Raw genomic sequence first — 144,179 nt, 5'->3', positions numbered from 1 at the left:
GCTAAAGTAGTTAGAAATATCCGCATACCAAGGGTCAGAGTGCGTGATATCTAAAATAGATTCATTAGGTAGCCATTCATCAATGGGTATCCCATCATCAACATCTCCCCGGGCTTCTTTAGTCAACCTTGACAAGTAATACGCATCAAGATTTTTAGATCTCGGTTTATCTTTGATTGTGACATTGAATTCTTGTAGCAACAATACCCACCGGATCAAACTCGGCTTAGCATCCTTCTTGATAATAAGTTGCTTGATAGCGGTGTGATCCGTGTAGACAATGACTTTGGAGCATATAAGGTAAGGCCAAAACTTCTCAAAAGCATACACTACCGCCAACATTTATTTCTCCGGGGTAGTGTAATTGCATTGAGCGTTGTCCAAGGTTTTGCTTACATAGGCTATTACATGGAGTTTCTTGTCTTGTCTTTGACCCAAGACCGCCCCTAATTCAAAGTCACTAGCATCACACATCAACTCGAAGGAGAGGTCCCAATTAGGTGGTTGCACTATTGGAGCTGATATCAAGGCTTGCTTGAGCCTACAAAAGCTTTCAACACAAGATTCATCAAATATGAAGGGAGTGTCCTTGGCAAGAAGTGAGGTGAGGGGTTTAGCGATTTTTGCAAAATCTTTGATAAACATTCGGTAAAACCCCGCATGACCCAAGAAACTCTTCACACCCTTGACATTTGTGGGTGGGGGAAGTTTCTCAATCACCTCTACCTTTGCTTTGTCCACTTGGATCCATTCCTTTGAAATAACATGTCCTATAACCACTCCCTTTTGCACCATGAAGTGGCATTTCTCCCAATTCAATTTTAAATTGTATTGGATGCACGTTGGGAGCACGAGGTAGAGGTTCTTTAAGCAATCATCAAATGAGGTGACATGGACACAAAAATCATCCATGAACACCTCTATAGACTTCTCAATGTACTTTGAAAATATAGAAATCATGGCCATTTGGAATGTCCCGGGAGCATTGCAAAGTCCAAACGGCATTCTCCGATATGCGAAGATGCCGTAAGGACAAGTAAAGGTAGTATTTGCTTTATCATGTGGGTGTATGGGTATTTGAAAGAACCTGGAGTACCCGTCAAAGAAGAAAAAGTATTCATGGTTTGCAAGTCTCTCGAGCATTTGGTCAATGAATGGTAAGGGGAAGTGATCTTTGATTGAGGCGGAATTGAGTTTTCGATAATCAATGCACATTCTCCATCCCATGACCGGTCGGGTGGAGATGAATTCACCTTCCTCATTCTCAACCACGGTCATACTGCCCTTTTTAGGGACAATTTGAACCAGGCTTACCCAATCGCTTCCCGAGATGGAGTATATAATTCCGGCCTCAAGCAACTTATCAACTTCCTTCCTTACCACCTCCTTCAATTTCTCCTTCAACCTCCTCACAGTTTGAGCGGGAGGAGTGAATCCATCCTCAAGTGTGATGCGGTGCATGCATATTCGAGGATCGATTCCCGTGAGATCTTCAAGGCTATACCCAATGGCCTTCTTGTTTTATTTAAGGACATTTAAAATCTTTTCCTTTTGAGATGCCATTAGGTTTGCATTGATGATAACGAGGAAGGAGTTTGCCTCATCAAGGTAGGCATACTCAAGGGGGTGGGGGGGGGGGGTAAAGGTTTAAGATCTAGCTTTGGAGGGTTCTTACCCTCATCTTCATCAAGAATTGGTGGTAAAGCTTCATAATTTTCTTCCAAATGCTCCTCAGAGCATTTATCCTTTGCATCTTCAATTGCTTTTTCTAACATGTCTATGGAATAGACACTCTCAAACATTGGTTGTGACATTGCTACGGTCAAAGAAAATTCAACCACATTTCCTTTCACCTTGAAAGTGAGCTTCCCTTCCTTGACACTTATGTTGACATCCCTGATTGCCAAGAAGGGTCTCCGTAGGATAATAGGAGTTTGTTGGTCTTTCAAAATGTCTAGAACTACAAAGTCCGCCGGAATATAGAAATTGCCCACTTTAACCGGAACATCTTCAATAACACCCATTGGTCTTTTTACTGATCTATCGGCTAGTTGCAAAGTCATAGAAGTAGGAATCATATCATGCAAACCAACCTTCCTTGCAATAGGGAGCGGAAGTATGTTAACACTAGCACCAAGATCACAAAGTGCCTTCTTGATACTCACATTACCTACCATGTATGGAATAGAAAAACTACCTGGATCTTATAGTTTTTCCGGCATGGGATTGAGTAAGACCGCGCTACATTGCCCCCTAAGATCCACTAGACCATCTCCTCCAATACTCCTCTTCTTTGTCAACACATCCTTCAAGAATTTGGTATAGAGTGGCATTTGTGTCACTACCTCGGTGAAAGGTAATGAAACTTCAAGTTTCTTCAACATATCCAAGAATTTAGAGAATTTCCTCTTCTCATTCATCACTCTACTTCTATTAAGAAATGGTATTGGAGGGTTGTTGGTCTTTTCGGAAGTTGAGGCTTGCTTGGTGTTAACCATTTCATTTGATTCTTTTACTTTCCCTTGGTCTCTTTCAACCACTCTTTCTTAGTCTCTTTTAACCACTATTTCCTCCAAAGCAAAGTTCTCATCATCTTCAAGGTATTCACTCACCTTCCCCTTCTTAGTGTTGTCAACTCTACTTGTGGGTGAGAGAGGTGAACTCTCCTCACCATCTTTCATCACATGTCTCTTTCTCTTTGGTTTATAATCCTTGTAAGGATTCTCTAAATCTTTCCCACTCCTCAAGGTTACCACATAAGCTGGTTGGTGTGGTGGTGGTCCATCCCAAGGATGAGAACCTTGAGGACGCAATGAATGTGGAGCTCTTTGTGAGGGAGACGGGCTTTGATTGGCCATATATGAGTCAAATGTCATTTGACGTGCTTGGACATTTGAGAGCTCGGTCTTCAAGCTTTTGAATTGTTGGTCCACTTGAGCGTCTCTTTTCTCGGCCTTTGCATCCATTTCTCTTAACAATTTCTCAAGAAAGGAGTTGGGGTTGGGTGGTTCAATGTATTGTTGTTGGTTTTGTGGAGGTGGGTAAGAGTTTTGTTGTTGTTGATACCCTTGTTGTTGGTTGAAAGGTTGTTGAAATGCTGGATTTTGTTGCTGGTGGTACCCTTGTTATTGGTATCCTTGTTGTTGGTACGGAGGGTTTTCTTATTGGTTGAGGTAATTGTCTCTTTGATGAGGTGGGATGTAATTGGTATTGTCATGTTATCTTTGATTCCGATAGTTGGAGCCTTGGCCTTGATTTTGATTGTATTGTCTAGAATGATCGGGCTTTGGTGGAGGCATGTATTGTGGTTGTTGATACTAGGGGTCCAATGGTTGCCCCGCATAAGAAAGTTTAGGATCTTAGTTAGGGAAGGCACGGTAGAAGGTCCAATGGCGTTGGTAAGAGACCCTCGGTGCACCTTGTCTTTGAAGAGCAAAGCATTCTTGGTGGTCATCTTGTGGAATAGATGAGCAATATTCAATTGTATGCCCCACACCGCCACAATAATTGCAATTCATTTGGGGTGCATAATGTCTAGGAGGGCACCTAGGTTCTTGGACATAGTAGACCTTGGAGTGACTAGATCCACCCTCTTGGACTTGCTTTATTTCCCCTTACTTCTTTTCCATCTTGAACTCCTCAAACTTCTTGGTCAAGTCATCCAACTTAGCCTTGTATTCCACTTCTATCCCAGAAGGCCCCTCACTTTTGTACTCCACATCCCTTGCATAGCTACTCTCCATCTCGGAAATGTTTTGGATCATTTCTGTGATTTGAGCGTTGTTCATGTTGTCAAAATTGCCACCGGATGCCGCCACGATAACCTTTGTTCAAGAGTTTGGAAAAAGGTTTGGGTGATCATCCATTTTGGGATACCAGAGTGTGGGCAAGATGTGAGGAGATCCCTAAAACATTGCCAAGCTTCACTTAGAGTTTCCATGGGTCTTTGGCGAATTCTTGCAGTTTTAGATGGTGGGTAGAACTTGTTGATGAAACCTTTGGATAAAGCCTCCCAAGTGGTAAATGTATCCAGCTCATGAGAATTCAACCACTTCTTAGCATTGTCTTTCAAGGTGATACGGAAAAACATTAGGAGTATTTGCTCTTCGGTTACATAATTGTGCTTGATAGAGCACGCTTTATCCTTGAATGTTGTGAGATGTTGATGGGCATCCTCACTTTTCATCCCGTGGAACACATCTTGTTACATGTAATTTATCACAGGGTGTCGAAGCTCAAAAGTGTTGGGAGCAAGGGCTCTATAGTCAATTGCCGAACAAGCTCGGTTACGATCCGGCCTATTATAGTATCCCATATGTTGATCCGCCATATCGTTGTTTACTAGGTTATTTCGTGGAGATTCAGTGTTGGTGGTATGAATGGAGTATTGTGAATGTGTTGATGACTTTTGTGGAGAATTGATTGGAGAGTTGTGTGGAATGTGGAGAAGTGATAGGGTGGATGAAGAAGGTGGTGTATTTGGGTGCTCAATTGTGGAAGATTGGGTGATTGGTGGGTTAACAAGAGGTGGAGATCCTCGTATTGCCGATAGAGTTTGTCTTCGTCTTGCCCGAAATGTTTTCTCGATCTCACGATCAAGTGGGAGAAAAGGTCCGATATAGCACCTATTCATGCACTCAACAAAAGATCAAATAGTCATAATACAAAGATTGCACTAGGACAAAAGGAGAAAACAAATAAAAAATAAAAGAACTAAGCCTAGATGAAAACAAATAATCCTATCCAATATCGCCGTCCCCGGCAACGATGCCAAAAACTTGTTGTGCTTTTTATTTGTAATAGCTCTGCAAGTGTACGATTGAACAATGTAGCTTGCAAAGGTCGAACCCAAGGGACGGGGTTATGGCTCTTAGATTGTTTGTTTAAACTACTAGTTTAGTTCAAAAATAGGAAGTGGGTTGATTTAAGCTAAGAAACTAGACTAAAACAATAGGAAAAACGACTAAATGCTTAAGATGGTAAAAGACTATGATTAAGAGAACTAGGATATCGGGTTCACTTTTATAGGAAAGGGGGGACAAGAGCATAAAAAGGTAAAGCCAAGAGCATATGCAAGAGGAAGACTCGATTTCTCGATGTGAGACTAACCCCTAAAATAAGATTGATTAAGCCCTCACTTAATTAACCCAACTTGATTTTAACATGCGTTTCCTAATTACTAGTCAAGCTCTCACCCAACAAGTAGAAAGATAGTTTAAATGTCCAAATTCTCACTCAAGCATTCTCACAAACACCTTCTGTGCATGATAAAATCAACAAACATAAACTCAATAGTTTCATTCTTCCTCTATCTTAATCCTCCTCTACAATTCGACAAGATATCCTCCTCCATCCTAGCAAGGCACTACTCACAAATACTTGTAACAATAAACACAAAAGATGGAGACTATGGCATGAAACAAGTAGAGGAAATCATGTTTGTAAGATAAACTAATCAAGTAACTTAAAGTGTAAACAATTGAAAGATGAACAATAATAAGAGAAGAATTATACCAAATTGAAGACAAAGTTGCAATCTTGGATTAAATAGAAGAATAATCTTCACCAATCTTCAATTTACAACCCAATACTAAATGTAAACAATTGAGAACAACTAATTCTAAGCTAATTTATCAAGTAATTAAGGTTTGATTAAGGAAAAATTAAGGCTCGCTTAAGAGAGTTTGCATAAATTAGGGAAATAATTTCAAATCTAGGGTTTTGTGTTCAAATGATTAAGGGAGGGTGTATTTATAGTTTACACGGAAATTAGGTTGGAAATTACAAGCAAAGTCAAAATGCGGAAGGGGAGTCCCAACCGGTGGTCTGCCCGGCTGGGAGTTCTCTGTAAGAATTTTGGAGAAATCAAGTCATCAAGTGTGCTTGGCCGGTGGACCAGTGGACCAGCTGCCGGTGGTCCACCGGCTGGGAGTTCGCTGCGACTCTTCACTCTTTTCTTCACTTTCGTCCCTCTTCTTGCACTCCCAGCTGGTCAGCCGACTGGGAGTTCATTGTAACTTTCCACCTTTTTTCTTGGCCAAGTATATAGGGGGAGTTCCAGCCGGCTGACCGTGGCTGCCGGCCTACCGGCTGGGAACCTCTTCTCAGCCTTCCCTCCTCTTCTCTTCATGCTTAGCTTCTCGAAGCGTCTCCCTTGCTCCGATTCCTCTATTTTCGCCCCAAATGCTGCAAGACGGACGTGATATCATAGACTAGGGAATCGGGGTACAAAATGCAAGGTAAGATACACAAAACCGACTCAAACGGAGTCAAAATGCATGAGAATAAAGATGAGAAATGGTGTAAATAAATCATATATCAGGGTTGTACAAGTTAGTTTCATGGGTAGTCTTCAATGAATCACTGCTAAATATTTATTAAAAAGGTGCATTTTCAGCGTTGGTAAAGTCTTGCTCTTTACCTTGATCACATGCTTGTCTCATACTAGATCTTAATCTAGTTGAGTACATCCCCCACTTCTCAATGAGACTTGTTAGAAAAACTAATTATATTAATCCTCCCACTATGGTCACCAAAAACTTGGTCGTGTAGAACAAAAATAGTACTTTACGGTACCCGGGTGGTCATAATAACTACTCTCCTACACTTTGTGATATGCCCTAAATATGAAGGGGCTCGAGTCACGGGTGTTGACTCTTGGTCAAATGGCAAGTATAAATGATATGATACTTACAATTTAAATACGGGAATCTTCAAAGATACTTATATATTATGAAAAACCAATTACACAAACATCAATAAAGTCTTCAAAAGAATACTTGTGGATGATACTAAATTACAAACTAATGGATAGATGGGATATAATACTACGGTTTTATGTGTCTATGGGTACTCTATCGAGTGGGGCTTACTCTGTCGAGTAAGTAGCTTTTTACGCAAAATAGTAGTCTTCCTGTAGGGTATTTGATCGAGTAAGTTGAGGACTCGATCGAGTAAGGGTCACTCGATCGATTAAGTCACTTACTCGATCGAGTAAGTGTGTTTTACGGGTTTGTTTTGACGGGTTTTGTTAGTAATGCGACATTAATATAAAAAGCTTCCGTTACTTTTCCTTAAAACACTTTTATCATCCTAAAACCTTTCTATAGAAGTTTGAAAGTTACGTTGTTCGCTTTCGCCGCATTATTAGCAAATCTCAAGGCTTGGTTGGTCGGATCATCTTATTCTTTACACCGTTGTGATCGTCGTGTCGGGGGTAAGTTCCTTGTATAATTTATGTAATGTTTCGTTGAGTTTCATTAAAACCCTAATTGGGTAATGTTGGGGGTTTTTGGTGATTTCTATGGTTGTGGTGGTAATTGTATGTATACATGTTATAGGAGGAGGATTCGTTGAGGAAAGATTTTGATTAGCTGCTAGATCGTCTGTGGTGATTGTTATTTCAGGTAGGGTTTCCCTAGTCAGTATTGGTTACATTGTATTAGAATTGCTTTTGGAAATTGTTGATTGTGTAAGGTGATTGTTGTATAATTGTCTGTGATCTTCGGGGTGCGTCCCTGGCTGAGTGGAGTCACTTGCGGGAGTGGCTTCACGCCCTTGATTCGCCTTCTGTGGAACCCACCACATAAGGGATGTGCACATTAATGAACATGGGTTTATCGCTCGGATGATATGAGTGGGGCTTAGGTGAGAACGGCTGCGGTCCCCCACTGGCGGCAAGGAGTACTTGTTGCGATGGGTACTCTGTCAGGGCTACACACTTCAGTGTGTAGTCAGGTGTGTGGAGATGAGATGGATCTGTGGTGATTGAGTTGTGCTGATTGAGTTGTTTGTAATACTATTTCATTGCAGCTGTTGTTTTATGTAATCAGTACTGACCCCGTTTAATTGTTTTAAAAACTATGGTGATCCACTCGGGGATGGTGAGCAGTTGTTGAGCAGGTATGATGGCTTACACGAGGGATAGCTGGGATGGAGTCATCACATGTCGTAGAGTTTTCCGCTGTGTCATGAACTAGTTGTTTTAGTCGTTTGGATTTTGAGAACATTTGTAATTCTTTTTAGCAGTTTTGGATTTCGGTTTGTATCACTTAAACTTTATTATTACTTAAGTACGTTTCTTTATTGTCCATTTGATTATCATTGCCTTGGGTAATCGAGATGGTAGCGTTCTCATACCTTAAGTGGTCCTGGTAAGGCACTTGGAGTATGGGGGTGTTACATGGCTAATTACCTCCATTGAAGAAAGGTTTCACCGTGCTAATCTACTCTAAAATAAACTAAGATCTATGATATAAGGACAGACTGAGTTGTAGTTGTTTGAATTGTGTCCTTTGTTTGATGAAGGATGCTTCCTTACCTCGACTGGTTGTTTATCTTGCAACTACTTCTTTAGTGGGGAGCGGTTAAATAACCGTTGTTAATCCATTGTCTTCCTTCATGCGCTCTCAATTTCTTCAAGATTAAAACTTGACACTTGGGTCATTCTTGCTTCTCATCCCCAAAATATTTGACTATGCTCGTTATCTATTTTTAAATAAAAGCCCAACTACACATCAATACTATATAAATTCCAGAAACAAAGAGACTTCAATGTAACTAAATAAATCTACACAACTTAATTATAATATATAGTTTTTAAACGATAGCACTATGTGAAGGATCCGACCAAGGGACTTTAGTGTAAATATTATATATTTTTCGTTGAAGTATAAATTTAGAGAATATCAAAATATGGTGATTTAAATTAAATAAATATGTCCCACTTATGTTATTAATTAGTATTGACACGGCTGTCGCAACCCTATCAAAAGTAAACCAACCGGCTCTAACTAATATAGCAGAGGTAAGTCGGGTATCGTACTCCACAGGGAGGCGGTCACTATCTACTTGTTATACAGTCTGTCTACGGTCACAAAATGGGGGTGTTTGAGTTGTTTGGACTAAACTAATGAACAGAAAAAAAAAAGCAATAAAAGTAATAACAAATAAAATAGGCAAGGATGAGAGAGAGATTGAATAAAGAGAAAAATGTCAGGACGTCGGTTCACCATGATATTACACAAATCAGCTAAAGGTAAGGTCAGTCGGTCTGATGTGAGAAGGGTAGTGGAAAGGTCCTTCCGGTCCGCTATCCGCCCTAGGTTCTTCATAAATAGCTTCCGCTCTGATTAGGGTAGTTTATTGTTCATAGCAGGTCTGTTCATTCCAATCTTTCGATCTAGGTCGGAATTTAACCAGTTTAATTACTTTAGTCGCGTGCACTCAACCTTATAATTACTATTAAATTGCTATAAAATAATTCTCACAACAAAAACCTCCTAAACTAATTATCGCATCATTGTTTTACTATCATGGCTCCCCTAATCCTAGCCATTAAGATTTTAGCCACGCATGACGATAAATAAAACAATAAGGATTGATAAAACTATGCTAAACATGGTATTAAGATGTATAAGAAGAAATAGCAAAAACCAAATAACAATACTAATAAAAACAGCAATTAAAGAACAATAAATTAAGTGTGCAAAAGGAATAGAATTGAATAAAAGAGAGTAAAGAAATTACAAAAGTTGAGATCCGGAAAATAGAAAGCCAAGTAACGTCGAACAAGAGCAATGAAATAAATGACAGAAAACTGAATGATTAAAGGTCAAAAGATTAGATAACCTAAACCTAATTACGTCTTTCCTTTATAGAGGAAAGATATTTATTTTCTAAACACGTAACTTAAGATAATAAAATAAATAAGTTTACGCAAGAAAATATCGCGTCTAATAGCAAACTGGTCGATCGAGTACTTTGAAACTCCTCGATCGAACAACTCTCAACCAAAACCTCTCGATCGAGTACAAAGACTACTCGATCGAGGACCTCCAAATAGCCACCTCTCGATCGAACACAGCAGGGGTCCGATCGAGGACTTCTCACTTCCACAAAGCTCTCGATCGAGCACATTAGCCAGCCAAACATCTTGATCGATTCAACTGCCACTGAATCATGCCAAAGGACATATGATTTATCTTCCAAGGTGACTTCTCGCATCCCGAGACAGTGATATTTCCGCTCCAAACCTTCCATCTCCTAAATGCAAGCTAACGGGACAGTAAAAGGCTCAATTCTGCTTCTTTCGGGTCCATTTCTGCAATTAAAGCCAAACGAACTAAAGTAGACTATTCGGGGCATTTGGTAGCCTAAAACTACGAGAATTGCATAGAAATGCGTGCAAATAAGGCTAAAAAAGACTATATAAAATGCACGCATCAAATCTCCCCAAACCAAACCTTTGCTTGTCCCCAAGCAAACTATATGCAACAAGCTAATGGAACGGAATAAAACTCAGAGCTTTCTACAGATCGTCTACTTTAACCAATTTAATGCAAGCAAACTAACACTCATAGCAAAAACTGTCAAATGCAAACGAGTTATAGGATGTTTATAATAAAGCTGAACCGTCGACCTTGGAAAACCTTCGATAATGGACTCTCACGGATCACTCTTCTCTCATGAAGCAAAGGGTAAGCAGATATATGTAAGAGAGAAAGAACAAGACGTCGCTCACCTAAACTACGACCGACATAAACATGCATGCAATATAGTATGATAGACAATTCTAGCTACCGTACACATACATTTCAACCAAACAAGGTCCCGTCATAGCCGAGGGCTTACAAAAAAATGGAAAAGTGAGGTAATGGGTAAGAAGGGGCAAAATATTTTGGGAATGTGAGGTTAATAGCCAAGCTAGCATCCTAAAAAAACCAAATAAAAATATATCCGCTTCTAATCCATCTCCAAAAATACGCACAAATGCCTTTAATTCGGCATAAAAAAAACTCACTAAACCGTAACAACCACTCCTCATAAGATATAGAATAATAATATAGGAGCAAAAACCGACATCGATCAAACTCTTTTCCTTTTTTTTCATTTTCTTTCTTTTTCTCGATTTTTTTTTATATTTTTCCCCTTTTTTTCTTTTTCAACTTCTTTTTTTTTTTCATAATTCTCCTTCTCCATAATACCAATTCCCGATTATCAGTACAAACCAAATTCGGCTCAATAAACAATATACCGCAAAAACAATCTAAACTAGCTTGACAAGGCAGACTAAATTTGGATGTAGTTAGGGGTCAAAAGGCAAATTTGGCTAAATGTGGAGTTAATAGGTAAAAATGGAAGAAAAGGGAATATAAGCACCTCCCTCCATGTGACACCAACCACTAACCCGAATGTATGCAGGCAATAAGCAATTGAATTTCATACTTGTGCAAATTAATGATACATGTTATGCAAGGAGTGACTACTCACAATCCTACATGAACTGGTCATGAATGACACCAGTTTTAAGGCTCTAAAAACTTAGAAATTATGAGTAGGTTGCCAAAATTTTAGGGCAAGTCTATTCGTTCAGCTAAATTTCAACATAAACTCGTAGATTATGCAATAAGACAATGCTAAAAAGATAATTAGTTTATGCAAGGCTTAAGCAAAAAGACTAAAAGTAGTGCAATTTCATCATGTAAATACACCGTTCTGAGTCAACCTAAATGCAAAAATAAACGTGAATTTTTTTTTATTTTTTCGAATTTTATAATTTTTTTGAATTTTTTGAATTTTTTTAAAATAAAAGACAATGCAAACAAAAATACAGTAAACGTGAATACAAAACAAATGCAAATGCAGACTCAAAGAATGCATTACCCTCACCAAACCAAAACGAACAATGCCCTCATTGTCCTCCATCATACACCAGCAGAATAATAGGGGAAAGGGAAAATACAACACAAATGCAAAAGAAACAAAATAAAGTGAAAGGAGATGAAAAGAAATAAAGCAAAAAGACTTACAATGTCAAACTTCCCCAAACCAGTTAGCAAAATGGGGAAGTGAGTAGCCAGCTGCTACTCGTCACCACCCTTCTCGTCAACCACCTGAAAGGTGGGATCCTCCTCCTCCTCTCCTCTCCTCCTTTGACGACCTCTCGCGTCTAAGTCAGGGCGGATCCTCTCCTCTCTATTGGTCGTGTCCCTACGCTCTCAGGCTGAGGGTATCCCTCCGTCGGGTACCGGTAAAAGGAAGGGTATGGCCAGCCAGCTGGAACCGGACGACTCGAAGAATGTGGTACTCGTAAAGAGGGAATAAGGCAAGAGCCTGATCCCGCTCCATCCAAGCCACTCTCCTGCACATATCCAACAGCAAAGCATCACGACGCCCTTGGTCCATGACCTCGGGCACCTCAAAAATAGGAGGTGCAATAAAATTAGCCGGTAAAGCTGGCTGAGAGACAGAGGGTGAAGGTGTAGGCGTGGGCGTGGGCGTGGACGCGGACGCGGGTGTGAGCCCAGCCTGTGTCGGTCTAGACCTCTCTCCGACTTCCCTAACAGCAGGGGAAGTCCTCTTCCGCTTCCTAGAAATGGTAGGGGGATAGTCAAGGAGGTAAGAAGGTGGAGGTGGTGGCAGTCTACCCGTCACACTAGTCAACGGTGAAAGACAAGGTAGAGAGGGTAAAGGTAAAGTCACGGATGGGGAAGTGCCTATCTTCCATGTCCTACGGTCAGCTGCTAACCAGTTCATAGAAAACATGACTGAAATGTCGATGACATTATCCTTATCTAAATAACGAAGACCACAAGGAAAGTCGGGGAAAAGACGGCGGACAATGCGACTCACTAACCCACCACAAGCTATCGTGTCCGATACTTTTAACCCGACAGTGTTAAAATGTTGAGCTGTCAAGTAGGCAATGTTAAAAACAAACGGGGCACCGCTATCATTGTTCAGGTACCCGGCTAAAATGGACAGCTCAGTATTATTAACATTGTTAGGCTCATGATGACCAAAAATGGTCTCTCATAGCAGACATAGAAAGTAACGGGTTGGGGGTAAGTGGAAGTGAGCACCACGTCGCTGACCGAAGGGAGTGTGTGCAAGTGTAGTCCATATTTGAAGCATGAGCTTCCTAAGAGGCTCGATCAAACCGTCACTAACTAAGCCTAATCATTCCCCAAACTCAGCTAAGGTCCAAGTAAAGGTAGTGTTAAACAGACGGAAGGTGATGCACTTGCTCCCATGGTCAGTCGCATAGGCCGCGGGGTGAAACGCAAAAGAGCTAAAAAATTCTAAGGTCAGTTATCGATAGGTAAGCTCTGTCAAGGTGGCCAATTCCGACATTCCCGTCCCGTTGAGCAGCTCAACAACGGGCTCTAAAATTCCTAATTTCTCTAAGGAAGGTCGACATGGAAAACGAGTCGAAGTCATGTCACATTTCATCAAATCTAAAAAGCGAGTGCGGTGGGACGGGGACAAAAATCATACCTGCGGAAACTCAGGTAGAGCTTCCGTGGAAATGTCAGCAGCGTGCCTAGCGGCGGCCTGTAAAGCAGCAGCACAAAACCCTGTACCTGTCCCCGAACGCGAACCAGTAGCTGTGGTGACAGGAGTAACAACAGCGGAAGTAACAACATAGGGGCAGCAGCCGTGGTGACGGGTGTCGACACAGCAGTAGTGGGAGCAGCAGCAGTAGCCGTGGTGGCGGAAACAGGGACAGTGGCGGCAACAAGGGCCACTGTCGAAGTAGAAACCGTCGACATTGGTTTTTCGGCACCGGTTTCTTCACTGTTATCCATAACTACAATAAAAACGCAAGTTCCATTCAAATTCAATAGACAAAATTGAATTTTCCCCAAACCAATTTCCAAAACCCTAATTTGTATAAAACAAAGGGGAAATTGCAATTAAACAATAAGAAAGGGGAAAGGAACTTACTCATATGATTACCCAACAAGAAATTCAATTAAAATCAATGAAAACTTCAAATTAATCGAATAAAACCGATTTTTTGCCAACCCTAATTTCGAAAATTGCCCCAGATAAGTCAAAAATCGATTATGCAAAGAGGGGTAATTGATTTAATTGATGCTTGGAAATGTATTTGGGTAATTTGATTGATAAATTAGGGGAAGAAATTGAAGGTTTTGGTTAGGGAATGGGGGTGTCGAAACAAATTGGAGGAAATAAAATGACAAGTAAATGAACTAAAGTGAAGAAGAAGAGACTCCCTCGTGTATTAACCGCTTCAGCTGCTCGATCGAGAACTTTGCAACGGTTCGATCGAGAACCCCCTAAATTGGCTTGCTCGATCGAGAGGTTGGAATCAAAATTTGACACGGTTGTCGCAACCCTATCAAAAATAAGACCAATCAGCTCTAACTTATGTAGCAGAGGTAAGTCGGGTATCGTATCCACAGGAAGGCGGTCACTATCTACTTGTTATTCAGTCTGTCACTACAACGAAAACGCAGGAAAATGACGGACAAAATCCGTCAGTAAAGGGCTAAATCCGTCAGTAAAAGGCTTTTCCTGACGGAATTTTCGTAGTGATGTGGCGTCAGCGTTTTTGGTCACTAAAATACGTCTCCTGACGGAATTTCCGTCAGTAAACAGAAATACTGACGGATAACTAACGGAATAACCATCGTGTAATACCCACATACAACTGACGGAGTTTCCGTCAGTATTTGTATTTCCTAACGGAATTTCCGTCACAGGCTTGACACGTGGCATATTTGGCGGTTTTTTTGAAATTTTGAAAAAGTAGGCCCTGACGGAAATTCCGTCAGTATTTTGGGCATTACTGACGGAATTTCCGTCAGTACTCAGGACACGTGGCAGAAAACTGAAAAATCTGGAAAACCTGGAAAAACAGCCATGACGGAAATTCCGTCGGTATTTTGGCCAATCCTGACGGAATTTCCGTCAGTTTTATTAAAAAACAGGGGCTGGAAACAGCAGCCTGCTGCCCAGCCACGATGCGTTTTTGCATCGTTTCAAATACAGCCACGATGCCTATTTGCATCATTTTAAATACAACCAAAACCTGCAAAACACATATAGAATCGTCGACCGCCAAGCGGGAATCCATTTTCACGTCGACCGCTATTGCGGGAATCAAGAGAGGCAACAAAAGAGAATTGAACGCAAATTTTTTTACATAAAAAGTCGGTTAAATTCGTACATTGTCTTACTAATTAAACACAAATCACCAATGTTTTTTCATACACCCTACTACACGACAATACTAACCTAACTAAAGGTTCTAACCTACAGGGGAATAAAACTACCTCCTCCAAACCCGTGTCCATGATCCGCAAAGTCGTCCCACCTTTTTGGATTAAATTGTGAACACGTGTATGGGGGTTGAGATGCTTCCATATCAGCCTAAGCCTTTTGCATTGCCGCCATTTTTTCGGCCTGTTGACGAACGGTTTCTTCAAGAGCAATTCGAGCGGCTCGCTCATCATTCATTTGGGTGGAAAGCTGTGAAATCATGCTAGGAGCATAAGAGAAAGACCGTCGACCAGCATTGTTAGTAGGAGGACTATACCATATTTCGGCCTCTTTATCTCCGGTCTCAAATAACCGGTTCTTCTCGTCAAAGCCCTTGACAGCCTTGTAGTACACCTGGATCGCGTCGGGAGACTGTCCAGGTGGCAATGGTTGACTCATCTCCTCATTGTAATCATGCTGAAAAAAGAAACAAAATCGTCAGAAATGATATATATATATATATATATATATATATATATATATATATATATATATATATATATATATATATATATATATATATATATATATATAGAGAGAGAGAGAGAGAGAATTAGGATCACATGAGTCCGCCCTATCTTTTGGAGTCCCGTGAGTCCACTTATGTATCACACGCTCTACACAAAAATATAACGTTTTTTATTTTACAAAAAAAAAAAAAAAAATTTTTTTTTGTAAAAAAAAGTTGTGATATTGTTTAGTATAACCTGTGATATTGTATCTGAGTCTGTGAGTCCAGTAAAAGAGTATCACGAGTTATACAAAACAATATCACACCTTACAATAAACAATATCACTGGTTGTACTAAATAATATCACGGGTTATACTATACAATATCACACCACTAAACCTAAAATATGCCAAACTACTTGTCTAAAGCTTGCATGTTATATCATTTTACAGCGAGCATTACAATGGAAGTTATTATTCATACATCTATATTTCATTCTACGATGAATTTATGGTGCCAGTTTCCGTAAGCAGATTAAGAAGATGGAGGTATCTCAGCACAGCAAATACTTCTGTGAGTTTTGCGGCAAGGTAATGTTTCGAACTGCTTGTATACTTCCTTTTGGCCATATATGATCCGTGGATTTAGGTTATCATTGCGGAAATGTTAATATTGCAGTACGCTGTGAAGAGAAAGGCAGTCGATATCTGGGGTTGCAAGGACTGTGGAAAGGTCAAGGCTGGTGGTGCTTACACTTTGAAGTAATTCTTTACATTTTTTTATGTGAAATTTTCTGAGCGGAATGACATAAAGTCAGATATGGATACATTAATTACAAGTATGAAGGCACTACTACTCTTGTTATGGTTCACATGGGACTTACCTAACATTTCTCTTCAATGTTGCAGCACCGCCAGTTCAGTGACAGTCAGGAGTACAATCAGGCGTTTGAGGGAGCAGACCGAGAGTTAAATTGTTTCAACAAAGCTCAGTTCCAGCAGAGTAGTGCTCTATAACCTTGTATTGTGGTTAGGATTATTTGATGTATGAGATAAATTTCAAGACAGCCTCGTTTTTTGTTGTGTGTCGAAACAGAATTTTTCTTCAAGTGATATTCTTGTGTACAACGTGTGATACATAAGTGGACTCATGAGACTCAAAAATATAGGTGAACTCACCGGATCTTGCCTATATATATATATATATATATATATATATATATATATATAGAGGCCGGATCTGGTGAGGCGCTAATTATGGCGAGGCGGCCGGCCTCACCATATTCCTTCATGGACTGATTTTCAATGTTTATTGGGCTGGAAACTTAGGGTCATTCCTAACTTTTCTTTTGGCCCAAATATTTTCTCACACACAAAAGCCCAAATACTTTACTCTATGTCTCTAAAATAAAACAAACAAAATTCTTAAGCTACAGCTTGTGAAACTACTTGATTTATCTAAACTTGGACCTGATTTTGTGAACCCTATGCATGTTTTTGTGAATCTTGGACCTTATTTTGTGAATCTAAGACTTGAATAGGTGATTTAGACATACATTGGCAATGGTAATTATTATATAATAATCGTATATTTATATTTGTTCATCTATGTGGGTCTCGAACCTACATCTTGCGCAATAGCACAATGCTCTACCTTTTGAGCTAATAGATGATATTGTACCAAAATTAAATTATGCATCAACAAGTAACAATGACATGAAAACATCAGTAACTTCATGTACATGTGAAACATGACACATTGGTTTATACAAGTATTTCTTACTATGAAATTAACCAATTTAAGTCCTACCTTCACAAAATCAGGTCCAGGTTTCACAAAAACAAGTTTCACAAAATTAGGTCTAAGGTTCACATAATCATGTCTAGGTTTCACAAAATCAGATCTAGGTTTCACAAAATAAAATCCAAGTTTCACAAAATCAAGTCGAGATTTCACATAATAAGGTACAAAGTTCACAAATCAGGTCCAGATTTCACATAAACAAGTTTCACAAAATTAGGTCTAGAGTTCACATAATCATGTCTAGGTTTCACAAAATCAGATCTAGGTTTCACAAAATGAAATCCAGGTTTCACGAAATCATTCTTCACAAATCAAGTAGAGATTTCACATTATCAGGTACTAAGTTCACAAAACTAGCTTCAAGGTTCACAATATTAGCTCCAATATTCACAAACACTGAAAATACAAGGTCTATGATTCACAAAATAAGAAAAAGAGCAAAATAGGTGATTTCGACTATTTTATGACCAAATTTCACAATATTACCTTCTAGTTTCACAAAACAAGCTCTAAGATTCACAAAATAAGTTATATGATTCACAAAATAAGAAAAAGAGAAAAATAGGCGATTTTGACCATTTATGACCAAGTTTCACAATATAAGGCCTAAGATTCACGAAACAAGGTCTATGATTCACAAAAATAATAAAAAGAGCAAAATAGGTGATTTTCGACTATTTTCTGACCAAATTTCACAATATTACCTTCTATTTTGACAAAACAAGCTCTAAGATTCACAAAATAAGGTATATGATTCACAAAATAAGAAAAAGAGGAAAATAGGCGATTTTAACCATTTATGACCAAATTTCACGATATAAGGCCTAGGATTCACGAAACAAGGTCTATGATTCACAAAATAATAAAAAGAGCAAAATAGGTGATTTCGACCATTTTGTGACCAAATTTCACAATATTACCTTCTATTTTCACAAAACAACCTCTAAGATTGAAAAAATAATAAAAGGAGCAAAATAGGTGATTTTGACAATTTATGGCCTACTTCACAATATAAGGCCTAGGATTCACGAAACAAGGTCTATGATTCACAAAATAAGAAAAAGAGCAAAATAGGTGATTTCGATCATTTTATGACCAAATTTCAAAATATTACCTTCTAGTTTCACAAAACAAACTCTAAGATTCACAAAATAATGTATATGATTCACAAAATAAGAAAAAGAGGAAAATAAGCGATTTTGACAATTTATGACTAAGTTTCACAATATAAAAGGCCTAGGATTCACGAAATAAGGATAAAAAGAGCAAAATAGGTGATTTTGACCATTTTGTGACCAAATTTCACAATATTACCTTCTATTTTCACAAAACAAGCTCTAAGATTCACAAAATATTATAGAATTCACAAATTAATAAAAGGAGCAAAATAAGTGATTTTGACCATTTATGACCAAGTTTCACAATATAAGGTCTAGGTTTCACGAAACAAGGTCTATGATTCACAAAATAAGAAAAACAGCAAAATAGGTGATTTCGACCATTTTATGACCAAATTTCACAATATTACCTTCTAGTTTCACAAAACAAGCTCTAAGATTCACAAAATAAGTTATATGATTCACAAAATAAGAAAAAGAGAAAAATTGGCGATTTTGACCATTTATGACCAAGTTTCACAATATAAGGCCCAGGATTTACGAAACAAGGTCTATGATTCACAAAATAATAAAAAGAGCGAAATAGGTGATTTCGACCATTTTTTGACCAAATTTCACAATATTACCTTCTATTTTCACAAAACAAACTCTAAGATTCACAAAATAAAGTATAGGATTCACAAAATAATAAAAGGAGCAAAATAGGTGATTTTGACCATTTATGACCAAGTTTCACAATATAAGGCCTAGGATTCACGAAACAAGGTCTATGATTTACAAAATAAGAAAAAGAGCAAAATAGCTGATTTCGACCATTTTATGACCAAATTTCACGATATCACCTTCTAGTTTCACAAAACAAGCTCTAAGATTCACAAAATAAGGTATATGATTCACAAAATAAGAAAAAGAGAAAAATAGGCGATTTTGACCATTTATGACCAAGTTTCAAAATATAAGGCCTAGGATTCACGAAACAAGGTCTATGATTCACAAAATAATAAAAAGAGCAAAATAGGTGATTTTCGACCATTTTCTGACCAAATTTCACAATATTACGTTCTATTTTGACAAAACAAGCTCTAAGATTCACAAAATAAGGTATATGATTCACAAAATAAGAAAAAGAGGAATATAGGCGATTTTAACCATTTATGACCAAGTTTCACGATATAAGGCCTAGGATTCACGAAACAAGGTCTATGATTCACAAAATAATAAAAAGAGCAAAATAGGTGATTTCGACCATTTTGTGACCAAATTTCACAATATTACCTTCTATTTTCACAAAACAACCTCTAAGATTGACAAAATAATAAACAGAGCAAAATAGGTGATTTTGACAATTTATGGCCTACTTTCACAATATAAGGCCTACGATTCACGAAACAAGGTCTATGATTCACAAAATAAGAAAAAGAGCAAAATAGGTGATTTCGACCATTTTATGACCAAATTTCATAATATTACCTTCTAGTTTCACAAAACAAACTGTAAGATTCACAAAATAAGGTATATGATTCACAAAATAAGAAAAAGAGGAAAATAGGCGATTTTGACCATTTATGACTAAGTTTCACAATATAAGGCCTAGGATTCATGAAATAAGGTCTATGCTTCACAAAATAATAAAAAGAGCAAAATAGGTGATTTTGACCATTTTGTGACCAAATTTCACAATATTACCTTCTATTTTCACAAAACAAGCTCTAAGATTCACAAAATATTATAGAATTCACAAAATAATAAAAGGAGCAAAATAATTGATTTTGACCATTTATGACCAAGTTTCACAATATAAGGTCTAGGTTTCACGAAACAAGGTCTAGGATTCACAAAATAAGAAAAAGGGCAAAATAGGTGATTTCGACCATTTTATGACCAAATTTCACAATATTACCTTCTAGTTTCACAAAACAAGCTCTAAGATTCACAAAATAAGTTATATGATTCACAAAATAAGAAAAAGAGAAAAATAGGCGATTTTGACCATTTATGACCAATTTTCACAATATAAGGCCTAAGATTCACGAAACAAGGTCTATGATTCACAAAATAATAAAAAGAGCAAAATAGGTGATTTCGACCATTTTGTGACCAAATTTCACAATATTACCTTCTATTTTCACAAAACAAGCTCTAAGATTCACAAAATAAAGTATAGGATTCACAAAATAATATAAGGAGCAAAATAGGTGATTTTGACCATTTGTGACCAAGTTTCACAATATAAGGCCTAGGATTCACGAAACAAAGTCTATGATTTACAAAATAAGAAAAAGAGCAAAATAGGTGATTTCGACCATTTTATGACCAAATTTCACAATATTACCTTCTAGTTTCACAAAACAAGCTCTAAGATTCACAAAATAAGGTATATGATTCACAAAATAAGAAAAATAGGAAAATAGGCGATGTTGACCATTTATGACCAAGTTTCACAATATAAGGCCTAGGATTCACGAAACAAGATCAATGGATTCACAAAATAATAAAAAGAGCAAAATTGGTGATTTGGACCATTTTGTGACCAAATTTCACAATATTACCTTCTATTTTCACAAAACAAGCTCTAAGATTCACAAAATAAGATATATGATTCACGAAATAAGAAAAAGAGGAAAATAGGACATTTTGACCATTTATGACCAAGTTTCACAATATAAGGCCTAGGATTCACGAAACAAGGTCTATGATTCACAAATTAATAAAAAGAGCAAAATAGGTGATTTCGACCATTTTGTGACCAAATTTCACAATATTACCTTCTATTTTCACAAAACAAGCTCTAAGATTCACAAAATAAGGTATAGGATTCACAAAATAATAAAAGGAGCAAATTTCTATGAATCAGCGGGAGTAGTACTCTGTAATAGGTCTTATAGGGCAAGGTACACCTAGTGTCTTGACTACACTAGCTCATCAAGGTGTTATAACTGGAACACACACACATCATATTTTTGTTAGTATCTTTGACCTTGAGTTATGACTTGTGAATAACAAAATAGCCCTCAGCATTGATATCACAACTTCACAAGAAAAATAGCTCCATGCAATCAAGCATTTAAGATCATACGAGAAACATAGACTGCGCCAACATACCGTCTAAGTTCTTCACAAAACGCAGGTTTTCCATGGCAAATCTTGTCACTTCCTGATTCCTATCGACCTGAGCACGCAAAACTTCAATTTCTTTCAAGTGCTCCTCTTTCTCCTTCAGTAAGTGTGCCTCAGCTTCTAACCTGAGCCTCATTTTCAAACCTTGAATTTCGTCTTCCCTTTGTTTCGCCTGCATTAGCAACAGTACGCCAAGTTGTCAATAAGTCATTAAATGGGGAGTTCACTAGCTTAAAATTGTTAGACTAAGTCGACATTGCTTCTTCTAGATGCAAAAAACACCACAGACATTAATTTCTCCCTTTGAAAGGAACTTTGAAAGAAATAAAACTAACGAATTAGAGTTGACTAAACTTCAAATTCTAATACGACAACAGTTTATGTTAACACACCAGTTGCATAGCTGTCTTATTTTCAGCTGTTAGTGATTGCAAAGCCGAGTCTTTGTCTTTTTCTCGTCTAAGTGCTCCAACAAGAGCAACTTCATATTCATTCTTCTGAAGAAAACCATAGAACATACGGAGTATTTAACTAACTCCGTAACAAACCGAATCACCTTGCCAAAATAACAGAAGCACGAACCTGAGATTGTTTTTTGTCAGATCCCAGTGGACTAAACGAACCATTAAGCCCTTCCCACTTAAAAGCTCCTGGTGAACCTAGCAAACTCAGTGACTGGGCTTCACAGTCCTGGTTTCCTTGTCCTCTATTAGCTAAACTACGCAGATGAGAAACTTCTTTCTGCAAAATGGTGAACTAGGAAATTAGCTTTTTTTTGTACAAAATATCTCAAAATTGCAATGAGCTTCCGAGACAATCTCATTAACCCTCAATATACTTTCCTGTCGCTTCCATTTGACATATTCCGTGATATTGATGCTGTTACCGAGAGCAAGGTCTAAAGGCCTAAGCTGCTATAATAATTCTATGTTCTAGTGTAGTACTAAGCACACCAAAGTCACTGAACCTGTACACGAAACAACTTTCACAAATCAGAAACAACATCTTTCAATGGAATGAATTGCACTGAAAATTTAAGTCACATACCACAGTTTTTCAGCATTTTAACCACATATGCACTATCACTCTGACATTGCTTAGCTAAGTCTTATTAGTAATCCTATCAGAATATCTGATTTTTTGTCAAAAGAAGTTGAAAAATATGCACTATCACCGGGACGGAGGGAGTAAAAGAGTTACTCTTATGAAAGAAAACGGAGATGACTTGTTCAGGACAAAGAGAGTAGGCTATATTACGAGCAAATAGCCAAGAGAATATATTACTTTCTCCGTTCAAACGAATTTGATACGTTTGATAAAATACACATCCCACAGTCACATAGAATAAACGTATGGAATTGGCTTGAGCGGATGCAATATGATTTAAACTGGCCCTATGTCAACACTTTATCAACATTTAGAGAAGCTCATTAGCTTCTTTTTAAATCAAAGCATGAAAAAACTGGCCCTTTGTCATCATCACGGTAAGAGAAAAGTTAGAAGAGTGTTTTTAGAGAACTCAATAAACATAAGGATACAAAAAAATTTTCGTAGCATGGGGCCATAATACAAAAATCAGCCATAAACTAGTAGGCCTCAAAGCATGATTACTTGATGGCATTTCTACCATGTAAGACCAGGGAACAAACTAAATAAATTAAGATCATAATGCCATGCAATCAATTCACCAAAATCTACAGTAGGCCTCAAAAATAGGACTAATTTGAACTATTTGGTTGACCACACATTTAGGATGTCAAATGTAAAATCATACTCCGATATTATACAGTCATCATACTTTACAGCAACATCCCGCCTTTACTAATTCTTATATGAGACGGTCTCATAACAAGATTGCTGTGATTGGTGAAACCACCCACATTAACGAGTCGTTAACTTTTCTGTTTAATGTTCTTTTACTGTTAGCCTATTCTCTCTAGTAGTCTGTGTGTTGTTGATCATCTATCACATTATCTTATAAGTTCTTAAGATGAGACGATCTCTCAAGAGACTTACCCGCCAAATAAAATATACTCAGGACATGCCAGAAGAATCAATCAATAACTGAAGAACAGGTTATAAATCCTAAACAGATAAACCAGAAAATTACCAGTGCAGAAATTGCAGTAAAACTATGCAAATGGAAGGAAAACAGTAAATTGCATAGTGATGGTGATGCTTATTAAAGCAAACAATGAGCTATAAGAAACATTCATATTACTTTCTCAATTTACACAGAAACGGAATTTGGTTCACTCAATAAATAAACAGTCTGACCTGTTTCGTGTTTCAGACCAATATGGTTCTTAACAAGAATTAGTGATAAATAAATACTCCGTACACAAGTAAGAATTAAAATTATTCAGAAACATCAAATCAAAGAGCAATAACTCACATCCAACCACAAGTAAAAAAAAGATGCTCAAAAAAATGTAAAAATTGACATACATTCTGTTCAAGAACATCATAAATTAATTTAACACACATCACACTTTCACCTACTTTTGTATTTATAATTCATTTCCTTCGCAATCAAAACTATGAATAACATATATATATCATCAATAAAATCACGCGATTGTAATCTGTAAGACGTCATAACCTAAAAACATATTTGGAAGCAAATTAAATCAACAACAAATACTCAACTAACTGAACATCGATTAAATTAAATGAACTGAACGTAATCAAAATCGAATTGCATAAACTATCAATCAGCTACGTCAATGCATCATCGTAGTAGATTTCTGGAAAATCAACAATATGCAAATTCACTAGAACATCAAAAACTATGCTCATAGTGCAAAAAAGAAGAAATTGAGAAGTGGAATTATGTACCGTATTGAGCAACATCAAGGTTGAATTCATCGAAATAAGGATGAATCGAAATTACCTGGATCGGAAAATTAGGATGATCGAAATTAGAATGAATTGAAATTGCCTAGATCGGAAAATAAATTAGATTGACGAGCTGAAGAACCGAGTTGAAGAAGGAGAAGAAAGAGAGATAAAGAGAGAATGCGAGTGACTGTTGAGTGAATGAGTGAAATTGAAAGGGGAAATGTGTGTTTGTCGTGGTTTTGTATGGGGACACGTGGCATCATCTGGTGCATCTGTAATTTTTTAATCTGACGGTTTAAGATTGGTACAGCTACCTCACCCTAAGAAGGGTGCCTCACATGATTCAATTTATATATATATATATATATATATATATATATATATATATATATATGTGTATATATATATATATATATATATATATATATATATATATATATATATATATATATATATATATATATATATATATATATATATATATATATATATATATATATATAAGAAAGATATTATCGTTCTTTCTAAAAAAGATATTACCGTTCTTTCTATGAAAGATATTACCGTTCTTTGTAATAAAAATAAATATTAAATTGAATACAAAAACTTACGTCTATCTCAGCAGCTCGAGGAATAACCCACTCGCCCTTCTTATTTTTCTTCGTCTTCGTAAACAACTTGTACGGAGTGGCCTCTTCACCCTGAAAGTAGTATGGAAACAAGTAAAATCAAGTATATATTTGTCAATCATATATATTAACCACTTTTTAAAAGCAATATAAACAATACTTACCAATTCCTTAAAAGCATCGGAGCAACTCTTCCGACCAAGAGTGCGGATGCCCAATGCTTTCCCATCTTTACCACCTGACTTCTTATTTGCCGTGTTGATTTTCGAATGTTTGGCAAAAGTGGGATCTTCTGGCCTAGTCTTAAGGTTCTCCCACCAAGTATCAGGCACCCACTTTGGCTTTTTCTTATTATATTTCAGTCCATTAATAAGAGTGGTAATTCGCCTCGTTACCCTCATCTGCCACTCAGGTGTAGGATCATAGCCACGATCGAGGGATCTTACATGACTCTGTTTCAAAAGCAAGTGTGAAATTAGTTATATAAAACTTAAGAAAATTATTATAAACTTAAGAAAATTATTATTGAAATACATAATTATAGATAAGTGTCAAATTAATTACCGCAAAGTAATTACACATCTTCTGAAGCTATGTGTGACTCGCTTCACCCTACCTAATGAAGTACTCATCTCCTAGGTTACGGGTGAACGACTAAGTAACATATTTCTTGACCGACTTGTCATTCCACCTGAAAAACACATAAATATTTGAAATTAAAACTGTAAATCATAAATATAAGTTTTAAAAATTAAAAGATTAACATAAACTTACCAAAACTGATCTGGCCGAGAACGGGCTGATGAGAGAATCACCTACATGCCCTCCTGCTTCCGTGTTGGAGATTGAGGATCGGCCTCATCCTCAATCTCCTCGTCCTCCCGATCATGTCGATATGCACTACTATTGCTCCCAAAAACGCGGCGAAAAATATTCGGCATAATCACTGCTTAAAAACAATGCAAATTGTTAGTTCAAAGAGAAGATCGTTAGTGCAAATCAACCATTTCTGCAGGCAATATATAAACAATGAAAACAAACACTAACTATAATTTTAAACAATGCAAATTTTATTGAATGTTTAAAATTCAAACTTTTTTACAAATGGATTAATAATTGTACAATTACAACTAGTCCTCCTCACTATCACTGTCACTACAAATCAAAAAAGGTTCATCGTCTGAAAAAAGCACTCCAACTTCTTCTTCTAATTCCTCATTTTTGTATCTAATAAGTTCTTCAACTTCATCTTCATCCCCTTCTTGTCCGACGTCCTAGCCATATTCCCCTTGACCTCTTTCCACTACCACTTCGTATTCATCTTCATCCTCTATATCTTCCAACAAAATCGGTGAAATTGAGTGATCATTCACAACCACATCTTCTTGAAAGACACTTTATTCAATAGGAGCATCAACTTGTGATCTTGCCTAGGTTTTAAAAATCGTGGACCACTGAATACCGCGATTACCTTTCTTAATGGTTGGATAAGGAGCATAACAAACTTGATCGACTTGAAAAGCTGCCACAAATGGGTTATGTCCACGAAGTTTCTTTTTCTCGTTTACATCTACAAGTCCGTAAACCTTATGGATACTAAATCCTTGTGGGGAATTATCAAACCAATCACATTTAAACAATATTAGCCTATAAACCCTTTACTCGGTATAATAAGAAAGCTCAATTACTTCATTTAGGGTTCCATAGTAGTCCAACCCTTCAGTTGAATTCACAGAAACCCCATTGCTTAACGTAGATTTCGAAACATCAACTCCCTCCTTAAAAGTTCGAAATTTATAGCCACTGATGGAATACCGTCTCCAAGACTTCACCATGTTACTAGGACCAATGCTAAAGCTATTATTAGATGATCCTTCAATCTATGAACCTATGAATAAAAAAAAATTTAATTAAGTTGTTATATTTTTTTCAATATTTAATAAGAAATTCAAATGTGTAGTTTAATTTCAAAGAAAATGTATCACCACTTACTTCATTTCGGAACCATTTCGGAAATCTTTTGTCATGTTTTGCCCAAACATCATCAGAGGACGTGTCATCAGGAAATTTGATTTTGATATGTGTCTCAAATTTCCTATAAGTAGGGAAAGCATGTTTTAGTTATGTATTACATATAAATTCGATCTAATTTGATAACTAAAAAATAATTGAGTAATGATGAAGTAGTAACTTACTTTTCATAAGTCTCTAAAAATTCTCCATAGTTCCATAGCACATAAAAATGAGCTTCTTCATACTCTTTCTCAGTCAAGTACCTCTGTATACATTTCCCGTTTGTAGTTCCCAAGTCATCATTGAATAACTCAGGTAACTTAGATTTTAACTGGTCATCAGAATTTACACCAACATCTAAGTCTTTTGCTTTTGTGTCAATGTGATCTTCGAAATAAAAGGAACAGAAATTTGAAATTTCCTCTAACAAAAAAGCGTTGCATATTGAACCCTCCAACCGAGCTATGTTGCTAATCTTTTATTTTAAATGATTAAGAAATCTCTCAAATGGATACATCCATCGATATTGAATAGGTCCATGGAACTGAAGAAAGACGGGGGAAATCTCTTCTTTAACTTGCATATTATCTCCGCAATGTTTGACTCCAGACGTTCCATAGAATCAACTCTAATGGTATTAGTACACATGTCTCTAAAAAATTTGTTTATCTCAGTTATTGCATTCCAAGAACCAGTCGGGAGCAATGATGCGTGTATTTTATATAAGGTTTTTACCTCATTTTTACACACATTTCTGTAATATTTACGTGGCATCTAGCTACAAATGCCCCCGAATATTCTACTTTGGTTCGTTATATGTAAATTGCAGGAATAAACCAAAGACGAGATAAATCAAGCCTAAACTCGTCCCATTTTCATGCATTTATGGAGAACAAGGAGCCGGAGCTTGGAATCTATCACTTTGAAGACGCATGAGCTGGTTTCGGAAGGTGTCTAGTGCCTAAACGTACCAAGATAGCTCGATCGAATACTTTTCTAGTCGATCGAATGCTTTATATACTGAAGGTTACTCGATCGAGCAGTCCCAATATTCAATCAAGTAGGCAATACAAGGAGATACTCGATCGAGTGGTTTATTTCCACTCGATCGAAAGGTTTGACGCTTAGTTACTCGATCGAGTAGTTCATTTCCACTCGATCGAGTGGTTTTGCCTGTAATAGAGTTTTTCTGCCTATTTTCGTATGGTCTTTTGTAATTAAGTTATGGATTAGGTTTAGAGAGGATTTTCGCATACTACAAAAAACAGTAGACTGCGTAACTCTTCCTCATTCACTTTTCACTGGAAAAACTTCTACTGCTTCTTCATTTTACCTTCCTTCTACCCTTTTGCTACTTGGATTCGAACTTGTATTCGGTATTATTATTCCCTTTTAATTCTTGTTCTTATTCTTAATACAATTAGTGCTTTTATTTCCCCTCTTCCTTTATTTTTGCAATTGCTTATTTGTTTCCATCTTATTTTTATTATCATGTTTAATTCCTATCATTTTTCTGTTATTGTTGTTAAATTAATGGTGATGCATAGCTAATTCCCTCTTGCTAAGGCTAGGGGATCCATGATTATGAAGGAATAGTAGTTGCCATATTAGGTTAATGCTTGTGTAGTCTTTGTTGTTAATCGATGCAGTTAATTGTATCTGTCTAATTGAGTCGACGCAATTAGACATTTTTATCATAGTAAACCTTGACCTGGACCGAAAGGTTGGAAAGGGTGAGACTCGTAGCGAACATTAAGGCACTGTAGTGAGGGCGAAAGCTAAGCTATCTGTGCTTTAGGGCGAATTGAGACCGGAAGGAGATATTCACTGCTCCTCAGACCATACTCGCGTTGACCTGAGACTTAGATTACTTGACTGAATTATCATGGTGAACCGTCTGTCTTAGCTGCTTTCCTTATCTGTTTAATCCTTTTTCTCTGCTTTTTCTCTCTCTCATTCTCATTAGTTCAGAACAACAACCCAATTAAAACCCCCAATTTGGTTACCGTGACGAACTTAGAACAAAGATGACATTTTCCCATCTCCCTGTGGAGATCGACCCGACTTCCCTAGCTATATTAGTTAGAGCCAGTTGGTTATTTTTTATAGGTATACGACGCCCTGTCAAATTTTGGCGTCGTTGCCGGGGAGGTGGCGCAATTTTGTTGCTTTATTTGAGTTTGTCTCTCGTCTCAAGGAATTTATTCCTTGAGACTGATCTCATTTTTGCGAAGTTTTTGATTAGTTTTGCAGGTTATCTGTTCTATAAGAAACATCCTCGCACCTGCTTTGCTTTGTAAATTCTATTTGCCGGGATGCCCAATATAGCCAGCCATTCAGAGCCTAATGTGGATTCGCTTCCAAAAGGTTTCATATTACCTAATACCGAGTCGGGAACCTTTGGAATCCACCCATCTTATATACATCTGGTCGAGAGAAATCTCTTTAGGGGGGTACCTGAAGAAGATCCATGCAGGCATATAGAGTCAAGCATTACAGTATTGCTCTACCATTCCTCTTCTTCTTTGGGGTGACACAGGACAAAGTGAAGGGAGATCTTTTTCCCTTTTCTTTAGCTGATGATGCCCGGGAATGGTTGAGGGATCTAGATAGGGAGGCAGCCGGTGTAACCGACTGGAGTTCTCTTGCCTTGGCCTTTTACAGGCGATATTTCCCACCGCAGCGCACCAATGCCTTGAGAGCTCAGATTACTTCTTTTGAGCAATTGCCTACTGAAGATTTGGATGAGGCATGGGCAAGGTTCAAGAAGGTCGTTCGTTCTCTGCCCCACCACGGTTTCAAGCGTTGGTTCCTTTGTACTCAGTTATACAACGGACTATATCGAAACCAGAGAGCTATTCTTGGTAGTGTAGCTAAGGGGAGATTCACTAAAAATGTGGAAGATGATCAAGGGTGGCGTCTTATTGAAGAGATGGCTATCTATGTTGCAGAATATGGAAATCCCCGAGGTAGTGGGCAAGTTAATGAGTTGGTAACAGCTGCAGTGGAAAGTCCTAGCAAAAGTTTAGCTAATGTGGAGATTACGGAGGCTGTGAGTGAGAGCGCACAGGTTTGTTCAATTACTGAGCATGTGGAGTTATGTGGTAGATGTGGCATGGAAGGGCATGACCCTATTAATTGTCTGGCAAGTATAGAGCGCGTCCTTACTTATCAGAAATACAAGCAAGGAGTCCCTTTTTTTCAATTATATGAGGAAATGAAGAATGTTTCTACTCTTTCTACGCCGGCACCGCAGCCGGTCTCTCCTTCTACAAACAAGGAAATTGCCGAACTGAAATCCTTGATGCTGAACTTAACACAACAGTTTGGGGAGAAATGTAGCAAGAATGAAACTGTTATAGTGGAGTTGAGGGAACAAGTCGCGCAGTTAACACTCGCGAAAGACCAAGCTAACCATCCACCCACATGTGATCCAGTAAATGCTACGGATCTCCAAGGTGGCCTTACTCATGAGGGGCTAAAAGTACAAGAAGACGGGGTTTTGATAGCTTATAATACCCCAGAAGATGATTTGGATGAGTTTTTGGACGAAATCCTTGGTGCGTGTCGTCCAGACACTCGATCGAGTGAAAATTCTACTCGATTGACTGAATTAATCCATCCCATCACTCGATCGAATGATAATTGTGGTCGATCGAGTAGTGCTCAATTTACTGATGCTCGATCGAGTGATATTCTTACTCGATCGAGTGAAATAGTTGGAGAAATCACTCGATCGAGTGAACAAAGTTATCGATCGAGCAAGCCTGAAAAAGAGATCACTCGTTGGAGTGAAGAAAATGGTCGATCGAGTAAACTCCAACATGAAACCACTCGATCGAGTGAGGAAAGTACTCGATCGAGTACCAGAAGCAGCGGAGATCCTATTTTGATATCTAATTCCGCTATCGTGTCATCTTCCCCTGCTGTGGAGACGTCACGCACTGATAAAGGTAAAGAGAAAGTCGCGGGTTCACTCATTGTTACCAGAGTACCCTTTCCAAGTCGTCTGAAGGACGCGAAGGTCGAGCGACAGTACAGTAAGTTTGGTGACATTGTGAAGAATCTCCTGGTAACTGTCCCTTTTACCGAGCTTGTTACCCAGGTACCTACTTACGCTAAATTTATGAAAGATATTGTGACGCGTAAGAGAGAGCTAAGTGAATTTGAGACGGTTTCATTTATGGAAGAGTCTAGTAATTTACTTTTAAATAAGGCTCCGCCTAAAATGAAAGACCCGGGTAGCTTCTCTATTACCTGTGTTATAGGCAATTTAGTTATTGATAAGGCTCTTTGTGATTTAGGAGCCAGCGTCAGCGTCATGCCCCTATCTGTCTGCAAGAAATTGAATATGGGTCATCTTAAATTGACTAACATTACCCTACAGATGGTGATAAATCATTAGGAGACCCTTGGGTGTCTTGGAGGACGTGCTGTGAAAATAGGTAAGTTCTTTATACCAAAGAGATTTCATTGTTTTAGACATAGGCGAGGACACCTTGACCCCATTATCTTAGGAAGACCGTTCCTTTGTACAATTGGGCCATTATTGATGTCAAACAAGGGCATTTGACTCTTGCAGTAGGGGATGACGCGATCACTTTTAGCCTGCCTAGCACTTTGGCTCGGCCAATGATAGAGGATACTTGTTATTCGGTTGATATTATTGACGAGTCTATTTATGACTTCTGGTCGGGTTCTTTTATGAAGGACCCACTAGAAGCTCTTATGCTTTTGGGTGAGTGTGCAGATAACCCAGATAACGATGATGCTGTGTTGGATTTGCTTATAGATGATTTAGATGAGCGTGAACTCACCGATGCTGAGGGAGAGCAAGTGGAACAGATGATTAGTACTCTTTGCTCCATTGAGGTAAAGGTGCCAGAGCGTAAGCCTCTCCCCTCTCATCTAAAATATGCTTTCTTAGATGATACTGAGCGATATCCAGTTATCGTTAGTGCTAAGCTTGATAATGATCGGCTGACTTCTTTGTTAGCTGTGCTTAAGAAAAACAGGAAAGCTTTAGGTTATTCTTTGGACGATATCAAGGGGATTAGTCCCGATATTTGTATGCACAAGATAGAGCTGGAGGAAGATCACAAATCTTGCAGACAGGGTCAGCGCCGGCTGAACCAGAAGATGCAAGATGTTGTGATGCCTGAGGTAATGAAGCTGCTCAACGCAGGTATTATCTATTCTGTTGGTTATTCTAAATGGGTGAGTCCAGTGCAGGTGGTCCCGAAGAAAGTAGGGACTACTGTGGTTAAGAATGATAAGAATGAGTTAATACCCACTCAAGTAGTGACTGGTTGGCGGATGTGTATAGATTACAGACAGTTGAATGCCGCCACCAAGAAAGATCACTTTCCCCTTCCCTTTATTGATCAAATGGTAGAAAGGTTAGCTTCTCATAAGTTTTTCTGCTATTTAGACGGATATTCAGGGTTCTTTCAGATCCCTATCCACCCAGACGATCAAGCTAAGACTACATTTACTTGTCCTTAAGGCGTGTTTGCTTATCGCAGGATGCCTTTTGGTTTATGTAATGCCCCTGCCACCTTCCAAAGTTGCATGATGGGGATATTTTCAGAGTATATTGAGTCTATTATGGAAGTTTTCATGGACGATTTCAGTGTTTATGGAAGTGATTTTTCTAACTGTCGGTCTAACCTTGATAAAGTGTTGCAGCGCTGCATTGAGGTTAATCTCGTGCTTAACTGGGAGAAGTGCCATTTCATGGTCAACGAGGGAGTTGTCTTAGGGCACTTAGTTTCTGATAGGGGAATAGAGGTTGATAAAGCAAAGGTGGAAGTGATTCAGCAACTACCACCTCCTGTTAATGTTAAGGGGGTGAGGAGTTTCCTTGGCCACGCCGGTTTCTATCGCCGGTTTATCAAGGATTTCTCGAAAATTGCTAACCACTTACACAGCTGCTACTTAAGGATGCCCCTTTTGTGTTTGTTGATGAGTGACTTTCTGCTTTTCACAGGTTAAAGCAGGTTTTAGTCTCTGCGCCGATCATACAGCCTCCTGACTGGGACTTGCCATTTGAGATAATGTGTGATGCTAGTGACTATGCACTAGGAGTGGTGCTAGGCCAACGGAAAGACAAAGCTTTAAACGAAATCTACTATGCGAGCCGAACTCTGGATGAGGCTCAAGTGAAGTACACTACCACTGAAAAAGAGCTTCTAGCTGTAGTTTATGCCTTAGAAAAATTTCGTTCTTATTTGATTGGGTCAGAAGTTACTGTTTTTACTTACCATGCAGCTTTGAGGCATCTCCTTGCTAAGAAGGAGGCTAAACCACAGTTATTGAGATGGATACTCCTTCTCCAAGAGTTTGATTTGCAGATTAAAGATAAGAAAGGAGCTGAGAACGTTGTAGCTGATCATCTGTCGCGACTGACGCGACAAGAAGGGGAAGATTCTTTACCTATTGATGACTCTTTCCCTGACGATACTTTATTTGTTGTATTATCGTTAATTGTTAACCAAGAGCCTTGGTATGAAGATATAGCGAACTATGTTGTCAGTGACAAGTTGCCGCCTGACCTTTCTCATCAGCAGAGGAAGCATTTTCTGTATAACGTTAAGCAGTATTTTTGGAACGATCCTTATTTAATTAAGGAATGTGCAGACGGTCTCTACAGACGGTGTATTCCGCAGTGGGAGACCAAAGTAGTCCTGGAAGGCTGTCACTCCTCCTCCTATGGTGGTCACCACGGTCCATCGCGCACCGTGGCTAAGGTACTTCAGTCTGGTTTTTACTGGCCTTCTTTGTTTGCTGATGCTAAGTCTTTTGTTCCAGCTTGTGATGCCTACCAACGATCAGGGAACATTTCAAAGAGACATGAGATGCCACAAAATGGTATCTTAGAGGTTGAGGTTTTCGATGTCTAGGGCATTGATTTCCAAGGACCGTTTCCGTCTAGTAAAGGTAACAGGTACATTTTAGTGGGTGTAGATTATGTGTCGAAATGGGTTGAGGCAATTGCCTCACCTCATTGTGATGCCAAGACCGTGATAAAAATGTTTAAAAAGGTCATATTTCCCCGATTTGGTGTCCCTAGGGTCGTCATTAGTGATGGGGGAATGCACTTTAAAGAAAAGAAACTAACTTCCATTCTGTCTAAAGTTGGTGTCCAACACCGGCGTGGTTTGGGGTATCATCCCCAAACTAGTGGTCTGGTTGAGGTCTCTAATCTCGAGTTGAAAGAGATCTTGTCTAAGGTAGTTTCTAAATCACGGAAGAACTGGAGTCTTAAATTAGAAGACACATTATGGGCCTACAGAACTGCCTTTAAGACACCAATTGGTGCATCACCTTATATGGTAGTTTATGGGAAATCATGTCACTTACCTGTTGAGTTGGAATGTAAAACTTGGTGGGCAATTCGCGAGCTTAACTTTGATCCTAAGTTGTGTGGTCAGAATCGTCTTTTGCAGCTAGATGAGTTGGAAGAATTTAGGCTTAATGCCTATGATAGCTCGCGCATTTATAAAGAAAAGACGAAGAGATGGCATGACAAAAGAATTCTACCTCGGGAGTTTCATGTTGGGCAGAAGATGTTGCTGTTTAATGCCCGACTGCGATTATTTCCTGGCAAGCTGAAGTCCAGGTGGAGTGGTCCTTATACGGTGACAGTTGTTACTAGATATGGATCTGTTGAGCTAGAAGGTCCCGAGGGAAATTGGTTCAAGGTGAATGGGCAATATGTGAAACATTATCACGAGGCAAATGAAGCGGATAATCGTGTTGAAGTCCTGTACTTCGACGAGCTTGACGCGCCAGTTAATTGATGCCAGAAAGGTCGTGCGGGACCTCTTAAACCTGCGCTCTCCGGGAGACAACCCGGACTGTTTTGTTGTATTTTTGTTGAACTATTTCTTTGCCTTTAGCTTTTCGTTGAACTTTAGACGCTGTTTTACGCAACCTATGTATTTTCCTTGCTCTTGATGCGTGTTTTGCAGGTGTATCCACTCGATCGAGTAGTTTTCCTACTCGATCGAGCACTTTTGGGAAAATATTCACTCGATCGAGTAGTTAAAGTACTCGATCGACAAGCTGCATAATCACGTCCTCTCGATCGAGTAATAATTTTGCTCGATCAAGTCCTTCTGATACCAAATCACTCGATCGAGCTATTCTAAATTACTCGATCGAGTAGTTTCGTCCTCCAGCTGCTACTTTTCATCTGTTGAGCTACTATTTGACTTCCTTTGACCTCCCATGTTCATGGTCGGTTTGGGGAGGTCCCTCTTCATGACATTTTGTAAGTCTTGCAACTCCACTTATCCTTTTCTATTTAGTTTGCATTTCTTTCCCTATTTTTGGTACAATGAGGGCATTGTACGGTTTGGTTTGGGGAGGTATGCATCCATATCTGTGTCTGCATGTTTTCTTGCATTTTCGTTTGCACGTTTCCGCATGCATTGTCGTTTTTAATTCAAAAATCACATAAATTTCAAAATTTTCACGTTTAATTTGAGTCGGAACATTTGAACTTTGACGCTACATTGAATCCTTACCTTAGCCTTGCATATTCTTAACATTTAATTGGCATGATTATGGGCATGATCTACGAGTTTTTGTTTCTCTCTTATCTGAACGAATGAACTTGACTCACATATAGGCAAGCTACATTACATTCTGAGGTTAGAGCTTTATAAACTGGTGACATTCATGACCGGTTTCATTTAGGATGTGAGTAGTACTCTCTATAAGGCATGTAATTTCAATTTGTATAAGCATGAGTCTAGTCTTCTTAATACCTATATGCATTCGGTCTGTGGATGGTGACACATGTTTGGAGAGGCAGTTCCCTTTTATTTCATTCTACCCATGAGCCCCACATAGCCAAATTGCCCTTTTGTCCTTTTAGCTACATACTATAATTTTTCCTACTCTAGCCGAGCTAGTATTGAGTAGCTGTTTGGAATGCTTTACTGCAGTTTGGTTATTTTTGTCTGAATTCAAAAGATGGTGGAAGAATTGAAGGGAATGAAAGAAAAATGATGGATGAAAATGAAAAAAAAAAAAAAAAAAAAAAAAAATGAAAATGAAAGAAAAAAAAATAAAGAAAAATCATGTGCAGAGAATTGAGAAATTGTATAATGATTTTCACTCCCATGTTTTACTTATATTTTATAGGGAGTTGACAAGTTTTTGATGTATTGTGAGTTGAGTGCATTGACTTTGCACCGTTTTGATTTGTTATATTAAGTACGAAGTTGGGATGCAGTTCAATATTTGGATTCATTGTTGCTAGCCTGGCTATTAACCCCACATATCCAAATTCATCTTAGCCCCTTCTTACCCATTACCTCACTTACCCAAATATAAGTCCTCGGCATGTGTCTTGGTTTCTAGTATGGTTGGAATGCGTATGTACGGTTGTAGAGACTTTATTCATGATTAACTGCATGCATGTTCTTATAGGTCGAGTTAGGTGTGTGTCTTTACTTCTTTCTATCTTTCACATATATACTCACCTTGTGCCTAACTTTGAGTGATGAGCAACCCGTGAGAGTCCGATACTTATGAGTCTTGCAAGGTCGACGGTTCAATAAGTTTGAAACATTGATTTAATTCGTTTGCACTTATCATTTGCCACTTTGTTAATTGTTGCATTAAACTGGTTTTGGTGGGTGATTTGTAGCTGATACGTTGGTCCCGTTCCACTGTTTATTCTTAGTTGCATTCATAGTTTGCTTGGGGACAAGCAAAGATTTGGTTTGGGGAGATTTGATGCGTGTATTTTATATAAGGTTTTTACCTCATTTTTACACACATTTCTGTACTATTTACGTGGCATCTAGGTACAAATGCCCCCGAATATTCTACTTTGGTTCCTTATATGTAAATTGCAAGAATAAACCAAAGAGGAGATAAATCGAGCCTAAACTCGTCCTATTTGCAAGCATTTATGGAGAACAAGGAGCCGGAGCTTGGAATCTATCACTTTGAAGACGCGTGAGCTGGTTTCGGAAGGTGTCTAGTGCCTAAACGTACCAAGATAGCTCGATCGACTACTTTTCTAGTCGATCGAATGCTTTATATACTGAAGGTTACTCGATCGAGCAGTCCCAGTATTCAATCAAGTAGGCAATACAAGGAGTTACTCGATCGAGTGGTTTATTTCCACTCGATCGAAAGGTTTGACGCTTAGTTACTCGATCGAGTAATTCATTTCCACTCGATCGAGTGGTTTTGCCTGTAATAGAGTTTTTCCACCTATTTTCGTATGGGCTTTTGTAATTAAGCTATGGATTAGGTTTAGAGAGGATTTTCGCATACTACAAAAAACAGTAGACTGCGTAACTCTTCCTCGTTCACTTTTCACTGGAAAAACTTCTACTGCTTCTTCATTTTACCTTCCTTATACCCTTTTGCTACTCGGATTCGAACTTGTATTCGGTATTATTATTCCCTTTTAATTCTTGTTCTTATTCTTAATACAATTATTGCTTTTATTTCCCCTCTTCCTTTATTTTTGCAATTGCTTATTTGTTTCCATCTTATTTTTATTATCATGTTTAATTCCTATCATTTTTATGTTATTGTTGTTAATTCAATGGTGATGCATAGCTAATTCCCTCTTGCTAAGGCTAGGGGATCCATGATTATGAAGGAATAGTAGTTGCCATATTAGGTTAATGCTTGTGTAGTCTTTGTTGTTAATCGGTGCAGTAATTGTATCTGTCTAATTGAGTCGACGCAATTAGACATTTTTATCATAGTAAACCTTGACCTGGACCGGAAGATTGGAAAGGGTGAGACTCGTAGCAAACATTAGGGCACTGTAGTGAGGGCGGAAGCTAAGCTATCTGTGCTTTAGGGCGAATTGAGACCGGAAGGAGATATTCACTGCTCCTCAGACCATACTCGCGTTGACCTGAGACTTAGATTACTTGACTGAATGATCATGGTGAACCGTCTGTCTTAGCTGCTTTCCTTATCTGTTTAATCCTTTTTCTCTGCTTTTTCTCTCTCTCATTCTCATTAGTTTAGAACAACAACCCAATTAAAACCCCCAATTTGGTTACCGTGATGAACTTAGAACAAAGCTGACATTTTCCCATCTCCCTGTGGAGATCGACCCGACTTCCCTAGCTATATTAGTTAGAGCCAGTTGGTTATTTTTGATAGGTATACGACTGCCCTGTTAAGCAACTCTTTCAAGGCAACAGGGAGTAGTCGTTCCATAAAGACATGACAATCATGAATTTTCATGGAATGCAACGCCATCTTTTTATGGTCAACACACCGACTCAAATCTGAAGCATAACCATCCGGGAATTTTGAATTAGCAACCCAGTCACATAGAGACTTTTTCTCCGCGGTTGATAAAACAAACCTAGATGATATGGGTCGTTTATAGAAAAGTTCATTAAAGTCGTCTTTACCCTTAGGGCCAAATTTAGTTTTACCTGGTACATCCATCATGGTGTTGATAAGTTGTTCAAAAAAAAATTTCTCAATATGCATAACGTCTAAGTTGTGTCGAATCGGCAACGTTTTCCAGTAGGGAAGTTCCGAGAATATACTTTGTTTCCACCAACCTTCATTCTGATCTTTCAATCTTTTCAATTTTTGATCAGAGGCATCAACTATTTTTAGCAAGTCTTTTAAGAAATCCCACACTTAATCACCCGTTAATTTCGATGTGGCTATGCAATTCTCAGTTTTTCTGTTTTTTAGAAAATGCCTACAATTGTTGCGGAAAGGATGGTCAGGTCTTAAGAATCACGGTGACGATCAAACCAACAAACCTTTTTGCTATTTCTAAGCCAAAAAGATCTATGATCATTTTCTGGACAATAAGGACAAGCACGATACCCACTTGTAGATCAACCAAAAAGCATGCCATATGCCGGGAAATCGTTGATCGTCCACATTAAAGCAACCTTTAATTGAAAAATTTCTTTCTTAGAGACATCGTAGGTGTCCACGCCGGTTTCCCAAAGTTGTTTCAACTCTTTGATCAACGGTTGGAGGTAGACATCTAAATTTAACTTAGGGTTCTTAGGACCAGGAACGAGCACAGATAAGAACAAAAATTGTCTCTTCATGCATAAACAAGGAGGTAAGTTGTACGGAGTCACAACCACGGGCCAACAGGAGTATTTCGTCCCGAACTGCCCAAAAGGTTGAAATACATCCGTACACAAACCTAGCCAAACATTCCGGGGTTCACTTGCAAAATCTGGATGCTCTCTATCGAAATGTTTCTACGCTTCTCCATCACTTGGATGTGCCATGGTCTCTCTTTCTCTTAATCGAGAGTGTTTGTAATGCCAACTCATCTCACCTGCTATGTGCTTGGTTGCATATAGTCGTTGTAACCTTGGCACAAGCAGAAAATAAGTGACTGGTTTACAAGGAATTCGCCCCCCACTTGAATTCTTTTTACCTTTATACCGAGATGCACGACACTTTGTACATTCTTCAAGATTAGAATTTTCCTCTCAGAAAAGTATGCATCCATTGAGACATACATCAATCTTCTCATGGGGTAGTTGGAGTCCCTTGAGAACTTTTTTAATCTCATTAAAATTGCACACTATTTGATTTTCCTTTGGAATTAGGTCACCAACGAACGACACAAAACCATTAGCGCATCTAAGAGATATGTTGTTCTCACATTTGAGTGATAACAACCTAGCAGCTGCTTGCAACAAACTCATATCACTTCCCTCATACACTAGTTGTTCGGCTTGCTCTAACATTTTAAATAACGAAGAAACTTGGGGGTTCGGGGTTTCATAACGCACTTCTTCATCGCCAAGGTCATCAGGATTGAGTCGATCCTCCAAAATTTGGTCAACAGTATCACGCAATGCATTTTCCACGAACTCACTGTAAGTATTCTCACTAGCATTTGTACTTGCTATACTAGGTAGTTTCTCACCGTGATATGTCCATACATAGTAATTATCGGCGAAACGATTCGACAAAAGATGAATTTGAACATCTCCTTTCCTTTTAAAACCTAGATTTTTGCATTTCTTACACGGACACCTCATTTCACCTAAATTCTTATACTCACTACTTTCTTCTGCGAATTTAATAAACTCTTTCACCCCCTCTGCAAATGCTTTCTTGGGTTTCTTTTTTTCGTCTAATCTTTCATACATCCACTGCCGTTCTAATCTTTTCATGTTATTATGTATCTACACATTTATATATGTCATTAAAAAAGACAATAACTTAACAACAATCACAATCAAGAATAATACACAATAATTTAACATTTTAACCAATATAAATATTGTTACAATTGTCTACAAATAATTTTTATTTCTTTGAATTTGGTCCTTATCACTCCAACCTAAACCCATCAATGTACGTTTCAAGTCACTAGCAAACATGTACTTGTGATTTATTAATGAGAAAAAAAATTCGGCGGCAATTCCCATCCGTTCTCCAAATACACAACGTAGAATAAATAATTACTCCGCATATGCATTCAGAGAACATTAAAGGAATTGTCACCAAACTATTTCCTCATTAACAAATCACAAGTACATTTTTACTACCTAAGTGACTTAAAACGTACAAAGACAGTCCCAAAACAGGGACTATTCAAAAATTACTCCTAGTGAGTAATTTTTGAATGGGTACTAGGTCAATATGAACAATAATTTTAACATTATTAAAAACAAAACATACAACAATGACTACTTTTTCAATTAACAAAAACTAACATGACTAATTTTTCGATTTACATATCAAGTCTAATTAACATTAAGTCTAATTATCATTTTAAAAACATTAACATTTCACAAAATTTAACAATAATCTAATTAACAAAAATTACAATTTTTAAAAATAAAATTACATAACTATCCTAAGCCAACATGCATACATTAAAATTTAACAACATACATTTAAACAAAATTGGCTTCTATCCTACATCAACACCAACAATAATTCAACAACAATTAAAATAATAACTAATATTCTAAATCAATTAAGCTAATTAAACAAAACAAATTAAAAGGAGATTAAAAAATACCTAATTAACTTTACAAAGAAAAAAAATGAAAAGGAAAAAGGAGGACGGCAGGGGCGGCGGCAGGGGGCGGCCGTAAAAAAAATTAAAAACAAGAAAAGGAAAAGGAAGAAGAGAAAGGAGAGAGGAAGAAAAGACAAAGATAATTACCTTATAGTGACGGCGACGGCGTAGTGGTGTTGGTGGTGGTGGTGGCGCCGGAAGTGGAGGACGGTGGTGGTGGTGTCAGGTTTTAAGAAGGTTAGGGTTTGGTTTTTTTAATCGATTTGGGGGAAGTGATCGAAATGGTAAAGTGTCGAGAGGATTGTTGCGAATTTCAGATAAAAGACACATCTGACGGAATTTCCGTCAGTTATTTAGAATTCCTGACGGAAATTGCGTCAGCATTGCTAAATTACAGACGAACATTCCGTCAGAGGCCCACTAACTCAGAAAATAATGCACCCAACTGTACACGTCACAATAATTGACCCTCTGACGGAAATTTCGTCAGTATTATGCTATTACTGACGGAAATTCCGTCAGATGCGCCAATTATTAAACAGTTGTTCTGCACTACTGTATGTGATAGTCATCTGACGGGAATTCCGTCAGCAATACCATAATACTGACGGAAATTCCATCAGATATTTTTTAGCGCCATTGACTTAGTCAACACGCCAATTATAGCTGACGGAATCTCCGTCAGGAACCTGTACTGACGGAAATTCCGTCAAAAATCCGTCAGTTTCCCGTGTTTTATGACAGCTTGTTTTTTCCATCAGTATGTCTGTCACTATGCCACGTTTTTGTTGTAGTGTGTCTACGCTCACAAAGCAGGGGGTTTGAGTTGTTTAACTAAACTAAAGCAATAACAATCAAAATGGCAAGAGCGGAAAGGATTAAGATCAAAAAGGAGAGAAAGATGCCAGGATGTCGGTTCACCATGATATTACGCAAATATGATAAAGGTAGGTCAGCCGGTCTGATGTGAGAAGGGTAGTGGAAAGGTCCTTCCGGTCTGATATCCGCCCTAAAATACTACTAACTTAGCTTCCGCCTTCATAAGAGCAGTCTATTGTTCATAGCAGGTTTGTTCATTCCAATCTTCCGATCTAGGTCTTAATTTAACCGGACTAATTACTTCAGTTGCATGCATTCAACCTAATAATTACAATTATATTGCTGTCAAACAATTCTCACATGTAAACCCCCTAAACCAATTAAAGCATCATTATTTTACTATCACGGCTCCCCTAATCCTAGCACTAAGGGATTAGCTATGCATAACAATAAATAAAGCAATAGAAACATGATATAAGGATGATTAAAGAGAAATTGCATAAATTAAATAACAATAATAATAAAACAGAAATATAAGATAATAAATTAAGTATGCGAAAGAGAAATAATACTTGAATAAAAGAGAGAAAGGAAATTACAGAAGTTGGGATCCGGAAAGATGAAAGTAACGTCTGACTAGTACCCAATGAATCAATAATCAAACCTAATTGAGTCTCCCGTATTTATAGCAGAGATACTTTATTAACCTAATACGATAATTAAAATATCAAGAAAATAAGTTCTCGCAAGAAAATATCACGTCAGAAAACACAGTACTCGATCGAGTACATTGAAACAACTCGATCGAGTAATTTTCAGCCAAAACCTCTCGATCGAGGACTTGTTTTTCTCGATCGAGGAACAACATTTTAGCACCTCTCGATCGAACACAAGAAGTATCCGATCGAGGACTGTTCATCATCTAAAAGCTTTCGATCGAGTGACATGGACAGCAAAAGCTCTCGATCAATCAACTACCACTGCACCGGCTCATTTGGACGTTGAATTGCTTCCAAGATGACTTCACGCTTCTCGAGGCAGTAGTAATTATGCTCCCATTCTTGCATCTCCATAAATGCAAGCTAAAGGGGCAATGAAAAGGCATGATTGCGCTACTTTTAGGTCCATTCCTGCAATTAAAGCCAAACGAACCAAAGTAGACTATTCGGGGCATTTCGTAATATAAAACTATGAGAATCGCATAGAAATACGTGCATAAGAGGCTTAAAAAGACTATATAAAATGCACGTATTAAATCTCCCCAAACCAAACCTTTGCTTGTCCCCAAGCAAACTATATGCAAACTAATGGAACGGAATAGAAAACTCAGAGCTAGCTACAAGTTGTCCACTTAAACCAATTTAATGCAAGCAAACTAACACTTATAGCAAAAATTGTCAAATACAAACAAGTTATAAGATGTTTATAACAAAGCTGAACCGTCGACCTTGCAAGACCTTTGATAATGGACTCTCACGGGTCACTCTTCTCTCATGAAGCAAAGGGTAAGCAATTAACTGTAAGAGAAGATGAAATATAGTCACTCACCTAACTACAACCCACATAAACATGCATGCAATATAGTATGAAAGACAATTCTAGCTACGGTACACATACATTCCAACCAAACAAGGTCCCGTCACAGCCGAGGGCTTACAAAAGTATGGAAAAGTGAGGCAATAGGTAAGAAAGGGCAAAATATTTTTGGATATGTGAGGTTAATAGCCAAGCTAGCTACCTAACAAACCAAATTAAACACATCCGCTTCTAATCCATCAAAATTAAGCACAAATGCCCTTGATTTGGCATACAAGCTCACCAAACCGAATAAGATCAAATCCTCATCAGATAAAGATAAAACATAGGAGCAAAACCGAAATTAATCAACTCTTTTTCAATTTCTTCTCTTTTTTTATTTTTTCTCGGTTTTTTTTCTTTTTCCTTCTTTTCCCTTTTTTTTTCAATCGTCCTTCTTCTTTTTTCTACCAACTCCATCTTTACAAAACGAACCAAATTGGCACAATAAACAATATACCCACGGAAACAATCACTAAACTAGCTTGACAAAGCAGGCTATGTTTGGATGTAGTTAAGTGTCAAAAAGGCAAATTTGGCTAAATGTGGAGTTAATGGGTAAAAATGGAATAAAAGGGAATGTAAGCACCTCCCTGCATGTGACACCAACCACTAACCCGAATGTATGCAGGCAAAAAGCAATTGAATTTCATACTTATGCAAATGAATGTTACATGTTATGCAAGGAGTAACTACTCACAATCCTACATGAACTGGTCATGAATGACACCAGTTTATACGGCTCTAAATCTTAGAAAATATGAGTAGGTTGCCCAAATTTCAGGTCAAGTCTATTTGTTCAGCTAAATTGTAACATTAACTCGTAGAATATGCAATAAGACAATGCTAAAAAGATAAATAGTTTATCGCAAGGCTTAAGCAAAATGACAAAAAGTAGTGCAATTTCATCATCGAAATTTACCGTTCCGACTCAACCTAAATGCAAAAAAAAACGTGAAATTTTAAGATTTTTTTCGGAAATTTTTAATTTTTACGAGATTTTTGATTTTTGAAAAATAAAAAAACAATGCATACAAAAATTAGACATGGCAACCGAAATGCAATAAAAACAATATGCAGATACAGATATGGATGCATATACCCTCCCTAAACCAAACTGTACAATGCCCTCATTGTACCCAAAAATACGGAAAGGAAATGCAAACTGATAAGGAGAGTGAAGCCGCGGAAAACTTACAAGAATACGTGAAGTAGGGACCTCCCCAAACCAACCAGCAACAAGGGAGGTCGCAAATAGCTTCATAACAACATTATTGGAAGCGAATCAAAACAAGCCTACTCGATGGCACTCGATCGAGGTACAAAGGTAATCGATCGAGTCAAATGGGCTGCAAAAGTTGCTCGATCGAGAACAAAAAGTACTCGATCGAGGAATCCTCGTAAGGTACCTGCAAATACGCAATGAACGACCCATAGGACTGACAAAACAAGCCTAACGTTTCAGTCTATCGTCTGAAAACCAATTATTACACACACAAGAAAAACTGAAATGTTTGAAAATCGACTAAAAAGAGTTTTAAACTCCGGGTTGCCTCCCGGTCAGCGCTAGTTTCAGATAGGTCCCAGCTCGACCTTCTTCTCTTCATCCACCCACGCAAATCAATGGCCCGCAACAAGGCCTCTGACTGAATGCGGTCCCTTCAGAATCCATGATTTTGACTTTAGGCCTCGATAACATCGCCTTTAATGAGGAACAGCAACTCATCGAAGCATCATGGACTCCACCAATTTTGCCCTTTTCTCGCGCCTTCTTCCTACGTGGGATGGAATCTTCAAATCCTCCACCCGGGTCTTCTAACCTGTCAAGACCTGTATAAGAATAAACAAGACGATATTCCTCAAACTTGCTCCCAAAGTGGGGCGGAGGCGTCAAATCAACAGCAGTATATGATTTAACGAAAGAAATAGAAGGAATCCCATTGAGTTCAACAGAAGGGAAAGCATTACCTCCAATTTGACAGGATTGGTCTTCAATTACCTTCTTATCGTCATCCGAAATAGGCGTAAATGACGAGTCAGCACTGTTCAAAACTACATCATTCGATCGAGAATGAATAGTGCTCGATCGAAAAATTTCTTCACCAAAACTACTCGATCCAACACTTCCATTAGTTCGATCGAGGTCTTCCTCATACAATTCATTCGATCGAACACTGAATTTTGTTCAATCAAGCTCTTCCTCATATAATTCATTCGATCGAACGTTGCTAGTTGTTCGATCGAATTTTTGTTGCTGTACAGTGCAGAAGTCTTCGTATGATGCTTCATTTTCAGCTAAATCTTTGAATTCCGAGTCATACATATCATCATCGTCGATAGGCAACTCAGGTCCTTCATAGGAAAGACCGCTTTCGGTACAGATAGCATGTACCGTCTCTGAGTGCCTAAAATCCAACTTGGCAGATAATTGAGCTATTTGAGATTCAAATAGCTTGAAATGAGCCTCTCTAGATTTATCATAATCTTGCACTTGAAGTGCAAGTGCCTTCACCAAAGACTTCAATTCAGCAATTTCCTCATTCTTTTTAGCGGGAGGAGGGGTTTGTTGTTGCGGTGGCCAGATAAATGGAGGCTTTTGATAGCCTCGTTGTTGAAGTGGATGTGGTGGCACATGTGCATAGGAATAACTAGCTTGTCTACGCTGCTTAAACTCATAAACTTCGTCATTCTCTGCCAGACAAATAACAGCATTGTGCCCCGCAGTGCCACATCTCTAGCAGTAGACCACCTGTTGTGCCGTAGTATGGAACTGAGGTGGACTACCCCAAGATTGTCTACTCTCCAGCTTGTCAGACCTTGCATTCTGAACTTCAAATTGTGCAATAATTCTAGAGACGTTAGACATCTTGGTAGAAGAATCAAAGGTACTCAAGCCTTCCCTTTGATGATCTTTCTCCTAGAATCCTGTCTAGGTAGGACCTGTAAGACCTATCAAAACAAAACTAGAAGGAAAGATAGGGACGACCTCCAGGAATAAATTCCTTGAGGCTAAAGACAGACAAAAATAAAACAAGCAAATAAAATAGTTGCCTCCCCGGCAACGACACCAAAATTTGACACGGTTGTCGCAACCCTATCAAAAATAAAACCAACCGGCTCTAACTTATGCAACAGAGGTAAGTCGGGTATCGTATCTACAGGGAGGCGGTCACTATCTACTTGTTATTCGGTCTGTCTACGGTCACAAAGCAGGGGGTTTGATTCGTTTAACTAAACTAAAGCAATAACAATCAAAATGGCAAGAGCGGAAAGGATTAAGATCAAAAAGGAGAGAAAGATGTCAGGATGTCGGTTCACCATGATATTATGCAAATCAGCTAAAGGTAGGTCAGTCGCTCTGATGTGAGAAGGGTAGTGGAAAGGTCCTTCCGGTCTGCTATCCGCCCTAAAATACTACTAACTTAGCTTCCGCCCTCATAAGAGTAGTCTATTGTTCATAGCAGGTTTGTTCATTCTAATCTTCCGATCTAGGTCTGAATTTAACCGGATTAATTACTTTAGTTGCATGCATTCAAGCTAATAATTATAATTATATTGCCGTCAAACAATTCTCACATGTAAACCTCCTAAGCCAATTAAAGCATCATTATTTTACTATCATGGCTCCCCTAATCCTAGCACTAAGGGATTAGCTACGCATAATAATAAATAAAGCAATAGAAAACATGATATAAGGATGATTAAAGAGAAATTGTATAAACTAAATGACAATAATAATAAAACAGAAATTAAAGATAATAAATTAAGTATGCGAAAGAGAAATAATACATTAATAAAAGAGTTAAAGGAAATTACAGAAGTTGGGATCCGGAAAGATGAAAGTAACGTCTGACTAGTACCCAATGAATCAATAATCAAACCTAATTGAGTCTCTCCTATTTATAGCATAGATACTTTATTAACCTAATAAGTTAATTAAAATATCAAGAAAATAAGTTTTCGTAAGAAAATATCACGTCAGACAACACAGTACTCGATCGAGTACATTGAAACAACTCGATCGAGTAATCTTCAGCCAAAATCTCTCGATCGAGGACTTCTTCTTCTCGATCGAGGAACAACATTTTAGCACCTCTCGATCGAACACAAGAAGTATTCGATCGAGGACTGATCATCACCTAAAAGCCTTCGATCGAGTGACATGGTCAGCAAAAGCTCTCGATCGATCAACTACCACTGCACCAGCTCATTTGGACGTTGAATTGCTTCCAAGACGACTTCACGCTTCTCGAGGTAGTAGTAATTCCGCTCCCATTCCTCCATCTCCATAAATGCAAGCTAAAGGGGCAATGAAAAGGCATGATTGCGCAACTTTCAGATCCATTCCTGAAATTAAAGCCAAACGAACCAAAGTAGACTATTCAGGGCATTTCGTAATATAAAACTACGAGAATCGCATAGAAATACGTGTATAAGAGGCTTAAAAAGACTATATAAAATGCACGTATCACACTTGATCAAGGACTTTTGCTTGGCCATTTGCTCGATCGAGCATATAAAGTATTCGATCCAGTGCTTTCCTCTTAGCACGCTTCTTGATGATCAGCATCTTCCCAAAAACCTGCAATTTACGCAAAAATACTTCCCACAAAAATACCAAAATAATAGTACGCAGTCTATATTCGGTCCTAAGCTAATTAAATCTAAATAAGCTAATAGTATTGTCTAAAACAAATAAGCAATTAAATGTCTAGCAAAATTTCAAATTACAAAATGTTACAAACGGGATAGCGTCCCGTATTATCTTCCGAAGCAATTAAATAGCCCAAAACTGGGCTTCTGGGTCGACGGGGTCGCTTCAGCATTGGTAACCTCCGTCTTCGGTCTCCAAACAATTAAACCATCGGAAGGAGAATAGCATTTCTTGTAATCCGCATCCTTCCGCTTTCCTTTGTCAGGCTTTTTCTTCCCATGCCCCCTGTGATCTGTAGCATCATCAATGTTAGGTTCCAACTGTAATGCACCAAGTCCGGTGACAGGATCTCCATTGTCCATTCCGCCAGGTCCTGCAGAAGCAAAAACAACAGAATGGCCCTCCATTTCGCTCCCAGACTGGGTCGGAGGTGTCATAACACTACTACAAATTCAGGCAACTACAACGCCCCTTTAACAACGATTATTCACGAAAATCACAATAGACGTTGTAGAATGTATGGCGCGAATTTTACTAAAATTAATTACAACGGGTATGGTTATATAGCCGTTGTTATAAGTTTTAACAACGGGTCACACATGCACAACCGTTGTTAATAATTTGCGCAAAATTGACGCAAAGTTAGTGAAAAGTAATCACAACGGTTACTTTTGAAACCCGTTGTTAAAACTTATTTGACAACGGTTGTTGTTTTACAACCGTTGTTAAAACGTTTTAACAACGGTTTTTGTTTAATAACCCTTGTCAATACTTTCCATACTATAAACCACACAAACACAAATCAGCTACAGCCACAAAACACAAACCTTAATACACAAACACAAACACAGACAAACACAAACACAAACACAAACACAAACACAAACACAAACACAAACACAAACACAAACACAAACACAAACACAAACACAAACACAAACACAAACACAAACACAAACACAAACACAAACACAAACACAAACACAAACACAAACACAAACACAAACACAAACACAAACACAAACACAAACACAAACACAAACACAAACACAAACACAAACACAAACACAAACACAAACACAAACACAAAACACACACTTTCTCATCGTCTCTTTCTCTCTTTCTCATCGTCGCTTTATCTTCTCGCCGTCACTGTTGATTTCATCGTCTCTTACTTTCTCTAATTATCAGGTAAATCTCACCATCACTGTTGGTTTCATCGTCTTTTATCGTCATTATTTTCTTTTTCTAATTATTTCATTTGCATGTATGTGTTTTTATCGACCATTATGTTATTTCTTTAAGTATTATTCGCTTAATTAGCTAGTAAAACAAATTAAATAAACTAAAACAAAGAACAAGCAAGATGATAGAGAGGAATGCATGATAAACATAATTAATATATATATATATATATATATATATATATATATATACATAAATTAAAAAAAAATTACATTAATAAAAATGCAATTCTTATATTTTCATAGAGAGTCTTATTCTCTTCTATGATATCCGTCCTCTCCACCTTGGCTATTTGGAGGTTCCGTTCAGCCGTTGCTATATCGTCATATAGCTGCAACTGCTGCTGCTCTGTCAAGCCATCTTTTTTCGCGTCCTTCAGTACGGATCGAGCATCCACAAGGTAGCTCCTGAAACTTTCCTCAATGTGGAGCAACCGGCGGATGAAACTGTTGTTGTTCTCGATCATAGTAAGAGTCTTAAGGATGATATCATTCATTTTGTTGATGGAAGTTGGAGTTTGTTTGAAAGATTAATTAGGGTTTATTTGGAGTTAGTTTTAGCAGTTAGGGTTTGGAGATGTATAGTGAGATAATGGAATGTTAGTTGAGATAATGCATGTATTTATACTAAGCAATGTGTGGTTTGAGTTGTTTTTTAATTAATATATATGTTAGGAAGTTGTGCCATAATCATCATCATATCTCTCTCTGCTGCTTCAAATCTTATTATAACCCTTCTCATTCCATATTGTCCATTCATATGCACAGGGATGGCAGTAATAATGCATGCATCGGAATTATAACGGGCCGTAATTATGCATGCATCTAGTAATATTTAATTTAATGTTTTTTTATTTTTTAAAAACAAACAACAACGGTTATTTATAAACAACCCGTTGTCTTTAGTTATAACAACGGTTTTGTATATTACAACCCGTTGTTATAACTTTTCCCCCAAAATTGAGTCACACTTTCCACATTGGGTTTTTATACTTAAAACCGTTGTTAATAGTTTTAACAACGGATTCCTTAAGAAAATCAACCGTTGTTAAAACCTTTTACAACGGACGCTTTAACAACGTCCGCTTTTTTATATAACAACGGTTTTTAACCGTTAGTATAGCCTGTATCTGTAGTAGTGTAACAGCAGGGTATGACTCAATAACAATACTCGAGAGATCCTTATCAAAGTCTATAGAAGGAATAGCATTGCAGGGCATGACTTGCATGGGCGCCCTGCGAACACTGGACTGGGTGAAAGTCAAATCCTCCTCACCCACCTGAAAGGTTAAAGTCTTAGCCCCGACATCGATTATTACATGAGCAGTATGCAAAAATGGTCTTCCCAAAATGATGGGAGTGTATGAGTCCTCGGGTATGTCTAAGACAACGAAATCAACGGGAATAAATAATTTCCAACTCCTAACAGGGACGTCCTCTAAGAATCTTAATGGCCATGATAATAAGCGATCGGCCATCTGTACGGTCATGTTGGTGCATTGAAATTTCATCAAACCAAGACTCTTTGCGAGAGACAGAGGTAAGAGGCTTACACTAGCTCCTAAGTTACAAAACACATTATCAATTAAGTAAGTTCCAATATGACAGGGAATAGAGAAACTACCCGGGTCAGCCAATTTCGGTGGAGTCTTATTCTGAAGAAGTGCGGAGCAATCCTCAGTCAAAGCCACCGTTTCAGTCTCATCTACATTCCTCTTACGTAAAAGTATTTCTTTCATGAATTTTGAGTAAGAGGGTACATGGGTCAGTAACTCGGCAAACGGAATGGTGACTTTAAGACTCTTCAAAAGATCGACAAATCTGTCGAATTGTTGTTCCGCTTTCCTCCTCCGTAGCCGCCCTGGAAATAGAACTTGGGGTCTATAGGAATTATCTTTAATTGTAGAATTATCGTCCAAATTAGATTTAGATGACAATTTATCCTCCTCGGCATCAATATTGCTCGATCGAGCACCAGCGCCACTCGATCGAGAATTTTTCTCAGCAATTTTATTCGATCAAGTACTTTGAGTTGCTCGATCGAGACACCTGTTTTCTGCGCTACTCGATCGAGCACTTCATCTCTTATATCGAGCACATCTTCAGCAAATTCACTCGATCGACCTTCAGAAACTGGTCGATCGAGTAGTTCCCGTGAATTAATTACTTTTTCGTCAAAAGACGCCTTTTCATGAACAGCAACTTCAACTCCCGAGTCTGAAAGTCCAGCGTTCTCCGTTGGCATTTTGGGTCCCTCATAGGAAAGACCACTCCTTAAACTGATCAGATTTACCGTCTCATATGGTTTCTTGTCAGGTTGTGACGGTAATTGGCCCGGTTGTCTTGAAGATTGCTTAGTAGCCAATTGAGCTAACTGGGACTCAAGTAATTTAAAAGAGGCATCTCTTGTTTGTTAATTTTTATGCATCTGAACTCTAAAGTACAAGTGTTTCCACTAGTGATTTCAGCTCAGCTATGTCATTGTTTCCACTAGAAGAGGCACCTTGATGATGCGGCGGTGGGAAAGATGGAGGCTTTTGAAAGCCTTGTTGTTAATTTCGATCTGGCGGAACATAAGTCTGTTGTTGCTGCAGTGGAGGTGTAGGATTCAATACATTCTGGTTAGACCATCTCAAATTGGGATGAACTCCAACTTGATTGTTGAAATAGGAGCCTCCTTGCCTGAATTGTTGAAAAGCAAAGACTTGCTCCTTCTCAGCTAAGCACTCCACTGCACCATATCCCTCAGTACCACATCTCTCACATGAGACGGTCTCTTGTCTAGACAACAAATGAACCGTCTTTTGATTTCCCGCAGCCTGCAATTCTAGCTTATCAAATCTTGCATTCATGGCTTCCAGTTGAGCCACAAGTGCACTATTATCTCCAGAAACTGTTCGAGTACCACTCCTTGGATTCCCATATGCAGCACAATGGGTAGCTATCTCCTCTATAATATGCCAGCCCTTATCATCATCAATGTTCTTCTGAAATCTTCCATTGGCTGCAGCATCTAAAATAGCACGGTGGTCATCATACAACCCATTGTAGAACTGGTTGCACAAAAACCACTGGCCAAACCCGTGATATGGGACATACCTAACCAGCTTCTTAAACCTGCACCAAGCTTCATACAAGTTCTCAGTCGGATTTTGTTTAAAACTTGTAATCTGCCCTCGCAACGCATTAGTTCTCTGCGGAGGGTAGTATCTCTTGTAATAAGTAAGAGCCAAGATTTCCCAATCGGTAATCCCAACTGCAGTCCTATCCAGGTCAGTTAGCCACTCTCGGGCTCCATCAGTAAGAGAAAAAGGAAACAGGACTTCCTTAATCTTCTCTTGAGTCACTCCCTTAGTAGCACGGTTAGTAGAACATAAATCTGTGAAGCCCTCCATATGCTTCCTCGGATCCTCACCAGCTACCCCTCTAAACATGTTTCTTACCACCAGGTTAATATAAGAGGGACGAAGATCGAAGGTACTCCCCTCATCGGTTGCAAGCTTGAAACCTTTAGGAATAGAATCAGCTGTCGGCTCAGAATGACTAGCAATGTTATGCATCTTCGCAGATTTGGTAACGAGTGTAGAAATAGAAGTGTCTTCCTCTAAAGACTGAGCTTCTGCAAAAGTAAAATTTTCAAGAACAGGTTCAAGAGTACTCAAGACTTCCTCTCGACGAATCTCTCTCAATAAGTTCTGTCTACGACGAAAAGTCCTCTCTGGTTCAGGATCAGCTGGTACTAACTCTGACCTGTTGGACTTGGGCATAAAAAAAACTAAAAGAAAAGAGTAAGAACTGCCTCAAGGAATTGAAAATCCCTTGAGACTAAAACAAACTAAATAAAATAGTTGCCTCTCCGGCAACGGCGCCAAAAATTGACACGGCTGTCGCAACCCTATCAAAAATAAACCAACCGGCTCTAACTAATATAGCAGAGGTAAGTCGGGTATCGTACTCCATAGGGAGGCGGTCACTATCTACTTGTTATTCAGTCTGTCTACGGTCACAAAATGAAGGTGTTTGAGTTGTTTGGACTAAACTAATGAACTGAAATAAAAGTAATAAAAGTAATAACAATTAAAATAGACAAGGATGAGATAGAGATTGAATAAAGAGAAAAATGTCAGGACGTCGGTTCACCATGATATTATACAAATCAGCTAAAAGTAAGGTCAGTCGGTCTGATGTGAGAAGGGTAGTGGAAAGGTCCTTTCGGTCCGCTATCCGCCCTAGATTCTTCCTAAATAGCTTCCGCTCTGATTAGGGTAGTCCATTGTTCATAGCAGGTCTGTTCATTCCAATCTTCCGATCTACGTCTGAATTTAACCAAGTTAATTACTTCAGTCGCGTGCACTCAGCCTAATAATTAATATTAAATTGCTATAAAACAATTCTCACAACAAAAACCTCCTAAACTAATTATCGCATCATTGTTTTACTATCATGACTCCCCTAATCCTAGCAATTAAGATTTTAACTACGCATGACGATAAATAAAAACTATGCTAAACATGGTATTAAGATGTATAAAAAGAAATAGCAAAAACCAAATAACAATACTAATAAAAACAGCAAGTAAAGAACAATAAATTAAGTGTGCAAAAGGAATAGAATTGAATAAAAGAGAGTAAAGAAATTACAAAAGTTGAGATCCGGAAAATAGAAAGCCAAGTAACGTCGAACAAGAGCAATGGAATAAATGACATAAAACTGAATGATTAAAGGTCAAAATATTAGATAACCTAAACCTAATTACGTCTTTCCTTTATATAGAAAAGATATTTATTTTCTAAACACGTAACTTAAGATAATAAAATAAATAAGTTCACGCAAGAAAATCTCACGTCTAATAGCAAACTGGTCGATCGAGTACTTTGAAACTCCTCGATCGAACAACTCTCAGCCAAAACCTCTCGATCGAGTAAAAAGACTACTCGATCGAGGACCTCCAAATAGCCACCTCTCGATCGAACACAGCAGGGGTTCGATCGAGGACTTCTCACCTCCACAAAGCTCTCGATCGAGCACATTAGCCAGCCAAACATCTTGATCGAGTCAACTGCCACTGAATCAAGCCAAAGGACGTATGATTTATCTTCCAAGGCGACTTCTCGCATCCCGAGACAGTGATATTTCCGCTCCAAAACTTCCATCTCCTAAATGCAAGCTAACGGGACAGTAAAAGGCTCAATTCTGCTTCTTTCAGGTCCATTCTTGCAATTAAAGCCAAACGAACCAAAGTAGACTATTCGGGGCATTTCGTAGCCTAAAACTACGGGAATTGCATAGAAATGCGTGCAAATAAGGCTAAAAAAAACTATATAAAATTCACGCATCAAGTATCATCATATAATTATACAATTCTTTAACATACACAAATATAATATAAGTAGGTTATATTTTGGAAACTATTAAAAAAGTAAATAAATCAAACTAGATTTCCAAAAGATATAATATTCTATAATTATTTCGATTTGATTTAATGCATATATGTAATATATTTATATAAATATATAACCTCTTAAAATTATATGGCTAAATAGTAAAACTAGTTATGTTAGTAGTAAAAATAATTATACTAACATCTCACTACTAGCACTGGATATAATAATATGTTAGTAATCGCTCATTTGAATAGTCAAAGTAACTATATTAGCAAGAGGAGTAGTGAAAGTAATAGAAGCAACTAACAACGAGAATAGTGAAATTATCAATATTCATGCGGCAGTAGTGAAAGTAAATAATTACGGGGGGGGAGTAATGAAAGTAACCGTAGTAATAACGAATGTAATAAAAGTAACAATACTAGCTAACACTAAAAGAAGTGAACAATTAGTTAACTAATCGATTTAAGTAAAAAATTAATAGCGGGAGTAGTGAATTTATCTCATAATTTTTTTCATCGTAATTTTAAGATATGGCATAGAAAAATATATGAAAGATAAATTTATGAGTTATGCAACTTTAGATTAGGTTTATTTAATTGAAAATGAATTTTAATGCTAAATAGAGGTAGCCTGGGTGTAGCCGGGCACCAATACTAGTACTATATATATATATATATATATATATATATATATATATATATATATATATATATATATATATATATATATATATATATATATATATATATATATATATATATATATATATATATATATATATATATATATATATATAGATTTAGGATCCTAGTGAGAACGATCACTCGGTGCAAACGGTGAGAACGTACTAACCATATAATATAACCATACGATTAAAATAAATCAAAGGGTATCAATTCTATAAAATCACTCACCACCATCACATATTCATTCGACCCACACCACCCATCACTCACTGCTCCACCCTCCGCCACTCGGGCCACCACCGTCCCTACCCGAGGTCAACACCACGTCGGCACCACCAACAATGCACAAGTCCCTAATCGTCCGTTTTCCCTCGACATCACGGTGGCATGAAGGCGATCATCTTTCGAGATCACGATGTTTATGCGATGGTTGTGACGACGGCGAAGTAATTTAAAGTTTGAGGAAAGGAGAATCAATGAAATCGCGACATCACAAGATTCAACAAAATCAATCAAAATCACAAAAATTGAAATAACTGGGTATTCCGGTTAGATTTGGCGAAAAATAGAGCATATGCGACTCAGAAGCAAGCGAAGTATAATTAACGGCGTCGTATTAACGGCGATAACGCATCTAAACGGCAACGTTTGTCTTGTTTGCATTTTTTAATTAGCTGAGGTAATTAATTTATTAAATTGAGGGTTGGAGCAATCATTGTAATGGGCCAATGACATATGAAAACTTTGAAGATCAGGTAAGAATAATGAGAAGTAATGATGGAAGGCTGATGGGAAATGCTTGTTCGGCACTCGACAGTAGCCATTCTTGTCTCGATTCAATTTGAATGTTGTGATGACTGTTAGACGGGAATGAAGGTGATGAATGATGAAGGAGCAGGGGATGTGTTGTGTGTTTGTGATTTTTGGTGAAGTCAACTTTCACTTACCTACACGAGAGTCAACGTTTTCTTTTACTCTTTCATTCGACTCTGTCCCGTCCCAAGTCCCAACGCGACTTGCTCCTTAATTTCCATCTCATTTTATTCTAACTCGAATCTCCACTTTATTATACCACCTCGCGTACAAATTATAAACAATAAAATATTAGTAATACTAAAATTATAAAAAATCCGAATAATTATTAAATATAATCAAGCCGACTAATTACTATAAATTAGTAATTAAATGAGCTATTTAATCAATTAGGCACGCAAAATCGAGTCAGAATAAGGTATAAATGAGGGGTAAAATGCTACCAAAATACTAATCATCAATCTACATTGCTATAATACATATCTAGAATTTATGTAAAAAATGTATCTAGTATAGATAAAAATGTATCTACGTCGTCATAAAATGTATCTAAAATTTATGTAACAAGCGTATTTATAGTAGTGTAAAGTGTATCTGAGAATTTATGAAAAAAAATGTATCTAGCATGTATTTTAATGTATCTAGTAGATGTAAACAAACTTCGAAAAAAATGTACTCCGTATATGGATTGTTATACAGTGTATCTAAGATTCATGAAAAAAGTGCACTTACTTTAGTTAAAAGTGTATATGAGATTTGTTAAAAAAAAAAAAAAAAAAAAAAAAGTATATCTACATTCTTAAAATGTGTATATAGAATTTTGGTAAAAAGTGTACCTACTTTAGTTAAAAGTGTATATGAGATTTGGTAAAAAAAAAAAACAAAAAACAAAAAACAAAAAAAATGTATCTACATTCTTAAAATGTGTATATAGAATTTTGGTAAAAAGTGTACCTACTTTAGTTAAAAGTGTATATGAGATTTTGTAAAAAAAAAAAAAAAAAAAAATGTATCTACATTCTTAAAATGCGTATATAGAATTTTGGTAAAAAGTGTACCTACTTTAGTTAAAAGTGTATATGAGATTTGGTAAAAAAAAAAAAAAAAAAAAAAAAAAAAAAAAAAGTGTATCTACATTCTTAAAATGCGTATATAGAATTTTGGTAAAAGTGTACCTACTTTAGTTAAAAGTGTATATGAGATTTGGTAAAAAAAAAAAAAAAAAAAAAAAAAAAAAAAAAAAACGTATCTACATTCTTAAAATGCGTATATAGAATTTTGGTAAAAAGTGTACCTACTTTAGTTAAAAGTGTATATGAGATTTGGTAAAAAAAAAAAAAAAAAAAAAAAAAAAAAAAACGTATCTACATTATTAAAATGCGTATATATAATTTTGGTAAAAATTGTACCTACTTTATTTAAAAGTGTATATGAGATTTGGTAAAAAAAAAAAAAAAAAAAAAAAAAAGTGTATTTTTTATATATATTCTAATGTATCTAGTGTGTTCTCACCGTTCTCATGAATGGTCGTTCTCACTGAGATCCCACCTCTATATATATATATATATATATATATATATATATATATATATATATATATATATATAGACTTGGGATCCAGTGAGAACAACCTACATAATGAGAACCGTGAGAACTCCACCTTACGGATATTTTTTTCTAAAAAATAATGACATATTTGGATTCGGCATAGAATTTTATGGCTAGAGAACATATATCTTGGTCCAAAAAGTATAAATTATTGACGGAAATTGAGACGAGAAACATTTTATTAATTTTCATGCACCTACTACTTGTTTTCATGTATCTAACAATTTTCATGCACCTAGAGCCTGATATTTCATGCACCTAGTAATCATTTTCATGCATGTAACAATTTTCATGCACCTAGTATTCGTTTTCATGCATCTATAGCTATTTTAGTATACGTAGTTGTACTTTCGTACACTAAGTTTATATTTTGATAATAAAGTAAAAAAAATGTGTTTACCTATACTAAAAATGTGTTTGAATAAACTAAACAAAAGGTAAATGATCCATCAAAACTTTCAGAACAAGATTTGATGATGATTTAGTAAGGGTTCTCACGGTTCTCATTATGTTAGTAGTTCTCACCGGATCCTGACCCTATATATATATATATATATATAAAGAGAGAGAGAGAGAGAGAGAGAGAGAGAGAGAGAGAGAGAGAGAGGGGGGGTTCTAATGAGTCCTCCTTTCAAATTGAGTCCATAAGTCCCTCTAAGGGCCTTTGGATGGACTCAATGAATGATTGAGATGCATTTGATTAAGGGTTATTAAAAAGAAAAGGAAAAAAATGTGGATGGTTGGATTGAGATGGGTGGTTGAGATTCAAAATTACCAAAAAAAAAATTACCACTAATCAAATTTCTATACATTATTTAATTTTTCTTTCTCTCTCTAGCCCCTAATTAATCAGTTTTGAGTTTAAGATTTCAGAAGTGTAAATGTAATGTTGTATGAATTTTACAAGTGTAAATGTGATGTTTTACGAGTGTAAATGTAACATTTTAAGAGTGTAAATTTGATTTTTTGTGACGGAAATTTTGAATTTATATAATTTTAACATATTACAAGTGTAAATGTGATATTTTACGAGTGTAAATGTAACATTTTAAGAGTGTAAATTTGATTTTTTGTGACGGAAATTTTGAATTTATATAATTTTAACATTTTACAAGTGTGAATCTGATGTTTTACGATTGTAAATGTAATATTTTAAGAGTGTAAATTTGATTTTTTGTGACGGAAATTTTGAATTTATATAATTTTGACATTTTACAAGTGTAAATTTGATATTTTACGAGTGTAAATGTAACATTTTAAGAGTGTAAATTTGATTTTTTGTGACGGAAATTTTGAATTTCTATAATTTTAACATTTTACAAGTGTAAATTTGGTATTTTACAAATGTAAATGTAACCTTTTAAGAGTCTAAATTTGATTTTTTTTTTTATTTTTTGTGACGGAAATTTTGAATTTATATAATTTTAACATTTTACGAGTGTAAATGTGATGTTTTCGGAGTGTAAATGTAGTATTTTAAGTGTAAATTTGAAGGTTTTAGAGTGTAAATTTGGTCCTTAGAGTGTAAATTTGGTCCTTTATAAGTGTAACTTTGGTCCTTTACGAGTAAAACTTTAGTCCGACTACCAACAAACACCACCACTGTCGTCCTCCACCACCAACTCATATCCAGAAAAATATATGAGTGCAAATCTATATAAATTTAACGAGTGTAAATGTACAAATATACGAGTGTAAATGTAAAGAATATGAGTGTAAATGTAAAGAAATACGAGTGTAATTGTAAAAAAATATGAGTGTAAATCTGAAAAATGCGTGTAAATGTAAAGAAATACGAGTGTAAATGTAAAGAAATATGAGTGTAAATGTAAAGAAACACGAGTGTAACTGTAAAGAAATATGAGTGTAAATCTGAAAATGCGTGTAAATGCAAAAAAAAATATGAGTGTAAATGTAAAGAAATGTGAGTGTAAATGTAAAGAAACACAAGTGTAAATGTAAAGAAATATGAGTATAAATCTGAAAAATGAGTAAATGCAAAAAGATATGAGTGTAAATGTAAAGAAATGTGAGTGTAAATGTAAAGAAATGTGAGTGTAAATCTGAAAAATGTGAGTGTAAATGTAAAGAAATATGAGTGTAAATGTAAATAAATACGAGTGTAAATTTAAATATGAGCATAATAAATATATTTATGAGATCTAAGAATAAAAATCATGATAATGCGTTTTTTTTTCAATATCTACTATATTTATTAGATCTACGAATGTAAATTTAATAAAATACAAGTGTAGCAACACAAAAACCGTGACACAAAGTCACAAACAAACCCATATACACAAAACAAATCACCAACCTTTATATATATATATAAAACAAAAAAAAAACAAAACAACAAGAACGAATAAACAAACACAAACCACCAACCTTTCTATATAATAAAAAAAAAAAAGAACAACAAAACAATGAACACTGAATATCAACTTCATAAAGAACAAAATACATCAAAAGCAACGAACAACAGATCAACTTTTTTTAAAAAAAAAAAAACAATTTTAAAAAATAAAAACTCAGATTTAGAAATATGAGGTGACGGTGGCGGCCACGTGTGGGTGGCGTTGATGTATGCTCAGATCTGGCAGAGGAGGTAGGTGATTGTGGGTGACGGAAATAGAGGAAGAGAGGAGGGAGTGGCGGTGATGTGCGGTGGTTTCAGGGGTCGTGGGTGGTGCGTGGTGGTGGGGTGGTAATGTGTGTGTCTGGTGTTGTTGTGGGCTAAGATGGTGTCGGGTGGAGGTGTTGTTGTGGGCGGTTGTTGGAGAGGAAGAAGGCGGTGGCTAGTAAGGTGGTGGCGGTCGTAGAGTTGTTTTGGGGTGGAGCAATGTCGCCGGAGTGGTAGTGGGGTTGTGTGGTAGGCGTGGGTAGGTGGCGGTGGAGGTGGTCGTGGGGTCGGGTAGGTGAGGAAGATGGGGAATTATTTTTTGAATTATTTGGTTTTTGAATTTTGTTGGATTTTTGAGAGGAATTGAGTTTTTTTGGTTTTTAGAGAGATGAGGGGGAGGATAATTGTGAGATGAGAGAGAAGTGGGTGGAAAAAGAAGGGTTTTATAGTGAAATTATGGTTTGATTAGTGATAGTAGTGAGGGAAAGTGATTAATTAGGATTGATCCCCTAATTTTAGCACTAATCCCTCCCTTTTCCCTTTCAATCTCAGCCCTCCATCCTATCTTTTTAAGGGTCTTAAAGAGGACTTATGGACTCAATGGAAAAGGTGGACTCATTAGATCTCATTTCTATATATATATATATATATATATATATATATATATATATATATATATATATATATATATATATATATATATTTGATGTGACCATAATTAGAGCATATTTAGTCCCCGAATTAGCCTTGTTCCCATGCTTTTTAGTGCATATTTGGGTCATTTATGGTCTTTAGTTCTTTGTTTTGCATATTCTTTGAGGTTTTGTGTCCTTGGTAGGAAAGGAGTGCAAACCTTGCTTTTTCATGGCAAAATGAGGCTAAATTGATTGAATTCAAATGACCAAGCATCAAGGAGAGACAAGATTAGAAGGCCTTTGTACATACTATAGTAGATGGGCAATGATGAGAAAAGATCCTTGCATACCCGAGGAAATCCTCAAGGATTTTATGAAGAAAAAGGAAGAAAAGAAGAAGAAACGAGACTGCCTGACAATCCGTGCGGATTGCCTAGAAGAGGCCCGTCTTCACCCCACAACCCGAGCGTCTTCCCCCACAAGACGCCCGGGCAAAACCACCCAAAGACGCCCGTCTTTCCCTTCTGGACGCCCGTACAGAAGCTGCCAAATCCGCCCGTCCCGTGCTAAAGACGCCCGGATTCCCAGACAATCCCATTTCGTCTTCTATAAGCTTCAAGGAAGGATGCACATCTTTTTCTAGAGACCGGAGTCTCCCTAGAGACCGGCGATTCCTCAACAAGGGACTTAATCGTCATTTAAGCCCTTAGTTAACCCTAATTCATGCACCTAATCCCTACTATAAATACCTCATTAGTCTAATTAGAAGAGCATGTTCTTCTTAGCAATCTTTAGTGTAGTTAATATCAATGAAATCTCTCTTTAATCTTGTAATCAACATTTAATCAAGTTTTAATACAAGTTTTATTTCCTTAATCTCTCTCTTGTTCATCCTTTATTTTGGGTAATTGAAGATTATTTGGGTTATTATTGGGAGATTGACAACCTTCCAATCAAGCATCAAGTACTTCTTTCATTCTTTGCTTTATTATTGGAATCATTAGTAGGTATAATTCTCTTAATCCCTTTTTAATTATTGTTAATCACTTCCATTTATTCATCATGTTTTGCCTTGTTGGTATGATTGACAACCTTGCTAGCATGTTCAACATGATAATGAGTGAGTAGTTTCCTTAGCTAGGGTTAATGGATAATTAGGGGAAACCAACATGGGGAATGATTCATGCTTAAATTAATATGCTTTCATAGTTTATTTGCTTGCTTGTTGTGATCTCAACTTATGCACATGTTATGTTTGATGAAATGTGAGCCTATGAATCCTTGCATTTTTTTACCCATCACCTATCTTTTCAATGAGACTTGTAAGACATAAACCAACTCGAGTCTCATTAGACCATGCATATTGTTAAGTAGGGAAGATTAAGTCGACTTGTAGGTGTTGTACAATCTAATCGATTCGGCTCCGGGGCCCAAACTTTCCTAGGATTGTAAGATATAAACCAACTCGATCCATCACAACAATATTGCTTGCTTATAACTTGAGAATATGTTTGTATGATCAATTCTCATGAATCCCCTATGACCCCATGACACCCTAGTGCTTTTTATCAATTGTTTACATCCCTTTTAATTCATCTTGCTTGTTTACTTTCATTGCTATTTAGTTTAGTGATCTTCTACTTCAAACCCCAATTGTGACACCCTTAGACACCGTTAGTTGAAAAAGAAATCTCATCTCAATTCCCGTCCCTTTACTTGCCTCTTTACTAATTGTAGAGTTGTTGGTGAAGTTATAAATTGTGTTTTGGTCTAGGTGCTCTTGACGACAAGTACTGAAAACTAAATCCCTCACTAGGGATCACGACCAAAAAATGGCGCCGTTGCCGGGGACGGTGTTAACTTGATTTAGATTTTCTTGTATTGTTATTAGTTGTGTCTTTATTTGCCTTGGGGAAGTAAAACTCCTCAAGGTTTGTTCTAATTATTTTCGAGTTGTTTGATATTTTGCATGTCTAGAAGGTCACAAGATGACTTGCTACCCTTTGATCACGAAATTGAAAGAACTTTGACAACCAATAGAAGACTTGCTAGGAGAACTTTGAGAGGTATTGGTGAGGTTGTAGATATTCAACCAAATACTATTAAGTTCATCAACCCTTTTGCAAGAGAAGGTGAGGAGAACCCAACACAAAATCCAACACAAAATCAACCCACAATGCCTAAGTTTTCATCACATTCCGTACCCACCGAGGAGAACCTACCCAATGGTACTCCCACACCACAACACTTAACCGAAAATTTTATTGCCAAATCCGCATTTATCCAATTAGTCGAAAGAAGTCAATTTGGGGGGATGCCTAGTGAAGACCCTCACTCTCATATGGAAACCTTTTGTGACTATTGTGATGCGCTTTCTCAAACCGGTGTAACTCAAGACCAAATTCGATGGGTCTTATTTCCTTTTTCTTTAATTGGCACCGCGAAAAAATGGTTGAAAGGCCTTGATAAGGCTACTCTCGGAATTGATTCTTGGAAGAAGTTGGCTCTAGCTTTCTACAAAAAGTTCTATCCATCGGAAAAGACTAACATGCTAAGAGCTCAAATTACGGGCTTTAAGCAAAGAGATGAAGAATCTTTATATGAAGCTTGTGAGCAATTCAAGGGAATTTGTCGCTCATGTCCTCATCATGGACTTAGCGAGTGGTTCTTGGTACAACAATTTTGGAACGGTCTTTATGAAGATTCAAGGAACATTCTCAACATGGGATCAAATGGAATGTTCACCGAAGTTGATGACAATCAAACTTGGAACAAAATTGAGGAAATGGCGGTCCATAACTCACAATATAGTAGACCTCGCAAGGCTACTAGAGGAGGAAAGCATGAAGTGGACTCCATTACTCAATTAGGTGCTCAACTTAGTGCTCACATTGATACCATCAATTTGAAGTTTGAAAAAGCTATGGCTAGACTTGAAGAAGCCTCAAAATCACCAAAGCATCATGTTAATGCCATGACGGCATCTTCATCAATCCCAAGTGGGATATGTGAGAATTGTGGAACTTTGGGACATGACCAAAGTGAATGTAGGGGAACAAATGAACAAGTGAATGCTTTCCAAGCATACAAGAGTGGTACCCCTTATTCCAACTATTACAATGAAAACACCAAATTCCATCCAAATCTCTCATACAAAAGTCAAAATGTTCAAAACCCTCAACCAACATACACCCCACCTCCCATGAGAAACCAAAATCAAAGACCCTTTTACAACCAAAACCAAGGATACCAAAATCAAACTCCATACAATCAACAAAATGACCATGGTTTTGATGTTCAAAAAGCGGTCCTCCAAATGCAAAAGAATCAACAAGAGTTTTTCACTCAAATGCAAAAAGATAGTCAAGCAAAGGAAATCACCATCAACAACATCCTAGCTCACACCAAAATGTTGGAAACCCAATTGACTCAACTAGCATCTTCAAGCTCACAAAGACAAAAGGGGCAATTACCACCTCAAAGTAATCCCCCAAGACATGAAACGGTTAGTGCCATTCACTTGAGAAGTGGTACAAGGTATGAAGCACCGAAGAAGCAAGTTGAGGATGAAGTTGTGGAAGCTAGTGACAAAGAAGAAATTGTGCAAAACTCCAAGGATGGGGAACCATCAAAAGAAGAAATTTCAAAGAAAAATGAAGACAAGGTCAAGGAGAAGGAGCCCATTGTGATTAGACTTCCTTTTCCAAGTCGTCAAGCCAAGCCCAAATTTGATGACCAACTTGGAAAATTTATGGAAATTGTGAAGAATTTGGAAGTCTCAATTCCTTTCACGGAATTAATCAATCACATGCCGGCCTATGCAAAATACATGAAAGACATCCTCACAAAGAAGTCGATCCGGAAGCTTGAGACTATCGCCTTCACTAAGTTGAGTAGCGCAATACTTCAAGGGAGTTCTCCTCCAAAACTCAAAGATCCGGGAAGCTTCTCAATACCGTGTACCATTGGCGACACCACGATCAACAAAGCCTTATGTGATCTAGGGGCTAGTGTGAGTGTTATGCCGTACTCGGTGAGTAAAAGGTTGGGGATGGGAGAGCTTAAATGCACCAATATCACACTCCAAATGGCCGATAGATCGACGAAGACACCATTAGGGATATGGGAAGATGTTCCCGTAAGAGTTGGGAAATTTTTCATCCCGGTGGACTTTGTCATTGTTGACATGGAAGAAGACTCCAACATTCCAATCATTCTAGGAAGACCTTTCTTACACACCGCGGATGCGGTGATCGATGTGAAGCATGGAGAGCTCACTCTAGAAGTGGGAGATGAGAACATAACTTTCAATCTTGACAAGACCATGAGAGCTCCCCGTTTGCATGAACCATGCTTTATGGTTGATCATTATAGCCGGAAGGATGATAGGAAGAAGTCGGAATTCCAATGGAAGAAGAAAATTGATGATGCCCCATTCAAAGAGCAAGTGAATTGTAACAAAGAGAGCCTGAAAAGCTCACCAAAGTCAAGCAATGAAGAGGATGGCCTCATTGGCCAAGACAAGAAAGTGGGAGAGTTGTCTCTATCAACTCAAGAGATCTTTAGTGATCAAGTAGATGAAGTTTGTGGTCTTTGGGACGATGAGTTTGAAGGGATTTTCAATCCCTATATTGGTAATGCTATCGATCAAGACCGACATGAAGCACAACAAGGGCAAAGATCTATTGAAGATATTTATCATGATTATGAACAAGCTTTTGACTACTTTTTCAAGGTGTTGAGCAACATCAACAACACCTTGGACATGCCCCCGTGACATCTCACTAAGGATGAGAGTTTGGTGGAGTCCTCCCTAAACCACCATTTGTAAATATTTCTAACTCCCTAACTCGCATTTTAATTCTTACATTGCATTTTTTGTCATTTTTGGATTTTTATGCTTTGATCAAGATAATTATCATTTTTGAGAGAAGTAAGGGAGGGACTAATGATTTTATTGATGTGTAGTGATTTAGCTTAGTGTGGGGATAGCATTTGCCTAGGCTATTCATGCCTTAGTAGTGCCCCTACAATGAAGAACACGGAATTTGAAGAATGAAAAATGACAAGGGATATGCAAGTGCACGGATGGAACTGAATCCGGGTAAAACAGGGAGAATCCGAGCGTCTTCTAGGGAATCCGCTCGTTTTTAGGAAAGACACCCGTCTTTGCCTGAATCCGCCCATCCATTTTTAACTGAGAATTTGAAATTTTGGGACTGTTGAAGAATCTGAGCGTCCTGGAAGAGAAGCCGCTCGTCTTCTGAAATCCGCCCGTCTTGGAAGGAAATACGCCCGTCTTTTTGGCTGTGAAAAACAAGAAAAGCTCACTGTCTGAAGATCCGCCCGTCTTCAGAGGAAGACGCTCGTCCTGCAATCAAAGAATCCGAGCGTCTTTGCTAAAATACGCCCAACTTTAGGCGAGAATCTTGAACCAAAAAGAGGCAGAATCCGAGCGTCCCGAAGGAAAGACGCCCGTCTTCCCCTGCAAATTCAAAATTTTCGGGTATTTTAAATACCCCCTCCCACATTCATTTCTTCATTCATTCATTCAAAACACTACCCATAAACCCCAAAACTCAAAACCCTCATCCTCTCCATCACCAAAACAAGATTTCCTCAACCAAATTCAACAAAATCAAATCCAAACTTCCTTTTAACAACAATTAATCACTCCTCTTCCAACAAAAATCAAACCAAGCACCAAAATCTTCAACCTTTGAGTCGATTTTTGAATTATAAAGGCAAAGCCTTTCATCTTAAAATCGATTTGGGTATACTTGGAAATTGAAGATTTTCACTCTTTTCTTGGTATTTTCATCAATGGCAAGGACAAAATGATCAACAAAGGCACCTAAGGCAAAGGCACTCTCAACAAGACAAAAATGTCTTCAAGCAAAGAAAGCCTCATTGGCTATGGTGGTAGCTAGTTCAAACATGGAAGTTCAACAACAACAACCTCCCTTGGAAGCAACAACATCAACAACTCCGGAAATTGCTCAATTATCAAACTATCCGGAGGTAATTTTCATTTCTAACTCCCATAGGGATACATTTGCCAAGTATGCTAGAAAATCCTTTCTATCCACCAAATTCATATGTGAAGATGCCTTGAACAAATTGGGTGTCCTTGAACAAACAAAAGCCTTCTTTGAAGCCATGGGGTTGGGAAAATTGTTTGCTACAAGAGAATTGACATACCCCTCCCTTACCTTAGAATTCTTGAGTTCTTTGAAAGTTACTGACACGGCTATCGCAACCCTATCAAAGATAAAACCTAACGGTCTCAACTAAAATGTAGCAGAGGCAGTCGAGTATCGAATCCACAGAGAGGTAATGTAATTATCAGCTGTCTAATTCTAGCCCTAAAGTAACAATTGGGGGGTTTTGTTGAATTGGTTCCTAAACTACGAGATTAAAGGAAAGAGAAATAAAGTAAGAGCAATAAGGCCAGGAAATCGGTTTAAACTATCAAGAGAGAAGGGACATGTCGGGATTTCGGTTCACTACGGTAGTCCAGTGACTCAGCTGTAAATGATTCAGACGAACTAATGCGAGACGGATGTTGAAAGGTCCTTTTGGTCCACTTTCTATCCTAAATTACCACTAACTTAACTTTCATCCTCATTAGGGTAGTCTACTGTTTATAGCAGGCCTATTTAGTCCAATCTTTCGATCCAGGATTAATTTTAGCCAGATTAAAGGGTGACATAGAAGCGTGCACTCAACTAAGTCGAAAAAATACAATTAAATTGCTAAAGTGACAGAGTCTCATAATTAATTCGTCTAATTCATTCACTACATCGTCACATTTCTACCGCAGAACCCCTAATCCCAACATGAAAGGGGTTTAGCTACTCATATCGCTAATTAAACTAACAGCAATTAATTTTCCAGCAGTAAACATAATGAAATAACCAATAAATCGCATAAAGAGAAATTAGGGCAAAAGGAATAAAAGAAAAACAAATAATTAAAGCAACAAAAAGGTTAATTATTATTAAAGGAAGAGAAGGAATTACAATCAATGCGATTCCGGCGTAAAGAACGATCGAATCCGAGCAATAATAATCCCAAAAATAAGTAACAGTAGAGGAAGGAAAGCCACGTACTAAAGTTTTACAGTAGAGAGTTTTATAGTATTAAAGATAGATAAAAGATGTTCTTAACCTAGTTAACATAGGTTTAAATAGAAAAGCAAACAAAGTTTAGCGAAATAATTAACACACGGGCTGATTAAGCCCATTAACCATTGAAACCACTCGATCGAGTGGATTAAAACCACTCGATCGACCAACTCTTCAGCAAGATCCACTCGATCGACCAAATAGTTAGTCGATCGAGTGAATTGTCTTTCTGCAACTTAAGGATCGAGTAGTAAACTACTCGATCGACCATCTTGGGGTGTAGAAACCACTCGATCGAGTGGAAAAATTGCTCGATCGAGTGCTTCATCTTCAATTCAGCTCAAGTCCGCCACCAAATGCCTCGTAATGCGTGCCACGACGCTTCCAAACACAGTATCTCACTCAGGAAAATCCCGTCTCCTCTAAATGCATGCAAAAAGGACGAAAAAGGGTACGATTCCACTACTTTCGCATTCATTTCTACAAAATGGACAAAACGAACCAAAGTAGCCAATTCGGGGCAAAATACCATAAAAATAGTATAAATATGCATAGAAATACGTGCTGAAATAGGCTAAAAAGACTATACATTAGGCACGTATCAAATCTCTCCAAACCGAACCTTTACTCGCCCTCGAGTAAACTCAAAACTATACACTAATGGAACGGAAATGATAACTCAGAGCTAGCTTAACTTGTCTACTTGAACCAATTTAATGCAACAAAAATTAACAGTTAAAGCTAAGCGGTCAATACGCAAAACGAATTATAAGTCGTTCGAAATATAGCCAACCTATCGACCTTGCAAGACCAACAAAATCGGACTCTCTCGTGGTCACTCTTCTCTCATGAAGCAAAGGGTGAATATTATATGTAAAAGAGAGAAGAAAAGACAGTCACTCACCTAACTGCGACCTACATAGCATGCATGCAACAAAAATGAAAGACAATTGAAGTACTAATGCACACACTCCAACCAATAATGTCCGTCACAGCGGAGGGCTTACAAATAATTTGGGAATAGTGAGGTTCAGGAGGCAAAACATGTTATGGAAATGTGGAGGTAAAAGCGTCAAGCTAGTTCCTAACAGGACCATAATAAACCATCCGAATCTCAACTGACTGAAGAACTAAGAACAAGTGCCCTTCAATTGGCACACAACTCACTAAACTCAAACACAATCTCCTCAAAAAATATGGAATAAAACGGAGGAGTCAGACGGTCACAAAGTTCCCTTTTTTAAACACCGTCTGAAATAGCTAACTGAAACAACAACTTTTTTTTTCAGACTTTTCTTTCTTTTTCTTCTTCTGATTCACGTCATTTAACTTTTTCATTTTTTTTTCTTTTCTTTTTTGTTTCACGTTTTTCTTTTTATTTTTCTTTCTCAATACTTTTTTTTTTCTTTCCTCCTTCCTCAATTCTTATATCAACTCCAAACAAGTAATACGGACCAAACTGCAATGGAAAATATACCTCAAAAGAACATACTAACTAGCTTGACTGGGCAGGCTTAGTTTGGGATGTAGCTAATGGGTCAAAAAGGCAAATTTGGCTAATGTGGAGTTAAATGGGTGAAAAAAAAATATAAGGAAGGGGAAATTTGCAAGCACCTCCCTGCATGTGATACCAACCACAAACCCTAATATGTGCATTTGACTCGAAATTGAATGTCATAAATGTGCAAAAAAGACGAACATGCTATGCAAGGAGTACTACTCAAAATTCCTAATGAACTGGTCATGAATGTCACCAGTTATGGGCTCTAATATCTCAGAATTTTTAAGTAGTTTGCCAATTTATAGGTCAAGTAAACAGTCAGCTTATATTTGAACAGAAACTCGTAGATTATGCGTATGACAAAGCTAAAAACTATCAACAGAAGTGCAAGGCTCAAGTAAATTGACAAGTTGTAGTGCATTGTCATCATGGAAATCTACCGTTCCGACTCAACCTATATGCAAAAATAAACGTGAAATTGTTTTGATTTTTTTTGAAATTTTCTAATTTTTTTGGATTTTTTTTTTTTTTTTGTGAAAATAAACAACAATGCAAGCTGAAAAATAAACGTGAATGCAAAAACAAATGCAGATGCAGACTCAAAAGGATGCAATACCCTCCCCAAACCAAAACGGACAACGCCATCGTTGTCCTCCAAAGATACACCAAAGAGATATATACAGGGGAACGGGAATATACAACCAACAAAATAAAAACAATGAAATAAAGGAGACAAAATAAAAGAGTGAAAGATACATACAGAATGCGAACTTCCCCAAACCAGCCAGAAAACTGGGGAAGTGAGTAGACCAGCAGCTACTCGTCGTCGTCGTCACTGCTCTCACGGTCAACCTTCGCCCTGTACTCCGGGTCCTCCTCCTCCTCTCTCCTCCTCCGCTCCTCAGCGCGAGCTCTCTCCACTGCAACCTCGGGGTCCTCGTCCTCCTCCTCCTCCTCTGACGTCGGGTACCCCTCAGCCGGGTACCTGAAGAAGGAAGGGTGTGGCCAACCCTCCGGGATCGGTCTGTGTCGCCGCAAGTGGTACTCGTACAGAGGGTGTAAGGTCAAAGCTAAGTCCCTCTCCATACGAGCCTGACGCTCTGCAATCTCACGCAACAAACCGTAAACGGCGCCCCCTTGGTCCAGGACCGCGGGCGCCACAAAGGGAGGAGGTAGTCTAAAAGTAGCCGGTAAGACCGGCTCAGTCTGATCAGTGGGAGGTGGAGTAGGAGTAGGAGTGGTAGTAGTAGTGGGAGTAGGGGTCGGATCGGGAGTAGCCGTGGAAGGTTGGGTACTCCCTGAAGGTGTGGACCCCTCTCCAGTCTCAAGTCGCCGCTTCTTGGCGGCGGTGCATCGGGGTAGGTCCGGGTGGAAGGTGAAGCCGAGGTAGTGGTGGCGGACGGTGGCCCTTTGCGGCGTGGGAAAGGGCTCAAGACGGGGAGAGTCGGGGGTAAGTCAACAGACAAGGAGCCGTCTATCTTCCAAGTCTGGTAGTCTGGGGTGAGCCAATGCTGAGAGAGCATGGCGTCCAGACTCAGTAGCCTCTCTCCAGCGAGGTACTGCAAGTCAAGAGGCCAAACGGGGAAAAGGCGACGGGCGAGAATGGTGGCTATGCCACCGCAGGCAATGGTCCCCGCCTCCTTCTTCCCCTGGCTCAGAAGGTACTGGGCGGTCAAGTAGGCAATGTTGAGGGTGAAGGGACCCTCGTAGTCGACGTTCAGGTTGTGGGTGAATATCCGTATACTACCCCTTTAATTGTAGGACTATAACGCAAAATTTACATGTGAATATTGTCATAAAACGAAAAACATAAAGAAACGATAAAGAACAAGAAATCAACCTCGGGTCCTTTAAATTGCGGCGTAAAGAACAGAAATCAAAACAGATTTCCTCCTAATCATTGCACCCAAGACTTTGTCCGAGATATGCCCTTGTGCTAGAACAGTGTTCTCCGATTGCCTTGCAATATAGGGAGAACTGTTGTGAGTTTTTGTTGAGATGAGAGATCTCGGGTTTTTCGAGAAGAATACTCTTCAAAACCCTAGTTTTTCAGAAAATGAAATCGCTAGGTCAAAAGGAGAGGGAGTCTCTCCTTTTGTTAACCTCGGTCCGCGGGTCAAGAGAGGAGGGAGTGGGCTTTCCACTTTCTCCTCATTTGACTAGTGATCCGATGATTCGACCCGTCTCGCTAAAATGTATATGACGCGGTTTATATTATAAACTGTTATCGGTTATCGGAAATTAAGGCATCAGCTAATTATACGGGTTAGCTGAATTGTTAATTCGTGTCCGACAAAGCGATTTGTATAATTATTTTTAATATACATTTAATTAAATATAAATCACGTATATTTAATTTTACGAATTAATCAAGTTAATTCGCCTTAGCCCATGATATTTAATCCGTATTAAATATAATATCTCAACATCACATATTTGACTAATTACTAGTCAAATAACTCGGACTAACTGGTTAGTCAATTTTTGGCATCTACATGACAGTATTTTCATACCGTCACATCTCTCGAACGTATCCTATAGGTGTGACTTTTAGGGACCAGTTGATCACCGCCATCTGTATGACAATAACGTCAAACTTATCTAGCAAGCCAACCGTTATTGATAAACGTGGATCAAATGATAATAATACCAAAGTATGCCCTTTGATCCTTTTAGAGGTTTATAAGTCCTTGCACTAACTGATAAGGACACCAACCCCAACAAGCTCCCACTTGTCCGTACAAGTGCATGTGCAATGACGTTATCCGCACTAACTGGAGGACACAAGCTCAACAAACTCCCACTTGTCCGTACAAGTGTATGTGCGATAACCGATTCTCATATTCATTTAAAATTTCTCCCACTCAATGTAAAACAATTTGCGGATCTGGATCCACAAAGGTCGTATTTTACAATCGATCCGTATCTAGAGTGGTTTCCCCGACTAGAGAGTAACTTAACCGATAAAACGAATCCGTATCCGAGCATGGCCATGCATTTCGATTCTGACTCCTCGAGTGGCCCCGAAAATATCGAGTACCTGATAAAGGCTGAATATTTCCTTCAACGCGACTCCTTCCGATCTAAGCACAAAGCATGAAATGACCCGAAAAAAAATCTACTTGGCCCCCTGTTACGGATGACCGTGAGAAAGAAACCAAAGTCACCCAAAATCAAGCCGTAGTCTCAAGACACGATCGATAGTCAAAGAATCGACTCTTAGGATCACCATGGTAGTCCTATCCACGACCGGGCAACGAATGTTATAAAACATTTAGGACTCCACGTCGATGTCACAAATTTGTCCTACGAAATATCCGTATAAATCGCCTCGTGATTGGTCGTCAAACCGGTTGACTTATGGCTCGTTGAACCCACCATCAACCAACGTCACAAAATAATTGCCAGAGTTATCAGCTCATGTGGGCAATTAAGGACTGAAAAATATAATGTTCGTTCAGTTCACTTTGTGGTGTTCAAAATTTGTCGTACAAATCCACATGAAAAACAAAATATATATATAAAATATCAAAACGATGATGTCGTATAGAGTACAAAGGAGAATGAATCTGATCCATAAAAGAGTACTACAACTCAGGAACACGTTTAATTCCCATGGAGTTAACGTGCCCTTCATGCTTATCTTGTCGTAATGCTTTAGTGAGAGGATCTGCTATGTTATCATCAGTAGCAATCTTTTCTATCACTACTGTCTTTTGCTCCACGTAATCCTGGATTAGATGAGCTTTCCGTTGTACATGTCTAGACTTGTTGCTAGACTTTGGCTCCTTAGCTTGGAAGATGGCACCACTATTGTCGCAATAGATGGTGATCGGGTCATTCGAACTAGGCACTCTGAGATAGCCCATGTACGAATTGTCGCATCCATATCGCTTCCTTCGTAGCTTCGTAGACGCGGCATAGTACTCGGACTCGATCGTAGAATCTGTCATGTGAGTTTGTTTCGAACTCTTCCACTGATCACAGCGCCATTAAGAGTAAAAACGAATCCAGACCGAGATTTCGAGTCATCTCGATCCGTTTGGAAGCTAGCATCTGCAGAATCGGTTGCGCATAGCGTTTGAGAGCCTCCATAAGTCAATGCCCAATCTTTAGTCCTCCGTAGGTACTTAAGAATGTTCTTGACACCAACCAATGTGGTTCACCTGGTTCTTTGTTGGAATCGACTTGTCATACTCAATGCATATGCCACGTCCGGACGTGTGCATATCATGGCATACATGATTGATCCTATAGCCGAAGCATAAGGAATCCGTGTCATGCGCTCTTTCTCTTCCGGTGTCTCGGTGCCTCGAGACTTGCTCAAATGCACCCCTGGAGCCATAGGAAGAAAACCCTTCTTGGAGTTAGTCATGCTTGAATCTCTCTAGGACTTTGTCTATGTAAGACTCTGATCGAGAGATAGCATCCGTCGTGATCTATCTCGATAGATACGGATGCCTAGAATTCTCTGTGCCTCTCCCCGATCTTTCATCTGGAAATGGTTCTTCAACCATACTTTCACCCAAGTTAAGAGAGGTATGTCATTCCCAATCGAGGAGTATGTCGTCAACATACAATATTAGGAAGACAATCTTGCTCCCACTCGACTTGATATATAGACATGGTTCCTCGACCGATCGAGTAAATCCATTTTCTTTTATCACTTGGTCGAAGCGATGATTCCAACTCCGTGATGCTTGCTTAAGTCCATAAATGGAACGCTTAAGCTTGCATACTTTCTTAGGATGTTCGGGATCGATGAAACCTTCGGGTTGTACCATGTACAACTCTTCCTCCAAAAAGCCGTTTAAGAAGGCGGTTTCACATCCATTTGCCAAATTTCATAGTCATGAAAAGCGGCAATCGCTAAGATAATCCGAATGGAACGCAAAGATAACTACGGGTGCAAAAATCTCATCGTAGTGCAAACCTGGCACTTGGGTGAAACCTTTAGCAACTAGTCGTGCTTTGTAGATATCTTGTCGACCTTCCACAGAATGCTTTATCTTGTAAAGCCATTTGCATTGAAGGGGACGAACCTTAGCAGGAAAGTCAACAAGATCCCACACGTTGTTCTCATACATGGAGTCCATCTCGGATTGCATGGCCTCAAGCCATAGCTTTGAGTCGAATCTGGTCATGGCACCTTTATAGGTTGCGGGTTCACTACTCGTTAAGAGTAGAACGTCATCTATGTCATGTTCCTCGACCATACCAATGTATCTGTTTGGAGGAATAGAGACTCTTCCCGACCTCCTAGGTTCCTCAGGAATATTCACCGCAGCCGGGATTGAAGGAATTGGTTCCTCCAATGGTTGCTCGGTGTTTGGTTCTGGAATCTCCGACAGGTCGAAGGTTCTATCACTCTTTGCATTCTCGAGAAATTCCTTCTCTAAGAATGTCGCACTCGCCGCAACAAAAACGCGTTGTTCGGTTGGCGAATAGAAGTAATGACCACGTGATCCTTTAGGATAACCTATAAAGTATGTCTTGACCGATCGCGGGCCGAGCTTATCTTCAGGTCTCCACTTGACATAAGCCTCGCAGCCCCAAACCCGTATAAAGGACAAGTTAGGGACCGTTCCCTTCCATAGTTCATATGGAGTCTTGTCAACAGACTTTAGACGGACTTGATTAAGTATTAGAGCGGATGACATAAGAGCATAACCCCATAATGAATCAGGTAATATCGTGTGACTCATCATGGATCGAACCATATCAAGTAGTGTTCGATTTCTCCGTTCGGACACACCGTTCACCGAGGTGTTCCGGTGGAGTTAATCGTAAGGCAATCCCACCGTCTTTGAGGTGTTGATCAAACTCGTGAGAAAGATACTCGCCACCACGATCCGAACGCAGTGTTTTTATCTTTCTACCCAATAGGTTCTGCACCCTATTTTGGTATTCCTTGAATTTCTCAAAGGATTCACTTTTGTGCTTCATTAAGTAGACATAGCCATATCTACTCAAATCGTCCGTGAAAGTGATGAAATACCTATAGCCTTCTCGTGCGGTGATTGACATAGGACCACATACATCCGTGTGTATGAGCCCTAATAGGTCAGCAGTGCGCATTCCAACACCTTTGAAGGAAATCCGAGTCATCTTACCGATGAGACATGATTCACACGTGCCAAATGATTGAAAATCAAAGGCCGAGATAGCTCCATGTTTGATGAGCTGTTTTACGCGTTTCTCATTAATGTGTCCCATACGGCATTGCCATAGATACGTTTGATCTTTGTCACCAACCTTTAACTTTTTATTCATTACGTGTAATATTTCCGTGATCCGATCTAAAACATAAATTCCGTTCATGGAGACCGCCTTTGTCAGAATCATATCGTGTAATGAGAAAATGCAAGCATTGTTTTCTATTACAAATGAAAAACCAAGTTTATCAAGCGCAGAAACTGAAATAATGTTTTTGGAAAGACTGGGAACATAATAGCAGTCAAATAAAGACAACTCAAATCCGCTAGGAAGCTGGATCACATATGTCCCCTTGGAGATGGCGGCTACTCTTGCTCCATTCCCGACACGCAGTCCACCTCACCCTTTACGAGGGGTTCGATGTTTCGGAGCCCCCGCACATGATTACACAGATGAGAACCACAACCAGGATCAAGTACCCAAGTTCCGTAACTTGCGTGGTTAATCTCAATCATATGAATAAAAGTAGAAGAGAGAGAAGACATACCAACAGGTTTAACACGACCCGCCTTTAAGTCCTCATGATAAACAGGACATGTGCGTCTCAATGCCCGATCTTGTGGCAATGGTGGCATTCCATGTTTTCACTCTTGCCCTTTGTCATGCCTGATGAGTTGCTCGCCTCACCAGGACCACTCTTCCCCGAACCCGACTTCTTGAACTTCGCTTTACCTCTTTGTTAGGTTTGCACGGAGCTTTGCCCTTACCTTTCCCTTTGTTTGACACAACGAGAACATCCTGTTTCGAGCTCCCACTGCACTTCATGTCCTTCTCGGTCTGTACGAGGAGGGAGTGCAGTTCATGGGGAGTTTTCTTCAAATCATTCATATAGTAATTCGCTCTAAATTGCGAAAAACCATCGTGGAGTGAGTGAAGCATACGGTCGATAACAATGTTCTCGCTGATGTTACGATTAAAGGTCTCCGTTTCTCGACATTCTCAATCATGCTGAGAATGTGTGGGCTAACCGTTGGCCCTTTTCGAGTCTCGCATCGAAGAAGCGAGTGGTATGCTCATAGGTCACGATTCTCGGTGCTTTCGAGAATTCCTTAGTGAGCGTGGTGAAAATCTTGTTTGCACCTTGGGCTATGAAGCGTTTCTGCAAATTGGGTTCCATTGCAAAAATAAGTACGTTCTTTACCGCACCAGCTTCTAAAGCGAAATCGTTATACTCGTTGATTTCGTTAATTCCAGCCGTGGGGCCTGGGTTTAACGGCATGGGCTCAAGCGAGATATCCGAGCTTTCCGTCGGCAGCGGCAGATTCCGTAATCTTGCCTCCCGATCCCATGAAGTTGGATCCGTCATTCTTGATCGAGTAGACCGATTCATCCGACTCATGAAGATCCTAAGCCAGGACTCACGGTCCAATGTGGCACTTGGCATTGGGTTATCGGGAGAACCAGCCATTTGTTGTTTAGCGATTAAAAACGTGATCTACACTTTGAAAAAGAAAGAAAAACAAAACGAAATAAGCAACTCATCGAGGTGATTTAAGTCTATTTTAAAATCCATTTTAAACATGTAGACTCTAGCACTTGCATAATTGATCTCCCTCAAGAATGATACAAGTGATCCCAAGACTCAATTTCAGTAAATTGATAAGCCAACTGTTTAGCTAATTCTTCCGGAAGAACTCTTGGTCGATAGATTTCCGTAAATCCTATCTTTAGTCCACCATGATCACAGGATCGTACGAGTGACCATAGTGTTGAGATAAAATAGGTCAATCGGTTCCAACTTACCCGACGTAGAAGGGGTCATAGTATGCCTACCGACGAAGAAGGGACTCATTGGAGTTTGACCTATAAAGACCGTTCTCAATTTTGGTTTATACGAGGAAGATCCCATCAACTAAGTTTTAATTCATTTTAAGTGAACGAATAACTAGCGTCTGTCGTGAATGAATTAATTTAGATGATGGCTTAAAACGTGTGACATGCGAATGTCAATGAAAACTAACTCGTGACCTCTATATGTGTCAGTTTTCATGCAATAATTAGGTGGTTTGGTTTTAGGCGGAAAATGATGCAAATTATCGTAACAATAAATAAATAAAGTAATGCAATACGTAAATAAAAATTTCCTAGTGTGGCCTATCCTAGTAAAAGAACATAATACAACTTTGGAATCCACCGTTGGACCCGAAAAGCTTGTCTTGATGTTCCATCTTGATCCAGGTAGCGGGAGTGAGCATCCGGTCTCCATCTTTGGTCTTCTCAAAAATTACAATTAAAATTACAAAATATAAACCTATTTACATTCTAATTAAAACTGTAATTACAAGTGAAAAATCCAAAACCGAGATACGAGATCTCAAAATACAACCAAGACCGTGTTCCATCATTACGGTAACACGTTCTACTAAGGCCACACTAAGTTACAACCGCTTGTAAAATTAAATACGTAATTAAAAGGCATTCACGGCATTCATAAATTACGATAAATAAAAATGCATCAACTAAAAAAAATTCATTCGTGACATAATTCCGTAATTATGTTAAATTTATCCAAACCACCTTTTAATGATTAAAATTCATGTGATAAAACCGCTTCTATCATTTAATTTTAATCCATTATAATCCGTCATTTTAAAGACGCTTTAAAACAACTATATGGTACGTGAGTGAACCGATTCACTATAAAGCGAGTGTACTATATCCGTATAAAGTACATATTGAAGCCAAATGAAAAATTTAAATCAAAAGAAACAAATTTTCAAAGCTGTTAAAGATTTAAATCCCTCGATCCAGGACACAAGTGCTCGATCGAGGGATAGAGTGCTTTCGATCGATCAACTCGCAAGTCGATCGAGGGGTATGTTAATCAGAGGTGCTCGATCGACTAAACTGGTGGTCGATCGAGTGCCTATATCAACAAAACTACTCGATCGAGTACGAGGACAACTCGATCGAGCGGAGGGGTTTTGAAAGCGGTCGATCGAGTACAGCAGGACTCGATCGAGCAAAAAGTTTTGGAACAGGGTCGATCGAGTACAGCAGGGACTCGATCGAGCAAAAATTTTACAGAAAAGCCACTCGATCGATTAAAAACATGGTCGATCGAGTGCAAAAGTCTCTGGAAAACGCAAAACCCTCGTGAAAACATATTTCGAGACAAAATCAATTGCAAATATGATCAAAAAAACGCATTAAAACAAATTTGACAATTGACAAAACATGACATATTGTTATAATCTCTGTATAAAACAACAATATGCAAAAACCAAATCGAAAAAACATGGAATTACCGTGTAATACATGACACGGTTTTTAAAAAAATTTCTGCCGTGTATACTAGGCACGGTTTTCGAAGTAGAAAATCATCGTTTCAAAAACGTTTTATGAAAAACACATGAAAAATTCACGTGGCCTCGCTCTGATACCACTTGTGGGTGAATATCCGTATACTACCCCTTTAATTGTAGGACTATAACGCAAAATTTACATGTGAATATTGTCATAAAACGAAAAACATAAAGAAACGATAAAGAACAAGAAATCAACCTCGGGTCCTTTAAATTGCGGCGTAAAGAACAGAAATCAAAACAGATTTCCTCCTAATCATTGCACCCAAGACTTTGTCCGAGATATGCCCTTGTGCTAGAACAAAGTGTTCTCCGATTGCCTTGCAATATAGGGAGAACTCATTGTGAGTTTTTGTTGAGATGAGAGATCTCGGGTTTTTCGAGAAGAATACTCTTCAAAACCCTAGTTTTCTAGCAAAATGAAATCGCTAGGTCAAAAGGAGAGGGAGTCTCTCCTTTTGTTAACCTCGGTCCGCGGGTCAAGAGAGGAGGGAGTGGGCTTTCCACTTTCTCCTCATTTGACTAGTGATCCGATGATTCGACCCGTCTCGCTAAAATGTATATGACGCGGTTTATATTATAAATCATTTATCGGTTATCGGAAATTAAGGCATCACTAATTATACGGGTTAGTGAATTGTTAATTCGTGTCCGACAAAGCGTATTGTATAATTATTTTTAATATACATTTAATTAAATATAAATCACGTATATTTAATTTTACGAATTAACTCGTTAATTCGCCTTTAGCCCATGATATTTAATCCGTATTAAATATAATATCTCAACATCACATATTTGACTAATTACTAGTCAAATAACTCGGACTAACTGGTTAGTCAATTTTTGGCATCTACATGACAGTATTTTCATACCGTCACATCTCTCGAACGTATCCTATAGGTGTGACTTTTAGGGACCAGTTGATCACCGCCATCTGTATGACAATAACGTCAAACTTATCTAGCAAGCCAACCGTTATTGATAAACGTGGATCAACTGATAATAATACCAAAGTATGCCCTTTGATCCTTTTAAAGGTTTATAAGTCCTTGCACTAATCAAGTTAAGGACACCAACCCCAACAAGCTCCCACTTGTCCGTACAAGTGCATGTGCAATGACGTTATCCGCACTAACTGGAGGACACAAGCTCCAACACAGGTAACCGCCCAGGATGGAGAGCTCGTTGTTGGTAATGTTGTTCGGCTCCTTTCGGCCGAATATAGTGCTCCCCATCAGTCTAAGGAAAACACGGACGGGGGTAGGTGGACCGATGGAGCTTTCGCTCTGAAAAGTGGTGGGCCGGACACCGCCAAAGGCGACGGTATACCTTCCTCGGGCGCATCAAGCTCGTAGAGGAAAGGTCAAGTAACCTACCAAACTCCCCTAGTGTCATCGGAAAGGTCCGGTTAAACAACCGGAAGGACAACGAAAGACTCTCGGTCACCTCGTAAGCCCCGGGGAGAAGGTAAAAGAGCCGAGAAACTCGAGACTCGGCTCAAAAGGTACGACCTCTCATAGTGATGAGGCCGAGGCATCCCCAGTGACCCGTAATAACTCACAAACCGACTCGTAAATGCCGAGTCTCTCTAGTGCCGTTTTCTCTAGAAAACAGGAAGGTACATGCACACACTTAAGCAGGTTATAAAACTTCGTACGGTGTAAAGCGTTGATGAATAATACCTGCGGATGATCTGGGTGAGGGTCGAGGGAGGTGTCCTCTCGAACCGTAATAAAGCTGATGCAGTAGAAGTAGAAACGAAGCGTAAGCGCGATTGTAGAAGTGCTAGGAGCGGAAGTAGAGGTAACAGGAGCTGGCGTAGCTCGAGACTGTCTAGGACCCCGGCCTCTGGAACTCAAAGCGGAAGCTCGTGAAGCAACGGTGTGAGGGACCAGGGCTGCTCTAAGGCAGCTGCAACTGCTGGCGAGTCCGCCATAGGTGTGAAAGTAGAGAGTGGTGCAGAGGTAGTGGCTACTGTGGTCACCGCTGAAGAAGAACTAGCAGAAGTGCTAGCTGTGGTGGTGACCGTGGAGGAAGTGGTAGCCTGTACTGAGCTCGCAGCGGAGCTCACTGGAGTAAAAACCATCCCTACAGCTGAAACAAGGAAAACTGGGGCTGCAGTGGTGACTAAGGAGGTGGTAGTGGCAACAGCAGGGGCCACTGACTCACCCAAGGACGGGCTGGAGGACGCACTAGTAGATGGTAAAGAACTAGAATCCATCCTGCAACAGAGGGTAAGGGGTATGATAAGAAAATAGCTGCTAACTGTGGCTAAAACTACAAATAAAACCAGCATGTGACAGCATGTAGACCCCAGTACTAGTCGAAAATTCGACTTTACAGCATACAAATCCAAACAATCCTCAGAAATTCCGAACTACAGCATGCAAATGGTGATAGGGGACGGGAAAAGCAGTTAACAACAGCAGCACATAAGTAACACTGAGGTTAACTAAAGCAATGCAGCATATAAACCGTCTGACAGTCGAAAAACTCGACTGAGGTAGCCCTAATCGCGAGATTGTTTGCACAAAATTCGAATGGAGACATGTTAGGCATCAACAGGGTGTGATAGCAGTCTAAACAGCAGCAATTAAGCGACAAAGAAACTAATTTAGGAGATTACGAAAGAATAACCAAGTGACGTGACAAAAAAACTCGACAGTCCAGCACCCATATCGCAAAAAATTTCATGTGGAATTCGAATTAAGCATGTAAAACAGCGAGGAAGGGGAATTATGATCATCAAGCAAGCTAATTAAGGGCATACAAACACAGACAAGTCGAAAAAAATTCGACTAAACATGGATATTCAAACCCTAAATCAATTTTCCTCATGAAAAGTCGAAATAATCCAAATTATAATGCATAGAGGAAGGGAGAAACACTTACTTGATGAGAATGATCCTACAAGTGCAATTAATCTCCAAATAAACAAGCAAAAATAGCGAATTTTCAGTCGAAAAACCGCAAACCCTAAAACCCTTTTAAAACCGTGAAAATCAATACAAATTAAGGGAAAAACAAGGGGCTTTTGAAGATTAATTAGCTAGCAAAGGATTGTAGGTGGCGAATTTGGAGATTGGGCATGAAAATTAGGGATTTGGGGATGAATTGATCGCACAAAAGGGGGGTGTTTAGACGAAATTAGGGATAAATGAATGAAAAAATAGGAATAAAAGAGTTTAAGTTAGAAAAACTCTCGTGTCCTGTTCATTTTCACTCGATCGAGTGGTTTTAAACCACTCGATCGAGCACTTTGGTGGTCCAGCTGCTTGGTCGAGTAAAATTTTACTCGATCGACCAATCCCTTTTATTGCCTTACTCGATCGACTGGAAAAAGCACTCGGTCGACCAACTTTTCACTCGATCGAGTACAAAAAGTACTCGATCGAGGACTTTTCTCGCGTATGCTCTTGAATTTTCGTCTTTCTTCCTTGGAATGCGTAAAAACTTCCCCAAACCTGCATAAAAACACACGCACAAATTTCCCAATATACTAAATACGCATAAGAACAGTCTATAGTCTTACGTCTATGCTAAAAACTGTCTAAAACTAATTGTCCTAATTAAAACGCAATAAAACAAATTCAAAAGAAATTCAAAAATTATCTATTACAAAGTGTTACACGGGGCATTTCCCCGTTTAATTCCCAACAAATTTCAGTAGCCCCTCGGAGGGCTCCTGACTGGAGGACGTCATCTCAGCAACATTGACTGTCCTCTTCAACTTCCATGAGAATGAATTATCACTTGAAACGGTAGGAGGGGAGTAGTTCACATCCACGTAAGCGCGAACTTTCCTCGTCCTTGCTCCTTTATCACCAGCTTTAGCGTCATCATCTTTAATTTGATTGATAATAATTGCACCATGTCCTTTGACAGGTCCTTCATTGCTTTCATCTGTACCTGCAGCAAGGAAAACAGACGAACTTTCCTCCTTTTTTCTCTCAGTCTGAGGCGGAGGGTTAACAATAGCAGCACGATTCTCCAAATTTTCATCTGGGGTGTCAATAATAGGATCAATAGAAGAGAGAGCATTGCAAGGCTGGGCTTGCATGGGAGCTCTCTGGAACTTAGACTGATGAAAAATCAGCTCCTCGTCCCCTACCTGAAAGGTCAGAGTCTTCCCCCCGACGTCTATAATCGCACGGCGTGGAGACAAAAATGGTCTCCCTAAAATTATAGGGGTGTGTGCATCTTCGGGGATGTCTAAGACAACGAAGTCGACGGGAATAAAGAACTTCCCGATCTGAACAGGTACGTCTTCTACTACACCTAGTGGCCGTGATAAACTACGGTCGGCCATCTGGACAGTCATGTTGGTACAACTCAGCTTTGTCAAACCAAATCTCTTAGCCAGAGATAATGGTAAGACACTCACGCTAGCGCCTAAATCGCATAGCGCGTTATCAATCAAATGCATACCGATATGACACGGAATTGAAAAACTTCCCGGGTCTGATTGCTTAGGGGGTAACTTGTTTTGAAATAGGGCTGACCCCACCTCAGTCAAAGCTACGGTCTCACTATCATTAATAGTCCTCTTACGCGCTAAAATTTCTTTCATAAACTTTAAATAAGAGGGTACCTTTGTTAGCAATTCAGTGAACGGCACAGTGACTTCCAAGCTCTTCAAAAGTTCGACAAATTTGCCTAATTATTGATTAGCCTTTGTATTCTGCAGCCGCCTCGGTAAGGGAACCGTGATTGGTATCTCGAGTCCCTTGTTTCTCGCTTCCAATGTATCTTCCGGTGCAAGTTCTGTATCCTTTGGACGCTTCTTACCTCTCGAACGAGGTCTTTTCGGTGATTCCTCGCTTAAACGAGCACTAGCAGGCTCTCGAATAAGCTTCCCGTCATCAAAACTACTCGATCGACCAATTTGCTCATTCGATCGAGCAGTTTCTCCTTCAGAATCAGTCGATCGAGTAAAATTCCCAGCCGATCGACCAACTCCACTTTCTGCTTCACTCGATCGAGTAGATAAACTACTCGATCGAGCAGTCTGCTCTTCCTGTGTACTCGATCGAACACCAGATTTCAGTCGATCGAGTAACTGCTTTGTCGTGAGCCCTTTTTTCTCAATAGAACATTGTTCATCATCAGTTTTAGCCTCCCTCGGGTCTGATTTTTGCATTTTTGGTCCCTCATAGGAAAAACCGCTTCTCAATTCTATCAGATTTCCCGTCTCATGTGGATTCTTCTCATTTTGAGTCGGTAAATGACCCTGCTTTCTCGAGGATTTATTTGCAGCAAGTTGGGCAACTTGAGTCTCAAGTGCCTTAATGGACGTGTCCTTCTGTTGATTTTGTTGATCACTCAGCTACAGCTGCTTTGTAATGGATTGCAACATAGACTTTATCTCACCTATTTCACTCACCCCACCGGAAGATGACGCACCATGGTTAGGAGGATTGAAAGACGGAGGCTTCTGATAGCCCTGTTGATTCTTGTGTGGAGGAATATACGGTTGCTGCTGGTTCGGAGGAGCAGTGGGATTGAGCACATTCTGACTACTCCACCTCAAATTGGGATGGACGTTCGGCTCGTAATAAGTGTTGTTCTGCCTGTAATGTTGAAAGGCAGCATAAAACTCATAGGAGTTGGGATAATGATCTGAAACATGTCCCTCTCCTCCACATCTTCTACAGACGAAAGGACCGTCTGACACAGCATTCACCTGATACATTCCTCCTTTGGAAGCTCCTCCCAACTCATATTTGTCAAATCTCGCAGTAAGAGCTTCTAGTGCAGCTACAGAAGAAGATTCAACAGCTCTTCTTTGATTGCCTCTGGAGTTCCCATATTCAGCCTTATGGGTGGCCAAATCATCAATGATCTTCCACCCCTTAGTCTCTCCCATGTTCTCAGCAAATCGGCCATTGGCTGTAGCATCCAAAATAGCTCTCTGATCGTCGTACAGCCCATTATAGAATTGATTGCAAAGACTCCATTTTTCGAACCCATGGTGCGGAATGGTTCGCACCAGCTTCTTGAAACGGACCCATGCTTCATGAAAGTTCTCATCGGGCCCCTGTTTAAAGCTCGTGATCTGAGCTCTAATGGCAATAGTCTTCGATGCAGAAAAGTACTTCTTGTAAAATGCTAAAGCCAGTGAATTCCAGTCTGTTATCCCGTGAGCAGCCCGGTCTAGATCCCTATACCACTCCCTTGCAGCATCGCGAAGTGAGAAGATAAACATGGTTTCTTGTATCTGATCCGGGGTCACGCCAGTTGGTGGGGGTATGGAGCAGCAATAATCGATAAAGGTCTCCATGTGCTTAGCTGCATCTTCATTTGCAGCTCCCCCGAACTGGTTCCTTTCAACCAAGTTGATATAAGAAGGCTTCGGTTCGAATTTTCTTGCCTCCCCTGGTAGTACAAATCCCTTATAGAGATTCGCAGCTGTCGGTTCAGAGTGACTGGCAATGGTGGCTTCTTCGGCCATTTCTAGAAAGTCCGGAGAAGTGACTGTCTCAGCTGATGAATTGGAAACTGGAGATGAATGTGGATCCTCCTCAAACAGAGCGTTCTCGTAATAGCTAGACAGAGTACTCAGCTCTTCCTCTGTCGGTAATACCCTAGTTGATCGCCTCAACTCGCGCAAAGATTTCTCAATCTCAGGATTATAAGGCAATAATTCACCACCCTGTGACCTGCGCATAAGAAGAAGCTACAAATAGAATATAAGAATAGTTTAAGGAACGGATGCCCCTTAACCTAAGAGAAGGACTAAAAATAAAACAACTAATAAATTGAACAATTGCCTCCCCGACAACGGCGCCAAAATTTGACACGGCTATCGCAACCCTATCAAAGATAAAACCTAACGGTCTCAACTAAAATGTAGCAGAAGCAGTCGAGTATCGAATCCACAGGGAGGTAATGTAATTATCAGCTGTCTAATTCTAGCCCTAAAGTAACAATTGGGGGGTTTTGTTGAATTGGTTCCTAAACTACGAGATTAAAGGAAAGAGAAATAAAGTAAGAGCAATGAGGGCAGGAAAATCGGTTTAAACTATCAAGAGAGAAGGGACATGTCGGGATTTCGGTTCACTACGGTAGTCCAGTGACTCAGCTGTAAATGATTCAGACGAACTAATGTGAGATGGATGTTGAAAGGTCCTTTTGGTCCACTTTCTATCCTAAATTACCACTAACTTAACTTTCATCCTCATTAGGGTAGTCTACTGTTTATAGCAGGCCTATTTAGTCCAATCTTTCGATCCAGGATTAATTTTAGCCAGATTAAAGGGTGACATAGAAGCGTGCACTCAACTAAGTCGAAAAAATACAATTAAATTGCTAAAGTGACAGAGTCTCGTAATTAATTCGTCTAATTCATTCACTACATCGTCACATTTCTACCGCAGATCCCCTAATCCCAACATGAAAGGGGTTTAGCTACTCATATCGCTAATTAAACTAACAGCAATTAATTTTCCAGCAGTAAACATAATGAAATAACCAATAAATCGCATAAAGAGAAATTAGGGCAAAAGGAATAAAAGAAAAACAAATAATTAAAGCAACAAAAAGGTTAATTATTATTAAAGGAAGAGAAGGAATTACAATCAATGCGATTCCGGCGTAAAGAACGATCGAATCCGAGCAATAATAATCCCAAAAATAAGTAACAGTAGAGGAACGAAAGCCACGTACTAAAGTTTTACAGTAGAGAGTTTTATAGTATTAAAGATAGATAAAAGATGTTCTTAACCTAGTTAACATAGGTTTAAATAGAAAAGCAAACAAAGTTTAACGAAATAATTAACACACGGGCTGATTAAGCCCATTAACCATTGAAACCGCTCGATCGAGTGGATTAAAACCACTCGATCGACCAACTCTTCAGCAAGATCCACTCGATCAACCAAATAGTTACTCTATCGAGTGAATTGTCTTTCTGTAACTTAAGGATCGAGTAGTAAACTACTCGATCGACCATCTTGGGGTGTAGAAACCACTCGATCGAGTGGAAAAACTGCTCGATCGAGTGCTTCATCTTCAATTCAGCTCAAGTCCGCCACCAAATGCCTCGTAATGCGTGCCACGATGCTTCCAAACACAGTATCTCACTCAGGAAAATCCCGTCTCCTCTAAATGCATGCAAAAAGGACGAAAAAGGGTACGATTCCACTACTTTCGCGTTCATTTCTACAAAACGAACCAAAGTAGCCAATTCGGGGCAAAATACCGTAAAAATAGTATAAATATGCATAGAAATACGTGATGAAATAGGCTAAAAAGACTATACATTAGGCACGTATCAGTTCCTAAGGTAGAGACTAGAGAAAACATCGAGTTCCGCCTTGCCAATGTGAGTAGGCGCATCACCTTTGATGAATTGGGTAAAGCATTGGGTCTTAGTGATTCACCTAGTTATTACAAGAATCCCGAAAAGTATGACCCCGCTCCTCTTTGGGAGGCGATTTCCGGAAGGGAATTTGAGAACTATCATGCTAGTCGAGCTCTATTAGTCCACCATCCGGGCATTAGAGTGTGGCACAAGGTCATCGGAAATACTATCATTGCAAGAAAAGACACTAACCACTTTACCAAGCTCGATTGTGTTCTACTTGAGTCGGCCTTAAATATTGGAAGGGAATTCACCAAGCCTTACAATTCTCTAAGGCTTTTGGTGGAAAGATGGCTAAATGTTGATTGTGGAAAGCAAGGCACCACTTTTATTGTAAATTGAGGTCTAGTCACTCTTTTGGCTAAGTACTTTGATCCGAATTTCAACAAGGATAGCAAGTATGTGGCGAAAAAAGGGGGTCATCTCATTGACATGGATGCCATGATTAACAAGTACAAGTGGGTTACCCATAATCCTCTTGACACCAAATATGGGTGGCTCACCAATGAAGCTAGATCTTTTACTTTGCCTTCCAAGATATGCCGTTTGAGTGTCCATCGGACCAACTACCTTCTTCCCCTCTCAAAAGAAGCCGAATACATCATCCGTCAACAAAGGGGTGAAATTGAAATGCCCTCCTCTTCCATTGTCACACCACCCTATCCATTCAAGTATCAAGAGTTCAAACCCGAAGGTGTTGAAGCAAGCAAAGACTACATGACTCTACTTATGCAAGAGATGCACAAACAAGCTTTTAAGGATCGGGAAGATGCATACTTAGCCCAATATCCACCCCTCTTTCATTTAGCTAGGCAAGGACTACTTGATCCTTCATGTCCTTTGCCTAGTTGGGCGGATAGGGAAGTCTTCTTTCCAAGTGCATCTAGGAGTGAGATTCCGGGTGACGATGAGGTTGTCGGTGATGAGGTTGTTGATGATAGCATTGATGAAGAGGCTAATGAAGAAGAAGAAGAGGATGATGAAGGAAGTTAGCAAGGAAGTTAAGAGGGAAGTGGTGATGAGTCCACTGCTATTGAGGAAGATGATGACAATGATGATATGGTGGAAGACTAGCAAGCTTTGGAGGCTCCTACCCTCTTGAGGTTTGTCTACTTCTTTCTTTGTTTTATTTATTTATCTTGATCATGGTTGGAGAGTCCTAGAAACATAGAGGACTAACACCTCGGCCCCATTGAGGTGTTCTTATTTCATTGTTCCCACTTTTGAAAATCCAAAATGACAAATTTAGTTTCATGCATTGCATCTTGTGTGCATGAACTACACCCAACTTTAGGACATTAGAAATAATGTCTATCTCGGTTTGGGGAAGTACATGCATACGCAACGGGAGGTAATCTAAATTACGCTCTCCCTCATAAACAAAAACTCATGCATCATGTAGTGTAGATTAGTGTAGCTTGCATTTAGTGTAGAAATCATGCATCATGTTTGCATAATTTCCCATCATTTTGGCCATTGAGGACAATGCCCATATTAGTGTGGGGATGGAGAATTCTAACTTAACTTTCATTCAAAAACCGAAAAAAATTGAAAAATTTTGAAAAACCATAAAAATTTTGAAAAATTGAAAAACCAAAAACAAGTTCATTTCCTTTGTAGTGTAGTCATGTATATATTATTATATATATTGTGTTTGTCCATCCTTATTCACATTGATTGACTACGCCACATCTGAGACATGAGGATATTGAAGACTGCATGGTATGATCTTTCCAATCTCTTTTTTCCTCTTTATGTTAATGACTATGTGGCTTTATTTTGATTGATGCGGTATAACAATGTGAATTTAGGACTTGCATTTAGTTTATATGGCATATTAGTTGGTAGAATCATTTGCATTAGGATGTTTATATGTTAGTTGCATCATGGCATGTAGTTTGCATGTTGGAAAAATTTTGCGAAACCGTCTACTTGGGAAGCTTGACAAGTGTGTATATAGGCCCTAGTAGATGCTTTTTCTTCTTAAGACTTTGCTTGTTAGAATACTTTTAAAACACCCTAGGATATGTCATGCTAGTATCCTTTGACCCATGGATTAAGGCCTAGTCAAGAGTACCTTGTGGTGTGATAACTCCTTGGCTACCGTTTATTCCAAGGTGACCCTTAAAACCATGCATCCATCATCCATGTTCTACCACATTTTTGTCATCAAAGGGAATGGGCACAAAAAGGAATCAATTTGAGTTCAATGAAATGAAAAGTGAAAGAAAGTTTGCAAAATGCATCAAATGAAAAGTGGAGCAAAAATAGAACTCATAAAGTTTCAAATATGAGGCACCCTAACTACATATGGGGTGACTTTGAAAATGTTCAAAAAGAAATGCAAAGAAAAGTTGAAAAGTTGTCAAGTATTGAACTGCCAAACATCAAAGAAATGGCAAAAAAGTGTTCTCAAATGTCAAATGCCACAAGAAATTGGGGGGGAAAACAAAAACAAAAGCAAACTCCCAAAGTGAAACTCAAATATCTATTGATCCCTTTATCCATCGTATCCATTTTTGTGCATGGTAGAGAGGGGATGACCCTTCTTCATGTCTAGGCAAGAGGGGGAATTCCGCGATCCTCCAGTGTTTTTAACACCATAGGGAGTCTACTCTTGACAAAAGCATTTAACGATTGAGGACAAAGGTACCCTAGCTTGACACAACTTGGAGGTGATTTATTGGTATCCTTCTAGGCTTAGTAGTTTGAAGAAATTGCATCTTTGAAGGAATGTGTACCCTTAAATTGCTTCCCTTGTAGATAATTTCCGCCACTTAGACGAGAAAAGTGGCTATTCTTTTGTAGATGCATCCATTATCTGATTTTGTGTGCTTAATGTTTGGATGTGTCGCCATTTTGGCAAGACCCACCTTGCCTTGCAAGAAGGCAACCTACCTCATGGTTGTCTTGTTGTGAGTTGAAGGGGCGGAGTGAGACCCGCTAATTGTCTCATATCAGCTATGTTATTAGGTTAGTTTAAATAATGGTCCTAATCTTTGTCACCTCTTTACTCGGGACGAGCAAAGGTTTGGTTTGGGGATATTTGATATGACCATAATTAGAGCATATTTAGTCCCCGAATTAGCCTTATTCCCATGCTTTTTAATTGCATATTCTTTGAGGTTTTGTGTCCTTGGTAGGAAAGGAGTGCAAACCTTGCTTTTTCGTGGCAAAATGAGGCTAAATTGATTGAATTCAAATGACCAAGCATCAAGGAGAGACAAGATTAGAAGGCCTTTGTACCTACTATAGTAGATGGGTAATGATGAGAAAAGATCATTGCATCCCCGAGGAAATCCTCAAGGATTTTATGAAGAAAAAGGAAGAAAAGAAGAAGGAACGAGACTGCTTGACAATCCGTGCGGATTGCCTAGAAGACGCCCGTCTTCACCCCACAACCCGAGCGTCTTCCCCCACAAGACGCCTGGGCAAAACCACCCAAAGACGCCCGTCTTTCCCTTCTGGACGCCCGTCCAGAAGCTGCCAAATCCGCCCGTCCCGTGCCAAAGACGCCCGGATTCCCAGACAGTCCCATTTCGTCTTCTACAAGCTTCAAGGAAGGATACACATCTTTTTCTAGAGACCGGAGTCTCCCTAGAGACCGGCGATTCCTCAACAAGGGACTTAATCGTCATTTAAGCCCTTAGTTAACACTAATTCATGCACCTAATCCCTACTATAAATACCCCATTAGTCTAATTAGAAGAGCATGTTCTTCTTAGCAATCTTTAGTGTAGTTAATATCAATCAAATCTCTCTTTAATCTTGTAATTAACATTTAATCAAGTTTTAATACAAGTTTTATTTCCTTAATCTCTCTCTTGTTCATCCTTTATTTTGGGTGGTTGAAGATTATTTAGGTTATTATTGGGAGATTGACAACCTTACAATCAAGCATCAAGTACTTCTTTCATTCTTTGCTTTATTATTGGAATCATTAGTAGGTATAATTCTCTTAATCCCTTTTTAATTATTGTTAATCACTTCCATTTATTCATCATATTTTGTCTTGTTGGTATGATTGACAACCTTGCTAGCATGTTCAACATGATAATGAGTGAGTAGTTTCCTTAGCTAGGGTTAATGGATAATTAGGGGAAACCAACATGGGGAATGATTCATGCTTAAATTAATATGCTTTCATAGTTTATTTGCTTGTTTGTTGTGATCTCAACTTATGCACATGTTATGTTTGATGAAATGTGAGCCTATGAATCCTTACATTTTTTACCCATCACCTATCTTTTCAATGAGACTTGTAAGACATAAACCAACTCGAGTCTCATTAGACCATGCATATTATTGAGTTGGGAATATTAAGTCGACTTGTAGGTGTTGTACAATCTAATCGATTCGGCTCCGGGACCCAAACTTTCCTAGGATTGTAAGATATAAACCAACTTGATCTATCACAACAATAATTGCTTACTTATAACTTGAGAATATGTTTGTATGATCAATTCCCATGAATCCCCTATGACCCCATGACACCCTAGTGCTTTTTATCAATTGTTTACATCCCTTTTAATTCATCTTGCTTGTTTACTTTCATTGCTATTTAGTTTAGTAATCTTCTACTTCAAACCCCAATTGTGACACCCTTAGACACCGCTAGTTGCAATAGAAATCTCATCTCAATTCTCGTCCTTTGGGATCCGACCTTTACTTGCCTCTTTACTAATTGTAGAGTTGTTGGTGAAGTTATAAATTGTATTTTGGTCTAGGTGCTCTTGACGACAAGTACTGAAAACTAAACCCCTCACTAGGGATCACGACCAATATTAAATCCAGAAACCAAAGGACTTCAATGTAATTAAAGAAAATTATACAAATTAGTGACAGTAACAATATTATCAACGAGATTAGTGAGAGTGGTAGAAACAACAACGGGAGTAGTGAAATAATCAATATTAATGCGGCAATAGTGAAAGTAACAATATTTACGGCGGGAGTAGTAAAATTATCAATATTAATGCGGCAGTAGTGACAGTAACAATAATTACGGCGGGAGTAGTGAAAGTAACAATGATTACGGGCAAGTAGTGAAATGTTATTACTAATGTTTCATTAATAAGAGTAAATTATTAATAGCGGGAGTAGTGAATTTGTCTCAAAATTTATTTCATCGTAATTTTAGGATATGTTATAAAAAATATATTAATGATAAATTTATGGGTTATGCAACTTTAAGTAATTTTATTTAATGAAAAAGAAAATTTAATGGTAAGTAGAGGTAGCTCGGGCGAAGCCGGGCACCAATACTAGTATATATATAATCCAGAAACCAAGGGACTTCCATGTAATTAAGTAAATTTATACAAATTAATTATACTATATAGTTTTTAATTGATAGCGTTGTGGGATGGACCTGAACAAGGGACTTCAATGTAAATATATATAGTTTTGGTTGAAATATAAATTTAGAGAATACCAGAATATGGTGAGTTTCCTTAAAATAAACAGGGCTTATTTATGATATTAATTAGTATAAAGATGTTAATTATTTAACATACACAAATATAATATAAGTATGTTATATTTTGGGAACTATTAAAAGATAAATAAATCAATTTGGTTTTCCAAAAAATATAATATTCCGTAATTCATTAGATTTGTAATTTAAGTAGTAAATAATAATGATTGTTCTTAAATCATATTCTAATCTAATATTTCATATTTATTTACATATATAACTTTAATACAACTAGATAATCAACTAATATGATAGCAATCAACCATGTGAGTAGTAAAAGCAACAATAATAGCAACGGGAGTAGTGAAAGTCATATTTGTGGGATTTATCTGTATGCATCCCTTTAAATTTAAGGACTATAACGAATATATCATGATGAATACTAGTCATAAAATTAAATTACATAAACAAAAAGGTAAAGAGATGAAGAATCAACCTTCGGTCCTAGCAAATTCGGCCTAAGAACAATATCGCAATGATATTCGCCTATTAGTTGCACACAAGACGATATGAGAAATGCCCTTAACTTGTTGCTAGAATCGATCCCCAAATTTCAGTAAATTAATTAGGGTTTTCGGTATTTTGTGTTGAGATGAGAGGCAAGAGAATGAGTTAGAAAATTAGGTTAGAAAAATTCTCCCTCCTTCTCTTATTATATCCGAAAAATAGAAAGAATAAGGGGAGTTTTTCTTTTCCTAAAACTCGGCCCAAAATCCGAAAATAATAAGGAGTATATTTTCCTTATTTTCAGTTATGGCATCTACCGAAAATGAGGATAAAAATCCTTATTTTCGGTTATTCCAAAAATGTATAAAATGTGTTGTTTATAAATTGTCATCTAGTGAGGATCGATCCCATAACCTCTTGGTTTGAGTACCATTACTATTACCACTATGACACATTCATCTTGCTGATTAAATATAACCGATTACATTTAATTACGAATTAACATATTAATTCGTCCAAGCTTACATCATATACATTAATTAAATATAACTTATTATATTCAATTTACGAATTGACAGTTAATTCGTCTCAACTAATATTATTTAATCGGCATTAAATAATCATCTCATCAACACATTGACTAACTGTTTAGTCATATAAAGCATCAATGTGATTACATTTCCATAACCACGTCTCTCAAACACATCCTTTAGGTGTGACCTTTAGGGACCAGTTGATCACCGCCATCTGTATGATAATAACGTCAAACTTTCTAGCAAGCCAACCGTTATTAGGTAATCGTTAATCAACTGATAAAATACAAAGTATACCCTTGTGAACCTGTAAGAGATTTACAAATGTTATCACACTAATTTGTGGAGGACACATGCTCCAACAAACTCTCACTTGTCCTCACAAGTGTATGTGCGATAACCGATTCTCATATCCTAAAATTTCTCCCACTCAATGTAAAACAATTTGCAAAATCTGTATTCACAAAGGTCGTATTTTACAAGTGATCTGTAACAAGAGTGGTTTCCCCGACTAGAGAGTAACTTAACTGATAAACGAATCATCATTCGAGCATGGCCATGCATTTCAGTTACAACTCCTTGAGTGGCCCTGAGAAATAACTATACCTGATAAAGGTTGGATATTTTCCTCAACTCGAATCCTGCAGATATAAGCACAGTATGAAATGACCCGAAAAAAATCTACTTAGCCTCGATTCACGGGCAGACCGTGAGAAAGAAACCAAAGTCACCCAAAAACTGCCTTAATCTCAAGAGACAGTCGATAGTCAAAAGAATCGACTCTAGGAACACAATGGATGTCCTATCCACGACCTGGCACTGAATGTTTTTAAACATTTAGGACTCCATTACGTTGTCACAAAAATTTGTCCTACGAGGTATCGTTATAATCTCGCATTTGTGATCGATCACAAACAGTTTGACTTATGGCTCGTTGAACCCACCATCAATCGATCGCACAATATAATAGCCAGAGTTCTCAGCTCTTGTAGGCGATTACGAATCAAAACAAAATATAATGTAATTCAGTTCACTTTGTGGCGTTCAAAGTTGTCAGTACAATCCACATGAAAAACAAAATATTATAATAAAACGATGAAGTTATAAATAGTATATGAAAAAGATAATGTATCAAATTCATAATCAACTACTACAACTCAGGAACACGTTTAATTACCATGGAAATAACGTGCCCTTCATGCTTATCAAAATTCAACGGTTTAGTGAGAGGGTCCGCGATGTTATCATCCGTCGCAATCTTGTCAATCACTATCTCTTCTTGCTCCACGTAATCACGGATCAGGTGAGCTTTCCGATGTACATGTCTAGATTTGTTGCTAGACTTAGGCTCCTTAGCCTGGAAGATGGCACCTGTTGGGAAATGTGTCCTCAACAATAGTGCGATCACATGATTTATATATCATTATTAAATCTCATTTTAAAGAATACAATTGGGAAGTATTTATACTGTCAACTGGTCAACATATATCGGTAATGATTGGCTGACTAGAGTTTGACATTACTGTCGTGTGACGGTGGTGATCAGTTGACCCCCTAGGTCATACCTAAAGGGCAACACTCTTAATTGATCATTTAATTGCCCTATGTATTTGCGAAATATAAGGGAAGGACTCATTACTCCAAAAGGTACAATTCCTAAAGAAATTTATGTTATTGATATAAATTATACTTCCACTACGACATGGGTACTAGATACCGGTTGTGGTTCTCACCTTTGTAATCATTTACAGGGTTTAAGAGATGTGGAGAGGCTTAGCAAGGGAGATGTGGATCTACGCCTTGGAAATGGAGCTCGAGTAGCGGCCAAATCCAAAGGAACTTATGTTCTAGTTTTGCCAAATGGATTTGAGTTGTATTTGCATAATTGTTTTTATGTACCTACGCTCTCTAAAAACATTATTTCAATCGCCATGCTAGACATGGACGGTTTTTGTTTTGTCATTAAGAACAATCGTTGTACTATTTCTAGGAATGATTTGGTTATTGGCCAAGCTTCTTCCATTAATGGCATTTACATTTTAGAGACCTCAAATCCAACGAATGATATTTATAACATTCAATCAAAGAAACTCAAATCAAGTGATCCAAGTGAAGCGTTCATTTGGCATTGTCGATTAGGTCACATAAACGAGAATCGCATCAAAAGATTAGTTTCAACTAATGTGATTACACCATTTGATTATCAATCATTTGGTACATGCGAATATTGCCTACTTGGCAAAATGACTCGTAATCCTTTTAGCGGTAAAGGGACACGAGCTAGTGAGCTATTGGGACTCATACACACCGATGTATGTGGACCAATGAGTATCACCGCTCGTGGTAATTATAACTACTTTATAACCTTCACCGATGACTTGAGTAGATATGGGTATATCTATTTAATGAAACACAAGAGTGAAGCATTTGAGAAATTCAAGGAATTCCAAAACGAAGTAGAGAACCAATTGAACAAAAGAATTAAGGCACTACGATCCGATCGTGGTGGTGAATACCTTAGTCTTGAATTTGATTCACACTTGAAGGGTTGTGGTATTATATCACAACTTTCTCCACCCGGAACACCACAACTAAATGGTGTTGCCGAAAGGAGAAATCGAACCCTACTTGATATGGTTCGATCCATGATGAGTCAAACCGAGTTACCGAACTCGTTTTGGGGATTTGCAATCCAAACTGCAATTCTATCTTTGAATAATAGTCCCACTAAAGCCACCGAAAAGACTCCATTTGAGACATGGAAAGGAAGAGTTCCTAATCTATCCTACATGAAAATTTGGGGATGTGATGCTTACGTCAAAACTAAACCCGACAATAAGCTTGCCCCAAGATCTGAAAAGTGCATCTTTGTAGGCTATCCTTTGACCTCTCGAGGTTACTATTTCTATAAACCTCAAGAGAACAAAGTGTTTGTGTCTTGCGAGGCTGTCTTCTTAGAACGGGAATTTATTTCTAAGAGACAGAGTGGGAGAAATTTTGAACTTGATGAAGTTCAAGAGCCACAAACCGAGGTAGAGACGCAAGAAGATGTTCCTTCGTCGTCTAACGCGGTTGTACCTCCTCCACTAAGAAGGACGGGCCGAGTAATTCGCCATCCCGATCGATATGTGGGACTTATCGAGGAAGATGGAACACTCGATGTGTTGCTTATGGAAAGTGACGAGCCCGCCACCTACAAGGCCGCAATATCTAGTCCTAATTCCACCTTATGGCTTGAAGCCATGAAGTCCGAAATGGATTCTATGCTTGAAAACCAAGTTTGGGACTTGGTAGATTTGCCTAAAGGGGCAAAACCCCTCCAATGCAAATGGATATTCAAGGTCAAAAATGGCATAGAAGGACATGACGATGTCTACAAAGCTAGGCTAGTGGCAAAAGGATTTACCCAAGTCCAAGGTCTCCATTATGATGAGACCTTCGCCCCCGTAGCCATGCTAAGATCCATACGGATTTTGTTAGCGATCGCCGCATTTCATGATTATGAAATTTGGCAAATGGATGTCAAAACCGCTTTTCTAAATGGGCATTTAGAAGAAGAGGTGTACATGATACAACCCGAAGGTTTTGTTGATTCTGAAAATCCTAACAAAGTGTGCAAGCTTAAGAGATCCATTTATGGTCTTAAGCAAGCATCAAGAAGTTAGAATCATCGATTCAATGATGTGATAAAGGAAAATGGTTTCACTCGAAATGTTGAGGAACCATGTTTATACATGAAATTTAGTGGGAGCAATGTTGTGTTCCTAATCTTGTATGTCGATGACATACTACTCATTGGAAATGATATTCCAATGTTGTCTTCTGTTAAGAAGTGGTTAGGTAACCACTTCCAAATGAAGGATTTAGGAGAGGCACAACGCATATTAGGTATCCGGATCTATAGAGATAGATCCAAGAGGATATTGGCACTAAGTCAAGAGTCTTATGTTGATAAGATTCTTCGACGATTCAGCATGGACAAATCCAAAAGGGGTTTGGTACCTATGGTAACCGGAACGATATTGAGCAAGACTCAATGTCCCTCCGAACCCCATGATGTTGAACGCATGAAGTTGATCCCTTACGCTTCATTTGTTGGATCAATCATGTATGCCATGATATGCACACGTCCTGATGTCTCGTATGCCTTGAGCATGACGAGTAGATATCAAGGAAATCCAGGTGAGAGTCACTGGATTGCTGTCAAGAACATCCTTAAGTACTTGAGAAGAACTAAGGACTCTATCCTTGTGTTTGGAGGAGACACTGAGTTGCGTGTTAATGGATACACGGACTCAATTTTTCAAACAGATAGAGATGACATGAAATCACAAGCTGGTTTTGTTTTCATGCTCAATGGTGGTGCCGTAAGTGGAGAAGCTTCAAGGAAGTCAGAATCATGCGGATTCGACAACGGAGGTGAGTACATAGCAAAGATCGAAGCGCCAAGGAAGCCATGTGGATCAAGCAATTCACGGAAGGTCTAAAAGTAGTACCTACCGCCAATGATCCCATCACTCTCTATTGTGATAATAGTGGGACGATCTTCCAAGCTAAGGAGCCAAAGTCTAGTAATAGATCTAGACATGTACTTAGAAAATATCATGTAATAAGAGATTTCATTGAAAGAAAGGAAATTGCGATTTGTAAGGTTGGGACGGATGACAACATAGCCGATCCGCTCACCAAGCCTTTATCGCAGGCTAAGCATGATGGACATGTTACGTCCATGGGACTTAAACGTGTACCAAGTTTTTGTTAGATTTTGAAATGAAATAAAAGTGTTGTTTTTGTTCATGTTCATAATCTCATTTGTCTTTTATCTTTAATTTATACTTTGTTACATCCAAACGGGTTGTAGAGACAATTGAACCCCGTTAAAGTGAACACGGATTAACATCGTATTTGCCCATAGTCACTTGTATGAGGTGACGTCTCGAAGTGACTAGAGTGTGAGGCGATTGATGGCAAGTTCAAGTGTCATAGAGTCATGTGAGATGACTAGTCGATCACATAGGCAGACTGTTAGGAATATTTTGTCGGACCTTATGACCGCTTATAGAGTTCTGGCAAATTTATACAGCCTGGTCGTGGCGAGAGCTACTATAGTACTCGAATGAGTCGATTCTTTTGACTAAAGGCTATTCGCCTAAGATGGCACAGTTTCAGATTAACTTTGATTTGTGTTACTACGACCTTCGTAAATGGGGTCAAATGGGCATATTTTGGGTTATGATGGCTGTGGCTAGTCGAAGGGAATGAGTGCGATAGGAATTGTCCACCCCTAGTCAGGGTTGTAACAATATCTCAGGGCCACTCGAGGAGTAATGAACTGGAAATGCGTGGCCACGCTCGGAAAGTATCTATGATAGATAAGTCCGGTCAATCAGTTATTCTCCAGATCGAGGAAACCACTCTCGATATGATCACTTGCAAGTACGACCTGAAAGACACCTTGCATTGAGTGGGAGATAGTAATAGGACAAGAGAATTGGTGACGCACACTTGTCGAGGACAAGTGGGAGATTGTTGGGAAATGTGTCCTCAACAATAGTGCGATCACATGATTTATATATCATTATTAAATCTCATTTTAAAGAATACAATTGGGAAGTATTTATACTTCAACAATCGGTCAACATATATCGGTAATGATTGGGTGACTAGAGTTTGACATTACTCGTGTGACGGTGGTGATCGATTGACCCCTAGGTCATACCTATAGGGCGATACTCTTAATTGATCATTTAATTAATCGTATAGTGTTACGAGTTAATTAAATTACTTGAAAATTGACGGACGATTTTGGAAGTAAAATTTACGTATCAAATTGAAATGTGATTAAATGAGATACGGTCTGAGTAATCGAATTGTATCATTACTCGGATGAAATTATTGTTTAAAGAAACAATCGTAATTGAATGAATTATTATAAATACAATCTGCTGTAATTTATAAATTGGTAAAATATTTTGGCACAAGTAATTATGAAATTACTAAGTCGTTTTTTTGTATATGACGTATTTTTATTAATACGTTGATTTTTAATATGTTAAAAATACATAACAAATTTATGTGACATGTGACATATTGACAATTGACAAAAATAATATGGAATCCATATTAGCCATAAAGTGCCGAAATATTAGAGGAGTATTAGGGTTAAATTGTGTTTATATTTTAAATAGAAAACATAATGATTAAATAGCTAAAGTAGCCATGCAACCCTACTCACCTTGTGAAGACAAATATGGGCATGCATTGGCTCCCCAAAAAGCTCCTCCCCACCGGTTTTCCTTTGGCATTTAGAGAGTTTTTCTCCTCTAAATTATTCATTCATTCACATTTTATTTTTCCTAGTGTAAGAAAGATAATTTCCTCTCTACATTTTAGAGATAAATTAGAGAGATAATATACTCCAAAATTACCTTCTCCTACCCGGTTTTAGGAGTAAAAACCAAACAATTTTTGGTTCAATTTTTTTCTACTTGATTAATATTATACTAGTATTTGTAATATTAATTAATATTAAGAGGAACCTTGGGTATAAAGCTTAGGGAGAGATCTTATACTTAGATCTTGTTCATCCATAAGGAAAAGCTCAAGATCAAAAGAGAAAGGTGATCTCTTTTGTGCCCTTAAATCCGAAATCAACAATGTAAGGACATTATTTCTCTTCTATTATATTATTTGTTTGCATGCATAAAATCCGTTTTAATTTTATGACAAAATTATTTAGACATATATGAGTATGTTAATATGTATATGAATCTACATTTCCTTCAGCACCTCTATTGTCATAATAGATGGTGATCGGGTCATTCGAACTAGGAACTATCGTAAGTCCTTGTAAGAATTGACGCATCCATATCGCTTCCTTAGCTGCTTCCGAAGCGGCATAGTACTCGGATTCAGTGGTAGAATCTGCTACAACACTCTGTTTGGAACTCTTCCAGCTGACCGCAGCACCATTAAGAGTGAAGACGAACCCGGACTGAGATTTTGAGTCATCTCGATCCGTCTGGAAGCTAGCATCTGTGTAACCGATTGCACATAGCTTAGTATCGCCTCCATAAGTCAATACCCTATCCTTAGTCCTCCGTAGGTACTTGAGGATATTTTTAAAAGCTATCCAGTGTGTTTCACCTGGATTCTTTTGGTACCGACTCGTCATACTCAATGCATATGCCACGTCTGGACGTGTGCATATCATGGCATACATGATTGATCCTATTGCAGATGCATAAGGAACACGACTCATGCGCTCAATCCCTTCAGGCGTCGTGGGTGACTGAGACTTGCTCAACTGCATCCCAGACGTCATTGGAAGGTTTCCCTTCTTGGACTTGGTCATGCTGAACTTCTCAAGAATCTTATCCAAATAAGACTCCTGACTAAGTGATAACGTCCGTCGTGATCTATCTCGGTAGATACAGAATCCTAAAATGCGTTGTGCCTCACCCAGATCTTTCATCTGGAAATGGTTCTTCAACCATTCTTTAACCGAAGATGGGAGAGGAATGTCATTCCCAATCAAGAGTATGTCATCAACATACAATATCAAGAATACAATCTTACTCTCACTCGACTTGATATATAAGCATGGTTCCTCGACCGATCGAGTGAAACCATACTCTTTTATCACCTGGTCGAAATGATGATTCCAACTCCGAGAAGCTTGCTTAAGTCCATAAATGGAACGCTTAAGCTTGCATACTTTCTTAGGATGTTCAGGATCTATGAAACCTTCGGGTAGCACCATGTACAACTCTTCCTCCAAATAACAGTTTAAGAAGGCGGTTTTCACATCCATTTGCCAAATTTCATAATTATGAAAAGCGGCAATCGCTAAGATTATCCGAATGGAACGTAGCATGACTACAGGTGCAAAAATCTCATCATAATGCAATCCGTGCACTTGAGTGAAACCTTTTGCCACTAGTCGTGCCTTATAGGTATCTCTGTTGCGCATCTACGAAATGCTTTATTTTGTAAAGCCATTTGCATCTTTGAGAGGTTTTACCTTATTAGGTAAATCAACTAGATCCCATACGTCATTCTCATACATGGAGTCCATCTCGGATTGCATGGCTTCGAGCCATAGCTTTGAGTCGGAATAGGCCATAGCACCTTTATAGGTAGCGGGTTCATTACTCTCTAGGATTAAAACGTCATTCTCCTCGACCATACCAATGTATCTGTCCGGAGGATGAGAAACTCTACCCGACCTCCTAGGTTCCTCAGGAATATTAACCGTATCATCAGTTGGAGGAACCACTTCCTCCATCTGTTCCTCGGTTGTTGGTTCTGGAATCTCCGACAGCTCGAAGGTTCTATTACTTGTCTTGTTCTCGAGAAATTCTTTCTCTAAGAACGTCGCACTAGCCGCAACAAAAACTCGATGTTCGGTAGGCGAATAGAAGTAATGACCAAATGTTCCTTTTGGATAACCTATAAAGTATGTCTTGACCGATCGCGGGCCGAGCTTATACTCGTGTCTCCACTTGACATAAGCCTCGCAGCCCCAAACCCGAATAAAGGACAAGTTAGGGACCGTTCTCTTCCACATTTCATATGGAGTCTTGTCGACAGCTTTAGTCGGACTTCGGTTAAGTATAAGAGCAAAAATGACAAAAGAGCAAAACCCCATAATGAATCGGGCACTACATGTGACTCATCATGGATCGAAACATATGAAGTAAGGTTCGATTTCTCCGTTCGGACACACCATTTAATTGAGGTGTTCCGGTGGAGTTAACGCAAAACGATTCCACAGTCTTTAAGGTGTTGATCAAACTCATTTGAAAGATATTCGCCACCCCGATCTGAACGGAGTGCTTTAACCTTTCTACCCAGTTGGTTTTCAACCCTGTTCTGGTATTCCTTGAATTTCTCAAAGGACTCACTTTTATGCTTCATTAAGTAGACATATCCGTATCTACTCAAATCGTCTGTGAAAGTGATAAAATATCTATAGCCATCTCTAGCGGTAATTGACATAGGTCCACAAACATCAGTATGTATGAGTCCTAATAGGTCACTAGCGCGCATTCCAACGCCTTTGAAGGAAATTCGAGTCATTTTGCCAATAAGACATGATTCACACGTGCCATATGTAGAAAATTCGAATGCGAGAATAGTCCCATTATCGATGAGTTTCTTCACGCGTTTCTCATTTATGTGTCCCATTCGACAATGCCATAGATAGGTTTGATCTTTGTCACCAACCTTTAATTTCTTATTATTCACGTGTAATACTTCCGTGGTTTGATCTAAGATGTAAATTCCATTCATGGAAACCGCTTTGCCATAAATCATTTCATTGAAAGAGAAAATACAGCTATTATCCTTTATTAAAAATGAAAATCCGTCTTTATCAAGTACGGAAACTGAAATAATGTTCTTAGACAAACTGGGTACATAGTAACAGTTATTTAAAAATAACTCAAAACCACTAGGGAGTTGGATTACATATGTTCCCTTCGAGACAAAGAAGAACTCGGCTCCATTCCCGACTCAGCAGTCCACATCACCCTTTCCGAGAGGTGTGATGTTTCTTAGGCCCTGCAAATGATTACACATATGAGAACCACAACCAGTATCAAGTACCCAAGTTCCGAAACTTGCATGGTTAATCTCAATCATATGAATATAAGATGACATACCAACAGGAACGACGCGGCCTGCTTTGATGTCCTCACGGTAGACGGGACAGTTCCTCCTCCAATGTCCAGTCTTGTGACAATGGTGACACTCAATGTCACCGCCCTTACTCTTTGCCTTGCCCTGTGAGCCACTAGTCTCACCAGGCCCACTCTTACCGTTTTCTGGCTTCTTAAATTTTGGATTACCTACAGTTAGGTCGCCTGGAGCTTTGCCCTTACCTTTACCCTTGTTGGAAATCGTGAGAACATCCTGCTTCATGCTCCCACTCGATTTCATATCCTTCTCGGTCTGTACGAGAAGGGAGTGTAGCTCATGAGGACTCTTTTTCAAGTCATTCATGTAGTAGTTCGCCCTGAAAAGGGCAAAACCATCGTGAAGAGAATGAAGCATTCGGTCAATGACAATGCTCTCACTGATTTTGCAATCAAGTGCCTCCAATTTCTCGATATTCTCAATCATGTTAAGAATGTGTGGGCTAACCGGTTGGCCCTTTTGGAGTTTCGCATCAAAGAAGCGACAGGTATGCTTATAAGTAACGATCCTCGGTGCTTTTGAGAACTCATTAGTGAGCGTGGTGAAAATCTTATTCCCACCTTGGGCAATGAAGCGTCTCTGCAAATTGGTTTCCATTGCAAAGATGAGTACGTTCTTTATCGCACCCGCTTCCATAACGAAATCACTATAAGAAAGTGACTCGTTAACTCCCGCATTGGGGGCTGGTTTGACCGGTATTGGCTCAGTTAAGTACTTGAGCTTACCGTCGGCAAATGGCGATTCCGTAGTCTTTGCCTCCCGATCCACAAAGTTGGACCCATCATTCTTTAGTCGCGTGTACTGGTTCATGTTGTCCATAAAAAATTTCAGCCAGGACTCGGTCCAAGTGTGGCACTAGGCATTGAAATTTCGTTATTTCCAGCCATTTGTTGTAACAGTAATGTAAACGTGTTTTACACTGCGAAAAGAAGAATAAATAATAAGCATGTGCATCAATTTTAATTTAAGTCTAATGATCTAACGTCATAACGCGAAGACTCAAAACATTTATACAATTGACCTTCCTCAAGAATTATATAAATGATCCCAAGACTCAATTATCTGTAAATTGATAAGCCAACCTTTTGGCTAATTCTACTGTTAGAATTCTTGGTCGATAAATTTCTGTAAATTCTATCTTTAGTCAATCATAATCACGAGAAACTCTTCGGACTATAATGTTGAGATAAACTAAGTCAACACAAACTACTTACCCAACGTAAAAGGGGTCATATTATGCTTACCGACGAAGAAGGGATTCATAGTTGTTTGCCCTTATAAAGACTAATCTCAATTTCCGTTTTAGAGGGAGATCCCATCAACCTTTTTAATTCATTTTAAGTGAACTAATATCTAGCATGCGTGAATGAATAAACTAAGGTGATGGCTTAATAAACATGTGACATCTGTATGTCTATGAAAACTAACATACAACCTATATGTGTCAATTTTCATGCATTTTAGTAGTAGGTGGTTTGGTTTTAGGCGGAATATGATGCATAAACTATCATGTGAATGAAAAGCAATAGGAATGAAAAACGTAAAAACAATAAAAAAAGTCCTAGTGTGGCCTATCCTATCAAAATGAACATTAAATACAAATTTGGAATCCATCCTTGGACCCGAGAAGCTTGTCTCGATGTTCCATCTTGATCCATGTAGCGGGAGTGAGCTCCAATCTCCATCTTTAGTCTTCTTTGAAAAATACAATAAATAAATTTACATAGTAAACCTATTTATTACATTCTAATTTCAAAACCCAAAAACTAAAGAAAAAAATAAAGGAGATTCGAGATCTCATAATTACATAAAAATTATGTTTCCTTCATTACGAAAACATAATTAACTAAGGCCACACTAAGTATTACAAATTACAACCGATTGTAAAAATACGTAAATAAATTCATTCAACGATTCATTCAACAAAAGAAAAACATCAACTAAAAAAATAAATATGCAAGACATAATTCTTTAATTATGTTGATTAATTTTATCCAAACCACCTATTTAAATTATCAAATTAAGTGACAATTCCTCAATTAATTACATTAATTTCAATCTTAATTCATATTAAACTTGTAATATGAATTTAATCCATCAATATTTTAAACCTCTTTAAAATAATTAGGTATCTTTATACGTGAAACTTTTCACTACAATTAATCATACATTAAAATGTATAATTATAATTATTGGCGAAAAACAAAAAAAAAAAAAATTATAAAAGTTCTCGGCAATGCAGCAAAAAAAACAAAACAAAACAGCCCGTTTTTTTTTCTTTCTGAAACAAAAACAATTTTTTTTTTTTTAATTCTGTCCATACGTGAACCGTAACAGAAGCAGGAAAAAAAATTTCCACGGCAAAAAAAATTAAAACAACCGTCCCAATTTTTTTAAAATCGGCATTAAGCCCTAAATTATCAAAAACATGATTATTGATGAACAAAATCGCTTATTGTTGCTATTAACAAGATTGGCATATTCATCTTATAATTTAAACATGTAAATTTATGAAACATGATTCTAAACAACAATTTAGAACCATTTATGCCAAAAACAATATAGCAAAAAACAATTTATCATCAATAAAACTAAGCAATTCCATTTACATATCAATTTAAATTTTATTAAATCAACACATCTACAAATTCATTATATTATCATTTTAACCTATTAAAACAATAATATTAATAAATCAAATGGAATCAAAACAACAAAAAGAAGAACAAAAGCGGCTGCAAAAAAAACAATTCGGCATAAAAAAAAATTCAGCCGTGTGCCTCTTTTTTTTTTTTTTTTTTCGAAACCCTAAAATTGTTTACATCCAATTTTATGAAAATCATCAAAATTAAAATTCATGGCCTTGGCTCTGATACCACTTGTGGGATTTATCTGTATGCATCCCTTTAAATTTAAGGACTATAACGAATATATCATGATGAATACTAGTCATAAAATTAAATTACATAAACAAAAAGGTAAAGAGATGAAGAATCAACCTTCAGTCCTAGCAAATTCGTCCTAAGAACAATATCGCAATGATATTCGCCTATTAGTTGCACCCAAGACGATATGAGAAATGCCCTTAACTTGTTGCTAGAATCGATCCCCAAATTTCAGTAAATTAATTAGGGTTTTCGGTATTTTGTGTTGAGATGAGAGGCAAGAGAATGAGTTAGAAAATTAGGTTAGAAAAATTCTCCCTCCTTCTCTTATTATATCCGAAAAATAGAAAGAATAAGGGGAGTTTTTCTTTTCCTAAAACTCGGCCCAAAATCCGAAAATAATAAGGAGTATATTTTCCTTATTTTCAGTTATGGCATCTACCGAAAATGAGGATAAAAATCCTTATTTTCGGTTATTCCAAAAATGTATAAAATGTGTTGTTTATAAATTGTCATCTAGTGAGGATCGATCCCATAACCTCTTGGTTTGAGTACCATTACTATTACCACTATGACACATTCATCTTGCTGATTAAATATAACCGATTACATTTAATTACGAATTAACATATTAATTCGTCCAAGCTTACATCATATACATTAATTAAATATAACTTATTATATTCAATTTACGAATTGACAGATTAATTGTCTCTCAACTAATATTATTTAATCGGCATTAAATAATCGTCTCATCAACACATTGACTAACTGTTTAGTCATATAAGGCATCAATGTGATTACATTTCCATAACCACATCTCTCAAACACATCCTTTAGGTGTGACCTTTAGGGACCAGTTGATCACCGCCATCTGTATGATAATAACGTCAAACTTTCTAGCAAGTCAACCGTTATTAGGTAATCGTTAATCAACTGATAAAATACGAAGTATACCCTTGTGAACCTGTAAGAGATTTACAAATGTTATCACACTAATTTGTGGAGGACACAAGCTCCAACAATATTAGCAACAACGGGAATAATGAAATTAACAATAATAAATGCGGGAGTAGTGAAAGAAAAAATAATGACAGCGGAAGAAGTAAAAGTAATACTCGTCACAACCAGGGACGGACTCAGGACTTAAAATCTGGGGTAGCAAAAAAAACATTTAGCCCATATATATCAATAAATTTTAGGATCAAGAAAAATATACAGTACGTAACCTCTTTAATCTAATTCACAATATGTATAATGAGTACAATGACCACTTACATAATAACTTAAAATTTTGTTACTTTCCAACTAAAATAATCAATTCATGTTATATTTATTACTAATTTAGGATTTATTAGTTTTTTTTTTTTTTCTAATTCATCGCCTAAATTTTTTATCTTGCAATTTAGCGAATTTCTATTACTTTCGTTTTATATATGTAGAATTTTTTATACTTCCTCTATAAAGTAATACAAAAAATAAACTCTCTACAATAAGATTCAAAAACATAAAAATGTGATACCTAAAGCATCAATGCATTAACTTTAGATATTTTACCCATTGACACTTCACATAAACATTTACTTAAATGTATTTACGGAGAGCGAGAGGGCAAAAAAATAAAAAAGAGGGAATATGCAATTCATAGGAATCGAACCCAGGACCATTGGTGAGAAAAAAAAGCATTTACCACTGAACCACATGACATTTGTTGTATATTTGATGCGCTAATATGTATTTATCCACTATTCAGCAATATTTGGGGTACCAAAAATCGATTCACTTAACCAATTTTTTTCTATTTGGGGTAGCGGACGCCACCCCTGCTACCAGGTGGGTCCGCCCCTGGTCACAACACATGTAATGAAAATAACAATAGAAACAAGGGTGAGGGTATGAAAAATTGACTAACAATTCGATATTAGGAAAATATTAATTTATTTAAATATATGAATTTGACAAAACTAACAGGTTAACCGTAAAAAGAGTAGGAGTAGTTAAAGAAATAACTGTAACCGAAGAAGTAGTGAATGTAATATATTAACAGGGGATGTAGTGAAAGTGATAATATTAACAGCGGGAGTGGTGAACGTGTCTCATAAGTTGTTGATTAATTTTATATCTCATCATAATTTGAAGATATAAATTGTAAATGTATGTGTTAACCCAAATTTAGCGAATCTTATTTTGTAAAAAAAATAAAATTTAAATGATAAATAAAAGTAGTCCGGACTTAGCCGGGCACCAAACCTAGTAAGATAATAAAATGAGTACACTCTTATTACTATAAATTGAGCGCTAACAATTACATATTCATGTCTTACCTTATATTTAGTTATTTACATATATATATACAATAAATTACTATTCAAAATTCACATTAATTAACTAACTCACTCATTCATTACTAAAATCAAATAGGACAAAAGTAGAGACAGTTTTTATCACAGCTCATTATTACAGTTGATTTTGTCATGAGCAAGCTAAGGATAACTTAAACAAACAATGCGTGTGGCATGCTAATTAAGTTTAATTATAATTAATTGCTTACCGAAATAATTGATAGATGAACCATCTTAACTAAAATTAAAGTGATGGTTGAGGTCCAATAATTATATTTATTTTTTATTACGCCCCTCACTCGAATGTTCATTGGGCTTGAAGAGTGGTTAGTGCACAGGCTCTCCAAACCATATACTGAAATTTCACTTTGTGAGTTATTGGTGGCTGCCAGGTTTTGAACCCGTCATGGCCTTCTGTCACACTGCTCTAGTGCTCTGATACCATGATAGATGAACAATTATTTCAACCAAAACCTTAAGGTGATCGTTGAGGTCCAACAATTATATTTATTTCCTATTAACAATTACCAAATGTTGGCCCTTCTATTATTACTTACTCCGTTCGGCTTGATTCTATATGTTTGTTTAATATAACTGAAAGGTATTTTAATCAAACGTATGGAATCAAACCAAACACATCAAAGTCATGATAATTATTTTTAAATCGTATGATTAATTAAGAGAAATGGCATCGAAGTGGCCCATCAACCTATAAGAATTAATATTAAATCTATCCTATCATGCAACAATAAGTAGTCAATAAATACAGTACCATTTTTCATCAAGAAAAGAAGGTTATGGAGTTTATGTTAGTTTTCTCAACGCTCTTTGTGATAGCCATAACATTTGTGGCATGGCATTTCATTTATTCTCTATGGCTAAGACCAAAAAAGTTGGAACATTTCTTAAGAAAACAAGGGTTTGGAGGAAACTCATACCGTCCGATCAATGGCGATTTAGTCGAAATCAACCAGATGACACAATCCGCACTCTCCAAGCCTATGTCGCCATTGTCACATGACCTTATGTCTCGTCTCGCGCCGTTTGCTCAAAAAATGGTTGATTTACATGGTGCGTATCCCTCCGTTTTATTTACGTTTTATTATTAATTTTCATTGTTTTCTTAGAGTGATGCGCTTCTAGCATCGTGTCGTACGTAGAAATTCTTTTAATACATTGAAAATGTCTTAGTCTATTAGTTAAGACGGAGGCATTGTGGATAATAGGTCTCATATGCAAATTTGATCCCCTTTATTGTAATGCGAATAAGTGTCCGACTCGTTAGACAAAATATTATCAATAATTTTGTACTTTCCTTAGCATGTGATAATCCTCATATGCATTGACCTAAGTATATGTGAAATAATGAACGCAAATTCCCATCGTAAACGGGCAGTTTTAGTCAATATTGTAAACGGGAAAATGTTATCATTTTAATGATAAAATATTACAACTTAAAAAATTATTCTACCAATTTTTTATCAAAAAATTGTTACATTTTATTGTAAATAAGTCAAATTTACTCCGGTTTAAGCTTAAGACGAAAAATGTCCGTCTTAAGGGAGACTTAATTGATATGATATTGGATTGTTGAACAATTATTTATTTTTACGCACGTAGGAATGAATTCGTTTGTGTGGTACGGGAGGAAACCTAAAGTCAACATAATGAAGCCGGAACTTATCAGGGAAATATTCACCAAGCATGACGTGTTTTGCAAGCAACCTCCAGGAACACGTTCAGGTTTTGGTCTAGTGTTGCGTGATGGTGAAGATTGGGCAAGAGTTAGAAGAATAATTAACCCTGCCTTCCATATGGACAAACTAAAGGTATACTAAATAATAAGGGCATATTTGTACCAAAAACAAAAAAATAATAATAAGGGCATAACAATTAACAACAACACATTCCATTCTTAGAAATTAGGTATAATTGTCGAGGTTAGCATCGAAATCTTAAGCTACGGGTTTTTTTGTCAGAGAGTATCTAACATATCGGTCAGTTTGCAGCAAATACCTAACATTATTTTTTTTTTTTTGTTCAAAAGTACTTGGAAGTTTATATTTCATTTGTTAACAACTATCAACGAACGTTTTCCTCAAAAAAAAAAGTTGACTTTGGGTTTGACTTGGTGGGAAAATGTGATTTATTTTACTCTGTCCTTAATCACTTTCTTTTAGACTAATTAATCACATAATTTAACTATTTTTCCTCCTCTCCACCTATAATATCTTATATGGGTTTTCAAAAATGTGCCCTAAGGGTACATGTTAATAACCTTAATATGGTAAGATTGACAACATATTCTCATGAGATATTTAACTATCAACTCTTATCACTAGATTTAAATTATGTGATTAAATCACTTAAAGAAAGGGATTTAAGGAGAGGATAAAATAAAGCACATTTTCCGTCAAGTCCAACCCCAAAATTAACTTTTTTTTGACGTAAAACATTAATTGGTATCTGTTAACAAATGACATATAAACTTTAGATACTTTTGGGCAAAAAAAAAAAAAATGGTAGTTACCTGCGTATAAAATGACCTAAATATTAGGTACATTCTAACAAAAAAACCCCTAAAGTTAAACTATTAAACATAAATTTTAGGGATATTCTACGGTGTACCCCTGAGTTTTTCGGTTTTCTATGTAATACCCCTCCTTTTTTTTAATTCTACATTGTACCCTTAAACTTCTTACTTATTTCTCCATCATAACCTCGTTTAACTCTGCATTAACTTTATCACTATCAAACGACCGTAGTTTGACATTTATTCTGACTTATTAATGTTGTATCACCATTCTATATGAGAAACATCACAAATCACTTTTAATAAGCACCAACTAGTATTAAAAACATCTGTTATGATTCATGACATGATAATGGAGATTTTTTTGAACTTTTAGTTTGTTTCGTATATTATTTCTTGGGGTAATGAGTAATTCGGCGAACTAATAAGTAAATAAATAGGTAATCGAGTAATTGGAATGATAAATAGACGATTTAATAGGTCATTTAAGAAAATAAGTTAGCAAAGCCAATAAATAAGGTCATGGTATAGACTAATGTATAGAGTTTAGGGGTACACCAAAGAATATAAAAAAAAAAGAGGGGTACAACATGGAAAACCGAAAACCACAAGGGTACACCGTAGAATATCCCTAAATTTTATGAGGGTAATTAGTAATAAAGTAACATAGAACAAAACAAAAAAATGAAAAATTAGAGATTTTGATTAAGAACTTTAAAGGCTTTCATTACCTTTTTTTTTTTAATAAAATGTAAGTATATACGTGCATCAAAAGAAATCGTAAGCATACATAGCCCAAAGCAATGCCTAATCCACACGAGACTAAGGCTCCGTTTGGCAAGGCATTTCAGGTTCTGATTTGGTCAAAGTAGCTTATTTGACTAAAATTTCAGGTATTTTATTTTTTTGTAAGCGTTTGGCAAGTAGCTTATTTAACCAAATAAACTACTTGAAATGAAATGGTACTTAGAGTAGCATTTGAGATTTCAGGTACCTGATTTGTTTTGATTTTCCGTTTTTACCCCTTAAATTTATACTATTAAATAGTTATCATATCCTTTTACGTCAATTCATCAAAATCAGTTACCTTTTAAGTTAGTTTGCCAAACACTTTTTTTATATAATTAGCTACCTTATCAGTTCCTAATTTTCAGCTACCTTATCAGTTACCTTTTCAGGTTTCAGTTAGTTTTTCAGTTTTCAGCTGCCTTTTCAGTTAGTTTTACCAAACAGAACCTAATATCGGTCCCTTATACAAGAGAGGCGCAAACAAAGCAAAAACAGAGCCCAATAAACAGAGCCCAATCTCAGAACAAAACCTATTCTCAGACAACAATCCCCAAATTAACAACAAAATCAGATTGGGAATTTTACAAACCATCAAACTCCATTGAGCTACTTCTCCTTCCAATCCATCTCCATCCTCTTGCCAAAGCTGCTAGATTTTATGTACGTTAATCATTGTTGGGGAATAGATGAATTAGTGTCTTGTGACTTGTGTTTATAGGTGGCAAATGGATTAATTAGATTAAGGACCTATTTGATAAACAACATATTGAGCAAAATTAGATTAATTAGTTTGACCAAGCAACTTACTATTTTTATGTGTTTGGTAAATAGCGTATTCTGATAGCATATTGGTCGGAATATACTGTTTTTGAATATGCTGCTAATAACACCATATTGCATTAGCATGTTCACTTTATCCATGAAACCATTCTAATTATTTTAAAATCTGCTAATTACCAAACACCCTTTTCTAATTCTGCTGATTTGTTTGATAGTCAAACCTACTACTGAAATCTGTTAACGTTATCCGTTATCATAAATCTACTTCTGCTGTTTGATGTTTGTTGTTTGCTGTTTGCTATTTGCCAAACAGGGCCTAAGTTTGAATCGGTTATTTTGAGTATGTTATTTATTGTGAGTTGAGTCGGTTGGATTATTTCGAATTGGATCATTTTCGAATGTTAAGTTATCAAGTCATTAAGGTATGGCGTATTTTGGGTCAGGTCATTTTTCATGTTAGCGGTTTAAACAATTTAGGTACTACTAACTTAGCTTTTTTTTTTGGGGGGGGGGGGGGGAGATCGATTTCATTAATCAAAAGCCACACAGCATCTACAACAGACGTCAAACAAGACGAAATACAATATCGTTGAAATCAAATAAAAACCATCTTTCACGAAACAAAGATCTCTAATTAGAATATAAGACGCTTCCGCATGCCCTCTATACCGCTGTTTCTACAGCCTTCCGCGAGGGGATCTTTGGATCTGTTGGAGTTTTGAGAAAGATGAGTTTTTTTCTGATCTAACCTCTTGTATCCGACGCACCGACATCAGTTCCAACACCATAAGAGAAACCTTGACCGCGTCGATCTTCCGCTTAGATCTACGACTCCCATATTGGGAGATTAAACCCACATAATGTGGGAGCAAATCCACCATAAGTGGGGATAAAACTCTCCAACAGGAAACCCATATTGGGAGATTAAACCCACATGAAACGAAAAGGAACCGCCACCGCCGATCCAACCGTCACTACCACCAAAGCCAACGACTAGCCCTCTCATTCAACTCTCAACCACCAATAAAGAACCAAATCAAGAGAAGCCCACAAAAAAAAACAAAGAAAGAAGCAACAGGTGGGCTAAAAGTGATTTAAAACGAAAATTATTGGTGGTTTAGAGATGAATCGCCGGAGATCGACCTCAGGGAGGCCTAATCACCGGCGTTAGAAAGGGCTAGCATGGGGTGGTAGAAGGAGGGGGCGGAGGCGGAGCCAAGTAGAATAGGGTTTTGGGGGGTTTTTTGAGGGATTTAATTGTGAGTTTTAGAGAAAGGAGTTTTAGAGAGAGGTTCTTTAGAGTCTCTGTCTAGTGCTTTGTATACTTGACTACGTGTAACAACTGTTTTGACTGCATGCGGCCATCCAAATATGTGAATCATATGATATTCTACACCACTTATCATTATCTTATTACCGTCCCGGTTATTTGTTATCAATTATTTTCTGAACACTATTTTATTAGAAGAAAGGCCACAATACATTTCCTAATGCTGAAAGGGCTCCTTCTAAGAAAACCGCAATTATTGTAAAAGACGACTCAAATTAAGCCACACAATAAAACTATTAAAATGAATATAAATTTAGTTTCTAAGTAACTCAAATACGAAAAAAATTTGAAAAAACATATATTCTCTCACTGTCATAGATTGATTTATGATACATGACAGTAAAATATTTTCTGAATAATAGACCTATAGCTCGAGGGACCAATTTACTTATGGTCTACAGTTTTACCTGAGACGAAGTTTATTACGGAATATATCTTTATGATAGTGTAATAAAAGGTGAACTAATAAGGTAAATAAAAAATAATAATAACGTGAATCAAGATTTACTCAACCTCAAAAGTATTTAGCACGTTATCATGTTAGACATGAAAACTATAGGCCACCTAGTAAATTATGTCGTTACATGCATATTTAATGTTTTTATATTTAATTCAATCTATGACGTTTGTAGTTTACTACCACAAAAAATATATTTTAGACCAAGTTTCGTGGGTGGGACACTGATTGATTTTTTAATCTTGTGATAAATCTAACACGTAGTATAAGTTTCATTATTATATAAATGTTGCAAATTCACGTATACCATATAAAAATTGAAAAAGGAATTCAATTATGCGTGTAGTAAAATGTAAATCAAAATTTACCCCACATTCTAAGTCATTCTCAAGTAAAAAGAATCCGTGTCATGTAAATAAAAGACACATAAGACAATTTATAATTTATGAAACATCAAAACCAATGATCCTATTGTCAAAAAAAACCAATGATCCTTTATTTTTTACGTAGAATACTTCGTAAATTGACTTGATAATAACTGATCCGAGAATAACCTGAACTCGAATTGACCTATAACCCGATTCGATGTTAAACTCAAAAATAACCCGACCAAATTGACACGTTTGTCAAGTATCATTATGGATCGAGTTAGGATGAACAATGGTGTTTTGAGAATAAAGAGGAAGAAAAATATAGATGGTATGGACTATGAAGTAAGAGTAGTTGAGAGTTGGAATTTAGTTTCCTCAATAATTTAGAAATTGTTTTGGATCGAGTTAGGATGAACAATGGTGATTATGATTATTGCAGAATATGTTGCCTTTGATGAACGTAAGTGTGGACGCAATGTTACGTAAATGGGAAGAAATGCGAGATTCAAAAGGGACGATTGAGATGGATGTGTATACTTCTTTGACCGATATGGCCGGTGATGTAATTACAAGAACAGCTTTCGGTAGCTCTTATGAAGAAGGAAAGAAGTTATTTGAGCTTGAACATACAAGTTTATGTCTCAAGTTTGAGTTGATGAAATCCATCTATAATTATATACCCGGTTGGAGGTATGTTTTGTGCATGTTACTTCTAATAAAGAAGAAATTAATTTATAGAAGCGAAAATAAACCATTTATTTTCGATGTCAACCAAAACAATTATTCAGATAATTATTGAACAAAACTAAAAATAACCACTAATTTTTTTGAGGAAAAAAAGGCATGACAATATCTTAATTATCAAAAAGTCTTATGAAAAGACGAGCCTTAGTGGATAATTTTGAAAATATATTAATTATTTAAGCATGTTTTGATTAACTTTATTCACCTTCAATGACAAGCAATGCCATTTAGTCATACTATGTGTTTTCTTACAATAATATGCTAGAAAATAATACACTACCATTAGGATTATTTAAATCTTTGTATAAATTTAATGTTATTGTTTCTTCTAAACAATTCGAATATCAATGTTATATGCTCGTATCTTATATAGTACTTTTCAAAACTACTTTGCAAAGACGAATATATACATAATTAGCTATTCTAACTTTGTAATATGTATTATAGGTACGTTCCTACTATGACAAAACGAAAGGTAAAGAAAATAGATGAACAAACTCGAGGATTAGCGAAGGAGATGGTAGATAGTAGGAAAAGGGGTATTAAAGAAGGGGAGAATGCATCAAAAGATGACTTGCTAAGTATAATGTTAGAGTCGAACGAAAAGGATATAGAAGAGCATGGAGTTGGACTTACCATGCAGGAACTTATTGCGGAGTGTCGCTTATTTCTCTTGGCGGGTAAGGATACAACCGCATCTTTGTTAACTTGGACGTTGGTGTTGTTAACCCAACATCAAGATTGGCAAAGTAAAGCACGAGAGGAGGTTTTGCAACACTTTGGAAAAGACAAGATTCCTGATTTTGAGGGTCTTACTTCTCTTAAAGTGGTAAGTTATTTTTCACATACTTCTGTATTAGTCAATTTTAACATCGTTCATTTTTGTACACGATTCCATTATTCTATACATGTTATTGACTAAGTAACTCCATAAATAACAAAATTTAAGTTTTAACCCTCAAACAAATCTCAAGTCTTACACTGATAATATAACGTTTTTCTTAATGAGTTGTCATATTTCTGATCACATGTAGGTGACCATGATACTCCATGAAACACTAAGGTTCTACCCTCCAGTCCCCGGTCTTTCTCGGGTCATTGCGAAGGATAGCAAATTAAAGAATTTTTCTCTATTACGCGAAATGGAGGTGAATATTCCAACAATTCTTATACATAGAGATGAAGAAATTTGGGGTAGTGATGCAAATGAATTCAATCCATCAAGATTTTCAAAGGGAGTAGCAAGTGCTAGCAATGTCCAAGGATCATTTTTACCTTTTGGTGGCGGCCCTAGAATATGTATTGGACAAAACTTTGCACTAATGGAGGCTAAGCTTGCCTTAGCCAGAATTCTTCAACGCTTTTCCTTCCAACTTTCTCCATCTTATGTTCATTCCCCTGTACCACTCGTGGGTCTAGTGCCTCAATATGGTGCACCTCTTATTTTATACAAAATTTAGACTGGTATTGTATTATTTCTCACGACGAATATTGTCCAAAGTTCGGTTATCACAAGTCGAAAGGCATTCAAAATAAACTGTACCTACTTTATACACTTCCGATTATATGTTATATGTATGACAGACAAATTTAAATTAATCAAATGTTTCATGTATATATATATATGTTGACTGCCCGTTGTTTTTTTCTCTCTGTCATAGCTCCAATTTGTACATTAAACTGATTCGTGTAAGTTTGCTCATTAGCCGTGCTTCATTGTAGTCTGTAGTTTGTACTCTAATTATGTAACGCTCCTAGCCTCCTACTCTTGAGACTCCTAAATTTTAAATTTAAAACCCCAGTCGAGAAACTCATCCTGTAATTTAGGCCGAAACACCACCAGGATCGTTGGTGTAATTAAACCAAAACCGCATTTAACAGAAGGAAGTTAAAGTTTTATCTTTGGGTTTTCGCATCTAACAGAAGACGAAGTTAAGTTTTATCTTAACTAATATGCGTTTACTCCCCAGCTACAATGAAACAATTAGAGGCACAAGGAATAACGAAAAGATCTACTACATTTATAGCATTGTTATCAAAATTACCAAAATGATAGAAGGAAATAGGGAGCAATTGAGCTCCAACGAGCTCAACTGCAAGAAAAATAGTGGGGCAAACTTAATCTGGGGTTAAACCCCAGAGAATATCCAACATTGTTCAAAAAAAACCAGCAGCATAATAATTGTCTTAGAAAAATAAAAAAACAAACTTCTCCAAGTCGATCAGTAAAAAACTTAATCGACCTCCTCAATCTTGGGACCAGCACCTCCTGAACCAGCTGGGATGTCATCATCCATGGGAGCACCTGCCTCACCACCGGCACCCTGGTACATCTTGGCAATGATGGGGTTGCAGATGCTCTCAAGCTCCTTCATCTTGTCATCAAACTCATCAGCCTCAGCTAGCTGGTTGCTGTCCAACCATGAGATGGTTTGGTCGATGGCATCATCAATCTTTTTCTTGTCATCCTCTGCGAGCTTTCCAGCAATCTTCTCATCCCTGACAGTGTTCCTCATGTTGTAGGCATAATTCTCCAAGGCATTCTTTGACTCCACCTTCTTCTTGTGCTCCTCATCCTCAGACTTGTACTTCTCGGCCTCTTGAACCATCTTCTCAATCTCTTCCTTTGATAATCTACCCTTGTCATTTGTGATGGTGATCTTGTTCTTTTGGCCGGTAGTCTTGTCCTCAGCCGAGACATTTAGGATACCGTTGGCATCAATGTCAAAGCAGACAGTGATCTGAGGTACACCTCTTGGTGCAGGAGGAATGCCAGAGAGCTCAAATTTACCGAGCAAGTTGTTGTCACGGGTTCTGGTCCTTTCACCCTCATAAACCTGGATCAACACACCAGGCTGGTTGTCGGAATAGGTAGAGAAGACTTGTTCCTTCTTGGTGGGGATGGTGGTGTTCCTTGGGATCAACACAGTCATGACACCTCCAGCTGTCTCCAAACCAAGAGACAAGGGAGTGACATCAAGAAGAAGAAGATCTTGCACCTTCTCATTACCCTCACCACTCAAGATAGCAGCCTGGACAGCAGCACCATAAGCAACAGCCTCATCAGGGTTGATGCTCTTGCAGAGCTCCTTACCATTGAAAAAGTCCTGCAATAGTTGCTGGACCTTGGGAATTCTGGTGGAACCACCAACAAGAACAACATCGTGGACGGTGCTCTTGTCCATCTTAGCATCCCTCAAACACTTCTCAACTGGCTCCATACACTTCCTGAACAAATCCATGTTCAATTCCTCGAAACGGGCACGGGTGATGGTGGTGTAGAAATCAACACCCTCGTAGAGAGAGTCAATCTCAATGGTAGTCTGAGCAGTGGATGAAAGAGTCCTCTTCGCTCTCTCACAGGCTGTCCTCAATCTCCTCAAAGCCCTTGGGTTTCCACTGATATCCTTCTTGTTCTTCCTCTTGAACTCTTGCACAAAGTGGTTAACCATTCTGTTGTCAAAATCTTCTCCACCAAGATGAGTATCACCAGCAGTGGCCTTAACTTCGAAAATACCCTCCTCAATAGTCAACAATGAGACATCAAAGGTACCACCTCCAAGATCGAAGATCAATACATTCTTCTCACCAGTGCTGGTAGCCTTCTTGTCAAGACCGTAGGCAATAGCAGCAGCGGTGGGCTCATTGATGATTCTCAAAACATTAATTCCAGCAATGACTCCAGCGTCCTTTGTGGCTTGACGCTGGGAGTCGTTGAAGTAAGCTGGGACAGTAACAACAGCGTTCTTAACAGTGTTACCAAGGAAAGCCTCAGCAATCTCCTTCATCTTAATGAGAACCATGGAGGAGATCTCCTCAGCAGCAAACTGCTTGTCCTCACCCTTGTAGTTAACAACAATCATGGGCTTGTCACCTGGTCCGGGGGTAACCTTGAATGGCCAGTGCTTCATGTCATCCTGAACTGAAGCATCGCTGAATCTCCTACCGATCAACCTCTTTGCATCTGTCACGAAAATACACAAGCATGAGCTACTAGAAGACTACATCAATACGGCTAAACTTGCCTAAAATGGAAACAGATTCAAATCAAAAAAGTGTGAAAGTATTTAACATATTTCATGGAATCAGACAGCCTAATATCTCAAACATGAGCTAAACAAAGATAACTTGGTACAACCAAACATGAGCTAACAAAGAACGCTTTATACAACCAAACAATGTTATATTTATTACTAGCTCCATCTCAAAAATTTGTTTTACCTATCCTGATCTTTGGGAAGGGTAACTTTATCAAAGGTAAACAAATGAATGGAATAGCGGGAATAATAATCAAGAGATCTAAATTCAACAAGCTCAATAGAATATCTTACAAATTCACTCAGACATAGCTTTGAGTAAATTAATCCAAAGAAACACAATTTACAGAGGCTAAGAAGAATAAATCTAAGAAATTTAAATAGCCGATCGCAACAATAAATTAAATAACACAACTGTCTTTCTAGGTGATGAAACAACAAATCTAAATCATCAACGAAAGATAAAACAACATCAATAAAATTAGTTTATTTGATTTCATCACATGACCAATGATTAAAACGAACATCATGTTTCGAGTAAACAGAAATTAACCAACAAAATCTCAGAATATCGTCGCTAAATCAGGTAATCAGCATCAAACTTTGACGAAAGCAAACACACAATGTAATAAATCAGATGATTCCAACTACTATATACCATGCTGTTTTACCTGATAAAATTAATAAATCTAAGATCATAATAATTACAAAACTAAATCTAACTATTTCATGTACAATAATTATAAATAAAACAAATCCTTTCAATTGGGATACATCATGTTATAAGAACAATAATCACAATCAGTATATATAATTAAATCTAACTACTTCATGTACAACAAATTCTTTCACAAAACAACAAAACAATTCAATAAAAAAAGTCAGATCTGATTAAAAACAGACTTTAACCTAAATAACAGCTGGATTGAATCTGAATATTTCTCTAAAGTATACATAAATCTAAATCCAAGTTAACCAGATCTAAGCTCAAAATAATAAAAAGGTAACGAGAGAAAAAAGGAGGACTAACCGAAAACAGTGTTGATAGGGTTCATGGCGACCTGATTCTTAGCGGCATCACCGATCAACCTTTCGGTATCGGTGAAAGCGACGTAAGACGGGGTAGTCCTGTTACCCTGATCATTGGCGATAATCTCAACACGATCGTGTTGCCATACTCCGACACACGAGTAAGTTGTACCTAGATCGATACCAATAGCTGGTCCTTCTCCTTTGCCCGCCATTGTTGATATTGTAGATCTGAATAAGCTCTACTAAAACGACAGCGTATTGGGAGAGAGATTAGAAAGAGAAGGAGTGGAGGAGGAGTAATTGAGGCGACGAGGGGGTTTTATATTGTTTGGAAGAGGTGTTTCGGTTCTAGAATGTTCTAATAGGGTTTGGACTGTTGGATTAAGGGTTGAGCTTTGGAATCAAGGGTTGAGATTGGTTGGGAGACTTGGTTGATTGTGTGTTATTTAGGGTTTTGTGAGTATTTGTTGATGCTGTCTATTAGTGGCCGTTTTTTTTGGTTTTGTGGCGTTGATTAATTGGGCTTTTTTGGGGGGTCGGGTTTAGTTGCCGACTTTACGGGCATAGATACGTGGACTCTCTCGAGTTCGTTGGATTCTATCGTTTCTACTTTCTAGTATTCCCAACTACATATCGCAAAATCAACCCGATTCGAAAAGCATGACTCATTACCCAAAATTGACACGGACTTACAACCCGTGGATGTGCCTTGAAACCTGAATTGACCCTACCCGTTCCAAATATTACTCGAGCTTTGTTGACCCGGGCCTAATGACCCGACTCAAAATATAACTTTAACTGAACAAAAAAAACTTAAAATGACTAAGCACAATTAAATATATCCCTCACCCGAAGGGATATATTAACGTCTAAAATTCGAAAGGCGTAGTAGCCTAGTATAGGTACCCTAGAATAAGAATAAAATAGTTCAATTGGAGTCCGACTTAATAATAACTTCACCCGTATAATTTTTACTAAACCTATTTCAAAGGAAATAACCCGTAAAGAGAAATATCTAGATATTTTACAAACTTTATTACTCCCTCCTATTCTTCTTTTTCTTCCCCTTTGGATGGGGCACAATATTTAAGGAAGAGAATAAAATATGAATTGTGAATTGGGTGGGGTTTGGTGATAGGAGAGAGGAATGAATAAAATAAGGAATTGTGAGTTGGGTGGGGTTTGGTGATAGGAGAGAGAAATGAATAATTATGAATTAAATAAGGAATTGTGAGTTGGGTGGGGTTTGGTGATAGGAGAGAGGAATGAATAAAATAAGATTAAAAGTTTCCAAAAAAGGAAAGGGGAAGAAAACCTGAATAATCCGTTTTAGAAAATAGGGAAGAAAATAGAGAATAGGAGGGAGTATATTTTATTCTTTTATATCACATGTTAAAATTGAAAAGAAAAAAAAAAGTAAAAGAATGTGGTAACAAACTTACCACGTGTAAGTTCTAGTATAGGAGGGGTTGACATTATGGAGGTAAAGACCCCACGTACAAAACATAGGGAGATGTAAGCGAGGGTGTTAAACCGACATACAAAATCTATAAATAAGCAATGTTCCATGCTCATTTGACACACACAAACAAAATGTAGGTCTTTACTACTAATTATTTAGTGGAGTAGCAAACAATTGGTGAGGTGATCCGTCAATAAGGTATATTTCCTACCCCTTCATCTTAAGTTAATGTAATGAGTAAGTAAGTTATCGTCATAATTACTTAACTGATATTATAATGTACGTGGATGATTGTTTATGTGATAAAGTTGGGTTATACTTGTATAATTTACGTAATGTGGTTTACGTGAGATATGACTGTGGTACTGTTTGTGTTAATAATTGACGTTATAATGCTCACATGATAATGTTAATGTTAAAATATCAGTGCTAAATAATACATTTGGCCAATGTATCATTCGGGGACATTATTATAGAAAGGGACTGGACCACATTATTATTTTATCCCGTGTACATGAATGTGAGCTCTAAAGAGGGCTCGGCAGGGGGCTCGGCAGGGGGCTCGACAATTGGTTCCGCTCCGTTATATCCGGATAAAAAGAAAGAAAAAGAGAAAAAGGGAAAAAGGAGAAAAAGAGAAAAAGAGAAAAAGATTGTTATCTTGTGTACACGGAGGAGGGCATAGCCTAATGGAGTCTCGGCTCCGTAATGTGGCTTTGTTCAATAATAATGACCCGAATTATATTAATTTGAGTTGGAGGTTATGGGAAATATACTCAACCTGTGGTTGGTTGACCCTTTATTTTATTAATCTTTTTCAGGTACAGGAAATAGGGAAGGGCATGAGTGAGGTTGACGCAAGAAAATAGAATGAGAATAATGTATCATAATAATATAATCTTATCAATAAGACCCGTTACTAGTTATTTGGTTGTACTAAAGAATAATGTAAGCCTTGTATTTCTCTGTATGGGGAAATACGGCGGTAACGCTCTGTAATTTCCGCTGCTATTAATAAAAATATACCATTTTGTACTCCTGTTGTTTACGGGGCATTACAAAAGTGGTATCAGAACTTAGGCTAAAGAATGGAAAAAAGTATGGTCAATAAAAAATAAAATTGAGAGAGAGATGGGTAGACGTCATAGGATTAACGGGTAGCTTATAGGATTTTATCCTGTTTTTTTTTTTTTTTTTTTTTTTTGCTTGTTAACTTATGTGAAAACTTTATTTAACTTAAGGATATTGTTTGTGTCCTTTTAGTATTTATCGTTAGTGCACTATTTATACGGTTCTTGGGGACATATCTTTCTATATATGTGCACACTTTTAAGATCATAGGTTACATAAGAAAAAAAAAGTATAAAGAACTACTAGGTTCAGTTTTACTGTCATGTCACAAGGTTAGAGACATTAGAGGATGCGTGAGAAATAGAGTCTAATTCCATGAATGCAGAGTGAAATAGAGATACTATATTTTAATCATTTAGAGTCCCTAACCATGAAAAATACAATATTATAGTGGTATAACAAATTTCTTTTAGTATTTAACATTTGTGGATATAGTCCAAAGTTGAGTGCGCTAGATTCACTTAACGACAGCGATATTAAAATAGTCGATTGTTTTCAGTAGAAAGGCGGTGAATGCTTTATATATATATGATAGGTTATGTCGAATAATAAGGAGATGTTATAATGTAGGACATAGACAAATTAAGTTAGTGATGTAACACCCCCATACTCCAAGTGCCTTACCAGACCACTCGGTATAAGGATACTACCATCTCTGTTGCCCGAGGAATGATAATCATAAGACAGTATAACTTTAGTGAAAAGTACAAATCAAGCCAAATCCCAAAATACGGGTACAAGTTCTCAAATCAACTGTCTAATCAACTAAATGTAAAGTTTATTAAACGACTAAGCTACAGCGGAAGACTTCTATCATCGACAGTGGCACATCCCAGCAATCCCATGTGACTCAACTCAAACCTGCTCAATTACTGCTCACCATCCCCGAATGGATCACCGCAGGTTTTACAAACAACAACACGGGGTCAGTACTAATCACACAATCTATATATATATATATATATATATATATATATCAACAATACGATAAACAGATATCTCACACCGTCACACACACAATCACATCGACCCCATCAATCTCAATCATCGACTATCCACCGAACCGCCACCGCCAAAGGGGGGACCGCAAAACGTACCCACCAAATCCCCGCTCCTCATAATGAGCGATAACCCTGTCCATTAATGTGCACATCCCTTCCGTGGCGGGTTCCACGAAGGGCGAAACTAGGGCGTGAAGCCACTCCCGCAAGCGACCCCACTCGGTAGAGAACACGCCTCGAGAAACGGAGACAAACAATCACAATCAACAAACCGTCACAATACAATTACTATATTATTCAATCAACCACAACACATCAACATCACATTATGGGACTAATACCGAGTAGAAATCCTACCCGGAAAGCACAACTATCGGATGGTCTCAACAAACGTATCAAAAAGCCTCTTTTACAAAACCTCCTCCTATCATACAAACACATAAACACTACCAAATCACAATCTACACAAACCCCCAAATTCCCATATTAGGGTTTAAACAACTTAAAGGAAATACCATAAAAATGGTACATAGGTCTTACCCTCGACGCAAGGATCTCAACGGTATAACGAACGATGAAATCCGACCTTCCAAACTTCCGGATTTGCTAACAATGCGATTAAAGTGAAGAACGTACTTTGCTTTCTCTCTTGTGATAATTTAGGTTTTGAAAAGTGTTTAGAACAATGACGGAAAAGATTATATACCTTAATCACATAATTAACAAAACCCGAGAAGTAACTCCCAGAACCCTAGCTACTCGATCGAGTAGCTACGGTACTCGATCGAGTGCCCCCTTACTCGATCGAGTATCCCGATTACTCGATCGAGTACCCAACAGGTCAGAAACTATTTTAAAACGCAACTCACCCTTACTCGACAGAGTAAGGCCTACTCGATAGAGTACCCAGAGACTCATAAATACGGAGTATTACAGTCTTCCCTCCTTAAAAGGAACTTCGTCCTCGAAGTTCAAACCACCACAAAACAAAGATACACCCACAACACTCCCGACTCAACAACCAAAACAAAACTCAACATAAAACATGTTACTAACCCAAACTCATCCCGGCAACCATACCGACACAACATACAAAAGGGTACAAAAACTCTTAAAAACTCTTCGCGATTATCTCCTACCCCCCTAAAAGAAACAAGGTTATGTCCCCGTAACCATACATACCTGATCAAAAAGGAAAGGGTAACGCTCTTTCATAGCTTCCTCTGGTTCCCATGTAGCTTCCTCGGTCTCATGGTTAGACCAAAGGATCTTAAGCAACACTGCCTCACCACTCCTAGTCTTCCTAACCTTTCGGTCAAGAATCTGCTTAGGCACCTCAAGATATGATAAGGACTCATATAGCTCTAAGCTCTCTACCTCTAACACATGTGACAGATCACTCACATACTTCCGCAACTGTGATACATGAAACACATTATGCACTCTCTCTAACGCAGCTGGTAAAGCCAGACGATATGCAACTTCCCCAACTCGCTCTAAGATCTCATAAGGCCCGATAAACTTCTGACTCAGCTTGCCTTTCTTCCCAAATCTCATTACCCCACGCATAGGAGACACTTTCAGAAGAACCTTGTCCCCAACCTGAAACTCTATATCTCGGCGATGTAGATCTGCATAGCTCTTTTGCCTATCCTGAGCTGCTCTCATCCGTTCCCTGATCATCTTAATCTGTTCAACCATCTCATGCACCATCTCTGGTCCTAAAACCACTTTGCCTCAAAGACTATCGTCCCAACAAATCGGACTCCTACATCTCCTCCCATACAAAGCCTCAAACGGTACCATACCAATACTAGTGTGGTAGCTGTTGTTGTAAGAAAACTCTATCAAATCCAACCTCTGTTCCCAGCTACCACCAAAGTCCATCACACAAGCTCGTATCATATCCTCAAGAGTTTTGATCGTTCTCTCGATCCGACCGTGCAGTCGCAGGATGAAATGTTGTACTCATCTTCAAAGTTGTTCCCAACGATTCCTGCAACTCTTTCCAAAACCTTGATATAAATCTCGCATCTCTATCAGACACTATGTCCTTAGGGACTCCATGTAACTTAAGCACGTTCTTTCGATAGGCCATAGCCAATTGTGCTTTAGTCCATGTATCTTTCATTGGAACAAAGTGAGCTGACTTTGTCAGTCGATCCACTATTACCCAAATCATGTTGTTACCCTGTTGACTCTTTGGCAAACCCACGATAAAATCCATAGAAATGGACTCCCACTTCCACTCAGGTACCTCTAAAGACTGAATCTTGCCTTGTGGTCGTCGTTGTTCCCCTTTAACTCTCTGGCATGTCAAACAACGGGCCACAAACTCTGCTGTTTCTTTCTTCATCCCAGGCCACCAAAACGTGTTCTTCAAATCCTTGTATAGCTTGTCACCACCTGGATGTACTGAATATGGTGTACAATGTGCCTCTGTCATGATTGTCTTTTTCAGCTCCTCATCATTAGGGACACACCACCTACCATCGAACCTCAAACTACCATCTGTGTGAATGGAGAATCGAGACACTGTCCCTTTCTCTACTCCAGCTCTCCACTCAACCATCTTAGGATCCAAAGCCCATTTACCACGAATATCCTCATAAAGATCAGCCGTCTTCACAAATCTCCCACAAAGATCTCCTCTCTGCATCATATGTATACCAAACTTCGCTACCTCATCTCTCAACCTCATCAAAGATAGAGCTGTGCACAAAGAATGAACACTCTTCCTACTCAAAGCATCTGCAACAACATTGGCCTTCCCTTCATGGTAGATAATTTCCATGTCATAGTCGCCAATCAGCTTCATTCACCTCCTCTGTCTCATGTTCAACTCCTTTTGAGTGAAAATATACTTGAGACTCTTGTGATCAGAAAATACCTTAAAGATTGCTCCACAAAGGTAATGTCTCCATATCTTGAGAGCAAACACCACTGCACCCAACTCCAGATCATGAGTAGGGTAGTTCTCCTCATAAGGCTTCAATTGCCTAGAAGCATAGGCAATCACTTTACCGTTCTGCATCAACACACATCCCAACCCATTCTTTGAGGCATCTGTATAAACCTCAAAGTTCTCGATCCCTTCAGGCAATGCTAAGATAGGAGCTGTGGTCAAACGCTCCTTTAATGTTTGGAACGCCGTCTCACAACTCTCATCCCAACGAAACCTGTTCTCTTTTCTCATCAACGCTGTCATAGGTCTAGCTATCTTGGAGAAATCTTTCCCAAACCGTCTCGTAGTACCCAGCTAAACCCGAAAAACTCCCGATCTCAAAGAACATTCTTTGGTGCTTCCCACTTTGTCACCGCCTCAATCTTCGCCGGATCCATAGCTACTCCCTCCTTAGAGATCACATGCCCCAGAAAAGCAATTTTCTCTAACTAGAACTCGCACTTGGACAGTTTAGCATACAACTCATGCTCCCTCAAAGTCAGCAACACAATCCTCGGATGCTCCTCATGCTCCTCCTTAGTCTTGGAGTAGACTAAGATGTCATCGATAAACACCACCACAAACTTATCCAAAAACTGTCAGAAGATCCTATTCATCAAATCCATAAACACTGCTGGTGCATTAGATAACCCAAACGGCATCACCACATACTCATAATGGCCATACCTCGACGTGAAAGCTGTCTTTGGTATGTCCACCTCTCTAATCTTCACCTGATGGTACCCCGACCTCAAATCAATCTTGAAAAAGACTGATGCACCACTCAACTGATCAAAAAAGTCATCTATCCTTGGCAAAGGATACTTGTTCTTCTTGTCACTCTGGTTCGACTCTCTTTAATCTATGCACAACGTCAAACTCCCATCTTTCTTCTTCACAAAAAGGACTGGTGCTCCCCACGGCGATACACTTGGTCTAATGTATCCCTTCTCTATCAGATCATCTAACTGCTTCCTAAGCTCCTCCATCTCCTTAGAACCCATCCGGTACGGTGCCTTAGAGATTGGCCCCGTCCCCGGTTTCAACTCAATTGTGAAATCTATCTCTCTCTTCGGTGGCAACCCCGGAATCTCCTCCGGAAACACATCCTCAAACTCTCCCACCACTGGTATCTGATCAACCTTGGACTCTCTATCCGGTTATCTCTCACATGGCACAAGATCAAAGGACATCCCTTCCTCAGATAAGACTTCAAAGTAACAGCTGCAATCAACTTAACTTTGGGTTTGACCAGAAACCCACGATAAGACACACTAACACCCTTACGACCTCTTAAAGACACTTTCTTTTGATGACAGTCTATCTTAGCTTTATACTTTCCCAACCAATTCATCCCAACTATCATCTCAAAACCGCTAAAAGGAAACTCTAGCAAGTCTACGGGTAGATCAACTTGCCCAACTATCATAGGTACATCCCTATATAACCTCCCACATGTTACAAACTCACCCGAAGGTATAAAAACTTCCTCACTAACAAACTCATATACCCTCAAACCCAACCGTTTAACATGCGAAGATACAAACGACTGAGACGCCCCCGAATGAAACAAAACAAGTATGAATACCGTTAACAAGAAAAGTACCGGTGATAACGTGTGCATCATCTTCAGCTGCTTTCTTCTCCATCATGAACAGCTTTCCACTGGTCTTCTGTCCACCTCCCCGGGACAAAGGTCTTTGGTGATGTGGTCGGCTTAGCACCCGACCCTTGATTGTTGTTGTTGTTCGTCGGTGATTTCTGATAAGAATTACCGCCGTTGCGGTTACCTCCACTCTGATAGCTCTGACTTCCCCGGTTTGCCCATGATCCAGTCGGTCTATTGCTCGCATAGCTCTGCGCAGGTCTCTGGAAAGTTCCAGGTGCACTTGTGCACTCATGTCTCTTGTGGCCTACACCACCACAACTATAGCAGGTCACTCCCCAACTACCACTAACACTTCCACGTCCATGCCCAAAGGAAGCCCCAAAGATCGAATCCCGACCCGAAGAAAACCCTTAGCTTGATTGTGGTTGCCTTTCTTGTGACTAGATTGGCCTCCACCCTCACTCTCAGCCTTTCTTTTCTCACTCACTCTCTCCTGAGCCATCTCCACCAACCTCTCAGCTCTCCCAGCCCTCTCATAAGCTTCCTTAACATCAGTAAGGACTCCCACGGGTAACTTGTCCATGATCTTAGGGGTCAACCCCCTCTCAAACCTCAGCGCCAGATTCTCCTCACTCAAACCCATGTCCTCAGCATATCTAGACTTCTCATTAAACTGCCTGTAGTACTCGGCCTCAGACATGTCAGATGTCATCTTAAACCCATCAAACTCCTCTCTCAACTTACTCCTCTCACATGCTCCTACGAACTCTTTTCTCATGGCCTTTAAACTCTTCCCAAGGTATAGCAGGTAAACCTTGGTTCGCATACAACTCCTTAGCACGCACCTTCACCGTATCCCACCACTTGCCGCTTGCCTCCCTCGGGTAGAACGCAGCTTGTTCTACTCTCATCTCATCGGACAGTGAACCAAATCTAGTATGTTCTCCATCTCTATGCCTAAGGTTATCAAGAAGGTTAGGCTCCCAACCCCCTTGTACTCTTTCGGGTTAAACCTCGCTATATAGAGGCTGATTTTAGAGTGATCAACCTCCTTCTCCTTATCCTTATCCTTATCCTTTCCCACAGTCTTTAAAGCCTCCGTAAGAGCATCCTGATGCTCCAACATCTTAACGATATCATCTATGTTCATAAGCTCAGCTCTCGCATACAAAGCATTCTTCTTGGGCGGCATCTTGAAACTATATCAGAAAAGGGGTGGATATAAACATACGTACCAAGACCTCAAAACACGAAAGCAAACTGCCCAGGACATACTCGATCGAGTTCCCTAACCTACTCGATCGAGTAGCAGGCTACTCGATCGAGTGCCCATCATACTCGATCGAGTGCCCCGACTGCACTCCAAAAACAGACCTTCTGACCTCTAACATACTCGACCGAGTAGCCCGGCTACTCGATCGAGTGCTCGAGGTACTAGATCGAGTGCCCAAAAACACGATTTTGGATTCAAATTCGTCAAATACCTACCCGATCAAGTCAGTCCCACTCGATTGAGTCATGCTAACTCAAAAACGCTACCCGCATGTTATATCATATTCCAACATTATAAACAACTTTATAAATCCCAACATTATATCATAACTAAGCATATAATGTTACACAACTTTTCATACAATCAACGAAATAACTCTATCATGTTATTAAACGCCACATAGTAAACATGCATTATGCTTCTCATTCCAACAACAGTTCTATATATCTCATCAATCTTTCTTTCACATTCTCAACTTTCTACTCCCAACATCCAACAATTACACATACTTCATCACATCCACACACAAGCTGACAAACAATGCATACGACCTCGACATACACCCCCCATGTGACCGGTTCAAAATTGTAGTACAAGTTCGCGACTTCAGGACGTCTCCCAAGCCTTTGCATTAGCTCCTACAACCTTTACTCCGGGTTCATTTTAATTGACTCCCTATATTCATTAGATTCATTGGTTACAGGTTTCAGGATCGTCGCTCTGATACCATTTGTAACACCCCCATACTCCAAGTGCCTTACCAGGACCACTCAGGTATAAGGATACTACCATCTCGGTTACCCGAGGCATGATAATCATAAGACAATAACGAAACAACATTTAATAGTATAACTTTAGTGAAAAGTACAAATCAAGCCAAATCCCAAAATATGGGTACAAGTTCTCAAACCAACTGTCTAATCAACTAAATGTAAAGTTTATTAAACGACTAAGCTACAGCGGAAGACTTCTATCATCGACAGTGGCACATCCCAGCAATCCCATGTGACTCAACTCAAACCTGCTCAATTACTACTCACCATCCCCGAATGGATCACCGGAGGTTTTACAAGCAACAACACGGGGTCAGTACTAATCACACAATCTATATATATATCAACAATACGATAAACAGATATCTCACACCGTCACACACACAATCACATCAGTCCCAAAAATCTCAATCCCCGACTGTCCACTGAACCAGCTCTGCCAGTGGGGGACCGCAACCGTACCCACCAAATCCCCGCTCCTCATAATGAGCGATAACCCTGTCCATTAATGTGCACATCCCTTCCGTGGCGGGTTCCACGAAGGGCGAAACTAGGGCGTGAAGCCACTCCCGCAAGCGACCCCACTCAGCCGAGGACACGCCTCGAGAACCAGAGACAAACAATCACAATCAACAAACCTTCACAATACAATTACTATATTATTCAATCAACCACAACACATCAACATCATATTATGGCACTAATACTGAGTAGAAAATCCTACCTGGAAAGCACACCTATCAGACGGTCTCAACAGCTGTATCAAAAAGCCTCTTCTACAAAACCTCCTCCTATCATACAAACACATAAACACTACCAAATCACAATCTACACAAAACCCCCAAATTCCCATATTAGGGTTTAAACAACTTAAAGGAAATACCATAAAAACGGTACATAGGTCTTACCCTCGACGCAAGGATCTCAACGGTATAACGAACGATGAAAACCGACCTTCCAAACTCCGGGATTTGCTAACAATGCGATTAAAGTGAAGAACGTACTTTGCTTTCTCTCTTGACAGTAATTTAGGTTTTGAAAAGTGTTTAGAACAATGACGGAAAAGATTATATACCTTAATCGCATAATTAACAAAACCCGAGAAGTAATTCCCCGTAAACCGGCTACTCGATCGAGTAGCTACGGTACTCGATCGAGTGCCCCCTTACTCGATCGAGTATCCCAGTTACTCGATCGAGTAGCCAACAGGTCAGAAACTATTTTAAAACGCAACTCACCCTTACTCGACAGAGTAAGGCCTACTCGATAGAGTACCCAGAGACTCATAAATACGGAGTATTACAAGTGACTTTGACTTGCAAAGGAGAAGAAATGGGGATTTACCATAATTGTTGTGGAAAAAAAAAAGGCTAACATGGTGGAGGAATGGGAGGAAGACATTAAGAGTATAGAAAGGAAGTGATAATGCGAATTTTATTTATGGGCTGGGGACAAGCTTATCGTTGGAGGCATATAGAAAAAAGGGAGAAAACAAATAAGAAGAGAGTTGGAACTTAAGTTGAGTAAATTTATGAAGTTAGAATTTTAGAAGCATTTATATATAGTAGAGACAAGAAGTGAAGGAGGGAGAATTTTAAAGTTTGGATCAGAAATATTATGGTTTCAATCCTATATATTCCGGATGTTAGGAAATAAAAGTATTTGCAGATTTGAAGATAGAAAGTTTTAGGGGCTTATAAATCTTAAGTGAATAATTTTTTTTCAGTTATGGAAAATGTTGGATTAATCTCTTTGAAGGTCAGCGGTGAGTGTCACAAACTATTGGTTAGAGTTTTGAAGGTAATTGTGGATTCAGAATATAAATGATATTATTAAGGGATTTATAGCTAATAAAGGTATACTTAAGTCATTTGGGTTATGCTAATTATATTGACATTTGGTTACTTAGAGGGAAAAGAAAAAGGAAAAAAAATATTTCCAAGTCTTTGATAATTTGAATTGGGTGAATAATCTGGATTTTTGGGGATTGAAATTTGAAAGTTGTTGGCTGTTGATAGTAATTAGGTAGTAATTAGGTAATATGCTGGTGATGGTGAAATTTGAATTATAGAGTTCTGCTTCAAAGAAAATATTAGATTAGTGAATGCACATTTCCCTATTAAGATAATAAGATTATGATATCAAGTGATTACATTATTCCATGGATTATAGAATAGTAGGCCCGATTAAGTATGAGGGGTTTGTGGTGTTGTAAACATAATTAATGTGAATTATTGAGTAATAATTGTTTAGTGGAATATTGAGGATTAGAGTTATGATGTTTTAATTGGGGAACATTAGGATATTTCATGAAGTCCAAATTGAAAGAGCACAGTCAAGATGAGATGACCATTTACTGTTTTGAAGTATCGGTATTGAAACAGTATTAGCATAAGAATATATCGTAATATTTTGTAGTTGAGATGTCAACTTGGGAAGGGAGCCTAAGTGGTCCGAGAATCTCAGATCGTTTAAGAAGTTTGAGGTTCGATTTCTAATAAAAGCAGAAAAAAAAGTTAACCCAAATTTTTATCTTTTTAAATATAATTAATATGTGTAGTTTATTTGACAAGTTGTTAAGGCGATAATCAAACTTCTAAAAATAAACAAAACACATAGATTAATAACATGATTAGTAAGGTCAAAGAGAGGACATCTAATAATTATTTTATTTCGTAATATAAACTATAATTATTGCAAATACCGCTACTAATACACATATTAGTATCATTAGCAAGCTAATGAGTGTCTTCACTTCATTAAGGGACTTTGTAACGGAATTATAAAGCTTATCGGAGGAGATATCGGGTGATTTATTGGATGAATTACCGGATGATTTATCCATAATTTAGAGAGAAGAAGTTTTTATCAGATTATGGATAAGAAGCAAATGAAGTGGGTGGATAAAATGGTTAATTTTTGTGGTTTTTATTGAAAACAAAAATTTATTTAAAAAAAAAAGTGTCGGTGGGTACTGTACTACTGTAGCGTCAGTGAACAGTAAGTGTCGGTGGAACCGTAAATAAGTAGACAGTCTATTTATACAGTCAATAAAATAAGTTATATAGAGTGATAATGTATAAAGGAAAAAAGAGAGGAAATGAGTTTAAACTTAATATTCAGTGCACCTATTCCTAAGTATAGAAGTTAAGCTATACAGTGATGCTTCTACACAGAAGTATGTTGTGCCTTGGACAAACTAGGAAAGGCTATTATATTTTCATATAGATAAAATAAAAAAAGAGTTTCACATGAGACGAGGTAAAATAGTCGAAGTTTCTCATGAATTGTAATATAGGTATTCAATATCCCATTTGTAGAACATATGTGGTAGTAGAGGCACTTAGTGGTAACTGTTTTGTTGTTTACCTATCCATAGTTAGAAATTCGGGATTCAATATGATGATAAAGGAAATTAGATCTGGTTAGCTAGTATTGCATATTTTGAAGATTTAAAAAAAATATGAGAATAGAAAAAAAAATTGCATGGTTTGATTTATTACGATGACGGGTATTATGATTGTGAGAGCAATGAGTGTACCTAGTAGTGGAAATTTTGAAAGAAGGAGAAAATAATACACATGTACCCTATATTAGTACACTTTTTGGGGAGTTAGATGTATACAAACATTTAACATATGTGTTGAGGTCATAGGAAAGTACAAGAAGCTAAAATTCATTGCGAAATGTCTAACTTGTTAGCATGTGAAAATGAAAATTAAAGGCCTGGAGGAAGTTTACAGCCTTTGGACATTCCATCATGGAAATGAGAGTCGATAAGAGTGAACTTTGTGACAATATTGCCTTTGACACCAAAAGGAATGAATGAGATATGGGTGATTTAGACCGACTAACCAAGAAGGCACGCTTTTTAGCAATCAAAACCACGTGGAACTCGGAACTGTTGGCAAAGAAATATATAAAAAAATGGTTAGATTACACGGAGTTCCCAAAACCATTGTGTCGGATCATGACACAAACTTTTTAGCAAAATTTTAGAAAAGTTTTCAAAATGCCCTAAGAACTCATTTGAACTTTGGCACTGCTTTTCACCCATAAACCGATGGACAAACAAAGATATTGAGACTCAATTTAATTAGTTAAGAGTTGATGATGCCTTAAGTCAAATTAATCTCATTGATTATTTAATTATGTAACGTCCCGTAGTTTTGGATCGTTAATATATTTCGGAAATAATTTATTAATCAAATAAAAGTGATATTTAAGTATTTAAAGTAAAAATAATTCAAAGAAATATAATTTTATTATATTTTGAAGAAAAGTATTTATTTTGATAGTTTCGAGATGTTTAAAAATAGTTTAAACCGTGTAAAATCTTTTATTTCGAAATAAGGGCGTATCGGGGGGAAAATGACAATTCTTTTGAACGTTGGTTAAACGAATTTGGAAATGGGTCGTATGAATACTCAATTTTATTGTAATCTCGTGTTTAAGAACTTTGGTCTTGACGGAATTTGCGTTTGACCTACGGTTTTAATTATTATCGAAACGGGTCAAACCCGACTCGTAAAAATCCCGACTAAAAATCCCGCTCTTCTCCTTTCCTCTTCCCTTTCCCGCGGACCAGCCCCCTTCCTTTCTTTTTTTTTTTTTTCTGATTTTTCTCTATCTTCTTCTTCTATCTTCATCAAATAAGAGACAAATCACCATTTTCACAAATTCCAAGCTAAAATCGACACAACTCCTTCATTTCTTATCGGTTTTTCACGAAATTTACCTTTCCTAATCCTCTCGTCGCGATCTACAACTGGGTATAATTTAATTTCAGTTTTCTTGAAGTTGTTTAAGACGAATTTTGGGTAAAATTCGGTATTTTCGGTATTTATATACTTATCTTTGTGTTTTTATGGTTTATTTAGGTGAAGAATTAGAAGACGAGTTTGGGGACTCGTATATTATCGAAGATAGCGGATAGTTGCTAGTTAGGATTTGGGTTTGAGGTGCTAATTGCTCTTTTTTCTAGCTTAAGGTAACATATTTCGAGTTACTCGACGAAAGATCGTCACATGTTTTTGATTTTTGTATGTTTGGTGATTTTTGCTTGAGTAGTAGTTTTCACATGATAAATTTGTTGCATGCATGCTTAAATTATGCCTTTTGTTAGTTTAAATTAACAAAGTTGAATTGGGAATGATTAATTAATGTTCAGACGGTCTTTTACTAAATAAAAATGGAAAAAATGGTGGTGTAGGGGGACGGGCAGCAGGCCGGCAGGCCCGTGGCAGGCCCACGGCTAGCCCACGGTTGGCCCGGGTCGGTCCGTTGCTTGTTTCGCGGTTTTCCATGCAAAATTTGTCATTTAAGGGTTATTAATGACATAGTTAGTATGAGTACACTTTAGGAATTGAATCGTATAAGTAATAAAAATTATGTTAATGGTAAAACTATGCTTATATTAATAGTTATCACATGTTAGGATAGTTTACAAAATGAATTTGTAATTAATAGGCTCAAAATGAATTTTATAGCGATAAATTGTAATGTTTTGTTGATTGTCTGGAGCCTTAGTCCCTTTGGTCGATGCGATGTCGATTAATTGAGTGATTGGTCACCAATTTTGACCCGCACTGTCGCAGGTCAAAGGTTGCGGGTAAAAATTCGGTTGAATGAATTAGATAATCAGCCTTTTTCTTGTTTTAGGCCATTTACTATATCTCTATTTCACATGTGTAGTTAGTTGAATTTAAATAGCTTCTTATTTAGTTAGTTGAATTTAAATAGCTTCTTATTTTGTAGTAATGGCCCTAGATTCCCCTAAAGCCTTTAATATTGTTAAAATTGCTAGAATTGGAAGTTAGTATTGAATTCTTATTGAGGACACTGTTGGATTTGTATGCTGAATAGACAATTATATAGCCTTTCACATGATAGAATGTTAGAATTTATATTGGTAAGTAGGACTGTTTGCCCTCTTATGGTTAAGTGGGTGTCTTACTTGACTTGTGTGGTGAGTCTTGTGTGGTGTGGGCTAAAGTATTCAAGCTGGGACTAGCTGGGACTAGGTCCTAGGTGAGTACTTCGGCCTTCATCATAGATAGGTCTTTATAGTCTTTGACGAGTATATGTTCACTGCTTGATAGCCTTTGTGTTCCTGACTAGTGGATGGTTATCCAAGTTGGGGCATGAACTCGATTTTATTTTGATAGTAAGGGGTCAGCTTAAGTACTAGCCAACCCTTTGGTGGACTCCTTAGGGTACTCACTTCACTTTGTTTTAAAAAAAGTTGTGGGTCTTGGGTGCGGTGGTGTGTATCCGCATGTCTAGGTCTCTTGTGATTTTAGGCTAGGGTTGTGTTGTCTCTTGGCCATGTTTTATTAATATTAACCGCTGAGCCAAGATACCGGTTCGATTACCTTCCCTACCTCGTGGTATAGACTCGAGTTACAAAGTGACTATTGACCGTGCTAAGAACTTATGCCTGTCTTTGATATATTGCCCTTTCTTGTATGGTGATTTTATGAACTGTAATAGGTGAGATGTAAGCCGGTTACACTTGATAAAGTTTGGATTACTATTTGTTATATGATTCACATGATAGTTTAGTTTGGTCAGTTTAGGGGTCATTTGTTAGAATACATGTTAAGTAAATGGTTTATCAAATTGTTTACATGTTACATTACATGTTACATTAATTTTGACGATTCGTGGGTCGGGAGGACTCAAGTTACTCCCCACCTGAATTGTGGCTTTCGTGTTTGTATAAAATGCGATTGACAGGTTGTTGATGCTTTGTTGGGGGTCACAGATGAGCTAGTGAGCAAGGAACCTTGGACCTAGTTTTTGGCTATTCTTATAGTAACCCTTTTATCTTTTGGTTTGTATATTATTTGAAGGGACATATGTCTCCCTTTTTCTATTTTGGGTTTGTATCATTCTACTTTCTTATTTAGCTATGGCATGTAAAGTAGTTCATCAGCTTTTGCAGGGTCTTGGCACCCGCTTCTGGGAATGTTGGACTTCTTGAGTTGGATTGGTTGTGAATGGTTTAGTTAGAAATTTTTTTTGAAATTGCAAGTTTTATCTAGTTGAACCATTTACAAACATATCCTACCAGTTTTTCCGTAGAATTTACGCCTTTAAGTAATTAGATAACGCTAATTTTTAAGGGTGTCACAGTTGGTATCAGAGCTTATTTGCTCCCGACGCACGTTTGTGCACCCCACTTAAAATCACTTGACCTTTAAATAATTAACTTGAGAGATGGGTAGGATGGGTAGATTTATGATTTTATGTGGTAGTCTGTTTGTGATTGCTAATTGTTAGGTACTAATTGATTTTCTCTTTTGTAAGATGGCTCTCCAATAGATGTAGATAATGCAATCTTACCTTAGTCTTCCAATCTCGTTGTTTATTCGTCTTTCAAATTCCTCTTCTCTCGCCTTGGTAACTACCTTTCAATTCTTTCTCCCGATTCATCTTAGGTTCGTTTTCTTCTTATAATAAAGCCCATGTGGACATCTTCCTTTTATTCCGCATGATAGTTCCCTTGTTCAAGAGAACCCGGTTTTGAGAGAATGTATCATTGGAGGGCGTGAACGAGTTGAGAAATTGATTGGTTAAGGTTTGAGTGGTATAGGAGAATATAACTTGGGATCCTTTGGTTAGACTTGTTAGTTGTGCATGATATGAGAGCCTAGTGAGTTGAGGAACACCTTTGGATTTATGTCTATTGAGAGCTTATTTGTTATAGATGATTGAGCATGGGTACTACCTTAGCACATAAGATGGAATGAACCTGAGCTACTTCATTTGAGAGTCTCGATGTTTCTTATGGAGAATTAAAGGAATGATAGTTAGCCCTAATCCTTGTAGGCCTTGAAAGGAATACAATAGGACATTGACGTTGCTTAATGGTTTGGTATCGTACTTTTGAATTAGTTAGTTTGTTAAACCTTTTGAGTTGACCAAACTTAGTATAGTTGGTACCTTGTTGACCATGTTTACAGGGTTAGTGGGATATGATTTGAGGATTTTTGTATTTTGATTTTTGTCGGGAATTAGTGTAGGAGTTTGTGTCTGTATTTGACCCTGCGATATGAGAGCTAGATTTTGATGGAATTCTTATGATGGCAATGATGTAGTCTCCTTGCGAGTTAAGGTTCGTGTGTTTTGGTGGTATAAGACCCACTTTGGTTTCAATTTGATGATGAGACTAATGGGATTAGTTTACCTGGGTGGAGTATTTCTATGGTTATTTTGGATTTGTTTTGGGCATCGTCGTTCGGGGATTGTCGTTTGTCATTTGATCCTTACTTTACGGAATTGGGGATTGATAGTTAAGTCTGTGGATTGTTATTGTAAATTTGGACCTTATATTTAATCCTTTGAGGAATCTTTCTATTGGAATTGGAATATTGTTGGGAAGTAGGATAGTGAACCTTGAGTAAAACGATCAGATGATTTGTGTGATGAACCCATTTATCTTATAGTTAGTGCTAATTATGGATTGGATAGTGCAACTTGTTGCTTATGGGTTGGTTTCTGATCGAAGCCATTTGGTGTTCACAATTAAGTATATGTGGTCGTTGGTCAATGGTCGATACAAAACACAATTTATACTTCACAAACAACTCTACAATTAGTAAAGAGGCAAGTAAAGGTCGGATCCCAAGGGACGGGTATTGAAATGAGAATTCTATTGTAACTAGTAGTGTCTAGGGGGTGTCACAAATTGGGTTGATGTAGAAGGTTACTAAACTAAAATAGCAATGAAAATAAACTAGCAAGGTGAATAAAATAAGGGGTGTAAACAATTGATTAAAAGCACTAGGGTGGTCATGGGTTCATAGGGGAATCATGGGATATGATCATACAAACATGTTCTCAAATTATAAGCAAGCAATTATTGTTGTGATGGATTGAGTTGGGTTATATCTTACAATCCTAGGAAAGTTTGGGTCCCGGAGCCGAATCGATTAGATTGTACAACACCTACAAGTCGACTTAATCTTTCCTACTCAACACATGCATGGTCTAACAAGACTCGAGTTGGGTTATGTCTTACAAGTCTTATTGAAAAGATAGGAGATGATAGTAAATGCAAGGATTCATAGGCTTAGCATTTCATCAAATATAACATGTGCATGTATTAAGATCAAAACAAGCAAGCAAATAAGATTATGAAAGCATATTAATTTAAGCATGAATCATCCCCATGATGGTTTCCCCTAATCACCCATTAAACCCTAGCTAAGAGACTACTCACTCATTATCATGTTGATCTTGCTAGCAAGGTTGTCAATCATACCAACAATATGAAACATGATGAATAAATGAAAGTAATTAACAATAATTAAAAAGGGATTAAGAGATTATACCTACTAATGATTCCAAAATAATAATGCAAAGAATAATAGAAGAACTTGATGATTGATGGAAGGTTGTCAATCTCCCAATAAACCCAATAATCTTCTAATTACCCAAAATAAAGGAAGAACAAGAGAGAGATTAAAGAACTAAAACTTGGACCAATACTAACCTATCCTAATAATAATAGCCGATATGAGACAATTAGCGGGTCTCACTCCGCCCCTTCAACTCACAACAAGACAACCATGAGGTAGGATGCCTTCTTGCAAGGCAAGGTGGGGCTTGCCAAAATGGCGACACATCCAATCATTAAGCACATAAAATCACATAATGGATGCATCTACAAAAAGAATAGCCACTTTCCTCATCTAAGTGGCGGAAATTATCTACAAGGGAAGCAATTCAAGGGTACACAATCCTTCATAGATGCAATTTATTCAAACTACTAAGCCTAGAAGGATACCAATAAATCACCTCCAAGTTGTGTCAAGCTAGGGTACCTTTGTCCTCAATCGTTAAATGCTTTTGTCAAGAATAGACTCCCTATGGTGTTAGAAACACTGGAGGATCGCGGAATTCCCCCTCTTGCCTAGACAAGAAGAAGGGTCGTCCCCTCTCTACCATGCACAAAAGTGGATACGATGGATAAAGGGATCAATAGATATTTGAGTTTCATTTTGGGAGTTTGCTTTTGTTTTTGTTTTTCCCCCCAATTTCATGTGGCATTTGACATTTGAGAACACTTTCTTTGCCATTTCTTTTTTGATTTTTGGCATTTCAATACTTGACAACTTTTTGCATTTCTTTTTGAACATTTTCAAAGTCACCCCAATTAGTAACGAGGGTGCCTTGTATTTGAAGCTTTAGGAGTCTATTTTTGCTCCTCTTTTCATTTGATGCATTTTTGCAAACTTTCTTTCATTTTTCATTTCATTGAACTCAAATTGATTTCTTTTTGTGCCCATTCCCTTTGATGACAAAAATGTGGTAGAACATGGATGAATGATGGAAGTATGCATGGTTTCAAGGGTCACCTTGGAATAAACGGTAGCCAAGGAGTTATCACACCACAAGGTACTCTTGACTCGGCCTTAATCCATGGGTCAAAGGATACTAGCATGACACATCCTAGGGTGTTTTACAAGTATTCTACAAGCAAAGTCTTAAGAATAAAAAGCATCTACTAGGGCCTATATACACTTGTCAAGCTTCCCAAGTAGACGGTTTCGCAAAATTTTTCTAACATGCAACTACATGCCATGATGCAACTAGCATATAAACATCCTAATGCATATGATTCTACCAACTAATATGACAAATAAACTAAATGCAATCCTAAATTCACATTGTTTTTACCGCATCAATCAAAATAAAGCCACATAGTCATTAACATAAAGAGGAAAAAGGAGATTGGAAAGATCATACCATGCGGTCTTCAATATCCTCATGTCTCGGATGTGGCGTAGTCAATCAAAGTGAACAAGGATAAACAAACACAATATATACAAGACAATATATACAAAGGAAATGAACTTGTTTTTGGATTTTTCAATTTTTCAAATTTTTATGGTTTTTGAAATTTTTCAATTTTTATGGTTTTTTGAATAAAAGTTAAGTGTTAGAATTCCCATCCCCACACTAATATGGGCATTGTCCTCAATGGCCAAAATGATGGAAATTATGCAAAGATGATGCATGATTTCTATACTAAATGCAATTCTACACTAAGCTATACTACATGATGCATGGTTTTTGTTATGACGGAGAGGATAATTTAGATTACCTCCCGTTGTGTATGCATTAACTTCCCCAAACCAAATAAGACACTATTGCTAATGTCAAAGCATTGGGGTAGTTCATGCACACACTATGCTATGCATGAAACTAGATTGTCATTTTGGATTTTACAAATGGGAACAATAAAGAACACCTCAATGGAACCGAGGTGTGAGTCCTTTGATGTTGCTAGGACTAAACCAACAAATGATCAAGATGAAATAAAGTACAAAGAAACAAGATACAAAGTTCTTTTCATGAAAAATTAAAATAAAGAGAAGAGATGAGAGAACTTCACTTGAACTTAGGTGGCCGCTCATGCTTGCTCCACCTAGTGATGAAGTAGTCTCCTAGGCATCCGCATCATCTCCCTCTATATCGCTATCCCAAATATCCTTAGAAGCATCACTTAAACTTGGATCCATGAATTCATCTTCACTCTCAAGCTTCACCGTATCACCTCCACAAGAATCCCCACTCTCTTCCCCTTTGCGACCGTTCTCCCCTTCATTAGCCTTCTCCGAGTTAGGAAAGAGCAATTCCATTTGAGCCCATGAGGGGAAGGCTCCTTCCTCACTAATCCGTCCTTTTTGAGCCATCTCAAAGTATTGGGGGTAAAGAGCATAATAAGTGTCCACGGAGGTCTCATATTGACGGTAGTGTAAATCTTGCAAAATTCCCGTGACAAAGTCGTCACGGGGGAGGATGAAGGGATTTGGGTGGTTATATGGTTGGTAGGGAAAAGGGTAAGGAGGCACTTTTATCTTCTCATTTTGGGTTTGTTGTTCTTGTTGTGGTGGTTGATTTTGTGGGGGTGGAGTTTGCCTTTTTTGACTTGGGATGAGGTAGGAGGGCATTGGGGACAAGCTTCCTCTTCTTGGAAAGATCCGTGGTAGATCATGTATTGGGAGATAGAGTGGATCGCTCCCTTTTGTCAACCACTTTATCCTCTTATCAACCCCCTCAAGGGTTATCCAATGGTGTTGGACGACAAGTAGATCTTCATCAATTCTTGTTCCCCCCGTAAGTGGAGTGTACTCATTGTTCTCATTGAACCTTGGGTTGAAGTGCTTTGCAAGTCTAGTTATGAGTCCACCATTCACTATGTGCTTCATTCCATCATCATTCCCATTTCGAAACTTTGCCCATTTCTCTAGCATAACTAGAGGTGCATTGAATTGATACCCATCTCTCCCTTGAATGTTGAGGTATGATTCCATAAATACAAGGTCCAATTGGTTGACAATGGCCGGATCACGGCGGGCGAAAAGAGTACCCGAAAGAAATCTATATGTAAGCCTCAAGATCGGGTTTTGGATGTGAAAAGCAAGACACTCTTTGGTAAGAATGAAATCCCGGCCCGTCATGGCCCTCCACAATGGTGCAACACTATACTTTTTGGGCTTTGATGTTCGGGTAGGCGAAACATCAAGTCCGAACACATTGGCAAATTCGACAAGGGTCATCATTCTAGAGACATTCTCCAACCTAAACTCTATGCAAATAGTCTTGTTCAAGGTTGTAATCTTCAAGAAGCTTAAGAATTCTAGCACAAGGGACCGATATGTTGGCTCATACATGCGAAAGAGAGTCGAAAGACAAAAAACCTCAAAGAGTGCTTCTACTTGGTGGAAGATTCCAAGCTTTCTTAAGGTATCATGACAAATAAATTTAGTGGGAAGAATATTCTTACTTAAGAGTCGATGGAAGACCAATCGCTTCACATCATCAAGGAATTCCACATTCGAGAAATCGTCGAGCCTTGTGAGGTCTACAATCTCTACATGCTCCCTTCTAATGGTGTT

The 144,179-nt window shown here is 38.0% G+C and overlaps 4 protein-coding genes and 2 non-coding genes across 6 annotated transcripts in view; 3 read left to right on the top strand and 3 right to left on the bottom strand.

Moving 5' to 3' along the window:
* The window catches only part of LOC141640406 (uncharacterized), a 795-nt gene extending 453 nt beyond the window's left edge, over positions 1–342 (bottom strand). Inside the window, exon 1 of the mRNA XM_074449209.1 lies at positions 1–342. This exon is cut by the window's left edge and continues 453 nt beyond it. Within this exon, the coding sequence (XP_074305310.1) occupies positions 1–342 (342 nt within the window).
* A 15,688-nt stretch (positions 343–16,030) lies between these two features.
* On the top strand, positions 16,031–16,551 carry LOC141640405 (large ribosomal subunit protein eL43-like; the record flags this gene model as incomplete). Its single annotated transcript, XM_074449208.1, has 3 exons — positions 16,031–16,111; positions 16,200–16,282; positions 16,430–16,551. Coding segments are annotated over 3 exons (228 nt in total), but the record flags the coding sequence as incomplete, so codon positions are not given.
* A 47,103-nt stretch (positions 16,552–63,654) lies between these two features.
* Positions 63,655–63,761, bottom strand: LOC141640476 (small nucleolar RNA R71). Its single transcript, XR_012543008.1, has one exon. It is a non-coding gene; the product is annotated as a small nucleolar RNA R71 (small nucleolar RNA).
* Positions 63,762–85,221: 21,460 nt separating this feature from the next.
* On the top strand, positions 85,222–85,328 carry LOC141640473 (small nucleolar RNA R71). The gene has a single exon (XR_012543005.1). It is a non-coding gene; the product is annotated as a small nucleolar RNA R71 (small nucleolar RNA).
* A 24,462-nt stretch (positions 85,329–109,790) lies between these two features.
* Positions 109,791–117,623, top strand: LOC141640374 (cytochrome P450 CYP72A219-like). The gene is made up of 5 exons (XM_074449179.1): positions 109,791–110,073; positions 110,623–110,831; positions 115,702–115,952; positions 116,454–116,835; positions 117,041–117,623. The coding sequence occupies exons 1-5, from the start codon at positions 109,800–109,802 to the stop codon at positions 117,464–117,466; spliced, it is 1,542 nt and encodes a 513-aa protein (XP_074305280.1). The 5' UTR covers positions 109,791–109,799; the 3' UTR covers positions 117,467–117,623.
* A 383-nt stretch (positions 117,624–118,006) lies between these two features.
* Positions 118,007–121,555, bottom strand: LOC141640373 (heat shock cognate 70 kDa protein 2-like). The gene is made up of 2 exons (XM_074449178.1): positions 121,074–121,555; positions 118,007–119,970 (listed from the first exon to the last, which is right to left on the bottom strand). Exons 1-2 carry the CDS (start codon positions 121,285–121,287, stop codon positions 118,241–118,243), a joined length of 1,944 nt encoding a protein of 647 aa, XP_074305279.1. The 5' UTR covers positions 121,288–121,555; the 3' UTR covers positions 118,007–118,240.
* Between the last annotated feature and the right edge of the window lie 22,624 nt (positions 121,556–144,179).

This window comes from Silene latifolia, unplaced genomic scaffold, assembly GCF_048544455.1.
Source record: "Silene latifolia isolate original U9 population unplaced genomic scaffold, ASM4854445v1 scaffold_79, whole genome shotgun sequence".
Lineage (NCBI taxonomy): Eukaryota > Viridiplantae > Streptophyta > Magnoliopsida > Caryophyllales > Caryophyllaceae > Silene > Silene latifolia.
This window is presented reverse-complemented; position numbering and strand designations above follow the sequence as displayed.

Excerpts from the sequence above, each read along its gene's own strand:
- LOC141640374 (XM_074449179.1), top strand. The coding sequence starts at position 109,800 with ATGGAGTTTATGTTAGTTTTCTCAACGCTCTTTGTGATAGCCATAACA. Across the intron at positions 110,074-110,622 it reads AAAAATGGTTGATTTACATG|GAATGAATTCGTTTGTGTGG; the intron begins GTGCGTATCCCT and ends TTACGCACGTAG. Across the intron at positions 110,832-115,701 it reads TCCATATGGACAAACTAAAG|AATATGTTGCCTTTGATGAA; the intron begins GTATACTAAATA and ends TGATTATTGCAG.
- LOC141640373 (XM_074449178.1), bottom strand. The coding sequence starts at position 121,287 with ATGGCGGGCAAAGGAGAAGGACCAGCTATTGGTATCGATCTAGGTACA. Across the intron at positions 119,971-121,073 it reads CCCTATCAACACTGTTTTCG|ATGCAAAGAGGTTGATCGGT; the intron begins GTTAGTCCTCCT and ends TTTTCGTGACAG.